Below are 119,321 nucleotides of genomic sequence, written 5' to 3'. Positions count from 1 at the left end.
CTGCTCATGCGCGACACATGCAGACTTCTGCAGCCATTTGATGAGATCCCCAAACTGGTCAGTCGCAGCCATGGCGCCATCAGTGACATGGTACCTTATGCCTTATTTATGGAGCGTGCATTGCGTCGTGTCATTGATCAAGCCATGGAGGAGCAGGAACAGGAAAATGATGAAGTTGCAATGCTGGATGAATTCCCGGGGGGGCTACTCTATCTGAGACAAGTCAACAAGAGGAGTCAGAGAAGGATGGTGCCGGGCGGATGAGGAGGAACAAGAAGAGCATGCTTTAAACTGGGTATCTGCAATTAGCGGACCTCCAGCTGTTGCAAAACTACAAGTCCCATCAGGCCTCTGTCTCTGGGTGTCATGCTTATTGCTGTCAGAGTCTTGCTATGCCTCATGGGACTTGAAGTTCTGCAACAGCTGGAGGTCCGCTAATTGCATATTCCTGCTTTAAACCTTTCTGGGATACCTGTTGTTGTGCGTGGATGGGGAGAGGAGAACGAGGAGGATGACATTATCCTGGATGATGAGCAGGAGCCAGGCCACCACACCGCTTCCAGTTTAGTGCAAATGGGGGCCTTCATGCTCCAGTGTTTTAACAGGGACCCCCGTATAAAAAGCATAAAGGTCAAGGACCAGTACTGGGTGGCAAAGTACTTAGACCCCCGGTACAAACACAAAATGGCGGAAATGTTACCACCATTACAGGGGGCTGTCAGAATGGAGCACTTGCAGACCTTGCTTCGAGAAATTCTGCATTCTGCTTTTGCGTGCGCTGGCAGAGGAGGAATTTAAACTCACAGAGAAACAGTTGCGGGTACCAATCCAACAGCGCCTGCAAGAAGAGGGCGGTTTGAAGATGTATTGGTGACTTCTGATATGAGGTCATTCTTTCAGCCGACCCATCGACAGGTGTCATCCGGATTCAGCATCCGGGAACGCCTAGACCGACAGGTGTCCGACTACATCGGGTTAACGGCCGATGTGGACGCTCTGAGAAGTGATGAACCCCTGGACTGCTGGGTGGGCAGGCTTGACCTCTGACCAGAGCTTGCCCAATTTGCAATGGAACTGTTGGCTTGCCCCTCGTCCAGTGTCCTGTCCGAAAGGACATTCAGCTCAGCAGGGGGGATCGTGACCGATAAGCGAACTCGCCTAGCTCACGACAATGTTGACTACCTCACATCATTTATAAAAAATCGAGCACACGGACCTTTTTTCTACCTTTGGCTCACTTCCTTGTACAAAAAAAGCACACCGTACTATATGCCCGTGCCCTCCTGTTTGAAGAGGTTGAGCGGTGTGAGCGGTGTCATATTTTTGGGTCCCGCAGCGAGTTGCTGGTATCAGTGCTGGTGTCAGTGCTATCTCTCTATCTCAGTGTTGGAGCCAGTGCTTTCTTTATCTCGGTGCTGGTGTCAGTGCTCTCTTTTTTTTTCGATGCTGGTGTCAGTGCTCTCTCTCTATCTCGGTGCTGGTGTTAATGCTCTCTCTCTATCTCGGTGCTGGTGTCAGTGCTCTCTCTCTCTATCTCGGTGCTGGTGTCAGTGCTCTCTCTCTATCTCGGTGCTGGTGTCAGTGCTCTCTCTCTATCTCGGTGCTGGTGTCAGTGCTCTCTCTCTATCTCGGTGCTGCTGTCAGTGCTCTCTCTCTATCTCGGTGCTGCTGTCAGTGCTCTCTCTCTATCTCGGTGCTGCTGTCAGTGCTCTCTCTCTATCTCGGTGCTGCTGTCAGTGATCTCTCTCTATCCCGGTGCTGGTGACAGTGCTCTCTCTCTCTATCCCGGTGCTGGTGTCAGTGCTCTCTCTCTCTATCCCGGTGCTGGTGTCAGTGCTCTCTCTCTCTCTATCCCAGTGCTGGTGTCAGTGCTCTCTATCCCGGTGCTGGTGTCAGTGCTCTCTATCTCGGTGCTGGTGTCAGTGCTCCCTATCTCGGTGCTGGTGTGGTCTCGGTGCTCTCTATCTCGGTGCTGGTGTGGTCTCAGTGCTCTCTATCTCGGTGCTGGTTTGGTCTCAGTGCTCTCTATCTCGGTGCTGGTGTCAGTGCTCAGTCTCTGTCGCGGTGCTGGTTTCAGACAGTGAGGGAGATAGCAGCGGGAAACCAATCAGCAGGCAGTGCCAGCACCATGGCTGAGGATCAGCACTGGACTGGCACCTCCGGACTACCGCAGTGGGGGGAGAGGCTCAAGCACAGGTTGGGACACTGGCACAGAACTGCGCTGCCCTGACTGTGGCACCACTGATCATCTCCTGCACCCCCTTCATAGCCTGCGCTGACCTTGCCTCTCCTCCATGGCCTTCATGCGCTCCTGAATTGTCAAAATTTCACAGATAAAAAAAGAATGCTTGTCGTTCTCGATCCCAGATTCACTTCATACTTTTGTTATGTCAGTGTCCATGTTGTGGGACTATGTGTGCACAGCTAGTAAGTATTTTGTGGCTGAAAATATGACCTGGAGGTTTTTAAGGTTCGCCTGCCATTAAAGTCAATGGGGTTCGCAAACTTTTGGCCGCATTCACGGTTCGCGTTCGTGAAACGTCCCGTCGGAAGTTCGTCCATCACTATTATAAAAGCTGGATACACACTATACAATTTTCTTTACATTTTTTTTCCTTTATGCCGCGTACACACAACAGGACTTTTCGTCAGAAAAGGTCAGACGGAATCATTCTGTCGGATATTCCAATCGTGTGTGGGCTTCATCTAACTTTTTTCTTAAATTCCGACGGACCTAGAAATAGAACATGTTTCAAATCTTTCCAACTGAATCAATTTCTGTCGGGAAAACTGTTAGTCTGTGTGCTAGTCCAATGGACCAAATACGACGCAAAGGCAGCTATTGGCTACTGGCTATTGAACTTCCTTTTCTAGTCCCGTCGTACATCATCAAGTTCAAATCAAACGGACTTTGGTGTGATCGTGTGTGGGCAAGTCCGTTCGGTCGGAACTCCGTCAGAACTCCTTTGGGAAGACCGTCTGACCTTTTCTGCTGGAAAGTCCGGTCTTGTGTATGCGGCATTAGATTTACCAATACCCTTATAATATGAGGTCAAACCTAAACACTTTCAATTTGTATGTAATTGGATAGGCCTAGGGATGAGCCGAACACCCCCCGGTTCGGTTCGCACCCGAACTCTCGAACGGACCCCAAATTCGTACGAACGTTAGAACCCTATTGAAGTCTATGGGACTCGAACGTTCAAAATTAAAAGTGCTAATTTTAAAGGCTAATATGCAAGATACTGTCCTAAAAAGGGTTTGGGGACCTGGCTCCTGCCCCAGGGGACATGGGTCAATGCAAAAAAAAGTTTTAAAAATGGCCGTTTTGGCGGGAGCACTGATTTTAATGACGATTAAAGTGAAAAAAAAGTGAAATATTTCTTTAAATATCGTGCCTGGGGGGTGTCTGTAGTATGCCTGTGAAGTGCCACGTGTTTCCCGTGTTTAGAACAGTCCCTGCACAAAATGACATTTAACGGAAATAACGTCATTTAAAACTGCTTGCGGTTTTAATGTTATATTTGGTTCCTGCAATATGGTTGAAAATCATTTCAGAGATTGTGCGTGCTGTCTGCGTGCTCTGAACGCAGTATACACCGCTATATCCACCTATATAGCTAACTATCTTGCTCGTTTTAAATAGAGCTTTCAGTCAGTGTTAGGAGATTATGCGTGCTGTCTGCGTGCTCTGAACGCAGTATACACCGCTATATCCACCTATATAGCTAACTATCTTGCTCGTTTTAAATAGAGCTTTCAGTCAGTGTTAGGAGATTATGCGTGCTGTCTGCGTGCTCTGAACGCAGTATACACCGCTATATCCACCTATATAGCTAACTATCTTGCTCTGTAGTATGCCTGTGAAGTGCCACGTGTTTCCCGTGTTTAGAACAGTCCCTGCACAAAATGACATTTAACAGAAATAACGTCATTTAAAACTGCTTGCGGTTTTAATATTATATCTGGTTCCTGCAATATGGTTGAAAATCATTGAGAAAAATGGCATGGGTAGCCCTCCCTGCCCATTACCAGCCCCTTTGGGTCTTGTACGCATATTAAGGGGAACCCCGTACCCATATTAAAAAAAGGAAATGCGTGTGGCCCCCAGGCCCTATATACTCAGGACAGCAGTATACAGGCGGTGCAAACAAGACAGGGACTGTGTAGATTTGTTGTGTTAAGTTGAATCTGTTTGTAATTTTCAACTGGTACATTTTTAAAGTGTAGTCATCAGTCATCAGCTCCCTCTCTTTCTCCACCACTCTGGAAGTCCTCAGAGATCAGAGCACGCAGCCAGCACACACAAGCTCCTACCGCTGACTGCAAGCTCTATTTAAAACGATCAAGATAGTTTGCTATATAGGTGGATATAGAGGTGTATACTGGGTTCAGAGCACGCAGACAGCACGCACAAGCTCCTACAACTGACTGCAAGCTCTATTTAAAACGAGCAAGATAGTTAGCTATATAGGTGGATATAGCGGTGTATACTGCGTTCAGAGCACGCAGACAGCACGCATAATCTCCTAACACTGACTGCAAGCTCTATTATAAAAGATAGATATATCGCTAGCTATATAGGTGAATATAGAGGTGTATACTGCGGTCAGGGCACGCAGACAACAACCACTACAGAAGAGCAAGAACAAAAAATTGTCCGATAACGATCGGTGTATACTGTGTTGAAGGTACACAGAACACCCACTAACTGCTACAGATGCCAACACACTACACAAGGCCACCGTGCTGGCGGCCTTATATAGTGTGGGGCGTGTACTACACAGCCTGAGCTATGATTGGCCACAGGCATCCTGCCGGTGGCCAATCATGGCTCTCCTCGCTGCCGGCGCTGTGATTGGCCAAGCATGTGGGGTCACAGTGCATGCTTGGCCAATCATGAGCCAGCAATGCACTGCGCCATCGCAGTGCATTGTGGGCCGTGAGCGCCACACGAATTTGGCGCCAACGGTCCATAACGAACGGGCGAACAGCCGATGTTCGAGTCAAACGTATGTTCGACTCGAACACGAAGCTCATCCCTAGATAGGCCCTTGCACTATATAGTTATATCCAAAGGAAATCTAACAACAAAAGTTGTATAGTGTGTATCCAGCTTTAAGGTCCGTACACATGATCGGATTTTCCGAGGGAAATATGTAATGACAGGCTTTTGGCGGAAAATCTGACCGTGTGTACGCTCCATTGGACAATTGTTGTCGGACCTTCCGCCAACAAATGTTGGCTAGCAGGCTTTCAAATGTTCCACGGACAAGTCTGTCGGACAAAAGTCCAAAGTACAAACACGCATGCTCGGAAGCAAGGACGAGTCGGTCTTGTAAACTAGCATTCGTAATGGGGATTTAACATTCGTGACGTGGCAAATTATGAACTCTCGAAATGCAGTGCACATTCTCTTCTTCTTTAACCACTTCAGTTATCCAGGCTGGGCATCATATGACGCGGGGGCATGCATCGCGGCGATCGGTGATGTGTCAGTCTGACAAACCGCTACACAGATCTCGATAAAGACCCTCTGATGGAGTCTCTTTACCACGTGATCAGCCGTGTCCAATCACGGCTGATCACAATGTAAACAGGAAGAGCTGTTAATCGGCTTTTCCTCACTTGCGTTTGACATAAGCGGGTAGAGGAGAGCAGATCGACGGCTCTCCGGACAGTGCTGATTCTTTATCAGCGCAGCCCCCCGCGGATGCCCACACTAGACCACTAAGGGACACCACCAGGACCACAACAGATGGATCACTAGGGATGTCACCCTAGACCACCAGGGATGCCAGTAAGTGCCCAAATAATTCCAATCAGTGCCCACAGATAGTGCCAGTCAGTGCCTGCCAGATGTCTCCCCATCAGTGCTGCCTCTCAGTGCCGCCTATCAGTGCCCATCAGTGCCAACTCATTGGTGCTACCTCATCAGTGCCACCTTATCAGTGTCCATTAGTGCAGCCTCATCAGTGCCGTCAGTGAAGGAGAAAACATATTTATTTATAAAATTTTATAAAAGAAACAAAGAATCTTTTTTTTTTTTTTGTCATTTTTTATTGCGCAAAAAAAAAATGCCAGGAGTGATAAAATACCACCAAAAGAAAGCTCTATTTGTGGGAACAAAATGATAAAAAATGTGTTTGGGTACAGTATAGCATAACCACGGAATTGTCATTCAAACTGCGGCAGCGCTCAAAGCTGAAAATTGGCCTGGGCAGGAAGCTGCTTTGCTGGTGATATTGATGGAGTTATTGCAAACAAATTTTCAAAGGCTTTTTTTTTTCTAGTGATAATAATATTATGTTTTTTATTTTATTTTTTATTTGGGCAAGTTACCACAACACCATTATCCTGTAATTTTTAAGATCAAAGATACAACTATGTTGGTGCCCCTTGTTAATTTTGCATTGTATTTTTTAACCACTTTCAGACCGGACCAATTTGCTGGTCAAAGACCAGACCACTTTTTGCGATTCGGCACTGCGTCGCTTTAACTGACAATTGCGTGATCGTGCGACGTGGCTCCCAAACAAAATTGATGTGCTTTTTTTCCCACAAATAGAGCTTTCTTTTGGTGGTATTTGATCACCCCTGCGGTTTTTATTTTTTGCGCTATAAACAAAAATAGAGCGACAATTTTGAAAAAAATGCATTATTTTTTACTTTTTGTTATAATAAATATCCCCCAAAAATATATAAAAAAACATTTTTTTCCCTCAGTTTAGGCCGATACGTATTCTTCTACATATTTTTGGTAAAAAAAAAAAAAAAAATCGCAATAAGCGATTATTGATTGGTTTGCGCAAAAATTATAGCGTTTACAAAATAGGGATAGTTTTATATTACTTTTATTAATAATTTTTTATTATTTTTTTTTACTAGTAATGGCGGCGATCAGCGATTTTTATTGTGACTGCGACATTGTGGGGGACCCATCGGACATTTTTGACACATTTTTGGGACCATTGTCCTTTATACAGTAGTCACTGCTATATAAATGCAGTGATTCCTGTGTAAATGACACTGGCAGGGAAGGGGTTAACCAGTGGGTGGCAGTGTAGGGGTTAAGTGTTCCTAGGGGTGTGTTACTAACTGTGGGGGGGTTGGGCTTTCATTTAGTGAACACTGATCTCTGCTCCAATCACATGGAGCAGAGATCAGCGTCACTAGTTGCTAGGCAGAATGGAGAAATGCTGTTTACTCGGCATTTCCTCCATTCGGCCGCTCCGTGAGACGATTGCGGGGATGCCCGCGGCGATCCAGTCCGCAGGTCCTGCGACCGGACTCACGGGGGTCCCGACCAGCGCGGGAGCGCGCCGCCGGCGGCGCGCTCCAGATGGCAGGGCGGCATTGAATATTGGACGTACCTGTACGCCAATATGCCTGCCTGTGCCATTCTGTCGACGTACATCGTCGTGCGCTGGTCGGGAAGTGGTTAAAATGTAACTGCCTACTCCCAAACTGTCATTTGAAGTAAAACACATAGCCAAGTATTATTCTCCACAATTTTTTTTATTGTGCATTAAAAAGATAAAACAAATAAAATTAGACATGCTATCTGCCAATAGAACTTAACCAAAAAGTGCATTCTATGCATCCAAAAATATAGAAAATATACCAAGTCAAATCATTATTCAACCAAAAAAATAATGTCAAAGCAATAACTCCAAGGCCAATAATAAATAAAACACGTTATCTCCTCCGATTCCTCAACATGACTGGTTGACAAACGGCCGCTCGGAAATTATCTGTACAAAATGAAAAGTGCGAATCAATACTCAGCAAACTTCTACTAACACGAAATTAACAGAAGGAGCCTGAAGGGTGGTGCTAAAGATCTGAAAAACAACGTAGTACGTCACTACGTTTGTAATTGTTGGCCAACAATTGTGTGGCCGTGTGTATGCAAGACAAATTTTGGGCTAACTCCCTTTGGACAAAATTCCACGGTTTTGTTGGCCAACAATCTGATCGTGTGTATGAGGCTTAAAGCCCCATACACACTATTAGATTTTCTGCAGATTTTTTGCTTCAGATTTACCAAAACCATGTAGTAGAAGGGCCTGTCTGATTGCATACAAATTGAAACTCCTAAGGTTTGACCTCATATTATATGGTTTTGGTAAATCTGAAGTCAAAAAGCTAAAGAAACCCTAATAGTTTGTATGGGGTCTAAAGCTTTGTACGCACGGTCTGATTGTTGGACGACCAAGCTTTTGTTTTTTGTCAGAAGGTTGTGTGCCAGGATCTTGTCTTGCATACTAAGGTTACACAAATTTTCGTTTGACAAACACAAACGTAGTGACGTACTATGGGAACATAAATAGAAAGTTCATTTCTCAAGCGTCACCCTTTGGAACCCTTATGCTAATTTCGTGTTAATAGAAGTTTGAGTGGCGTTTTGCGATTTTCAGATCGTACAAAACAAATGTCTTTTAAAATACATTTGGCATAACTACATGCAAAGCAGCTTCATTATTATCCTATTAAAGAAGGTGAGAATTTTGACATTTCATCAATTCCCACGTCATGAATAAAAAAATATAACAATAAGCGTATATTGACTGGCTTGGACAGATCGGACACTTTTGACACTATTTTGGGACCAGTGACATTTATACAGAATTTATACATATATAAATAGCCACTGATTGCTGTATAACTGTCATTGGCAGGAAAGGGGTTAACACTAGGGGGCGATCAAGGTATTAGAAGAGATATGTCAACATTGACAGATCACCGTTCTGTCTTTTTCAGGAGCCATCGCGGGTAGTCAGCGCCCATCGCGGGTAGTCAGCACCCATTGTGAGCGCTGGCCACGCGCATTGGCTCCTACGGAGGGCGTGGGCATGCCCCTTTATACTCCTTAAAGCACTGCTGTACAGCTAGCAGGAGTACCATACTGCCGCCGTCAAATGACGGTGGGTGGTCGGCAATGGGTTAAAGTAACGCAGTGCCGTCTCACAAAAAATTGCCTGGTCATGAAGGGGGGTAAATCTTCCAGAAAGTTGAAGTGGTTAAAGGGTCCCTACAGCCAGAAAAGTGTTGCAAATGCTTTGCCGTATTGCCCCGGCTGACTGTGTGAACAGGTCTCCATCCAAAACTGAATGCATAGGGTGGTATGAATTTAAATTTTCAAGCACTGTTTGTAACAAATTACTCTGGTGCCCTAATGACAAACAAAAAACTTTTCCTGGTTGTACAGACTGTATTGTTAACAAACCGTTCCACACACGTTACCACCAAGTTTCTTCAGTTGCTCCAGTGGCGCAATCGGTTAGCGCGCGGTACTTATAAGACAGTAACTGATGAGCGATGCCGAGGTTGTGAGTTCGAGCCTCACCTGGAGCATGCATTTTAATTTGTCTGAGTTCAGAATAATTTACACACTTCTGCAAAATCATGCACAAAATTCATAAACTGTTTCTGAAATTCTGTATTATTTCTCTTAATTTTTTTTTTAAACGATTTAAAAAAATCATTTTTTGTTAAATGATTAAAAGATAGCCAAATAAAAAGATGTTTCCGCCCGGTTTCGAACCGGGGACCTTTCGCGTGTTAGGCGAACGTGATAACCACTACACTACGGAAACTTCCATATTTAAGTTACACGACAGAGCTCGAACAAATCCGCAAGCTAATAAGAAAGAGAATCAAAAATATTTTTTACTGGGGTGGGGAGTGGGCAAAGTATTTTCTAAGTTGGAACACTTGTGACGTAAATTGACTAAATTGTCACCACGCCTTTATTAAGCTTACATAAGCTGCATTGCAAAATAGCTCCCCCCACTAAATATACTGGCATTCACACGCCGTGAGTCAGCCCTATCCCATAGGGATGACGTCTCTCATGTAGCGTGCAGTACCTCGTAGGCGTCATTCATATAGCAGCCGAGGGTGGCGCTGTCGCATTAAGATCCAAGCTATAGCCGCTCAGACCCGAAGGAGGTTGGGGTAGCTGCTTGAACGCTCTATGGAGCAATCTCTATGGTCGTTTGGAACGCACAGCGGCAGTAGTAACCGCTCTGGTTCCCGGCTCCGCAGTCTCTATGGTAGATCGTTGACAGCCGCGCATTGGTGAGGCGGAAGTGCGCGGTGTCCATGGAGATGATGAAGATGTCGGCCGCGGCGTACGGCGGAGAGAGCTCGGGGATCCCGTTTACGGGCAGCGGAGGCATTTCGGTGACACCGACCCTGTCGTGGCTGCCGGATAGCGTGCTTCTGGAGGTGCTGAGCTTCCTGTCCGTGCGGGATCTCATCCGGAGCGGCCGGTGAGAAGGTCTGGGGGACACTGGAAACATTGCTATGGGGACGCCTGTCGTCAGCTGTCATGGCTGCTGGTGTTTGCTAGGAGTCAGGATGATTGTCATGGCTGGAAAGTCGTCTGAGGCTGGCCATAGACAGGAAGATGTCATGTATGACAATGGAGGAGATGGGGCTCTTCTCTCTTCTCTTCCCTCCTCCCTCCTCCTCACCTCTCCATACATCCGTCATCACTGGGGACCAGCTTAGCAGTTCCTACATAACTTCCTAGAGTCTACACCAGTGATATGCAATTAGTGGACCTCCAGCTGTTGCAGAACTACAAGTCCCATGAGGCATAGCAAGACTCTGACAGCCACAAGCATGACACCCTGAGGCAGAGGCATGATGGGACTTGTAGTTTTGCAACAGCTGGAGGACCACTAATTGCATATCTCTGGTCTAGACCTTAGTGGGCACACTGTCGCTTTCCTCTGACAGCTACACAATGATTACCAGTGAGCCTATGGAGGGGGGTTTATCAAAACCTGCGAATGACAGCCAATCAGATTCTACCTTCAGCAATGGCATGTTCAGTTAAAGCGGATCTTCACCCTGGAGTGCAGGAACACACGCGTTTGTGCACATTCCCCCCCCCCCCCCCCCCCGATAACTCCTTCATTTCAATGGATCCACAAACTTGCTGGAACGGTACATTAGACGCATTTTTTTCAATTCTGCCACTGCAGATGGGCGCACATTTGCCAGCCACTTAAGGTTCACCCTAAAGCAGTTTTACTGCTACAGGGTGGCACCTCTGTGCCAGATTTTGTGTGTGTATATATATATATATATATATATATATATATATATATATATATATATATATACATACACACACACACACACACACACACACACACACACACACACACACACGTATGTACAAATAGGAAAGGTTTACTGTGGGGTTTTGAGTTGCAGCAATAAAGTACAATATGTTTTGAAAAAATGATATCATTTTATTTAGGAAAAAAATCATTGCAGCAAGGCAACATTTGTTGCAGTTAAAACATGAGCTTTATGGGTAAAGCTAATACATGTACATAAAATTTATTGCCATTGCGTGCAAAGAGGAAAACAACATAGCATGTTATAAGTATGTAAACCATACTGAAGATCACTGATGCGTTTCAACCTTTTTCAGTAGAGGTCTTCTGGGGGAGCAAGTAAAACCAAAAAAAAACACAACTCTAAAGAAAGTATATGTATGGTAATCGAAACATATAAAATAAAAAATTTGCTGCTCTATGTTAATAGTGAAAAACATTGTATACAGTGACATATAAATCTTAAAGGATCACTAAAGATAATTTTTTTTTTTTTTTTAAATATGTAAAGCTCCATACACACTGTCAGATTTTCTGCTGATTTTATTTCCTTCGGATTTACCAAAACATATAATGTGAGGTCAAAGCTTAGGCGTTTCAATTTGCATGTAATCAGGCAGGCCCTTGCACTACATGGTTTTGGTAAATCTGAAGACCAAAATCTGATAGTGTGTGTTGGGCTTTATTCTTACCTCCACTGTGCAGCTCGTTTTGCAAAGAGTGGCCCCGAATCTGCTCTACTGGGGTCCCTCGGCGGCTGTCTCAGCTCCTCCCCACAAGGACTCCACACCTTCCTGCGAGCTCCCTCGCATGGTGTGGAGTGTTTGTGGGCGTGTTCCCGTGATACAGCCGGCGGCCGTAGCCACTCAATGTATCGCCCTGCCCCCCGGCGCACCGCATCATTGGATGTGATTGACAGCAGCGCGAGCCAGTGTTTGCGCTGCTTTCGATCCATCCACTGTAACCAATGAACGGCCAGGCTGAGCGGTGAAGAGGATGTCGGGGACAAGCGTGGGACTTTCGAGGGGTCAGGTAAGTAAAACGGGGGCTGGGGGGCGGTATTGTCGGATGTTTTTTCACCTTAATGCATAGAATGTATTAAGGTGAAAAAACACGTACCTTTACAACCCCTTTAAGGCATACACCGAAGTCAATGAGGGTTACAAATCCTTCAAATGACTAATGATATAGCAATATTAAATAAATGAAGCTCAGGAGTATGCAAATAAACCACAAGTCAAGGGAACTGGAGTGCTCTAAGTGTCCTTTTCATTCTGTTGAATTACTAAAAAGGAAAATTTTCCATAACATACAAAAGGCTTAAAGCTATAGTTCATAAGGAGTTCCTCAACCGACTGCTCCATGGTGGCTTATGACAAAAAACACCCAAGAAGATGTGACAGGGTATGATAGACGGGGTCCTCCACCTTTTAAAAACACTGCTACTTACCAGATAGATCTTTTTAACCTCCCTGGCGGTATTCCCGAGTCTGGCTCGGCGTGAGATTTAATTACCATAAGCGGTATTCCCGAGCCAGACTCGGGAGATTGCATCGCTGGATCCATGTAGGGGGTTACTTACCTTGTCCCCTGGATCCAGCAATGTCTCCCCGCTGTGATCAGCGAGCCGCCGTGTCTCGCTCGATCTGTCACAGCGCCGGGCTCCGTTCCCTGCAAGTGTTGCGACGCACGGGGCCAAATTCAAAGAGTAAAAAACACAGTATAGATATAGTACTGTAATCTGTATCAAATAATTACACATCCCCTTTGTCCCTAGTGGTTTCTCCAGTGTCCTGCATGCAGTTTTATATTATAAATACTGTTATTTATGCCAAGAAACTGGAGATTGTCCATAGCAACCAAAAAATGTCCGTTTACATCAAAAGTGGTTATAGACCAGCTAGAAACCAGCGTTAATAAATTAGAATCACTCGCAGAATTGAGCAATAGTAATTTGTGGGGAAATTCGTACATCAAACACTAAAAGTAATGACAGCGACAATTCTGCAACTGAGCAAATTTCAGTGTTTTTGATTACATTATTGAATAATTTTTATTATTATTTGTTATATATATATATATATATATATATATATATATATATATATATATATATATATATATATATATATATATATATATATAATTTCATATTTCAAATTTTATCATACCCGGGATGTCTATTATACTCTTGTTTGGGCGGATTTAAGTGAATTATTTCTAAGAATTACAGGCCTACAATATAAAACACCAAATTTCCATGCAAAATAATTGTACCGCTTTCAGCACCTAAAATCTGAAATAATCATACCGCCAGGGAGGTTAAGGAGATCACATTGGACTGTGGCTTGTACCCCAGCCCTGGGTCTCTGTGCTTAGTATCCAGGTATCCCAGATCCTCTACTCCAGATGTCCTCGGTATTACTAACAGTCAATAATTCCCCATGTAAGGATAAAAAGGGCTTCCATAGTGTAATTCCATAAAATGTTTATTTAGTTAAAAAACAAGAATGCACTTACACTTAGCCGAGGATAAAATAGTGTGCCAATTAAATTCGAGGCGGCCGGCTTTCGATTGCTGCCCGTTACTTCCGGGACTTTGCGTTGTTCGCGGTGACGTCAGCACACCACTCCTCCCTACAACGTTTTGTCAGATGACATCCTAGAAACATATGAAAACCAAAAATATTGACAAATTTTATCATACCCGGGATGGTGAGAAACCTACACGATTTAGGAGATATTTGCAAAAGACAGGCACCGCAACTGAGCATGCCGCTGCTAACGTCAATCGTGGCGGCTCCCGCGCGCATGCGCGGGGGGGGATGTCATCGCGGCTCTGGTCAGTCACAGTGCCGGAGCCGCAATACCTGTAAGTCACTCCAGGTATCATGGTGGCGTAGGAGGAGGACAAAGAGGATCGCTTCGGGGGCTTCCATCTCAGGTAAAGTATTCATAATGAGCTAGTATGCTATGCATACTAGCTCATTATGCCTTTGCCTTGCAGGGCCTATTATTATTTTATTTTTTTAAGTTGGGCTTTACTTCCTCTTTAACCCTTACTTATCCCTTTATGGCTGCATTCACACCCGATCATATTGTTTTTGGGCATTTTTTCTTTTAAGCTTTTTTACAAGCTTTTTCAAAGTGTTTTTGAACTGTATTACAAACGTTTTCACAGCTTCAGGCATTTTTGTTTAGCCAATTTAACCGCTAAAGGACCGAGCCTCTTTTTGAGATTTGTTGTTTACAAGTTAAAAACAGTTTTTAAAAAATGTTAGAACCCCCAAACAATATACATTTTTTTTTCTAACACCCTAGAGAATAAAATGGCTGTCATTGCAATACTTTCTGTCACACTATGTTTGCGCAGCAGTCTTACATTGCACTTTATTTGGAAAAAATACACTTTTTTTAAATTAAAAAAATAAGACAGCGGTAAAGTTTGCCCAATTATTTTTTTTATATTGTGAAAGATAGTTACGCCGAGTAAATTGATACCCAACATGTCATGCTTCAAAATTGCACCCGCTAGTGGAATGGTGACAAAATTTTACCTTAAAAATCTCCATAGGCGACATTTAAAAAATTCTACAGTTTGCATGTTTTGAGTTACAGAGGAGGTTTAGGGCTAGAATTATTGCTCTCGCTCTACCGATCGTGGCGATACCTCACATGTGCGGTATGAACACCGTATTCATTTGCCGGCGCTACTCACGTATGTGTTTGCTTCTGCACGCAAACTTGGTGGGACAGGGCGCGTTTAAAAAAAAAAAAAAAAAAACTTTTCTTATAAAAAAATTATGTCACTTTTATTCCTATTACAAGGAATGGAAAAATCCCTTGTAATAGAAACAAGCATGACAGGACCTCTTAAATATGAGATCTGGGGGCAAAAAGACCTCAGATGTCATATTTACACAAAAATGCAAAAAAATAAAAATAAAAATTGTCATAAAAAAAATGGCCCTTTAAGAGCTATGAGCGGAAGTGACGCTTTAATGTCTCTTCCACCCTGCAATGGTGTGGAGACGGGTGGGGGTCATCTTCCCCTGTGAGAGGATCCAATTGCCACGGTGGAGGGCACTGGAGCGTGGCGGGAGGGCGCGGGCTCTCTTGCGCTGTCAATAAGTGATCTCGTGGCGAATCCACCGCAGAGACCACTATTATTGGAAAGCAGACTGCCGGCCGAAGAAGAGGATATTGGGATATTGGGTTATGTTAGCTAACTGCTGCCATAACAATGATATTCCTCTTCAAAGTTAGGATGCATATTGGCGCGTGGCGGTCCGTAAGTGGTTAAACACTAGGGGGAGGAGAGGGAGAGGAAATTAGGGGGGAGAAATGCTATTTGAGCATTTTATGGGCGTTTTACGAGAGTTTTTCTGCTCAAGTCTGGTGTTTTTTTTCAATTCTATGGGGCCAAAACATATGTGAACAGGTGTCCGTGAAATGAATGGCATTTTGCTTGTTGGGTGTTTTGGAACTTTTGAGATTTTGAACGTTTTACGAGCTGAAATCGCTCAGGTGTGAAAGCAGCCCAAAATATACCTTGAGAGACGCATGCTACAATTTTAATGTACATAATCTTATCAATTAGTATTTGCTTAAAGCTGAACTCAAGGCAGCTATAAAAGGCACATATTGTTGTGGCTCTATAATCATTAACCACTTGCCCACCATATAACTTACATATACAGAGGCAAGGTGGCTCTCCTGCACAGATCATTTACCCATCATTGTATGTGATCCTGCACTCTAGGGTCTGGGGCGCACATACGTGCCACCGGCAACCCGCTCTTTCTGTGATTATACACAGCTGAGCTGATTTGCGGGTACAGCGGACTGGCTAGGCACACCGTTAACCCTTTGATCGTTCCCTGATGTTAACACCTTCCCAGCCAGTGTCATTAGTACAGTGACAGTGCATATTTTTAGCACTGATCCCCAAAAAGTGTCAGGATGTCCGCTGCAATATTGCAGTCCCGCTATAAGTCACTGATCACCACCATTACTAGTAGAAAAAAATAAAATAAAAATATCCCATAGTTTGGTTTTCCCAAAAGTGATAGAACCTACAATCAATATACATTATTGGGATTTTTTTTCACCAGAAACATGTAGCAGAATACTTATTGGCCTAAATTTATGAAGAAATTAGATGTTTAACTTTTTATTTTTTTATTTTTTTTATTGGATATTTTTTTTGTTTCTAGCACAAAAAATAAATGCAGAGGTGATCAAATATCACCAAAAGAAAACTATTTGTGGAGAAAAAAAGGACATTAATGTGTGTCTGCAGGAAGGCATTGCAGGGAAATGCATGTTTCCCGCACCACAAGTAGTGTGAACAGGCCCTTAAAGTGATTGGAAAGGCTTTTTTTTTTTTTTTTTTTTTTTTTTTTTAAACCTACCTCCAGGTTTAAAAAAAAAAAAAAAAAAAAGTTTTCCCATACAGAGGGATTGTGCACAGATTGCAATGGTTAAAGCAGAACTTTACCCATAACCACTAAAAAAAAATAATGTTCTTTAGCAAGAAACATACATTCCACATTATTAATTATGCTACCAGAATAAGTGTGTTGTGAATTGCCTCCAGCATTACCCCTGTTTCTTCTTGCTGGAGGCGGCCATTTTGCTGAAGCCCAGAGCCCCTGAGCAGCAATAAATCGCAACGCTGAACTAAACCCATCAATTTAACGGTTTCAAAAAAGTTACATTCCTGCAATGCCAGAATTGCTAACTGTCACATTTGCTTGTGTCCTCAACCAAACTGTCACAACATCAGTTATAACACCAGCCATTTTATCACATGTGCAGCACCATGGCAGTTGCAGATCAAACAGAAGCAGCTTCCTTGGCTGTACAGGGTAGGAGGGTTTAATTCCACTTTAAGTGCCACTTCACACCACATTCAGTCCAGTGACTGAATGAATAAAAAAAAATAAAAATGTATGTGTGTGTGTGTGTATATATATATATATATATATATATATATATATATATATATATATATATATATATATATATATATATATATATATATATATATATATATATATATATATATATATATACATATACATACATTTTTTATTTTTTTTTAATTAGAGAATAAAATGGTGGTTGTTTCAATATTTTATGTCACATTGTATTTGTGCAGCGTTCTTTCAAATGCTATATTTTTGTAAAAAAAAAAAAGACTTTAATGAATTTAAAAAACTAACCAGTAAAAAGTTGGGCCAATTTTTTTGTATAATGTGAAAGATTTTACTCCGCGAGAATCGTGATCTTTTTATTCTAAGCAAAAAAAAATTGTGATTCTCATTTTGAGCAGAATCGGGCATCTCTAATACCCAGTGAAGTGAACAGCCTCAGATGATACAGAGATCACTTCCACCCACCGGCCGTCATATGATGTCCTTGACTTTGTGCAGATGTATCTGAATGACGGGTGTAGCTACAAGCATCATTCAGATATCGGCTTTTTCAGACGGAAATTTTCGACACAATAAGAATAATCATAGTGGCTGTTCTACTGATTGATCTTTCTTACAGGCGGCGAAAGGGGACATTTCACGCCCCCCTCCGGTGCTTCTACCGACTCACCGCTTCCATCGGTGAGTTGGAGGCAGGATCTGCTGGCCCCAGATGTTTACCATAGAGATTTTGGGCAGATCAGATGGTTGCCGGAGTCTCTCTATGATTGTTCGGAGGTCGAGCGCAATGTTATGAGGTCCCGCCCAGCCTCTGCACTCAAACAAGCGGTGCCGCCTCGGCTGGGAAGCCGAGATCTTCTATTTTTTTTTTATTTTTTTTTTTATTTCAGGCTTCCCAGCCTATAGGTGAGATGGAACCCCATATCTCACTGTAAAGAGGACCTGTCATGCCATATTCCTATTACAAGGGATGTTTACATTCCATATAATAGGAATAAAAGTGATCAAAATATTTATATAGTGTCATTAGGAAAAACGGGAGATGCTAATGTAAACATCTTCCTCACCGTGAGGCAATCGTAGGTATCCCTGCAGATATCGAGCTCCGTGGGACTCATGATCACGGTCACAGAGCTCCTGGTGCCTGCCCGCAAGCCACCTCTTAAAGGGCAACATACAGATATGTTAATCTGCCTGTACGTGCCCTTCTGCCACAGTATGTCTGCATGAGGCGGTCAGGAAGTGGTTAAAGTGTCAAACTAAAAAAAAAAGTAACTTTAACAATTTTTTTTAATTTTTTTTTTATAGCGTGCCTGTCTCCATGTGCTTGTACGCAGAAGCAAACGCTTACATAAGTCCCACCCACATATGAAAATGGTGTTCAAACCACACATGTGAGGTATCGCCGTGAAAGTTACAGCGAGAGCAATAATTTTAGCCCTAGACCTCCTCTGTAACTCAAAACATGTAACCACAAAAAAAAATGTGAAAGCCTTGCCTATGGGGATTTTTAAGTACCGTTTTGGCGCCATTCAACGAGCGTGTGCAATTTTGAAGCATGACATGTTGGGTATCTATTTATAAGGCGTAACTTCATCTTTCACATTATGCAAAATTGGGCTAACCTTTTTTTGCTTTAAAGCACAAAACTGTTTTCTTTTCCAAAAGAAGCGTTAGAAAAATTGCTACGCAAATCCTGTGCGAGATAAAAAGTTGCAACGACCGCCATTTTATTCCCTTTGTTACACTTTTTAAAAGATGTTATACTTCCCTGCTTTGTGCAACACTATTGTACAGAACAGTCCTTTACCTCCTCTTTGGCATTTTCCTGCTGGCACGGCCCCCTCCTCCTCCCTGTTTAAGGACAGGGGGCATCAGGACAGGTAGGGTGAGTTTTTTAACCTCAATGCAGAGAATGAGAAGTTCATTATTGGGGTTTGAAGACATAACCATGAGTATGCTTGGACACCATCTGACTTGGGCTTACACACAGTTTGGGCTTCAAACATCCCTGAAAAAGGGAAAGCAAGTGGGTTTTAAAGCAGCAATGTCATAAGAAAAATATCAATCTGGAGTTCAGAAGACTGGTAAAGGTAGACTATGAGTCGTTAATTGCTTCTGGAAAATTATGTTGCCAGACAGGTTATCAGTGTAGAGTAAATGGCAGCTTATAAAGTCTCTCTGAATACTTAGTAATGAGTTCTATTGAAAATTAAGATTACTATATAATATTGAATGCAATATTCACTGCTCTCAAAACCTTCATATCAACTAGCTTGACCTCCCCTTATATTTTATGTTCTTTATGTTCTTACACCTTCACATTATAAATGAATGTCATTTATTTCTTTTTTTCTTTAAGTGTCTGTAAGCGTTGGAGGAGACTTGTATTGGACAAATCGCTGTGGAGACATGTTGATTTAACACCTTATAAGGTCAGTTTCTGTCATCTAACAGATGAATGTTTGCTTTTTATTGCACATTGACATCAGGCGCTGACAAAGGGTAGAATTTCTGATCACCACGAGACCCACCCTGATCTTCCATTAATTCTACAAGTGCTGGAATCTGGACTTTTGGGATGGGTGCTGTGTCACAGTATATAAGACTTTATCACAGTCCTGTATTATTTATTTATTAAAATGCTTAACCTACGCAGTCTTACCCTAAGGCCTTGATGCGCAAAACAAAAGACATTGACATTAAAAGACCTTAGGAGAGCCAACATCCCAACATACAAAATCAAAACCTGGGGTTCTGTCCATCACACCCCATTAAAATTAGGTGACTCCAAAAGCTTGTACAAAAAGTTTGGTTTTCGATTTCTTTTGAAATTTCAGAAAGTCATTCTCGGGTCTCAATTTCAGAGGCAAGGAGTTCCAAAATTCAGCTCCTTGTACTTCATTTGTTCTCCGTCCGCATGTTTTCTTTTTAAATTTTGGAATCTTCAGTATAGCCAAGTTCACCAATCTCAAGAATAGGTAGGCACATACTCGATAAATTTTTCCTTCAAGTACTCTGGGCCACGTCCATGCAATGCCTTATGGACAAGACATCCAGTTTTGAGCAGAACACGTTCTTTCACGGCCAGTCAATGCAGGGCTCTAAGAGATGGAGTGATGTGGTCACGATGACCAGCGCCCATCAGTAACCTAGCTGCGGCATTCTGAATCAACTGGAGCTTGTAGATGGTACAGGGCATTGCAGTAGTCTAGTCAACTGCTGATAATGGCATTGACCATGGCAATCTTATCAGAGTCTGCAATATAGTGAAAAGTCAACCTCAGGAGTCTCGGGTAGAAATGGCATGAACTTACCACCTGATTTACCTGAGGGTGCAGGTTCAACCTAGAGTCAAAGATAACACCTAGGCCCCTGACCCGAGTGGCCGGAATCGGAAAAGGTTTAAAAGATTCTGGATAGGATAGGAGAGAGAGGGGGGGAGGAGAGAGAGAGGGGGGGGGGGAGAGAGAGAGGGGGGGAGGAGAGAGAGAGGGGGGGGGAGGAGAGAGAGAGAGAGGGGGGGGGAGGAGAGAGAGAGAGGGGGGGAGGAGAGAGAGAGGGGGGAGGAGAGAGAGAGGGGGGGAGGAGAGAGAGTGAGGGGGGGAGAGGAGAGAGAGTGAGGGGGGAGGGAGAGAGAGAGGGGGGGAGGAGAGAGAGAGAGAGGGGGGGAGGAGAGAGAGAGGGGGGGGAGGAGAGAGAGAGAGGGGGGGGAGGAGAGAGAGAGAGGGGGGGGGAGGAGAGAGAGAGGGGGGGGGGAGGAGAGAGAGAGAGGGGGGGGGGAGGAGAGAGAGAGAGGGGGGGGGAGGGAGAGAGAGAGGGGGAGAGGAGAGAGAGGGGGGGGAGGAGAGAGAGGGGGGGGGGGGAGAGAGAGAGAGGGGGGGAGGAGAGAGAGAGGGGGGGGAGGGAGAGAGAGAGGGGGGGGAGGAGAGAGAGAGAGGGGGGGGAGGAGAGAGAGAGAGGGGGGGAGGGAGAGAGAGGGGGGGGGAGGAGAGAGAGAGGGGGGGGGAGGAGAGAGAGAGGGGGGGGAGGAGAGAGAGGGGGGGGGGGAGGAGAGAGAGAGGGGGGAGGAGAGAGAGAGAGGGGGGGGGGGAGAGAGAGAGGGGGGGAGGAGAGAGAGAGAGGGGGGGGGGGAGGAGAGAGAGAGGGGGGGGGGAGAGAGAGAGGGGGGGGGAGGAGAGAGAGAGAGGGGGGGGGGGAGGAGAGAGAGAGAGAGGGGGGGGGGAGGAGAGAGGAGAGAGGGGGGGGGGGGAGGAGAGAGAGAGAGAGGGGGGGGGGGAGGAGAGAGAGGAGAGAGGGGGGGGGAGGAGAGAGAGAGAGAGGGGGGGGGGAGGAGAGAGAGAGAGAGAGGGGGGGGGGAGGAGAGAGAGAGAGAGGGGGGGGGAGGAGAGAGAGAGAGAGGGGGGGGGAGGAGAGAGAGAGGGGGGGGAGGAGAGAGAGAGAGAGGGGGGGGAGGAGAGAGAGAGAGAGGGGGGGGAGGAGAGAGAGAGAGGGGGGGGGGAGGAGAGAGAGAGGGGGGGAGGAAAGAGAGAGAGAGGGGGGGGAGGAGAGAGAGGGGGGGGAGAGAGAGGGAGGGGGGAGAGAGAGGGGGGGGAGAGAGAGGGGAGGAAGGGAGAGGGTAGAGACAACCGAAAGAAGATAGTGAGAGATGATGTACCGAAATAGAGGATAGACGGACAGAGAATGAGAATAGACCAAAAGGATGAATAGGAAGAGAGCTAGAAGGACAGAGTGAGGAGAGGCAGACCAACCAGGCAAGCTCATACAGAGGGATACATGTATAGGGGAAGTGGAGAGACAAATGGGATAGAGAGGACAGACAGAAAGGGAGGACAGGCAGACCTGACAAGGCAGCACATACAGAGGGAATGTGAAAAGCTAGACAGGACAGAGGACAAGCACATAAAGAGGATAGATTGAGAAACAGGACAGAGAAAAGTGGGTGGGCAGTCAGTCAGTCAGTCATACAGAAGGGAAGGCTGGAAGACAGATGGGGGTACGCAAGAGAGGACAGACCGAGACAACAGGCAGCGGAGAGATAAGGATTGGTAGAGATGGATCGATCACACCGCTTTGCCATCTGATAGAACACAGTGGTGAATAGTGAACCCTTCCCCTGCCTGACCCCTACCACCACCCAGCCTGTACTGGATAGCTGACAGTGTAATAGTGGTGCTAGGCAGGGCACAGGCTGACAGTGTACAGGATCAGTAGAGCACATACAGGGAACTAGCTCACAGGATACAGACAGCGTGGGAGTTGAAAACGATCACAGCCGATGGGGGAGAGTCCTGCTTGGGGGGAGCCATGCACAGGAAGACCCACCCCTCCTATATGAAGAGCAGTATTTCAAGTTTAGTTGCTTTGTCTGCTATCCAGTCTCCCATCAGTCCCAGCAGAGCAATGACATCTGCACAGCCCCAGGGGCTCCCCAGTCTTCTGCACACATAGAACACATGGCAGACACACACAGGGACTGCAAAGTGTGGCCTGAGTCATCTGCCCCCCCCCCCCCCTTAGTAAAGGGGGTTATAGGAGAGTGTGTGAAGGCAGATATAGATGACCCACTACCCTTCTTATTCTGTTCCATGTAGGGCTGAAACAACTAATCGATTATGAAATTAATCGATTACTATTTTCATAATCGATTAATTGGCCAGTAACATAATGGGGTTAAAAAAAACTAAAATGAGCCCTTTATAGTACAAAAAGAGCAAATAATCGCTACTGTAAATATTACTTTCACAGTTCTACAGTAAAAAAAAATAAACCCCTTTACAGTAGTGATTATCTGTGTTTTTTTTTGTACTATAAAAGGGCTAATTTTAGTTTTTTTAACCCCATTATGTTACTAAAGGTCTTAGGCCTGGTTGACATCTATGTGTGTTTTGGTGCTTTTTGCAGAAACACGCTACAGTTCATTTACATGGTTTCCTATGGGACACGTTCACATCTGTAGTTTTTTCATCCGCTGGGTTTGATTTGATCTGAGCCTGATATTTACCAGATTCACCCTTTAATAGTATATACAGTATACTTACCATATAGTTGGTTATTTTTTTATTTTTTTTATTTTTTTTACCACTGCATCCAGAGATATTTAAGAATAAATTGGTTTTTTTTTTTAAAACTTTACATATTAGCTAAATTATACACCACACTTTTTTTTCTTAAGATTATTAACCGATGAATCGATTAATCGAAAAACAATAATCGGCCAACTAATCGATTATGAAAATAATCGTTAGTTGCAGCCCTAGTTCCATGACGCCAAGCAACAATGTATGTTGTAGCAAGGTGCTTACCAAAAACACCGGTTCTACCGACTTTCTGGTCCACTGACAAATCGTGCTGTAAGCAAATTAATAATCAATAAGTGCTCAGGTTATTTATTACTGGTGTTCTTGTTCTAATCAAAGGGGCTTGACTTGGAGAGATGGGAAAGCCTATCTTTCTGACATTTGTGGTACATTTTTCATAATCCTCACCCCCCAGATACCACTAGATCAGGGAAAATCTCACGGATTTTGGAGGCCATTATGTCACAATTATTGCAGGCGCTTTCCTAATTGGGTCGGGTCAAAATACCACCATTGCAGTACTAGAAATAAATGAGAAGACCTAGACCAGTGATGGCGAACCTTGGCACCCCAGATGTTTTGGAACTACATTTCCCATCATGCTCCACTACACTGCAGTGTAGATGAGCATCATGGGAAATGTAGTTCCAAAACATCTGGGGTGCCAAGGTTCGCCATCACTGACCTAGACGCACCAACTAGTGTATAGTAGTGTATGCTTTAGGATTTGTCTGACTAAAAATCATGGCTATCTCTAAAACACCTTTGTCCTCCCTTGGTATTTGATCATTTCTGCAGTTTATTTTTTGTGCTACAAACAAAAAAAGAGCAACAATTTTTGAAAAAAACACAATATTTTTTACTGTCTGCTATAAAACACATCCAGTAAAAAAAATTTAAGAAGCCTAATTCATCAATTTAGGCCAATATGTATTCTGCTACATATTTTTGGTTAAAAAAAAAATCCCAAGACGCGCATATTGATTGGTTTGCGCAAAAGTTATCGCATCTACAAACTACGGAATATTTTTCTGACGTTTTTATTTGTTAGTAATGGCAGGGGGACATCAAAGGGTTAACTGTGTGCCTAGCTGTTGCTTGCTAACTGTAGGGGGGGTAGACTAACTGGGTGAAGACAGGAACACAAGATCTCTATTTTCTCCCCTGTCAGAATGTCGGTCTGCCTTGTTTACATAGGCAGACCGCCCTTCTGCCTCTCTCGGGAATGATTGACAGTGGCCAACGGATGTCGGGTCCACCAGATCCACTGATTGGTTCCCCCTGAGTCCAATTGGCGTGCGATTGCGCCCCCCCCCCCCCCAGTGTCTATTGCACGAAATGACGTACACGTGCGTCGTTTCGCAGAATAGAGCTGACCTGCTGCAGTACAAGTGCATTAGGCTGTCGGCAAGTGGTTAAAGTGTAACTCCACTTTTGTGGGGGGGGGAAAATGACAAAGAGAAAAATAATACAGCGTATATAATTACGACTCAAGTCCTATTGTAATTGAATGTTATTAAAAATTACCTTTCCTGTGCAATCTGCAGCCACTGTAACTTTCTGAAAATGCAATATGGCTACCTGGAGGTGTTCTGTACATAGAACGCACCCCCAAAAAAACACATACAGAGATGTGAATGGTGCCTGACAGCTGAGTGTCTCCATCCACTCCCTCCTATGTATGTGTATAAAGGTAGCCATACACTATACAATCTGATTGTACAATAGAGGTCGACCGATATATCGGCCGGCCGATATATCGGCCGATATTTGCCGTTTTTTAAATAATCGGCATCGGCCGATTTGTGCTGATAAAAAGCCGATTTAGAACTACAGCGGGACTTTGAAATGACTTCTGTATAGAAGTCAGTCTAAGTTGCCTGAGTCGTCATAGCAACACTTTCCTCCTCTCTGGGCAGACTGCCAAGAAAAGAACTAAATGATACAATGTTTACACTTCAATGAATTAAGTCATCTCAGTGTGTAGAAGTTCTCAGTTTAACCATTTAAAGACTAAATCTTTTCTGACACTTGTTGCTTACAAGTAAAAATCCTGTATTTTCTGCCAGAAAATCACTTAGACCCCCCAAAAATTATATATATTTTTTTAGCAGAGATCCTAGGGAATAAAATAGCGGTTGTTGCAATATTTTATGTCACACGGCATTTGCACAGAGGTCTTTCAAATGCATTTTTTTGGGATAAAAATAAAATAAAAACAGTAAAGTTTGCCCATTTTTTTTTTTTTTTTTTTTGTCCAAAAGTTTTGACTACCTGTTTTTATTTAATATTATATATATATATATATATATATATATATATATATATATATATATATATATTTTTTTTTTATCTAAATCATACATACAAGTAAACTGATTGGAGGTTTGTTTTGTTTAATAAATGTTTAAGTGTAAGAAATTTTCTGTATCACGTATGAAGGCCGCTTTCACACTGGAGCGCAAGTTTTAGCGGCTCTTTACCATCATTTTAGCGGTGCTATTTGGCTGCTAGTGGGGCGCATTTAACCCAGCTAGCGGCCAAGGAAGAGGTTAAATGCGCCCATGAAGCACCGCTGCCAAATCGCATTGCATGCGCTTCGGCAGTGGTGCCCTTCATATAAATGGGCAGGAGTGGTGGAGGAGCGGTATACACCACTCCAAACGTGCTGCTTGCAGGACTTTTTTTTAAGATCCTGCCAGCGCATCGCCTCAGTGTGAAAGCACTCTGTCTTTCACACAGACTGCAGGGGAGCCATTTTACAGGCACTTTACAGGCGCTATTTTTAGCCCAAAAGCGCATTAAAACGCCCCAGTGGGAAAGGTGTGTTAGATCAAGGGGGATTAAAAATAAATAAATAAAATAAAATCGGCCTAACATATCGGCCCAAAAAAATCGGCATCATATATCGGCTATCGGCCGCCATGATTTCTAAATATCGGCATCGGCCAGAGAAAAACCCATATCGGTCGACCTCTATTGTACAATATATTTACCAAAACTATGGCATAGGGGAACCCACCTATCTAGCCATTTACACTGTATCCAATCAGGCAGGGCCTTGCACTACACCAGGGGTGTCCAGCCTGTGGGTTGCATGCGGCTCCAGAGTTTAGCGTATGGCCGGGCCTCATCTCAAGGAATGTGGGGATGCCATGCATACATAGCAGCTATGGCTTCCTATATTGACAGGCAAATGCAGGCCTGGAAAGATGCCGGGGATGCCGTGCTCAGGGCCGGTGCTACCACTAGGCGACTCCCGAATGAATGGAAGCAAGCAAACATTCATTGATGGGCGCTGGTGAGGCTGCATTTGATGGGCGCTGGTGAGGCTGCAATTGATTGATGAGCCAAAAAAAAAAATATTCTCAATACCATTTCACCACTACTTGCCTGGACTGTTGCTGATAGAAAGGATAAAGCTAATCATTTTTGCTATGTATGCCAAATTCTGACATGTTGCTGTAATAGGGGATAGTCCTAGAAAGTCAGCAGTTTGAGATACGTCAACCGCCACATCTGGTTTGAACAGTCATTGCAAAGTTCCTTACTTCATGCATCATCCCCATTCTGAAGATTGGTTGAACAGCAGTTGACCATATCTACTTGCCAGGGTGGATATAAATCAATAATTGTGTTTTTTTTTTTTGTTTTTTTTATCAGATTTTTTAAAATCAAATTTATTTAGATAAAATGCTTTTGGAGTAAATATCTTAGATCTTGGAGCTTAGTTATGTAGCATGAGGCTGTAAATTCTGCAATATTTACATATTTTGGTAAACTGAATGAATCCAAGCTGAGATAACAACAAGCACTGCATTGATGCATTCACACAATGCCACAGTATCCATGGGATAAAACAAAGTTCAGGAATATTCCTTTATCCCATTGTTTTTCAAATCTGTGTACACTACAAACTGTATGATTGAATTGGTTCTGATATCGCTGTTTTACTAACCTGACAGCTGCTTATTCTAGGGAATAGGAAACCTTCATTTTGTTTGCAAATATTAAAGATTCTAACTACCAGCGAGAATAAGTCCTTACATTTAAAGAGCACCTGTCATTATTTAGATGCATCATGGCAGTGCCTGTTAGCGGGCATCTACTCACCCGCTGCCGCCACGTCCCTCACCTTGTTGTGTCACTGCCATTAAAGTGAATGGGACTGTCACGGAGTCAACAGCGGGTCAGAGGAGGAGCCACTGCAGAACAGATGACAGTTGCGCTTTAAAAATTATGATGTACATTGAGCTGGTTTAAATTAAGCCTTTTTACTAGTGATTTAAATCATGATTTAAATTGTGATTTTAATTCGACTTTATTTAAATCTAATCCACCCTGCTACATGCAGCCAGATGATTTTCTGTTTCGGTTTGTATGTAAATGAGAAGTGATTTGGAACAGAATCTATCAGAAAGATTCCTTTGCATTGGTTGTCAGTGGGAGGCCTTCCCATTAGATGAGTGTTTAGCAGAGAAGTGGTGGTTCTGTGTCCCCTTATACCAGGCATATGCAATTAGCAGACCTCCAGCTATTGCAGAACTACAAGTCCCATGTGGCATAGCAAGACTCACGCATGACACCCAGAGGCATAGGCATGCTGGGATAGGTAGTTTTGCAACAGCTGGAGGTCCTCTAACTGCAAATCCCTGCCTTTATACTGATGGTCAGACAATAGCCGAATCCACCACTGCCCACTGTTCCAGCAACACTTCAGCAATCTCCTGAAGGAATCATATATTTCCTCAAAATGTTGGTTGAGAGAGATTGCCTTAAAGCAGAACTAAAGTGACACAATTAAAAATTGTTAGCAAGCACGCTCTTTATTGCAGATTGTCTCTTCTGCACAAAAAACAAATGTACCTGCCTGTTCACAATCTTCTTGGAATGTATACTGAGCTGCGCCCGCACAGGAGCTACTTTATTCCCACACTGGCCAATCAAGATGACACCATGCTCTGAAGAATCCAGGGAGATGTCTGTGCCAACGAGGAAACTCGCAGAGGTGAGTATATTCGGACTTTAGTTCTGTTTTTGAAGAGACAAAGAGAACAGTTGGCTAGCAAGAGGCCATCTACCGTATATACTCGAGTATAAGCCGAGATTTTCAGCCTCTTTTTTGAGGCTGAAAGTGCCCCCCTCGGCTTATACTCGAGTCATCGCTGTCTGCCTGCTCGATCAGCGTGTCGAGCAGACAGACAGCGGACATTCTACCATTCAAACGCCGCGCCTCCGCCTTCGCCTGTGATAGGCGGAACACTGAATTTCCCAGCAGCCTGTGTTCCGCCTATCACGGACATCGTCTCATCCTCGTACTACGGACGAGGATGAGACGATGTCCGTGATAGGCGGAACACAGGCTGCTGGGAAATTCAGTGTTCCGCCTATCACAGGCGAAGGCGGAGGCGGAGGCGCGGCGTTTGAATGGTAGAATGTCCGCCGAGGCGCCGACGAAGAGCGGCGATCCTGGCAAGGCACGGGACGGAGGCAAGGCAAGGCACGGCACGGGACGGGACGGAGGCAAGGCACGACACGGGACGGAGGCAAGGCACGGCACGGGACAGAGGCAAGGAGGCAAGGCACGGGACAGAGGCAAGGAGGCAAGGCACGGGACGGAGGCAAGGAGGCAAGGCACGGGACACAGGCTCGGGACACAGGTAGGCTGGACACACACACACACACACACACACACACACACACACACACACACACATGGACACACACACACAGGGATGGATGGATACACACACACACAGGGATGGATGGATGGAGACACACACACACAGGGATGGATGGATGGAGACACACACACACACAGGGATGGATGGATGGAGACACACACACACAGGGATGGATGGATGGATGGAGACACACACACACAGGGATGGATGGATGGATGGATGGACACACACACACACAGGGATGGATGGACGGACACACAGGGATGGACGGACGGACACACAGGGATGGACGGACGGACACACAGGGATGGACGGACACACACACAGGGATGGACGGACACACAGGGATGGACGGACACACAGGGATGGACGGACACACACACAGGGATGGACAGGCATGTCTCACCCTCGGCTTATACACGAGTCAATAAGTTTTCCAGTTTTTTTGGGGGTAAATTGGGGGCCTCGGCTTATATTCGGGTCGGCCTATACTCGAGTATATACGGTATGTCAAATCCTAAATAGAGGTCAACCAATATGGGTTTTTCTCTGGCCAATGCCGATACCGATATTTAGAAATCGCCACGGCCGATGGTCGATATATGATGCTGATTTTTTGGGGCCGATATGTTAGGCCAATTATTTATTTTTTCCCCTTCATCTCATAAACTCTAACAGTTAGACACCTTTCCCACTGGGGCGTTTTTCAGACGCTTTAAAATAGCGCCTGTAAAGTGCCTGCAAAACGGCTCCCCTGCAGTCTGTGTGGAAGCCCCGAGTGCTTTCACACTGAGGAGATGCGCTGGCAGGACGTTAAAAAAAAGTCCTGCAAGCAGCATCTTTCGAGTGGTGTATACCGCTCTTCCACCACTTCTGCCCATTGAAATGAATGGGCACCGCTGTCGAAGCCACCTGCAATGCGATTTGGCAGCGGCGCTTCACGGGCACATTTAACCCCTTCCTGGGGTTATAAGTGCCCCGCTAAAATGACGGTAAAGCGCCACTAAAACTGGCAGCGTTTTACTGTCAACGCCTGCTCGCTCCAGTGTGAAAGCAGCCTTAAGTGATGCAGAAAATTTCTTACATTTATTAAACAAAACAAACATCCAAACAGTTCACTTGTATGTATAATTTAGAATTAAATATATTATATTATATTTTTTTATATATATTACACAAAAACGGGTAATCAAAACTTTTGGCTAAAAAAAAAAAAAACTTTACTGTGTTTTTTTTTTTTTTTTTTTTTTTTTTTTTTATCTGTGTATTTTTTCCCCCAAAAAATTGAGTTTGAAAGACCGCTGCGCAAATACAGTGTGACATAAAATATTGCAACAACCACTATTTTATTCCCTAGGATCTCTGCTAAATATATATATATATATATATATATAATGTCTTAGGGGTTCTAAGTGAATTTCTAGCAGAAAATACAGGATTTTTATTTGTAAGCATCAAGTGTCAAAAAAGATTTAGTCTTTAAATGGTTAAACTGAGAACTCTACACACTGAGTTGAGTTCATTCATTCAAGTGTAAACATTGGATCTTTTTGATCTTTTCTTGGCTGTCCAGAGAGGAGACAAGTCTCTTCACTCAAGTCTCCAGGCAACTTGCACTGACTTCTATTACTGAAGTCATTTGCAAGTCGTGCTGAATATATCATCGGCCTTTTTTAACAGCACAATCGGCCGATGACGATTAATTAAAAAATGCCAAATATCGGCCGATATATCGGTCGACCTCTAATCCTAAACAAGGATGGTTCCTTAAATGCTTGCCAACTAGCCGGCGTCATTTTACTGCGGCAGGTCGGCACAATTCCACAAGCCATCATATTGAGCCGTCGTAGCTATCCATCAGCTCATGGGATCAGGATAGCAGGCGCACATGCGCCACCAGAGGGAGTGTGCCTGATGTGCTACGGGGGTGCTGATACTCGTGCCCGACGGTTGCAGGCATGAGTCATGTTTAGAGTAATCAGTGCATTTTTATAGCACTGATTGATGTATGAATGCCAACGGTCCCAAAAATGTGTCAAAAGTGTCCTGTGTGTCCACCATAATGTCGCAGTCCTCGTAAAAATCACAAATCGCCACAATTACTAGTAAAAAAAATGCTATAAATCTATCCCTTATTTTGTAGATACTATAACTTTTGCGCAAACCAATCAGTATATGCTTATTGTGATTTCTATTTTTTATTTACATATCTGCCTAAACTGAGGAAAAATTTGCTTTTTAAAGCGGGGTTCCACCTTAAAGTGGAACTTCCGCTGGTCGGAACCCTCCCCCCTCCTCCGGTGTCACAATTGGCACCTCACAGGGGGGAGGGGGGTGCAGATACCTGTCAAAGACAGGTATTTACTCCCACTTCCGGGCATAGACTCCCACGGGAGTCTATGCCTCTTCCTGTCCCACGGGTCCCAGAGACAGTGCGGACAATTACTATTGCGCTGCGCGACTCGCGCATGCGCAGTAGGGAACCGGGAAGTGAAGCCGCAGCGCTTCACTTCCTGATTCCCTCACCTAGAATGGTGACTGCAGCAGGGAACCGGGAAGTGAAGCCGCAGCGCTTCACTTCCTGATTCCCTCACCTAGAATGGTGACTGCAGCAGCCGAGAGCCGATCGATCGGCCTCGGCTGCCGGCATCGCTGGACCCCGGGACAGGTGAGTGTCCATTTATTAACCACTTAAGGACCAGGCCTCTTTTTCAGACTTGGTGTTTCCATGTTTAAAACAGTTTTTTTTTGCTAGAAAATTACTTAGAACCCCCAAACATTTTATATTGTTTTTTTTCTAACACCCTAGAGAATAAAATGGCGGTCATTGAAATACTTTTTTTCACACCGTATTTGCGCAGCGGTCTTACAAGCGCACTTTTTTGGGAAAAAATGCACTTTTTTGAATAAAAAAATAAGACAACAGTAAAATTAGCCCAATTTTTTTTATACTGTGAAAGATAATGGTATGCCGAGTAAATTGATACCCAACATGTCACGCTTCAAAATTGCGCCCGCTCGTGGAATGGCGTCAAACTTTTAGCCTCAAAAATCTCCATAAGCGACATTTAAAAATTCTACAGGTTGCATTTTTTGCGTTACAGAGGAGGTCTAGGGCTAGAATTATTGCTCTCGCTCTACCGATCGCGGCGATACCTCACATGTGTGGTTTGACCACCGTTTTCATATGCGGGCGCTACTCACGTATGCGCTCGCTTCTGTGCGCAAGCTCGTCATAACGGGGTGTTTTTAAAAAAAAAAATTTTTTTTTTCTAATTTATTTTATTTATTTTTACACTGTTTTAAAAAAAATAAATAAAATGGATCACTTTTATTCCTATTACAAGGAATGTAAACATCCCTTGTAATAGAAAAAAGCATGACAGGTCCTCTTAAATATGAGATCTGGGGTCAAAAAGTCCTCAGATCTCATATTTGGGCTAAAATGCAAAAAAAAAAAAAAAAAAAAAAAAAATCTGACATTTAAAAAAAAAATATACCTTTAAGAGGTATGGGCGGAAGTGACGTTTTGACGTCGCTTCCGCCCTCCTATGGTATAGAGACGAGTGGGGGCCATCTTAGCCTCACTTGTCTCTATGCCCAGCAGATGGAAGGACCCGATCGCCTCCGCCGCTACCGACGGCTCCGGTAAGCGGCGGAAGGTGCGGGAGGGCGGCGGGAGGGGGGGGTGGCACCTCTCCCGCCGCCGATAGCGGTGATCTCGCGGCGAATCCGCCGCGGAGACCACCGTTATTGTACAGCCGACCGCTGCCTGAAGAGATGGATATCTCGGTTGTGGCAGCAGCTGCTGCCGTTACCGAGATATCCCTCTTCAAAAATAGGACGTACATCGTCGTGCGGCGGTCGGCAAGTGGTTAAAAGTCAGCAGCTGCAGTATTTGTAGCTGCTGGCTTTTAATATTTTTTTCCACAGTGCAATCCCGCTTTAAAAAAAAATTGATATTTATTATAGCAAAAAGTACAAAATATTGTGGGTGTTTTTTTTTTTTTTTTTTTTGTTTATAGCGCAAAAATAGAGGTGATCAAATACCACCAAAAGAAAGCTCTATTTGTGGGGAAAAAAAGGACATCAATTTTGTTTGGGTGCAGTGCCGCACATCCGTGCAATTGTCAGTCGCAAAAAAATGGCCCGGTTATTCAGCAGCCAAATCTTCTGGCGCTGAAGTGGTTAGACACCACTTGTTTACCCCATTTTCACACCCTCGGACCACTAGCTTTCTACAAAAGGGAAATTCCATCTTATGGCCTACTCCCCCACTCCTGTTTGTCAAATGGAGCTTTTATGGAGGAGGAGAGGAGCGGGTACCCGGTTTTGTCATGTACTCACTCCCATTTCCGCTCCAACCGCCTAGGCGATCAGAAGCGGGGACCCCCCCCAGACCTGCAGCATGGTGATCTCCCATTCTGAGCCCTGCTATAGCAGCCTCACGGCTGTGGGGATTAGAAATACCTGGAGCTTAATCTTCTAAACGTACCCCATCAAGAGGGGCGTTTAGGATGATTTTAAGTGGTCAGCGCCGTCACATGGGCAATCAGAACCCGCATAGCCCGTCCTCTCAGCGGGGAAGACGCGTGATTGGGGAGGGGATTTCTAAGCCCCGGGGCTTTGAGGTGGCTATAGCAAGACTCAGAATGGGAGATTGCTGCACTGCAGGTCAGTGGGACTGGGGTGGATGTGTAAGTTCATTGTACAGATTTTTCTGTAAAGGTGAACTTACTCTTTAATACAGGAATGTCATGCAGGAGATGAAATTACAAAGATTATGGAGAATAGTTGATGTCAAACTGTCTGCTAAAGGACACTGAAAACCTCACTACCAATTTTTACACTCTACTTGCCACTTGATTTTATATATAAAGACATGGATGAACGAGTTTGGGGTGAAGGAACTTGACTGGCCTGTACAGAGTCCTGACCTCAATCTGATAGAACACCTTTTGGATGAATTAGAGCGGAGTCTCTGAGCCAGGCCTTCTCGTCCACATTGGTGCCTAACCTCACAAATGGGCTTCTGGAAGAATGGTCAAACATTCCCATAGAGACACTCCTAAACCTCGTGGAAAGCCTTCCCAGAAGAGTTAAAGCTGTTATAGCTGCAAAGGGTGGGCCAACTCAATATTGAACCCTATAGACTAAGACTGGGATGCCATTAAAGTTGAATATAGTGTGTGTGTATGTAAGTGTATGTAAGTGTATATGTGTGTGTGTGTGTGTGTGTGTGTGTGTGTGTGTATATATATATATATATATATATATATATATATATATATATATATATATATATATATAAATAAATATACATACACACAGTCGTGTGCAAAAGCAGTTGTGAAGAAATGCTGTAAAGTAAGAATGTTTTCAAAAATGTTCTAATTGTTTTTATTAATTTACATAATGCAAAGTAGTGAGCAACTAGGATAAAAATGTACAGCTAACCAAAATTTGGTGTGACTACCCTTTTGGCTCCAAACCAGCATCGGTTCTTACACTCCAGTCCAGTGATTTTGTAGGATTAGTCAAGTGTATGATTAACTAGTTATACCAAACAGGAGCTAATGATCATCAATTTCATATGTAGGTTGAAACACACCCATTAACTGAAACAGCTGTGTAGGAGGCTTAAAACTGGGTGAGGAATAGCCAAACTCTGCCACTAAGGTGAGGTTGTGGAAGACAGTTTCACATCACAGGTCATACACCATGGCAAGACTGAACACAACAAGACACAAGGTAATTATACAGCATCAGCAAGGTCTTTCCCAGGCAAAGATTTTAAAGCAGGCTGAAGTTTAAAGATGTTCTGTTCAAGCTTTTTTGAGGTACAAAGAAAGGGCAATGTTGAGGACTGTAGATGCAGTGGTTGGCCAAGGAAGCTTAATGCAGCAGATGACAACCACATTATGCTTACTTCCCTTCAACATCGGTAGATGTCCAACAGTGCCATCAGCACAGAACTGGTGGAAACCAGTGGGTTGCAAGTACACCCATCTACAGTCCAGAGAAGTCTGGCCAAAAGTGGTCTTCATGGAAGAATTGCGCCAAAAAGCCATACCTTTGACATGGAAACAAGGCTAAGCGACTCAACTATGCATGAAAACATAGCAACTGGAGCTCAGAAAAATGGCAGCAGGTGCTCTGGACTGATGAGTCAAAATGTGAAATATTTGGCTATAGCAGGAGGCAGTTTGTTCATCGAAGGGCTGGAGAACAGTACAATAATGAGGGTCTACAGGCAACAGTGAAGCATGGTGGAGGTTCCTTGCAAGCTTGGGGCTGCCTTTCTGCAAATGGAGTTGGAGTTTTGGTCAGGATCTATGGTGTTCTCAATGCTGAGAAATGCAGGCAGATACTAATCCATCATGCCATACCGTCGGGGAGGTGTGGGATTGGCCCCAATTTTTTCTGTAGCAGAACAACGACCCCAAACATACAGCCAATGTCATTAAGAACTATCTTCTGTGTAAAGAAGAACAAGGAGTCCTGGAGATGATTGTATCGCCCCCCCCATAGAGCCCTGATCACATCATTGACTCTGCCTGGGATTACATGAAGAGACAGATGGCTTTGAGGCAGCCGACAACCACAAGATGTGTGGTTAGTTCTCCAAGATGTTTAGAACAACCTACCTGCCAAGTTCCTTTAAAAACTGGTATGCAAGTGTACCTAGAAGAATTGATGCTGTTTTGAAGGCAAAGGGGGGTCACACCAAATATTGATTTGATTTTTTTTCTTCTGTTTATTTACTTTCCATTTTGTTAATTGATTAAAAAAAATAAGCTATCAACACTTCTATTTCTGAAAACATTCCTTATTTACAGCATTTTTTTCACACCTGCCTAAAACGTTATCACCATACTGTACATTTGGAGAAAAATGTATAGAAAGACCCTTTTGTAGAGACTTCTTCTGTCGTATGTATGGAATCTTCAGAATCGGGCAGGTGGAAAATCCATTTTGCATGCATACTGTATATGTTTGTGACAGTCTTTGGCTTGCAATAGACTCATAGCTTTTCTACTAATTTGTTGGTCGTAACCAAGAAATTAACTGGTTCAAACTGCGGGTTTACTTCTACTAGTCTGTTTAGTGCAGAACTTGTAACGGCTTTCACAACTGTAGGGAGGTGACAGGAAACAGGTGGTTAGATGTTCTCCTAAAGCACGCAACGCTGTATGTAGCCACTTAAAAACACTCTTAGCAGATGTGACTGGTGACCTCCTGATATATCAATACACTCTGATGTCAATCATTACCCTTGAATCTAAAACATATGTTGAGAGATGCATGCTAAAATTTTAACGTACCTAATCTTCTCAATTAGTATTTGCTCAAAGTGATTGTAACGCTACATAGATATACTTGCCTGCTCTGTGCAAGGTTTTTGCACAGAGCATCCCCGATCCTCCTTTTCTGGGGTCTCCTGGCTCCTCCTCTTCGGCGAGTGCCCCCACGGAGAGCCGATTTCTATGGGGGCACTCATGCATGTGCGCTCCCGAGTCCTGCTGCTGCGTCCATTGACACAGACGGCAGGACTCGGCCCCGACTCCCGTGTCACTGGATTTGATTGACAGCCAATGGCTCCTGCTGCTATCAATCTATCCAATGAGGACTCGAGACAGCGCAGCTGGAGCTGCTGGGCTCGTCTTTGTCGCTGGAACGATCGGGCTTAGGTAAGTAAGCGGAGGCCTCTGGGGGGCTGCTGCAGCACAAAAGGTTTTTCACCTTAATGCATAGAATGTAAGGGTTTACAACCCCTTTAAAGCTAAACTCCAGGCAGATATAAAATGCACTTATTGTTGTGGCTCTATAATCATGAATACATCATTCAGTGTTAAACCCAGGAGCCTGCATTCACTATATCTGGTCTCCCACCGTACACAGAACATGGAAATGCAACTACTTTCGTAAACAAACTGCTAAGAAAAGTTATTTATCAGTATATAGCTGTCTTGTGACTTCTATCAGTGTCTGGTTAAAGCTTGTTGGAGGGGTTTTCATTCTCATTTGACTGTCCAATGAGCTTCCAGGACCCCTCTGTCTGGTCTTCTGTCTGGACAGTGCTGATTTGGCCCTGTGCCGATCACATGCACCCCCCCCCCATCATCCCTACCAACACAACCCCCCCAAATCCCAGTCGAAGTCACGTGTGTTGTGACGTAACGCGTAGGATACAGAAGCATACAGACACCGGAAGAGACGGTCAGGTATGAGCTTGGCGCTCGTTTTTACACTGTGCGACCTACATATGGAAATGTGAGTTATCAATCATTTTTACCTAATAAACTTAATTTGATTGAAAAATACTACACAATGGTATTTTCACTGAATATATGAGATCGATTCAGCGGAAAAAGAACGAAAGGACCCGTCCCCCCAGGCTTTGCTGCATACCCAATAGGGACGCGCAGGAACACCACAGCTTGAAGGAGCTTAAGCCCCCCCTCCTCTTCTACATGCTGTTTACCTTACAGCAGTAAGGTAATGATTTAGCACAGCCACCAGTGTCAGTGACACTGAAGATTTTTGCCACATTAAAAAAATAAGTCACACTGTCACCGAAGCGTATTACAATTTCACTCAGTGTCCCTGGAAAACACTGCTACACTTGCACTATTTTGCACAGTGGACCCTATAAGAGCTCCACACTCCACTTTGGAACTTATTTATGTATTTATTTATTCACTTTGCATAGTTTGCACATTTCTGCCATATATTTGCTCATTTGCACTTGTTTGCTTTTTTGCACAGTAACTAGTGGCACTGATCAATATCTGTATATTTTGTTTATTTGCACAGAATTGTCTAGCTATACCTTTTTTATATATTTTTGGATCTTATATCGATTTTACAGTTTTATTTTTTATTTTTTTTTGTTTTGTTTTTTTATTATTGATTTGATCTGGTTTTAATACCTCATTGAAAACAGACCGTAATCTATCTGGACCCATTGGTATTTGTATACATGACAATTATGTTATGAACTCCAATTAATACCCATTCTTAAGTCGATATTTCCCTAAACCAGCATCTGCTAGGAACCTCAATTTGAAATAACCCTCTAGGAGCGCAACACCACTTACCTTTACTTTTAACGCCCCTCATGCCCAGGGCAGCTTCCCCTCATGCCCAGGGCAGCTTCCCCTCATGCCCAGGGCAGCTTCCCCTCCTGCCCACCCCTTGTCCCGGCCCTGTACATCCATCCTGGAAAAAGCAAAGCTGAACAAAGTAACAGAGCAAGGCTTCCTGGCTGTTCAGTGTGGCAGAAGTATGCCTGGAATGCTGGCCCATGTGGAGTAGGTTTTCTGTGTTAAACAAATCCCCAGATGCTGCTGTATGCATTGACAACTAAATAAGAAAAAAAAACTAACAAGTAGACTTTTAAGGCACCAAAATACAAATGTTTAAAAATCAAAAATATTATTTATTGGTATGCATTAAAATACTCATAAAAACAGGCAGCCATAACCCATAGTACAAAATGATTAGACCTTATTTGAGAGGGTTATGTTGCACTCCCAGCCCAAATGTACACAGTAGTATTATGTGTCTCAACAAACACATCATTTTGTTGTATCCAGAGTCTGAAAGCTTTCATATTTCTTGGAACAAAAATCCACTTCTTCAGGAGGTCAGATGAGGGGTGTACAAAATCTATAGGTGTTAACACTGCACACTATAATTAGTGAAGTTAGAAAAGGAACCAGGCTTCGTTAGACCATAACATGGAGTAATAAAGGATGTGTACATGTAACTATTGATGGCTACAAACATGTGGAAGAGTGCATGCATTGGTGGGTTCAGAGGTATCCTCCCAGATAGGCGACGTGAATGTAAATTGAGCTGTGCATGCCTGACTCTGTGCACATTCTACAGAGGATTGCAAACAAGCAGGTACAGTACATCTGGAAAGTATTCATGGCTCTTCACTTTTTCCATATTTTCTTATGATACAGCCTTATTCCAAAAATGGATTAAATACATTATTTCTCTTTCATTCACTGACTGGCACAGCTCCATTATTCTTGACCATAGGGTTGTTACGCCACCTTCAGGAGAGGACTAGGCAGAACATGTTACACATGTACAAAAAAAAAAAACAGAACTTTCTAGTTCCACCCAAGGGGCGGTCCCTTCAGTAACAACCCCCCAGCATGCTTCCTGCAGCTTCAGTTTTTTCTGCCTAGTGAAGAAGATGGACCTAAGAACCCTGCGGGACCATCGGTCCTGGGATTTTTTTTTGCAGAAGTTTGCCTTTTGCGCAAGATTTGAGATCCTGTGATCTGCTATCAACAGCCAGCTGGGTGACAGGCTGGATACTCTTATCCTTGTTTTCCCCCCAGGCCATTGAGCGTGTGCAGACCATAGCTACGCGTTGGGTCGCTCACGACATGCCCCTCAGGCTCCAGGGACGGCCGGTGAGCTCGACGCTCCAGGGCACACATATGACCGGGCTACTGATGTCTGAGTCAGTGTGCCGTGGCCAGCAGCCACCCCGTACTCTTTGGGAGTGGGTCTATGATGGAATGTCCCCAGCTCGTCCGGATGGTAAGTACAGCTCCCCCTGCCTCGGCGGGGTTTAGCAGCCGGGCATTCCCTGGAAGGTTGATTCAGGGTTCCCTCTCCTCCCTCTCTTCTCTCCCTGTCCCTATCTCCCCTCCCCCCGTGGGGGATGCTGCATGGTGGGCTGCTGAGTGGTGTGTGTGCCTATAGCCAGGTGTCCCCTGGGAGGCTCACCTTGGATGGGTGGCTGTGTCCCTGGGTGTCTGTGGGCTCCCCACTGGGTGTATGGAGGTCTGCACATGCTGATCACCATAGCGCTGTTATGCCGCCATTTTCTCTGCCTTTTTTCACTGTTCTTCTCTGTGTACAGTTGTTTGTCAGCCATGTTTGGTGTGACTCCGTGGGAAGCATGGTTAGGAACCATTTTACTGTAATTCGGCAGCCATTTTCCCTGTGATTATGTAATTTATACTGTCATATATACCGTTTTGTTGCAGCCCAGCGCAGTTTTTTATGCTCAGCGCTGGTCCCTGAGGCTCAAAACACCGTGTTTTTTTCACTCAGAACACTTGGGAGCTGACACAGGCACTAGTAGCTGAACGTCGCAGAACTTGGTCAGGGTGGTGAGTCCTGCAGCAGATAGGAGGGTGGGACTGTGCACCTGTCCTAAGTCCCCAAAGGTGGCAGACAGGGTGGGTCAGCATGACTTCAGAAACAGAAATCATTGTTTCTTCCCCCGAACTCCCAGCAATTGCAAACAGTGCAGTGCCTTTGGACGCTTTGTCGACAGTCCTTGATACGTCCATTGCCAGGAGGGAGGCGGTGTGTGTGTGCGCAAAGGTGTTAAAAAGGGGGCCCCCCCTATCTGGGGAGAGCTCTGACATGGACTTCGGCCCCGCTGAGGCTGGTGTCACCTTCTCTGTCATTTCAGATGACACTGACCAGGACCGATTGGACAGTGAGGATAAGTCCCCGCACGACAAAGCGCTAGTTGGAGCACTTATCACAGCTGTGCGTGATACCCTGAAGATTCAGGATACAGCAGATCCCTCTGCTAAGGTAGTGGTCCCTTTTGGGTCCCGTAAGCCAGCCCGTACACCTAAAGTGTTTCCGTATCTGACTTATTTCGATAAGGAATGGGGAAGACCGCAATGGACTTTTTCGGTCCCAAAAAGTATGGCGGTGCATTACGCCCTTTGAGGAGAGCCTCAAATTGTCGGCTCCTCCGGTCATGGACCCCCCAGTATCCAGGTTAAATAAAGTAACCACAATCCCAGTAGAGGGGACTCCTGTGTTTTAAGGACCCCATGGACAGGAAGGCCGGGGCAGTGGCTCGTTCCTTGTTTACGATTGTGGGGTCAGCAATGCGACCAGTACTGGCCTTAGCGCTTGTCACAGACACTTACTGAGTGGGCAAAACTTTTGCACCGCAAATTAGGGGAGCAACGGGCTTCTCCTGTCTGAGTGAAACTAGCAGACCAGTTACTGCAAGGCCTTAAGTATGTTTGTGACGCGGCCCTGGATACCCTTTCTCTGTTATCCAGAGCTTCAGTGTCGGCAGTGGTGCTGAGGCGCCTGATTTGGCTCAAATGCTGGTCCGCAGACCAGGCAGCTAAAAAAGCCCTGACGGATCTACCATTCCTTGGTGAGTGGCTCTTGGATGACATTATTAAGAAGGCCACAGGTGGGAAGAGTACCTTACTCCCACAGAACAGGAAGACTAAGGAGCCACGCCGTAGGCAAGTGCCCTAATTATCCGCTCATAAGCGGCTTTTTCCTCTGCCCGGGGCTTCGGCTAAACGCCCCCAGCCCGACAGGACAACCTCTGAGGGAGAAAACGTCCCTAGAACCGCAAGCCTAATAAGCCTGCGGGCAAAAGTGCTACCGCATGAAAGTTTGCCCCCGCCCGTCACACGGATGGGGGGTCGCCTTTGGGAGTTTGCAGCCCGGTGGGCCTCTCGGCTGTCCGACCAAAGGGTCTGCGAACTGATTTCCTCTAGCTACAAGATAGAGTTCCTGTCTTGGCCACCAAACAGATTCTTCTCCCCCAGCATACCCTTACTCCCGGCTCGCCGGGAGGCCCTCATGGGGGCGGTAAGGGACCTGCTAAGTCGTGGGGTGATAGTGCCTGTTCGGGTGTCGGAAAGGTTCCAGGGGTACTCCAATCTGTAGTCCCCTAAAAGGAAGGGTTACATCCAATCTTGGACCTAAAAAGCCCTCAATTGCTTTGTGAAAGTACAGAGGTTCAGAATGGAATCAGTTTGCTGAGTAGTCGCTGCACTCCATCAAGGGGACTCCCTGGCGCCTTTGGACATCCAGGATGCGTACCTGCAGATAACCATATGCCTCCGGCATCAGTGGTTTCTGCAATTTGCAGTTGGGGAAGCCCACTACCATTTTATGGCTCTCCATTTAGGCTTGGCATCAGCACCCCGAGTATTGGCTCCAATTTTGGCATTGTTACTACAACGCAGGATCTCGATTGTAGGCTACCTAGACGATCTTCTCGTGAGAGCATCTTCCGCCTCAGAATTAAAGGAGAATGTGGCGATCACCATGCAAACCCTGCAAGATTTTGGGTGGCTGTTGAAGCTAACAAAGTTGGTTCTTATACCGACTCAGCGTTTGGAGTACCTAGGCTTACTACTGGACTCCGAGGAAGCAAGAGTGTTCCTTCCTTCAGACAAGCTGCAGACTCTCGGGCTCATGGTGGCCTCCTTCTAGGCGGTGCCGTACGCCCAGTTTCATACCAGAGTCTTGTAGAGGGAGATCTTGACGAAATGAGACAAATCTCCGTTATCCCTGGATTGGCAGATTTGGGTGAGCCAGTCAGTCAGGGACTCCCTGCTCTGGTGGCTGAGATCCCCAGCACTTTGGTCCGAGAAGTCGTTCCTACCTTTGACATTAGACAGTGATCACAACGGACTCCAGCCTGACTGGCTGGGGTGGAGTACTGGGAGTACAGTCGACCCAGAGCCTCTGGTCGGGGGAGGAATCCAAGTTGCCGATCAACGTGCTCGAGCTATGAGCGATCGGGCTATGCCTCTCCACATGGTCGATGAGACTACGAGGGGGTCCTATCAGGATCCAGTCAGACAACGCCACGGCGGTGGCATATGTCAGTCATCAAGGAGGAAAAAGCTCGGCTGCAGCACGGGGGGTCACTCACATCCTTCAGTGGGCAGAGCAACATGTACCGGCCTGGCAGGAGGACTACCTAAGTCACCAGATGCTAGACTCAGGAGAATTGGCGCTGCATCCGGAGGTGTTCAGGCTATTGTCTGTGGTGGGGCACACCAGACATGGATCTCCTGGCTTCCTGTCTCAATCGGAAGGTGCCGAGGTTTGTATCCAGGACAAGAGATCCTTGGGCAGACACGTCAGGCGTGCTGGTGGCTCCATGGGGCAGTATCGACTGATCTACGCTTTTCCTCCGTTAAAGCTACTTCCACGTCTGCTTCGCAGAGTGGAGACCGAGGGGATTCCAGTAATTGCCCCAGATTGGCCTCGGCGCCCTTGGTATTCTGACCTAGTATGCCTGGTTGCGGACGCTCCCTGGCGACTACCGATGCGAGAAGACCTTCTGTCTCAAGGTCCAATTCTCCATCCTGCTTTACCATCGCTGGTTTTAACAGCATGGCTGTTGAGAGCCAGGTGCTAAGTAACTGGGGCCTATCGGACTCGATGATTTCAACTATGTTGAAAGCACAGAAATCTTCTTCTCAGAAGATATATCATTGTACCTGGAAGGCATACATCTCTGTGTGAGGAGAAAGGATGGTGTCCGTGCCTCCATTTCCAGGATCCTGCTGTTTCTACAGCGGGGAGTAGAGCAGAAATAGACTCTGAGCACCATTAAAGGACAAATTTCAGCCTGGGCTGCCTTTTTTTTTTTTTTTTTTTTCCGCGACCCCTGGCGTCTCACTCTCTAGTGAGCACTTTTATTCAGGGGCTCTGACATGTAGTTCCTCTGGTGCGTCCAACGTTGCCACCATGGTATCTGAACCTGGTGTTATCGGCGCTTCAGAAACCGCCATTTGAGAACATCAGAGAAATTCCCTTATTGACTCTTTCCCAGAAAGTGGTCTTTCTAGTGGCCATTACATCGGCCAGGAGGGTTTCGAAACTGGCAGCTTTGTCTTGCAAGTCGCCTTCTCTGGTTAGCCATAAGGATAAGGTGGTGTTGGGTCCGCAACCTTCTTTTCTGCCGAAGGGGGTTTCGGCATTCCACATCAATGAAGACATTGTGTTACCATCTGTGTCCTAAACCGACACATCCTAAGGAAGTGGCCCTTCATTTCTTGGACGTGATCCGAGCTCTAAGGGTGTATTTGTCTGCCACAGCTCCCTTTCGGAAGTCGGACTTGTTTCAGTAGCTGGTCCGAAAAAAGGTATAGCGGTCTCGTTGGCCACCATTTTTCAGGTGGATCAAACAGATTGTGGTACAGGCCTACGCTTTGAAGGGGCAGGTGCCCCCCTTTCCTGTCACGGCCCATTCCACCAGGGCAATTGGAACCTCTTGCGCTTTCCGACATCAAGCGTCAGTCGCTCAAGTGTGTAAGGTGGCGACTTGGTCGTCCGTCCACACTTTTACCAAATGCTAGAAAGTGGATGTAATCGCATCGGCTGCCTGTTTTAGCCGCAAAGTTTTGCAGGCGCCCATGTAATGTTGCAATTGCACTTATTTTTTTTCTGTTTTTTGAAAAGAAATTACGGTTACCTTTTGAGTATAATGCACTGTTGCATTGTTAGTTGCAAGTTCTGATGCGGCTAGATAAGGTGGTGACTCCCCTGTTAGGGAGCACTTCTGGTTGAAGTTTTTTTTTTTATGCCGTTTCCCACCCCTCGTTATGACAATGCTTGGGGACGTCCCTATGGTCAAGAATAATGGAGCTGTGGCAGTCATTGAACGGTAGAGAGAATAGGATTTTTGTACTCACCGTAAAATCCTCTTCTCTGAAGTTCACTGACTGACACAGCACCCTCCCCTCCCCTCCCTTCCTATTGATTACGTTATACTACTTGTTGACATACTGAAGCTGCAAAAAGCAGGCTGGGGGGTTGTTCCTGTAGGGGCCGCTCCTTGGGCAGAACTAGAAAGTTCTGTTTTTGTACATGTGTAACATGTTCTGCCTAGTCCTCTTTTAAAGGTGGAGTAACAACCCTATGGTCAAGAATAATGGAGCTGTGTCAGTCAGTGAACTTCAGAGAAAAGGATTTTACGGTGAGTACAAAAATCCTATTTTTCCTCAAAATTCTACAAACAATACCCCATATTGACAATGTAAAAGAAGTTTGTTTTAAATCTTTGCAAATTTATTACAAATAAAAACCTAAAAATATCCCATGTACATAAGTATTCACAGCGGTTCAATACTTTGAAGCACCTTTTGGCACCAATTATAGCCTCACATCTATTTTTGGGCAGTTTCTCCCATTCTTCTTTGCAGGACCTCTCAAGCTTCATCAGGTTAGATGGGGAGCGTCGGTGCACAGCCATTTTCAGATTTCTCCAAAGATGTTCAATCGGGTTCAAGTCTGGGCTCTGGCTGGGCCACTCAAGGACATTCAGAGTTTTCCCATAGCCACTCCTTTGTTATCTTGGCTGTGTGCTTAGGGTTGTTGTCCTGTTGGAAAATTAACCCAGTCTGAGGTCCAAAGCACTCTGGAGCAGGTTTTCATCAAGGATGTCTGTACATTGCTGCATTCATCTTTCCCTCAATCCTGAATCTTCCAGTTCCTGCTGCTGAAAAACATCCGCATGATGCTGCCACCGCCATGCTTCATTGTAGGGATGGTATTGGCCAGGTGATGACCGGTGCCTGTGTTCCTCCAGACATGACACGATGGCGGCCACTGTGCTCATTGGGACCATCAATGCTGCATATGTCTTTCTGTAGCCTTCCCCAGGTCTGTGCCTCGATACAATCCTGTCTCGTAGGTCTACAGACAATTCCTTGAACTTCATGGCTTAGTTTGTGCACTGACATGCACTGTTAATTGTGGAACCTTATATAGACAGGTTTGCCTTTCCAAATCATGTCCCATCATTACCACAGGTGTCCTCCAATCAAGTTTTAGAAACCTCTGAAGTGATGAACAATAGAAACAGGATGCACCTGAGCTCAATTTTGAGTGCCATGGTGAAGGCTGTGAATACTTTTGTACATGTGATTAATTTTTTTAAATTGGCAAAGATTTTTAAACAAACTTCTTTGATGTTGTCCTTTTATGGGCTATTGTTTGTAGAATTTTGAGGGAAAATAATACATTTAATCTATTTTGGAATAAGGCTGTAACATGACAAAAGCGCTGTGAATACTTTCGGGATGCCACTGTAAGTGTATTTTATTGCAGAAGATACATTGTCGGTCTCTTCTACAACAAAGAAACTGCCTGATCGCAATATTTTTTTTTTTTTTAACTTTAGTTCTTTTTAAAAGCCATCGTTGAGAGGTGGGTTTTTTCTTTATTTTTTTAATTTTTTTTTTCTTTAATCATTTGTGTCATCTTGTCAAGGATGATTTGTTTACCCAAACCCAGCATGTACGCTATATTGTATTCTGACTTTAATTATTATTTTCTGTTTAACAGCTGGATTCAAAAATCCTCTGGCACCTAGTGAGGCATTGGCTTGGCACCAGCCTGCAGACTCTGAAAATTAAGGGACTTCTGTTATCCATCAAGAAACAAGAGTTCCTAACTCCTGCCATCCTTCAAGTTTTGGATAAGCGTTACCCCAGCCTGGAAAACCTCCACCTGGAGGAGACAAACCTCCGTTCTCTGAGCTATGACTGTCTGCCCTCCACCTTGAAAACACTTGAGCTGTCCCATTGCGAGATCCCAATGACCTGGTTCAAATCATCACCCAACAAAAGCAAAACTCTGCCAAAACTGGACACACTTATTCTGAACAACGTTTCCTCTTTTTCAAGCCATCATTTGGAAGCCATATGCAGTCAGTCAGTCCTAAAGACCCTTTACCTTGCTGGCACCTACAGAGTCACTGACATTGGTATTCAGAAAGCAGTTCCCTATCTTAAAGGACTCGAACACTTAAAACTGAATGCTTGCAAAGTAACAGATATTACATTGCACTTGATAGGGTGTCATTTGAAGAACTTACGGACTTTGACGCTCACAAATTTCTGCTCTCTATCAGATGCTGGTTTGGCTTGCCTGTCCAGTATTAAGACTCTGGAGAAGCTGTGGTTGGAGTATTGCCTCCGGTTCACCTCGAAATGCATCATAGCGGTGTGTGTAAACTTACCAGCCTTAAACTACCTTAACCTCAATGGAATCCTTTTTGAGGGCCAAGGTATTGAGGAGATTCGGAAAAGCCTCCCACATTGCACAGTCACTAACTCCTTTCCAGCTGTGGGCTCCGTCCCAAAGGATTAGAGAAGGAGGCTCAGTAATGGAAGATGGCACTATCTGTACTGCTTTTAAGCCCAGTACACCCTTTTATTACAAGCTTGTACCTTGAATTATGTCAGGTCGATGCTTTATAGGCACTTTCTTTTTTTTCCTTTTTTTTTTATCTAATTATTATTGCTTGATGTATAATATGTGTGTTTGTGTGTGTGTATATATAAATATATATACATGCATATGTTGTGCTTGATGCCACTTAGGGCCGGTTCACACTGCGGGCGATGCGAGGCGACACCGACTTGCCTCGCTGCGACCTGCCGCGACCTCAGCGGCGATTTGCAAATGACTTCTGTATAGAAGTCAATGCAAGTCGCCCCGAGGTCGCCCAGAAGTAGTACAGGAACCTTTTTTCTGAGTCGGAGCGACTCGAGTCGCTCCTCTCAGAACGGTTCCATTGTACAGAACGGGGGCGACTTGTCAGATTGCGGCGAGGCAAGTCGTGTCGCCTCGCATCGCCCGCAGTGTGAACCGGCCCTTATTATAATTTGAGCTGTGCAGTGTAGAATATTGATTATTTCTAATTGCATTTTATAGTGTAAATGTGTCTTATCGCTTTAAAATCCCTTAATATTTGTGGGGCAAATTTAGGCATATTAAAAAACATGCATACTCAGGCAGGTTGTACCATTATGCGATTGGAGATTTGCAAACCTATTTGCGAAATTGAAAATGGCTTAAAAGTTAAGAAAAAAAAATCAATTAAATTGCTTTAAAAACAAAGTAAATTAAAATGAACAATTCAGAACTTTAAAAACTAGACCTTTTTGTACACCTGCTTACCACCTTTCTGTCTACATTTGTAACGGCTTTAGTAGTTTATAGTTTACAACTTTAATATATTTTTGGACATATTTCAAATCTGTTTGGAGGCATGTGTTTAAAGTGGAACTTCAGACAAATTCTAAACATATACAGGATTGATACATATGTGAATGACTTTGTTCCCAAATGTTTTGGCGTTCTGTTCATCCACTCTTGTAATTTGCATACCTCCATGCCATATGATTACCTTACTAACCAGTCAGTTAACTTGTTGGCATGTAAATGATGTATTTAGATGTGTATATGAAAGCAGCTTTATTTGCAACAGGAAATTTTAGTTCCATAAGTGGAAGTTTGACCTTGTTTTAAACCATTGTTCGTTTTAGTTTGAGGAGGTTAAAGGAGAGTGCTGACATTAATCACTTTAAACCAGCTTCTAACAGATGTCATAACTACATGAAGTTTGTTGAAAGCATGCTGAAGCATGATGGTTGTTTTGCTTAAAGTGATGATCAACGTTCCCATTAAGATCTAGGTTTACCTACCTGCACGCTAAAACTGATGTTTTCTTTAGTCTGTCTCCAGAATAATAAATTTCTATGACAAGATTCCAATAAGATTATATGATCATTTATTATACATTAGGTATGTTACCGATAAAATCTTTCTATGTATAAACCTCTAAAAGCCCTGAGATCGCTGCTGGGTGGATGTGATGGCAGTCGCCCCAGTGGACTTAAAGTGTTACTAAACCCAGGACCTTGCATTCACTATATCTGGACTCCCACATTACACAGGACATGGAAATGCAATTATTTTATTAAATATAAACTGCTAAATACTTTTTCTCATCAGCAGTATATAGCAGTCTTGTGACTTCTATCAGTGTCCAGTCAAGCACTGGTTAAAGCTTGTAGGAGGAGTTTTCTGACTGTCCTATGAGACTGCAAAACCCCTTGCTCTGTCTGGACAGTGCTGATTGGCTCTGTGTTGATCACCTGCACCCTCCCAAGAAAAAAAAAAAACATCTCTAGTAATACACACCAAACTGAGCATGTGCAGCCTGACTCCATAGACTCTGTTATCATGAAATTATCAGTGGAAGGAGGGGAGATCAGAGAAGCCAGGATCAAATGGTCTTTTTACACAATGCGGAGGATTAACCTCTTAGGTTCCACAGTGCATATAGCAAGCATGCTTTACTGCATATATAGACTGATTTTACTGTTGTGAGTTTAGTAACACTTTTAAGTGACATTCTAAGGCCCCTTTCATACTATCAGACTGATCAGGCCCACTTATCAGTTTTTCAGGCGGACCCGATCAAACCCTCCAGTCTCCTCTATGGAACTGCAGGTGTAAACAGACATTTGTCTGTTTTACATCCACCGAGATCCAATCCTATCCGCCAAAAAGACAGTTGGGGATCCGTTCCCCATCCATTTGGCAGATCAAATGGCAGTTGAGTGTAAATGGACAGGCAGTAGATTTACATCTGACCACCCATAGAGAAGAGCAGGCTGTGTCTGTGTCCAGTATGCATAAACATAGCAAACACAGACCTATCGCTTGCCTGCTTAGTGAGGTTCAGCAGACCAATTCCCTGCTAAGCAGACAGACTACAAAGGAGCACACCCCATGTGGAAGAGGCCTAAAGCAAGTATTGCCAACTTTATAAACTAGAAAGTGTACCGTCCTTTAGAGAGGCTGGACTGTGGCCAGTGGGAGTAGAAACTGACCCAGTGTCACTGGGAGTAAACAATGTCTGTGGCTTGGTAGTCACTGGGGTAAAAACGGTTACATTAATGCTTTGGTCAGTAGGATGAGGAATAGTGCCCCGTAGTTTGTCAGTGGGAGAATAGTGCCCTGTTGGTGGGAGTAATAGTGCCCTATCATTGTGTCTCAGTGGGAGGTGTAGTGCCTGTTACTAGTGGGAGTGCCCCAAGGGCCAGATAAAGTCAAGCATAGGGCCTCATCTGTCCCACGGGCTGCGGGATAATCTAAGGTATTGCCTATTGCTCCTTCCCTGGCAACTAAAATAAAGGTTATGTAGAAAAGGGAGAGGCGGTTGGAGCTGGGTCAGCACAGACATTAATTGGACACTCCCAGAAGAGGAAAAGAGTATAATGTGCAAGGAAGGAGTAAGTTGTGCTGGAGAACTGACTGTACCTGCAGAAGAAGTAAAATATTCCAGCAAGTTCAAAGGCATGTTGCATGTTAAAGTGAAATTGCAGTTTACACTTAACTAACCTTAAAACCGTCCCCTCCCACCTCCTACACATCTACCAAGACTGATCTTCGCGATCTGATATGCTCCAATTTCTCCTATTGTGAGTGCAATTATCATGCCTTTTTAGCCTTTGGTTGGTGGTATAGAGTGTGCATAAGATTTTTTGCTGCTGAAGCCTACTTTACATTTACGTTACAATGCAAAGTATCACTGCACTGGATGGGCGGTCTGGGTAGAGCAGCCTTTCTTAATCTTTTTAGCCTAGAGTAACCCTTAAAATAATCTTCATGTCTCGGGTAACCTTTTGCTAAAATCAAATCATTGGTGGTCAGTGGGAGGAATGTCCACTTACAGTGTTCGCCAGAATGTCACCCTTATGGACAGCTAATAAGATTATTGGTGGCTCTGGCCTTGTAGCTATGCGGGCATGGACGTTCAATCCGCTACAGTTCAAGAAACCCTTAGCAAAATCTAAAACTGAAAACCCCTAAAATTCCAGGGAACCCTGGTTGAGAAGGGCTGGTGTAGAGTGAAATGCTTTGTGGCTGAAACCCACTCTCCATTTACATTACTGTGTTCTCCTTGAGAGGAAATGGCAAGGTCTCTGAACACACACAGTCAGTTTAGTGGTGCTGGGCAGGAAACCTGTGTGGTGTGCACTATGTGATCCTTTGTGGCTGAGGTCCACTCTTCATTTCCGCTAACATGCTCTCCAGAAAAGTAGTAGCAAGGCTTTTGAATTACACAGCGTCACTTTGGTAGCACCAGTTGGTCAGCTAATGCTGTAAAAGATGCATCTGTAAAACCCATAGGTGACCCAATTTTGGTGGAGAAAATAACTGCTGTGTTAGAAATCTGTTAATGTAGGTGCTACTGGTTCATATCAGACCGTAAAAGTGGATTTAAACCTCACATAAAATACAAAACAAAGCATAACTCTCTATAGTCTCAATTAATAGCACTAAGTGTCGTGTCTCTCTGCTGCTTTGTTCCTCTATCATCAGCATGAATCGCTTGTGACAAGTTTTTCTGACGCCTATAGAAAAAATGGTGACAAAGGAGAGATCTCCAGCTGATTGACAGCTCTGTTCCTATGTGCTGGGTGAATGGGTTTGTGTCTTTTCCTTCCAATCAGTTCTCCGAGCTCTTCACTGAGCCCTGCAGAGTGTAACTTCAGCTCTCCACCCCCTTTTTTTTTTCTGAACTCTTGGAAATAAGTTTTATAATTCTGCACTTGAAACAGATGTTGACAAAAGAAGACAGCAGATAAACTGATACGCCTTATGTTTAAGTTAAAGCTCTGTTTTCTGTCACTTTTACATCTGCAGATTTCATATTATACTATCTCACTTAGGATCAATGCAGTTAGTCCTTCCTCAGCCGGAAATTAGATATGAAATTATAATGGTTGCTTACCACTTGACAGCAAAAGTTCTTTAAATGTTGCAGTATGAAATACTGAATATTAAATTACAATAAAACGCCCACTAAAATGTTTCTCAAATTTGTCTTGTCTGTCAATGGAAAAAGAAACATTCAAAAATCTCCTGGCATCACCAAAAGTTGTCCTCATGCTGTCAAATGCTTAAAAAAATACTGGATTTCCACTTTAAATTATGGTACATTTAACATATCTAAATGTCAAGTCTTTTTATTTATGTAATGAAGATTTTGTTTTAGACACCTTTTTGGTGTTTTCTACAGCAAATTTGATCCCTAAAATTGTCCTCTCTGAGCCATTCCCAAATTTTGCAAATGTTTTTGATTGAGAACATTGATCGAAAATATATGTAAAACGTGAGGTTATGATACAGTGGGGAAAATAATTATTTGATCCCCTGCAGATGTTGTAAGTTTGCCTACTTACAAAGAAATGAACGGTCTATGATTTTTATCATAGGTGTATTTTAAATGATAGAGACAGATTATCAACCAAAAATCCAGAAAAAAACACAATACAAATGTTATAAATTGAGTTGCAGTTCAGTAAGTAAAATTTAAGTATTTGATTCCCAAGCAAAACACATGACTTGGTACTTGGTGGATGAACCCCTGTTGGCAAGCACAGAGGCAAGACATTTCTTGTAGTTGGCTACCAGGCTTGCACACATCTCAGGAGGGATTTTGGTGCACTCTTCTTTACAGATCTTCTCTAAATCCTTAAGGTTCCTTGGCTGTTGCATGGCAACTTGAAGTTTCAGCTCCCTCCAAAAATTTGTGATAGGATTGAGGTCTGGAGATTGGCTACCTTTAATGTGCTTCTTCAGCCACTCCTTTGCCTTGATGGTATGTTTTGCGTCATTGCCATGCTGGAAGACCCATCTTCAGTGTTCTGGCTGAGGGAAAGAAGGTTCTCATCCAAGATTTTACAATACATGGCCCTGTCTATTGGCCCCTCAATGTGGCAAAGTCGGCCTGTACCTTTTTATATATATATATATCTCTAATTTCTTTTCTTCGGTCATATAATAATGTAGGATTATGGCCTCCCATTGAAATCTGGGCTGCAGCTCTTAAAGTGGAGCTCCATACAAAAGGGGAAGCCCTGCTTGTTTGCTTCCCCCCTCCCCTCCGCTGCCACATTTGGCCCCTTTTCATGGGTACCTATTTTTGACCGGTACCCATCCCCAGTTCTGGGAGGACTCGCTGTGGGGAGATTCAAAGTGCAGCGTGCTTCGCACATGCGTAGTAGGGAGCTGGCCGTGAAACCGCGAGGCTTCACTGCCAGTTTCCCTTACAAAGAATGGTGGAGGTAGGACCCAAGAGCCGATTGAAATATCAGCTGTGGTGCCGACATTGCAGGATCCCTGGACAGGTAAGTCTCCTAATATTAAAAGTCAGCAGCTACAGCAATGGTAGCCCCTGATTTATTTTTTTTGGTGGGGGGGGGGGGGCTGGAGCTCCTATTTAATTATAGGCGCACCTGCGCTTTCAGCTTTCTCTTAGTCTATCTGCAAAGTCCCACAAATACCAGTTGCTCCTGCTAGTGAAGTGCACCTAATGCAGCTTCCTGTGATGGAGTGGCAACAATGCTGCAGTGCTCCTGAAATCAGAGCAGTGTTGTCACTCATGTAGGCTGTGCCTGCTTGTACTACAGTGGGATGAAAAAGTTGTAAACATTAACTCTACCTTGTCAATCGGCACCTAACTATACCCTGTCCTGCCCACTGCTTTTTGGATTGGCAGCACTGCCTCTGTTGCTAAGACCCTCCCACTGTAAGCTGCAGTGCCTGAGATGGGGAGTAAGTGAGGCACAAATGAAGGCAGATCTAACTTGGTCAAGGAATGAGATTTTTTTATTTATTTTTTGTTTGTTTGCTTGTGCATTGTATAGTAACTAGATTTGGTACTTGTTTAGACTGTCAGACAGCATTCATTAGTTGTAGTTTAAATGATGAAATTAATTTTAGACTATTGCTAGTATAACTGCCTGAAAGCTGTGTTTACATTATCTTTCCACGAATTATGCACAACAGAGTAAAGTATATCTAAACCCAAAAAATGAAAAAAGTAATATATTACAGCTCACCAGTCCTTATGTAACAGCTGCATTTTTATTTATTTTTTTAAGGCTTTTTTTTCTTTATTTTTACTTGCCGATTCTTCCAATAACTTGGTTCCTGTCCATGAGTGATAATGCTTACCGGCATTATCAGGACAACCGAAACCTCCCCATCTCCTCTTACCTATAATAGAGGGGGTTTCTCTAGTCTTCTGAGATGAGTGGGAATAATGTAACTGACTGGAATGCAGCCCAGACAGTTATAAGATGAGAAGCCAGTCATGCAAATTTTAGGCAAATTACATAAGAAAAACACCAATCTTGGAACAGAATAAATATGTTGGCAGATAAAATATGTACATATTAATGTGTTTCAAAACTTTATTTAATCGTTCCACTTTTTCTTTTTACGTTTTATTAAAATGATAAAAATGTCACAACCTCTGCTTAGCTTTAGGCTTATGGCTGCATAATTGATTAGGTCAGGGGTAGAGCTTTAACTTCAGCACTCCAGCTAAATATGGAGTCATGTCTGAGGCTTGTCAGTCTTGCGTTACTCATGGGACATGTAGTTCCACAACATCTGGAGGGCCGAAATTGCCTAAATCTGGATTAGGCAGGCACGTACTTGTATATTTTACTTGTATATTGTGGAGAAACTAGTATGGAAATCATGAGGGACCATGTCTGTCAACAAAAAAAAATTCCAGATGACATTTCTTCATAACAGTGGCCCTTGTCTCCACCTCCCCTCCATTCTCGTTCTGTAGCCTTCTTCAGGATATTCAGCTTTTGAAACTTCTGGGAATGTCAGGTGCCTTCATCCCTTTCTGTGGTTTCATCCTCTGACCCCCACATGACTCTGAAACATAGGGGGTCATCAAAAGATAGAGGCACAGCACGTGGTGGTGACATGGGCACCTGACACTCCCAACAAAGGCTAGAGCACTGTAATAAGGGAGAGTAGGAGACCCAGGCTGATAGGGAGGTGAGTATAATCTGTTTTCTACTGAGGGGATCTTTGTGCTGGAATTTTTTTTTTTTTTTTTTTTTAATAGCGGTCAAGGTTTGCTTTAGGGTTAATGTACATGGCTGGACTCGCTCATATTGCATAAAAACTGCATTTGTGTAAGGGAGGCACAGGTGAACAGTGCATCAATGACAGGCGGTGCCTGGACAATGTTCTGACCAGTATTTACAGAATTCCTGCATTCAGGGCATACGTCCCTGAAATCATACACCCTAAACATGAGTACCACTTGGAACAGCATCCAGCAATGTACATCTGCTGCATACTTCAACCTGTCATTGTTTTTGACAGCTTGCAGTAGGTTGTATACTGTGCCTCCTGGGTGCCCAAAAATGCCTGTTTATCACTCCGTATGAGCTAATCCACCCGTAAAGTTAAGAGCGCCACAGTGGACTCAGTCCACGCTGGTTTAGAAGCTGAAATTTCCTATGTAAGATATACACAACTGTGTACAAAAATAATTTGCTTATGATTCCATCAGTAGTATGAATATATTTTTATATTTGGATATATTTTGTGTTAATATTTTTCCATTTTCTGCCTACATGAATACTGCACAGTGCCCTTTTTTTTATGTAATATTTTATTTAATATTTTTTTTTTTTATCTCCGTAAAGCAGAAGTTTTATTTTTCTTTACCAATGTCAAGTGTATAGTCTCTACATATTATTCTGTTATTACTTAAGTTTATCTTGTAAACAGCATCACTGCCGAGTTTGTAAAATCCATTATGCACCTTCCTAGGAAACTGTACTAATCACGCACACACCTGAGTGTAGCCATTCATTGTCTCAGGTTTTTATGATCTATTCATGGCCCTCAGACAAACCATAGCGTGCAAGTGATGGGTATGGTTGAAGTAGTATAATCTTGTAATTGCTAAATCATTTAAGTTGTTAATTTCTATGTAAAAGTTTGTTTTTGCGCTTTTTTCCCTCGAAGCAGAAAAATGCAGTTTGTTATAATAAATGTGGGTTTTGTATTACTTTTGGTCTTTTTTTATTTATTTTTTTGTCTTCTGGTTGATCTAAGTCCTGTTTTTTTATTTTACATTTATGTTCTACAGTAGTACTATGTAGAAGGGCATAAAAGGTGGACATATCAGTTTAGGGTGATATTGACATGCTGGGAGATTTTGCCATTGGAAAGTCAGATGTGACAAGTTCAAGAGGAACTTTACTCTCTCAATCAACATTGATTATTTTCAGAGCCGGTTCACGCTAGATGCGAATTCACAGTAAATTTGCTGCAAATCCGCACCACATCAAAAAATTGTAACCTGTTCATGCAAACTAATTGCAGAGTGTATGTTAACGACACCCAGCAATCAGTTTGCAAAAGGCAGGGTGATCTGATTCCAATGCGGACAAAGAAGAAAAGGGGTCCTGCAGGAGTTTGGTCCGAATGCAATGCAAATTCAGTCATACAGTTTGTATGGCTGAATTTGCATCGCACAGACATTGCATGTGATCCACACAGCAATGTGTTGCAAATCACATGTGATGTCTGGCATTGCACTAGTGTGAACCAGCCCTAATCCTTACACTGCTAGCATTAGTAAATGGATTATATTATATTTACTTGTTTTAAACTTTAACATTTCTTTAGTTCCTGGTTACCATAAGGGAGTGTGACCACTCTGGTGTAGTTCCAACAAGGTTTAATTACCAATAAACGTTAAAAATGAATACTAAGTATAAAAACTACACATATGTACAGGTACGGATGAGCTTGATGTTCAGGCCGAACATCGGGTGTTTGACCATTCACAGAACAGTGAGCATTATGGGGCGTTCGCAGCAAATTTGAGTGCTGCGGAATGCCCCATAATGCACTGCGAGGTCAGTGTATTGCTGTATGATTGGCCAACGCATGCACCTGACCTGCATGCTTTGGCCAATCGCAGCGCCTTCTTCTAAGAGAGCCATAATTGGCGGGTGCCTTTGGCCAATCATGGCCCAGGGGGACTAAGTACACGTCCCACACTATATAAGGCAGCTTACACGGCGGCCCTGTGTAGTGTTGTTGGTGTGGACAGCGATAGCTTAAGTTACATTAAGCAGGCGGGTTATTCAGTTAGCGGCAGTGTATTTGAGATTGACATTGAGAATATATAATATATATATACTCAATCTATATATATCTCAATTAATCTGTGTGTGTGTGTGTGTGTGTGTGTGTGTGTGTGTGTGTGTATATTGCACATGCAATAATAATAATGATACATACATATCGATTTTATTTTTTCTGTGTCCAGTGTAGCCTATATCTACGGTGCATTCTGTTGTGTACTGTTTCTAATACACTTCAGGCAGTGTACACGGTATCTAACAGTGTCTACTATGCTTCTGGTGGTGTACACAGTATAAAATACAGTGCAGGCGGTGTACATAGTATCTAATACAGTGTGTACAGTAGACATGTACACACTGAAATATTTTGTTTCGGAATTTCGTTTTCATCCGAAAAATACATTTATTTAGTTACTCCCGAAATTCGTTTTTATTTATTTAGTTTTTCGTAAAAAAATTGCATTGTCCAAAAATCCAAATTAAGGTCGAATCTGTCATTGAAGGCTTATGGTGTCTGTCGAATGTTTAAAGAAGATTCGACGGAGCAGCTAAACTCGCTGTATAACGCTGCAATCGTACATTCCCGGTCAAATATTTCGACTACAAGCTATAGTAGGATTCTAATGCATGACTAGTAATTATATTTATTATTTACTAGTCATCCAACTCTTAAGTTTTTCTATAGGCTGAGCATTTGACCCCGGAAATGTACGATTGCTGCGTCGTACAGTTTCGATGCTCCTTCGAATCTTATAGCTTTCGACAGACACCATAAGCCAAAGATTTGACGTTGTATGTTTTTCGCTGCTTTGACTAATCTCCGTTGTTCATGTTGAATGAATGGTCTAAGTATCCGACGTTGTGTCAGTCTATCAGCAGTGTCAGATAGTGTAATCCATATGGCGCAACCCATTTTGAAATGGAGGACGTTCCTGGGCCATCTATGGAGGCAGCAGCAGCAACATCCCATTCCCCATCCCCACCATCATCCAAAAAGCAGTGCGGGGAGGACACCACTCCAGGGAATACCACTCAGGAGTGGAAGCGAAAGAAGTGGGAGGAGGAGATCTCCAAAAAAGTTGAACAGATGTACCATCATCGGCATGACCCGACTGCCTGGCGCAAAAAATTCTGCGACATAAAACGGTAACGTGCCTGATTATTTATTTTATTTTTTTATTTTTACATTTTAACCACTTCATCCCCGGAGGATTTGGCTGCCAAATGACTGTGCCACTTTTTGCGATTTGGCACTGCATTGCTTTAACTGACAATTGCGAGGTCGTGCGACGTGGCTCCCAAACAAAATTGACATCCTTTTTTTTTTTTTTTTCCCAAAAATACAGCTTTCTTTTGGTGGTATTTGATCACCTCTGCGGTTTTTATTTTTTGCGCCATAAACAAGGAAAACGTAATTTTTTTTTACATTTTGCTATATAAGTATCCCCAAAAAAAATATATAAAAAAAAAAGTTTTTTTCCACAGTTTAGGCCGATACGTATTCTTCTCCGTATTTTTGGTAACAAAATTTGCAATAAGCGTTTGGTTTGCGCAAAAGTTATAGCGTCTACAAAATCGGGGATAGTTTTATGGCATTTTTATTAATAATTATTTTTACTAGTAATGGCGGCTATCAGGGATTTATTTTTATTTTTATTATCGTGACTGCGACATTATGTGCCTAATCCAAAAATTCCATTTACATTGTTTCGTTCTACAGGTTCATTCTAAAATTGTTTCTTGTGTCGATGTCATTTTCAGATTACAATTGTAGTTTAATTATGGAACCCGTTTCTCTTCTCTTTTTGTTTTGCAGTTCCATAGCGTGTAAACGCAGGCAGGCGGGTTGCAGAGGGAAGCAGGTGCCTCTCCTCCCCCATGAGGCGGAGCTGTTAGCGGGTGAAGGGGAGGAGGAGATCACCCAGCTCCTTGCTCATCAAAGTTGGTGTCAGCATTGCATTGTGCATGACACTTTTTTTTTTGTCAAGCATCCGACATTTACCATGTTGTGTTTGATTTTATTTAAAGATCGTATCCAGGCCCAGCGCCACTGGAAGTGGAGGGCGGAGGAGCAGAAGTCCTCCACATCATCAACGTGCAGTAAGTACTGTAGTAGTGACACTAATACAGTGGGTCCTTTTCCATTTGTCCAGCCTTCCATTGTCGATTCCAGTGTCATTGCTTCTCGCTCAAGCAGTGACAGGTAGAGCCTCTGCGACGTTCTGTCAGGTAACGCAAGCGCTTGTGTAACTTGCCTAATCTGACAGAACGTCGCCGCTCTGAACTGAGGCGCCTGATCGGTGGTGGTGCACGTAGCACTCACCTCTGGAACCAGGACAGGTAAGTGCCTCCTTTTTTCTTTTTTTTTTGTATTGCCATGCTAATCGATAATTAAATTTATCTATATACAGTATTTATTTATAGTCATTTCTTTGAAGCTTGAACATTGAAACATTCATCATTTCTCCTTTATATTAAATAGGTGTCATCCAGTCAGAGGGGGAGACTGAGGAGGAGGAGGAGGCTGAGGCGGCAACGCCCACATGTAAGTTAGTATAATCTTGCTGGTATCTGCCGTGTTTCAATGTTTCAATGTTTTTGTACTAATGTGTGTGAGATTGTTGTACAATGCAGATTGTAATGTTGTTTTCTATATTAACCTCCCTGGCGGTATGATTATTTTCGGATTTTAGGTGCTGAAAGCGGTACCATTATTTTGTATGAAAATTTGGCGTTATATATTGTAGCCCTGTAATTCTTAGGAATAACTCACTTAAATCTGTCCAAACCAGAGTCTAGTAGACATCCCGGGTATGATAAAGTTTGAAAAATTAAATTATAATATAATAAATAACTATAATTATACCAAATAATAGTAAGAAAATGATTCAATAATGTAATCAAATCAAAAACACTGAATGCAGTGTTTGCTCAGGTGCAGAATTGTCACTGTCATTACTTTTCAGTATTTGACAGATCTCCCCACAAATCGCTGTCACTCAATTCTGCGAGTGATTCCAATTTATTATCGCTGTTTTCTAACTGGTCTAAAACCATTTTTGATGTAAAGGGACAGTTTTGGTTGCTATGGACAATCTCCAGTTTCCTGGCATAAAGAACAGTTTTTATATTATAAAACTACATGCAGGACACTGGACAGACCACTAGGGACAAAGGGAATGTGACATTATTACATACAGCAATGTAATCTGTAAGATTACTTTATACTGTATGTATACTGTGTGTTTCACTTTTTGAAATTGAAATTGGCACCGTTCTCGGTCCCCGTGCGTCACAACGCTCACAGGGAACGGAGCTCGGCTCCGTGATCGAGCGGAGCACGGCTCGCTTGTACAGTGGGGGGACATCGCTGGATCCAGGGGATAAGGTAAGTAAACTCTCCCTTGATTCAGCGATGCGGTCCCGAGTCTGGCTCGGGGTTACCGCTAATGGTACAAAATTTTCACCCTGAGCCAGAGGGGGTTAATCATAATCAACAGCTGCTGAGCATGAGGTGGAGGAGACCTGCCCTGTAGAGGCAGCTGGGGATGCACTGGAAGAAGGTGAACAGTCAGACGCCGCAGATCCAGTGAGTAAGTTCAACTTTTTTTTGTATTTTCCAGGCAAATGTAGTATTTTAAATATGAAATGCTGATGGCATACCTTGTCTAGAAATCGTTGTGCTTTATTCTGCAAGGCTTCAGTTTATCTGGAATTATTAATTATATTAGTCCCCCTCTGCAGCTGATTCCAGTCTTCCTGTTAGCGTGACCTGTGCTTGTTACTTCCTCAATGTCACGTCCCTGATCACACCACCTTCTTGCTGCAGTTCAGATTCCCAGTCTGAGTCAATCACTGTTAATCATAATCAATCATCGTGAATAACACAGCAGGCTGGAGGGGGTGTGTCAGACAAGAACCTCCAGCTATTGGCTTTCAGTCCCTGGACATGCTCAATCTCTGGCATGCCCCTAATGCATGCATTAACACTTTCCTCGTGATGACTGGTGCCTCCTCTTTGGTATCGTCTAAAGCAAAAAATTGTAAATGACCTTGTGACCTCGTAGATCTTTGTGCAGGCAAATATCTATAAAAATTGAGTCTTTAGGCTATAGTTCAGACTCCAGAGTGTATTGTGTTGCACATTGGCAAGGCTGTTTGTTTTGTTTACTGATATATTTTACAAGTATCCTGGAGTTTTTCTTCAACTGCTCATTTTTGTCTAGTGGTTTGTGTTTTAGACCTACTGATCCTTGGATCCCCAGTGGTCGGACACATTTCAATGCACCCTCAGTTATTAAGACCTGCATAGGTCTTGAAGGCTCAGGGAGAGACCACTGCAGTAGCAGAAGGGAGCAGATGAAGCACCGACTGCCGAGATATCGAAGGTTCAGTAATTGTAAATTCTCCGTTATACCTCCGATCCTAGACCAGGAGTGAGTAATAATCTACCTAGCCTAGAACAGAAGTGGGGCTTATTCAATCAGTGGCCACACAAAATTATCGACTTTAAAAAGTAGACTGCTAGATTTTATTAAACAAATTTTTATTAGGTCATCCCTAATGCAATGGCTTCTCTTTGGTGAGTGTAATGTAACTTAATATCAATAGCTGGTATAGCTGATATGTTTTTCTGCAAGTGCAACTGATCTTCCATATTTGCGACCGTCAGTCAGTCTGGATGAGGTAGATAAGTTAGTGGTGGTCACTGGTCAGCACTTAGGCCTCCATTACACTTTAAGATTTTCTCCAGCCGGCCGTGCGACCAAGTGGATAAAATCTTTGGGAGATTCCCCTTTACAGTTACACTGCATGGTGTGTAGAGGGTAATCCCTTAGTACTCTGGCCAGGGGGACACTCGGCTCCGCCCCGGTCTGAGTACAGTAAAGTACTACACCTTCCTGCACAGCTCTGCAAATTTGGCATGACGCAGCGAATTGACACAGACACCACTCTTCTACACACAAATTGATTAGGTGCATCTCACTGAAGTGAATATCAAAAATGGAAAACTGGTATGTAGAAGTGAAAACCTCTCAAGATGTTAAATGATTGTCTACAAGGACTGGGAGATAATTGCCTTTATACAAGGTTAGGGTGAAGAAGCCATGTGTATTGTATTATCTATCTAATGTATTTTCTTTTCTTCATAGGTGAAGTCTTCGTCCTTCACCTCCACCCAGTGGACGAAGGTCTAGACCTGTCCGCGTCTGCTTGGGCTCACTGTTCTTCCTCCCCAGCGGATTCTCCAGGGCATGTTCCCTTCCACCCTCCACTATCCCCCCACCTGGACACACACATTGGTGCCTCCTCCCCAGTGCGTCCTGGTGAGGATTCTCCACCCTCCCCAGTAGCCATCCCCCCTCCAGAGCCACATGTGAATGCGTGTCTGCAGCGCATTGTGGAGGTCCAAGAGAGACAATATGCCTTAACCAGGAGGCTATGTCGCTCTCTGGCCCTCCACAATTTAATCATCAGGCTGAATTTAGAAAATTTAAGAGATTTTTCTCTATACTATTTCAGTGTGCAAAGGGTAATCCTATGTATATTGTGCCCAGTCACGCCTTTCAGCTTTCCTCCCACCAGAATACACAGCAGATAATTACAGCAGGGGTTAACCATACAGCCCTCAACAGTTCACAGGGCATAGGTTGCAGGCTTGCAATCATGAGGGCAACAGTTAACCGGACAGAGGTTCACAGGCTAGCGCATTCACAAGGGGCAACAGTTCAAAGGGCAGTCGTCATTTCCAGGGCTTGAGTAACATGGCAGCAGGGTAGATTACTCACACTGGTGACTTAAGACAATTGCAGATGGTCATGAAACAGGCGGAGGATCAGAGAGGGCCCTGGTGTCCCCAGGGTCAGAGATGGCAAATGGGAGGGGTCATGGGCATCTGGGTGCAGCTCAGCAGTGACCAACTAATCTATCTTGCATAGAATCACATTTCCAGCTGTATGCTTCTTTGTGTTGTGTTGGTAACATATTCTGATCCTTGAGTTGACAGTCTCTCCAACAAGAGAAACTGTCATGCTGTAGAGGTCATCTTTAATCATTGTCTCTTATTTCCAGACCATCATACAAAAATGGTTAAATTAGCACACGTTGCTATTTGTATTTATAAAGACAGCAACATGTGAGCAGTAGCGTCACGTCAAGGCTTTAACCCTTGCTACTATCCATTCACACAACATTCATTCATGCAATCACGCACACTCTAGTCACTCTACACATACACTACACTCATTACAAAAAAGGGTGATGGAAGGAATAAAGGGAAAAAATTGCATTGCTTGAAAAAATATAATTCTATTTAAATCTTGGGGTCACACCAAAGACAACTGCTATTGTCAAGTGGTAAGAAAAAAAAAAATGATTTTCATCAACATTTGGATCGTTCCTCTGAGTCCCATCTATCTTCACATGGTGACAGTGATTCAGGTCTCACGAGTTAAGGGTAGGATAACCCAGATTGGGGAGGTTAAATTTGAGGAAAGTTATTTGTTCCATCAAATGGAGTGTTGTGCACGGTGTGGATTAAGGATGTTCCCAGTAATAGAGAAAACTCTCTCACTTTGCACACTGGTTCGAGGACAAGATAGTAGTTTCTGGGCAACCAGGCAAACACCAGGCCACACACTTTTCTTACCACCCCAATAGGTCAAAGGGTCATCTGTAGGAAGCTTGGTGCTTCATATAGGTAGGTCCTGACCATTTCAGAGGCACTGCTTTCCTCTCGATTACCTGCTGCTTGACCTGTATCCACCATATTGTCAAGTGCCTCTACCCAACATGCACATGCTCCACTCAGTTGTTTTTAAGTGATGGTGCCAGGCCTTGGAATAGCAGACATGGCAGGTGAATCTTCCAAATTGGCCTCATTCAGCATACATCTCTGTTGCTGCAAATTACGGACCCTTTCAATCAGTTTTTCTTTGCAGTAGGAGAGGCTGTTGTCTGAGTGCCAGTTTACCTTTGATCCTGGGATCACACAGGGTAGCCAGCATGAGTTCAGGGCTTTTGCGGACACGGTCATTTAGCCGATCTTTTAAGTTGTCTTGTAGCTTTCTGATGAAAGATGCTACATCGGCATGATGTGGGCTGCCACAAACAGGCTCACTGTTTTCTAGAAATGATCACATCTTATCTATGAGATAGGTAAACAAGGGTATGACCTGTCCTAGGCTGGCATTGCTCTAACTCAAGTTTTCCGTCACACGAAAGGGTTTTAAGACAGAAACAAGCTGCCCAATTATACACCAGTCATCACATCCCAGTGTGGAATCAATCCCAATGCTGTGGTGAGATGATAGATTGTGGATGGCTGTCTCTTGCTCCAAAATGCGTTCCAGCATTTCCAGGGTATAGTTCCACCGGGTGCTGACATCTTGTTTCAGGCGATGTATGGTGAGCCCTGATTGTTCTTGCTCCTCCCTCAACAGTTGACTAGCAACTACACTGCGGTGGAAATGCCCTGCAATCTTCCTGCAAAGGTCCAAGATTTAAGCATTCTTGTTTTTCTCCACTGGGATTGCACCCTTGACCACTAAATGCAGTATATGTGCAGAACAGCGCACACTGAAACAAGATCCATCTTGGAGTGCTTTAACCATGTTTGAACCTCCGTCAGTCACTGAACCCAACAGAAATATTGGTGATTGCCCACTCTCCAAACCATTTGGCCAACATCAATCTAATTGCCCACAATATGTTGGCAGAGCTGTGTTTATCATGACGGAATTCTGTGTGGAGCAGGAAAGCTTGACCACCCTGCTGGTCTTGAGCTACAGACCTGCTTCCTGATGAAGTTTGAACTCTTACACTAGTGCCACCACCAACAGGCACAGTGGCCTGCCACCAGTGTGCAGTCAAAGACAGGAAAGCATGTTGACTGCTGGGAGCTGTCCACAAATCAGTAGTCAAATGAATTGTCTGACCCTCTGCTTTGGCCATTTTTTCCTTCAATACTGCAACGCACGAATGGTATACTGCTGAAATAATCTTTCTGCTGAAAGTTGTTTGTGCAGGAACAACGTATCGTGGAGCAAGGGCATGCATGAGCTGTTTAAATGGCTCTCCTTTAATCATGCGAAAAGAGGCTCCTCCAACAGCAATGAATTGGCCAATGAGGCGGGTGATCTTGTTGGCCTGCTGTTTTGACATGCCCTTGGAACTAAAGCCAACAAAACTATCTAGGGTAGGCTGATGATGTCCTTGGGAGGATGAGGAGCCTGATTGGGTCTGCAATGGAACTACTGCACGTGGACGGTTTGTCTTAATTGAACCCTCTCTATGGGCTGTGCTCTGAGTAAGTGGTGTGGTTGAGGAGGTACCACCAGTACAGTCAGAGTCCATTATGCTGCTTCCTGCTCTACCATCTTTTTCTGCCCACAGTAAACTAGAGTGGTCATTTTTAAGGTGAAGGTTCATACCAGCATTGGTTAAAGGTCCCAATTTTTACCCCTACTGACTTGCTGCCCACACAACTTGCACTTTGCAAAGAACACGCCTTACAATGTTTGGAAGTATTTCCACACGTTGCTGCAGCGGGATGCAGCCCCTTGACCCTGTTGATCTCTAGTACTATTTAGGGCTGATATAGCTGCAGGAGGTAGCACACCAGTGATGGAAGCTGTTGCCACTACAGTTACACTTGGTGAACTAGTGCTAATGGCAAGGGTGCTGGGGAGGTCGGTGTTCTCATCATAGGATTCTTCCTCCATAATAACAGAGGGAGAAGGGGAGTTAGCAGCAGATGAAAAAAGTGAACTGCTACCTACTCCTCAAAGAATATCCCTCTTGCACTTTCTCTACGTCATGCTATAACTCTTGTGGGGTAAGAGTGTATAAAACGTCTGCAGTGGTTGGGGAAAGAGGAGCATCTGTCAGAAACCATGAAACAGACAGAGACAGAAGTACAATCAAATCACACTTGTTTATTAATAAAAATAAAAAGGTGAATAGAAAAAAGTGTAGTCAAGCATAGCCAGAGTCCAGTAGCCAGATTGGGTTGTCAGCCAGTCCAAAGTTCATTAACCAGATCGGGTAATCAGCCAGGCCTGAAGTCAGGGATCCAAGGAGAGCAACTGCAAGCAGGATAAGAAGCCGGGAGGGATGTCAGCAAGCCAGTCTTGAAACAAACAGCAGGAGATGGTTCCTTGTGATGTGACCAACGCGAAGGCAAAGGGAAGAGTGAGCTGGAAGGCTTTAAATAGGCAGGTCAGACGAGCATCATCGAGAACAGCTGGTAACTGTAGAAATAGAAGAGAGCTGGCAATTAGCCGACAGCTGAGCGGCCAGCCCAGAGGAGGAAGGGCTAAGCCAGCCCTGACAGCATCACATTCAAAATCATTCTCTTGGGCCAATGAACAAAAAGTCTCACACTGTCTCTGCTGCTGTCTCCCTCAATTGCTTCTTTGGGGAGCTGGGCAGTGGCACTGGCAGTGTGATTGGTGGTTGTGAGTGTACAGGCAACTCCACTTGTTTTATACCAGGTTTCTTGCCTATCCATAAAAATAAGAAGCCATGACACCTGTAGAAGGAAGCGCTGCACTGGCAGTGGAAGCAGCAACAGATGTTGGTGGTCTGGCAGGAAAACTCATAGTAGAACTGGTGATGGTGGAACTAGCTTTGCTGGTGTCAGTGGTGGTGATACCCACTGTTGTGGACAGCATGTTTGTGGTGGCAGAAGTGTCAGAGACACTAGCAGCAGAGACCTTGCCACTTTTTTTTTTAGCAAGGCGTCCACCGCGACCATGACCACTACCTCTACCTGCCTTCACTTTTCCATTAGAACGGTACATTGCTGTTGCTGTATATATACTAGTTCAAACAGAAACTGGTTGACTGGTGATAGCGATCACTGATCAGACAGGTAACAAGATTCTATAATAATAAATCCCCCCCACAACACAGGCAGCCTCTGAGGGTATCACAACAACACTAGCAGCAACGCTAGTATCACTGTAAGGTTCACACACTAACACAATAGCAGCAGATTAATAAAGTTCTTTGGGGTGGGCCTTTTTTGATACCAGTGCATCAGATCGTACCGCTGCTATTTGCAACATACGAGCAAGCGTATCTCGCCTGGCCAAAACATCAGCCGCTTGGGCACCACATGCTTGACCAGACATATGTTGACCTGCCATGCAGCTCGTTGGCAAGCGTACCTTAAAGACCCACACCAAAGAACAAAGCAGACCTCTCCTTGCTCCTCATCAGCTGGCATCTCCAACCCCACTAGACCTTCAGTCCTCTCTGAAACCTGCACACACAGCAGAGGACCATCAATGAGTACCTGCGCGACCACGGCACCAGGACAGGGCTGGGGGAGCTCAGTTTTTTTCTCACCACGCCAGTGGGGCATGATCAGGGATGCATGCACTGTCCTGTCACCGTTTGAGGAGGCCACAAGGATGGTGAGCAGTAACAGTGCATGCATCAGTGACACTGTACCTCTTGTCCACCTGTTGGAACATACGCTGCATGGAATAATGGACAGGGTACTTGAGGCAGGAAGAGGAGGACTTCCTTGCCTCTCAAGGCCCCCTTTATCCAGACAGTGTTCCTGCTGTCCCACCCATCAAACAGGAAGAGGAGGAGGAGGAGGCTTGTGTCAGCATGGAGGTGGAGCCTGGCACTCAACAGAAGCAGTCTTTTAGGGATGATTTACAGTCCCAAGAAACACGCGGACTTGTACTTGGCTGGGAGGAGGTGGCTGCGGATCATGTTGTCCTTAGTGACCCAGAGGACTCCGGACCGAATGCCTCAGCTAACCTATGCTGCATGGCCTCTCTGATCCTGCAAAGCCTGCAGAAGGATCCTCGTATTCTTCGGATCAAGGAGAAGGGACCATTACTGGCTGGCCACTCTCCTTGATCCACGGTACAAGGGTAAGGTTGCGGACCTTATCTTGCCGTCGCAGAGGGAGCAGAGGATGAGATATCTCCAGGAGTCCTTGCAGAAAGGTCTGTGCAACTCGTTCCCAGAGACCGGGAGGTTGCAAACTCCTGGTCCTGGACAACATTTTGCTGAGGCTTCGGTCAGTCACAGAAGGAGCGGTGGAGAAGGTTGCCGTCTGACCGATGCATTCAGACAATATTTTAGTCCGCAGACCCAAGGTATGATCAGTTCCAGCAACCATCGCCAGCATCTGACTTACATGGTGCAGAAATACCTAGGGGCAAGGTCAGACTTGGACACCTTTCCCACCGAAAATCCTCTGGCTTACTGGGTCTTGAGGATGGATCACTGGCCAGAGCTTGCACAGTATGCAATTGAGCTACTGGCCTCTCCTGCATTCAGCGTTCTTTCGGAACGCATCTTCAGTGCTGCTGGTGGCTTTGTAACCGATCACAGGGTGCACCTGTCCACCGAATCGGTTGATCGCCTGATCTTCATAAAGATTAATCAGTCCTGGATCACCACCAGCTCCCAAGCACCTGAAGCTGATGTAACCGAATAATTTTTTTTGAAATGTCACATCCCTTCAAGACTGCCTATGCTGATGCTGTTCAACTGTCCTGTTATGTTGACTGACTATCCTCTTCCTCCTCAATGATCCTTCTGATATCTTGGAAGAACATTTTTGGTTCTGGGTGATGCCACCAGCCCAATTTTTCAGCCCCTATTTAACAGGGGCGTGTAATTGGAATGCAATGGTTTGCAGCAGGGCTCATTCCTGCACTCCAAATAGAGTATATGGCAGAGGTTGCAGTGTCGTGGCACCAATGCCTAAGGCCCAATTTTTCAGCCCCTGTTTAACAGGAGCATGTAATTTAAATTTTTGATGCAATGCTCTGCAGCAGGGCTCATTCCTGCACTCCAACTAGAGTATCTGGGAGAGGTTGCAGTGTTGTGGCACCAGCAAGCAGTGCCTAAGGCCCAATTTTTCAGCCCCTGTCTAACAGGGGCATGTAATTACAATTCTTGATATAATATTTCACAGCAGGGCCCGTTCCTGCGCCCACTGAGAGTAACTGTGAGGACTTATAGTGTTGTGGCACCCACACCACAACCACCAAAGGCCCAATTTTTCTACCACTGTTCAACAATGGCATGTAATTACAATTCTTGATATAATCGTTCACAGCAGGGCGCTCCAGCAAGAGTCACTTTGAGGGCTTACAGTGTTGTGGCAACTCCAACACCTTAGGCCCCCATTTCTGCAGAGCATATAGGGCAGGCCCCTACTTTCAAACATCCAACTTACAAACGTCTCCTACTTGCAAACGGAAGGAGACAACAGGAAGTGAGATGAAAAAAGACAAACGCCCAAAAAAATGATATGGGGGTGATAACCCTTCCCTATTTTTTCCAAAAATCTTAAAAATAGATTTTTTGACTGGAGCTACACTTTTAAAATGTACCAGTTCAAATCTACAAACAGATTCTACTTAACACAACAAACCTACACAGTCCCTGTCTTGTTTGCACCACATGTATACTGCTGTTCTGAGTATATAGGGCCTGGGGGCCACACGCCTTTCCTTTTTTAATTTGGGTACGGGGTTCCCCTTAATATCCGTACAAGACCCAAAGGGGCTGGTAATGGGCGGGGGGGGGCGGCTACCCATGCCATTTTTCCTCAATGATTTTAATCGTATTGCCGCAATCAGATATTACATTGAAACCGCAAGCAGTTTTAAATGACTTTTTTTTCCGTTAAATGTAATTTTGTGCAGGGACTGTTCTAAACACGGGAAACACGTGCCACTTCACAACCATACCATAGACAGCCCCAGGCATGATATTTAAAGGAATATTTCACTTTTTTTCACTTTATTCGTCATTAAAATCAGTGTTCCCGAAAAAAAACAGCAGTTTTTAGAAAGAATTTAGGCATTGACCCATGTCCCCTGGGGTAGGAGCCGGGTCCCCAAACCCTTTTTAGGACAATATCTTGCATATTAGCCATTGAAATTATTTCGAACGTCCGAGTCCCATAGACTTCAATGGGGTTCTAAAGTTCGCACACATTTTCGGTCCGTTCGAAAGTTCTGGTGCGAACCAAACCGGGGGTGTTCGGCTTATCCCTATTAAGGGGAACTCCGCCCCCCCCCCCCAAAAATGGCGTGAGGGTCCCCCTCAAAACCCATACCAGACCCTTCAGGTCTGGCATGTATTTTAAGGGTAACCCCGTGCCAAAAAGAAAAAAAATGGCGGGGGGGTCCCTCTCAAAATCCATACCAGGCCCTTCAGGTCTGGCATGGATTTTAAGGGGAACCCCGCGTCAAAAAAAAATGCCGTGGGGGCCCCCTCAAAATCCATAACAGGCCCTTCAGGTGCCCCTTATGCGAGCACGCAACCTGGCAGGCCGCAGGAAAAGAGGGGGATGAGAGAGCACCCCCCTCCTGAACCGTACCAGGCCACATACCCTCAACATTGGGAGGATGCTTACCATTTCACACGGGGGGGAGGCCAGGATCAGGGGGTCCCTTTGTTAAAGGGGGCTTCCAGAATCCGGTAAGCCCCCCACCCGCAGACGCCCACAACCACTGGCCAGGGTTGTGGGGATGAGGTCCTTGTCCTCATCAACATCGGAACAAGGTGCTTTGGGGGGACCCCAAAGCATCCTCCCAATGTTGAGGGCATGTGGCCTGGTACGGTTCAGGAGGGGGGACCGCTCTCTCGTCCCCCCTCTTTTCCTGCGGCCTGCCAGGTTGCGTCCTCGATTAAGGGTCTGGTATAGATTTTGAGGGGGACCCCACGCCATTTTTTTGGGTGCGGGGTTCCCCTTAACATCCATACCAGACCTGGTCGTGTTGTAAGTCGCCCCAAGTTGCAGTGACTCAAACTCAAGACATGTCCAAGTTGCCACCCAAAGTTGCTCTGGAAGTCGTGTTGCCCGTGTGAATGATTGCCCCTGTGTTAATGATACGGCGCGCACTATTATGAATTGCGCCGGCATGTTATGTGTTGCGATTATGCATGCGCCGGTTCTTACGCTCACCTGATAATTTATCAAATGGAGGTATGAACCGGCGCAGTGCATTTATCTTAGTAAATCAGCCCCAGTGTCTGTGTCTCTCTCTGCTAGCAATCGTAAGTGAAAGTAAGTTGACTGTACATGTGTACTTAGTTCTAGCTATTTTACTGCTCTGCCTCTTTGGTTAGGTTCAATAGACACAGATTGTTATTGTCAGCATCATGTCGAATCTCCTATTCTATATCGAACTGTTTTCACAACGAAAACGATAAAGCATTTATTTATGTTGGATCTTTCGTTTTTCGGATTCCGCACTTTCGATGACGAAAATGCGTTCGGACGAAAACGAATGCACATGTCTAGTGTACAGTGTCTTCTGGTGGTGTACACAATACAGTGCAGCCGTAGTACAGTTTCTACTACTTTTCTGGTGGTGTACACAGTATCTAATATAGTGTAGAGTTGCAAAACAAAATATACATGCTGTCTGGAAGACCACTGAGGTGAGGCAGACGCTCACAGGCCACCAAGAGGGCAAACAGCCTCTGTGTCTACAGTCAACAGTGCTGGTCATGGACATGGTGCATCCTTTGCAGGTGGCCGTGGGGCCACGATTGTCCTTTTTTTTTCTTCCGCTGGCCATGTCATTGAGCCAGAACATGCAGAAGAGTTGGTGGAGTGGATAACAAAGCCATCCTCATCCTCTGTCACCCAGGCTCAGAGTAGTTTGCCTTCCAATGCAGCCTATTCCACCGACCCATTGTCCACAGTCACTCCTTCCGTAGCCCCACCATCATGCATGGAGGAGTCCCCAGAATTATTCAACCACAGTGTTGGGTACATGCTGTTGGAGGATGCGCAGCAATTTGAAGGCTTCGATGTTGGTTCCCAGGTTGAGGAAGGGAGTAACGTGAGCCTAAAGAGATAGGGGTGCCCAAGAAGGACAAGAAACTGGCAGTCATGTTCCCCCAGCTGCAGCATACTACCAAGTTTGCTCCAGTGACAAGGAGGGAGGGGATCATGAGGTCACTAACTGTACTTGGGTGCCTGAGAGGAGGAGGAGGAGGCACAACTCTAACGAGGCAGGATGTCCTCTAGGGGGCAGCATAAGGGCAGCCACCCTATTGCATCACACTGCAGAGCTCCGCAGGTGCAAGGTGCTGCTGACTCCCCACTGACTTTTAAAAGTTGCTTGGTGTGGGCCTTTTTTGACGTGTGCAGAAGATCGCACCATTGCGTTTTGCAAACTATGTCTGAAGCGGATCAAGCATGCCCAGAAAAGCAGCCACTTGGGCACCACATGCTTGGCAAGACATATGACGACCTACCATGCAGTCCTTTGGCAACAGCACTTGATTAACTCATATCAAAGAAAAAGGCAGACTTCTCCTTGCTCCTCATCTAGGATCTCCAACCCCACTATACCTCCAGTCCTCTCAAAAACCAACACTGAGGGGGGGCGTGGCTACCGCGCTGCTGGATGGAAGTCTGCTAGCACAGCTCCGCTCCAGCAACGGGAACCGAGCGACACACAGCTACCACTGCTGACTTTTAAACGCCTCACCGGACACCTGAAGACCGGGGCACCTGGGCGGAATGTCCAGGAAGCGGAGAGGAGCGGTGGCTCCACAGAAACTGGACGATTTCTTCCGACGGACAGGCCGCGACCCGAGGCAAGATGGCGCCGGCCCATGCTCACGCGTGGCCTCCTCCTCAGACGGCTCTGCAGCAACCAGCCCGGAGAATGGAGAGGTAGATCACCGCCGCTCCCCGGAGGTCTCCACACCGCTGTCTCGAAGCCCAGCCAAATCCAAGCCACGAATGGCTCTGGACATCACATCTGACACAACCCTGAAGGAGATGCTTCTCTCACTCCGCACCTCCATGCACAATGGCATGCTTCTTTGCCTTAACAACTTTAAAACTGAGGTGGGAGAACTGGGCTCACGAGTTGACCATATTGAATCTAAAATGGGAGACTTTGCCACTTCACATAATACCCTGATTGACGCACACAGTGACCAAGCTGCAGAAGTCGCATGGCTCAAAGCTAAAGTCGCAGACTTGGAAGACAGGTCCCGCAGGAATAATATTAAGGTGCGGGGAGTTCCGGAGGATGTCCTCCCTGCACAACTTCAGCAGTATGCACAAGACCTAATGAAGACATTCCTCCCCTCTCTGCCCCATACAGAGCTGCAAATAGACCGTATACACCGGTTGCCCAAACCAGCTTTTCTCCCTGACAATATACCTCGTGACGTCTTAATGAGAGTTCACTTTTTTCAGACAAAGGAGCAACTCATGTCTGCTTTCCGCAAACAGAACCCGCCTGCAGAGTACGCTCGCATCCAATTGTTTGCCGACCTTTCACAGTTTACTATGCAGAAGCGCAAATCCCTTCTGTCGGTAACGAAGGCTTTGCGTAACCACAACATTCAGTACAGGTGGGGTTACCCAGTTAAACTAACAGTCACCCACGAGGGCAAAACTACTGTGATCACCTCCATTGATGAAGGCCTCGCACTGTTGCGGTCATTAGACATTCTCCCTGCCCCGACTTCAGATGGCGCTTCCCCCTCCTCTAACGACCATTTACAAATGGACTGGCAAAAGGTGGTGCACAAGAAGAAAAACAAATGAAGTCAGCCTTGGATACACATTTCACGATGTGTTCGTGTTCTTCTCACAACAATAGTGTTCCTGTTGCACTGAGAACCCCAACTCAGTGCGTTTATTCTTCCCCCCCCTTGAATATGGGCAGATGTTATGCCTCTACGTGCAGGTTTGCACCTATTTTTTTTACAGAACTTTGTTTGCTTGTTTTTCTTTTTGTTCTTTTCTCTTCCCCCCCCTTTTTACTCCTTTCTAGAGGGCCTGCTCGGTCTGCCTGTCGTGACAATCACCGCTCTGCCAGCAAGTCTCCTTACCACAACGGAAGAAGACCTTTGGGACATTCTGGAATCGTGCCTCAGGTGCCCTCCTTATCTCATAATCATCCTGATGCTTAATGATGGCTATTAATATAGTTTCGTTTAACGTTAATGGTCTGAACCACCCTGCCAAGAGGTCTTCTCTTTGGAAAGAGGCGGCTAAATTAAATGCTGATGTTCTCTGCATCCAGGAGACCCATTTTGCGGCTGACTCTGTGCCCCAATTTCGCCACAAAAACTTTCCGCACATCTTCATGGCTTCTAGCGCCAAAAAGCAAAAGGGAGTCCTGATTGCTATCAAAGATTCAGTTGCATTCACCATGAAGGACCTTCTGGCTGACCCGGAAGGTCGTTCTCTCATACTGAGCTGTGATCTCAATAACAAACCCTACACTAGTAAACCTGTATGCACCCAACTCTCACCAATTACGATTTCTGAAACGCCTTCACAGGAGAATTTACGCCAACAAGTATGGATCAGTAGTGATATGTGGAGATCATAACCTGACGCCGGATCACACTATGGACACTACATCCACAGCGACAACCACCTTCACTTCAACCTCTCCTACATGCGGAGGACTTGTTTGATGTTTGGAGATGTCAGCACGCTAACGAGCGTGACTATTCCTATCACTCCTTAAGGCATAATACGTACTCTAGAATTGATTTAATTTTAGTTGATAAACATCTCTTGCAGGCAGTGTCCTCTTCCACCATACATGATATTACGTGGTCTGATCATGCTCCCGTCTCTGTCGTGGTGGTGGAGGGGCACACTCCAGGCCCTGCGTATTTGTGGAGGGCTAACCCTCGTATCTTTCAAAAACCGGAACACTCTGTGAATGTGGCTGCCAGCCTCTCTGAATTTTTCTCTTTAAATGACCAGTCGGTTTCGGATCCCATGATGTTGTGGTGTGCGCACAAAGCGTATATAAGAGGTGTAATGTTACAAATATGTGCAAGGGAAAAAAGGCAGAGGACTCAAAAACTTGACCAAATTCTCCATAAAATTAGATCCTTAGAATCACTTAATAAGATAGGTGCGACCTTACAGCTTGCGCACAGTCTTGCCCAATACCGCTCCGAGCTCAGACTTCTATTGATAGAACAATACGACAAACATGTCAGATATTTCAAACTGTCCCACTACTCCTCTGGGAATCGGGCGGGCAAGTTTCTCGCCCAGAGGCTCAGAGCAGCAAGAATTAAATCAAAAATTTTGTACCTGATACATCCTCCAACTAAACGGAAAATTTATAACCCCAAAGAAATAGCAAACTCATTTGCTGAATACTATGCCTCACTCTATAATTTGAAGGACGACCCCAACACCCCTCAACCGAATGAACATACTATACAAGAGTTCTTGGCGAAAATCAAGATGGCCTCCCTTACCCCCGATCAACTTAACTCCTTGAACTCCCCTATTACAGAACCCGAGATTAGAAGAATCATTAGAACTCTCCCTCTGGGGAAGTCCCCAGGCCCAGATGGGCTCCCCAATGACTATTATAGGTCTTTTCAAGACAACCTTATCCCAACACTTATCAATGTTTTCTCAACAGCGATGTCCTCTGCCTCGTTTCCTGCTGAAATGCTTAAAGCATATGTGGTTACAATCCCGAAACCAGGAAAAGAACCCACTTCACCAGCCAACTTTAGGCCGATCTCATTACTTAACTCTGATGTTAAGCTATATGCGAAAATCCTCGCACATAGACTACTCACGATCCTGCCTGGTCTGGTGAGTGCTGACCAGGCGGGCTTCACTCCGGGTAGGCAGGCCTCAGATGCCACGAGAAGAGTTAACATTATGCAATACGCGAGGACCTGTCGGGTGCCTTCTCTGCTCCTCTCTCTGGACTGCAAGTCTGCTAGCACAGCTCCGCTCCAGCAACGGGAACCGAGCGACACACAGCTACCACTGCTGACTTTTAAACGCCTCACCGGACACCTGAAGACCGGGGCACCTGGGCGGAATGTCCAGGAAGCGGAGAGGAGCGGTGGCTCCACAGAAACTGGACGATTTCTTCCGACGGACAGGCCGCGACCCGAGGCAAGATGGCGCCGGCCCATGCTCACGCGTGGCCTCCTCCTCAGACGGCTCTGCAGCAACCAGCCCGGAGAATGGAGAGGCAGATCACCGCCGCTCCCCGGAGGTCTCCACACCGCTGTCTCGAAGCCCAGCCAAATCCAAGCCACGAATGGCTCTGGACATCACATCTGACACAACCCTGAAGGAGATGCTTCTCTCACTCCGCACCTCCATGCACAATGGCATGCTTCTTTGCCTTAACAACTTTAAAACTGAGGTGGGAGAACTGGGCTCACGAGTTGACCATATTGAATCTAAAATGGGAGACTTTGCCACTTCACATAATACCCTGATTGACGCACACAGTGACCAAGCTGCAGAAGTCGCATGGCTCAAAGCTAAAGTCGCAGACTTGGAAGACAGGTCCCGCAGGAATAATATTAAGGTGCGGGGAGTTCCGGAGGATGTCCTCCCTGCACAACTTCAGCAGTATGCACAAGACCTAATGAAGACATTCCTCCCCTCTCTGCCCCATACAGAGCTGCAAATAGACCGTATACACCGGTTGCCCAAACCAGCTTTTCTCCCTGACAATATACCTCGTGACGTCTTAATGAGAGTTCACTTTTTTCAGACAAAGGAGCAACTCATGTCTGCTTTCCGCAAACAGAACCCGCCTGCAGAGTACGCTCGCATCCAATTGTTTGCCGACCTTTCACAGTTTACTATGCAGAAGCGCAAATCCCTTCTGTCGGTAACGAAGGCTTTGCGTAACCACAACATTCAGTACAGGTGGGGTTACCCAGTTAAACTAACAGTCACCCACGAGGGCAAAACTACTGTGATCACCTCCATTGATGAAGGCCTCGCACTGTTGCGGTCATTAGACATTCTCCCTGCCCCGACTTCAGATGGCGCTTCCCCCTCCTCTAACGACCATTTACAAATGGACTGGCAAAAGGTGGTGCACAAGAAGAAAAACAAATGAAGTCAGCCTTGGATACACATTTCACGATGTGTTCGTGTTCTTCTCACAACAATAGTGTTCCTGTTGCACTGAGAACCCCAACTCAGTGCGTTTATTCTTCCCCCCCCTTGAATATGGGCAGATGTTATGCCTCTACGTGCAGGTTTGCACCTATTTTTTTTACAGAACTTTGTTTGCTTGTTTTTCTTTTTGTTCTTTTCTCTTCCCCCCCCTTTTTACTCCTTTCTAGAGGGCCTGCTCGGTCTGCCTGTCGTGACAATCACCGCTCTGCCAGCAAGTCTCCTTACCACAACGGAAGAAGACCTTTGGGACATTCTGGAATCGTGCCTCAGGTGCCCTCCTTATCTCATAATCATCCTGATGCTTAATGATGGCTATTAATATAGTTTCGTTTAACGTTAATGGTCTGAACCACCCTGCCAAGAGGTCTTCTCTTTGGAAAGAGGCGGCTAAATTAAATGCTGATGTTCTCTGCATCCAGGAGACCCATTTTGCGGCTGACTCTGTGCCCCAATTTCGCCACAAAAACTTTCCGCACATCTTCATGGCTTCTAGCGCCAAAAAGCAAAAGGGAGTCCTGATTGCTATCAAAGATTCAGTTGCATTCACCATGAAGGACCTTCTGGCTGACCCGGAAGGTCGTTCTCTCATACTGAGCTGTGATCTCAATAACAAACCCTACACTGTAGTAAACCTGTATGCACCCAACTCTCACCAATTACGATTTCTGAAACGCCTTCACAGGAGAATTTACGCCAACAAGTATGGATCAGTAGTGATATGTGGAGATCATAACCTGACGCCGGATCACACTATGGACACTACATCCACAGCGACAACCACCTTCACTTCAACCTCTCCTACATGCGGAGGACTTGTTTGATGTTTGGAGATGTCAGCACGCTAACGAGCGTGACTATTCCTATCACTCCTTAAGGCATAATACGTACTCTAGAATTGATTTAATTTTAGTTGATAAACATCTCTTGCAGGCAGTGTCCTCTTCCACCATACATGATATTACGTGGTCTGATCATGCTCCCGTCTCTGTCGTGGTGGTGGAGGGGCACACTCCAGGCCCTGCGTATTTGTGGAGGGCTAACCCTCGTATCTTTCAAAAACCGGAACACTCTGTGAATGTGGCTGCCAGCCTCTCTGAATTTTTCTCTTTAAATGACCAGTCGGTTTCGGATCCCATGATGTTGTGGTGTGCGCACAAAGCGTATATAAGAGGTGTAATGTTACAAATATGTGCAAGGGAAAAAAGGCAGAGGACTCAAAAACTTGACCAAATTCTCCATAAAATTAGATCCTTAGAATCACTTAATAAGATAGGTGCGACCTTACAGCTTGCGCACAGTCTTGCCCAATACCGCTCCGAGCTCAGACTTCTATTGATAGAACAATACGACAAACATGTCAGATATTTCAAACTGTCCCACTACTCCTCTGGGAATCGGGCGGGCAAGTTTCTCGCCCAGAGGCTCAGAGCAGCAAGAATTAAATCAAAAATTTCGTACCTGATACATCCTCCAACTAAACGGAAAATTTATAACCCCAAAGAAATAGCAAACTCATTTGCTGAATACTATGCCTCACTCTATAATTTGAAGGACGACCCCAACACCCCTCAACCGAATGAACATACTATACAAGAGTTCTTGGCGAAAATCAAGATGGCCTCCCTTACCCCCGATCAACTTAACTCCTTGAACTCCCCTATTACAGAACCCGAGATTAGAAGAATCATTAGAACTCTCCCTCTGGGGAAGTCCCCAGGCCCAGATGGGCTCCCCAATGACTATTATAGGTCTTTTCAAGACAACCTTATCCCAACACTTATCAATGTTTTCTCAACAGCGATGTCCTCTGCCTCGTTTCCTGCTGAAATGCTTAAAGCATATGTGGTTACAATCCCGAAACCAGGAAAAGAACCCACTTCACCAGCCAACTTTAGGCCGATCTCATTACTTAACTCTGATGTTAAGCTATATGCGAAAATCCTCGCACATAGACTACTCACGATCCTGCCTGGTCTGGTGAGTGCTGACCAGGCGGGCTTCACTCCGGGTAGGCAGGCCTCAGATGCCACGAGAAGAGTTAACATTATGCAATACGCGAGGACCTGTCGGGTGCCTTCTCTGCTCCTCTCTCTGGATGCGGAGAAGGCATTCGACAGGATTCATTGGGGATACATGAAGCTTACACTGCAGAAGTAAGGATAGGGCCTGCAAAGCCAATCGGCCATAATGGCCCTCTACTCCTCCCCCTGTGCACAAGTCTATACGTCTAATATGCTAACGACCACGTTTTCCATATCTAATGGTACTAGACAGGGCTGTCCTCTATCTCCTACTATCTTTAATTTACTCATGGAGCCCCTAGCGGAAAGGATCAGAACTCACCCTAATATTGCTGGCTTCGATCTTCCGCATGGTTCACATGTCATCAATTTATTTGCGGATGATATCATCCTGTTTCTAACCTCGCCACGAACTTCCCTTCCCCACACCCACAGCACACTTATGGAATTTAGTAATATATCCTACTATAAAGTCAACTGCACGAAATCGCTTATTTTTCCATTAGGACTTCCTTCCCCCCTTTGTGAATCCTTACAAAACGCTTTCCCCTACACATGGAGCAAAGAGGGTATAACTTACCTGGGCATAAAAATTACTGATCTAAAGACGATAGCAGACGCTAACTATGGGCCCCTCATAGACAAGCTTACCAAAGAAGCCAAACGCTTGGCTAATACTGAACTGACCTGGACAGGTAGACTTGCTACATTTAAAATGCTACTTCTCCCTCAAGTGCTGTATGTCTTCCGGACCCTGCCTATCCCGGTAAAATCGAAACATATTAAGGCTCTTAACTCTCTACTTAAAAATTTCATTTGGAAGGGTTCGAGACCTAGGTGCGCAAAACCTTTACTGATCAAACATAGGTCGGCCGGGGGGATGGGTCTGGTCGACATGCAGGACTACTACAGAGCTTCCATTCTCTCTCAACTGCGGAAGTGGTTCCACCAACCGATGGACACCCCTTGGTGCACTGTCGAGCGTGCCCTGAGCCCGACCAAGGACCTTATACAGTTGCTGTGGGCTGACGCCCTACATCCAACTCCCACACGGGGTCTTCTCCCCACTCTCCGTGCCTCCTTAGATGCATGGAGGTCCTTTTTAAAACTTCCTCTGCCATCTGACAGACTGACTACCGTCCCAATACCCTTATCGACCTTACAACAGACCATTCCCAACTTATTAATCACAAGCTGGCAGGAAAAGGGACTACACTTTATTTCTGATCTATATGATGGGAACTCTCTTATTCCCTTCGACATTCTCCGTCTTCGTTTTAACTTAACTGCATCTGACCAATATAAATACAACCAAATCTACCACTTTTGCAGGTCAATTACTACACCCACCATTCGCCTTTCAAAAGAGGCCTGGCAATTTTTTCATACGACCCTTCTATCTGTTAAAGGTATCTCCTTATTTTATAATCTATTCCAATGTAAAATGGACTTTGTTAAATCACCCCCCTATCTCAAATGGGAAGCCGACCTCCAGTCGACTTTTACTATTCCACAGTGGAAGGCAGCTTTCAAGTGGATATACAGAGCCTCTAAATGCGTGAACCATTGGGAACTCTCACAAAAGATTGCCCTCCGGTGGTATCTTACCCCATACAGAGTTGCACAGTTCGGTAGGGGTGGATCACCGTTGTGCTGGAGGAGCTGTGGGGAAATAGGCAACTTACTCCATATGTTTTGGACTTGTAAACATCTCACTAGCTACTGGAATTCCATATTCCGTGCGATCTCCAGTATCACGGGCATTATCACTCCCCCCAGCCCGGCCCTAGCCATACTAAATCTAGGAATAGACTCTTTTCCACCAGAATTTAGAATAGTAGTTACCCACATGTTGATAATTGCCAGGTCTCTAATTACAAGACAATGGAAGAACAATAAAGCCCCGGAAGTAGCCGAGGTCTTTTCCACTACGCAGACCCATTATACCTATGAGTCACTAATAGCAGCTGCAGGGGGAAACTCAAAATATTTTGATAGTAAATGGCAGTGTTGGACATCTTGGTACAAACGCAGGGATTGATTGATATCCCCACCCAGGTAGACTGAACTAGACCGACTACACCCTCCCCATCCCCTTTTCTGATTCCCCTTCTTATGCCCCCTATTGCAATTTCTTGTGTGCATAATATTCGGTAGAATAATGTTATAACTGAATACTGGTATGAAGGTACTTGCGCGGCCCGGGGATGTCGGATGGCTACCTTATGTACGAGTTAAGCTATGTCTGATTCACAGTCTGACACTCCCTAGCCGGCGCATTTGTTGAAATTTACATCGGATGGTTTACTCACAGCACTGAACCGATATCCTGTAACTGAGATTTGGGGTTTCTGTTTTCTATGTTCTTTGTATTTTATTTTACCTTTCTCTCCTTCTATTTCTTGCCAGTAGGCCTAAGACAATGTGAGATCGACATATGTTAATTGCTGGGCAAGTTGTTTTCTGTCTGCCCTATGTTTCTTGTATTTTTGTACTTTGAAAAATCTTAATAAAGACTATTTACAAAAAAAAAAAAAAAAAAAAAACCAACACTGAGAGGAATGAAGGTATATAGCAATAGGTGTCCCAAGTATTTGCAGCCAATCTGCTAGCAGTACTCCACCATCTGATTTTAGCAGGCAAATTTCCCTACCCCAGTTGTGAACCATAAATCTAATTTCTAGCACTGCGACTACTGCCTTTTCAGCTGGTAAACTCTGCCCCCTTTCATGAATTTGTGGAATGTGCTGTACCTCAGTGGTATGTTCCAAAATTACATTTCTTTACACGGAAGGCCATTCCGGCTCTCTACTGGCATGTGGAAGGCAATGTTTTGGCCTTGTTGGGCAGGACGATCAGCAGTAAGGTGCATATTACTGCTGACTCATGGCCCAGCAGGCATGGGCAGGGACGTTACCTTCCCTTCACGGTGCACTGGGTAACTCTGCTGGCAGCTGGGAAGGATGCTGAACAGGGTTCAGTATTGTTGGAGCTTGTTCCGCCACCACACCTCCAAAATGCTAGTGGCGATTCTGCCCCTTCCTCTTGTTCTTCCTCTATGGCCTAATCTGCAAAATTGGCCTCATAACCAGCGGTGCTCTGTAAATGTTCAAGGGGCTACGCAAGTACTCAGGCAAAAGATGCAATGCAGTGCTTAAGTTGGTCTGCTGGTGGATCTGGTTGATGCCACACCAGCTTCAGCCAGGAATGGTTGTATGCACCAATGGCACCAACCTTCTCTCCACCCTCCTACAGGGACACTTGACCCATGTTCTATGTTTGGCACACATCTTGAATTTGGTGGTGCAGTGGTTCTTGAGCAGGTACCCAGGCTTACAGGATCTCCGGAGGCAGGCCAGAAAAGTCTGTGGACTTTTCCATCGGTCATACAATGCCACTGCTTAGCTGGCTGACATTCAAAGGGAATGCAGCCTGCCCCCCAACAGCCTCATTTGTGACATGCCTACCAGGTTGAGCTCAATGTTGGCAATGCTGCAATGGCTGCGCATGCAGCAGAGGGTCATCAATGAGTACTTGTGCAAGTATGGCACTAGGACAGGGGAGCGTGGCTTATTTTTGCCACACCAGTGGCTACTGATCAAGGATGCATGCAGTCTCCTGTCGCCATTTGAGGAGGCCACAATGATGGTGAGCAGTGACAATGCATGCATCAGTGACACTGTCCCTCTAGTCTTCCTGTTGGAGCACATGCTTCATGGAATAATGGACAGGGCACTTGAGGCAGAACAGCAGGAGGAAGAGGAGGACTTCTTGCCTCTCAAGGCTCCCTTTATCCAGATAGCATTCCTCCGCGCCCACCAAACACACAGGAGGAAGAGGAGGAGGATTGTGTCAATGTAGGATAACACTCAGCAGCATTCTTCAAGAGATGGTTTTCAGTCCCCAGAAAACTGAGGACTTGTATGTGGCTGGGAGGAGGTTGTTACGGATCATGTGATCCTTAGTGACCAAGAGAACTCAGAATCAAATGCCTCTGCAAACTTGCGCTGCATGATCCTGCAAAGCCTGCAAAAGGACCCTAGGATTTGTGGTATCAAGGAGAGGGCACCCCTTCTTGATCCACGTTACAAGGGTAAGGTTGTAGAACTCATCCTGCCTTCGCAGAGGATGAAAAATCTTCAGGAGACCTTGAAGAAAGGGTACAATTTCTTGGTGCTGGACAACGTGTTGCTGAGGCTTCGTTCAGTGAGAGGAAGAGCGATGTAGAAGGTGGTCGGCTGACCGATGCCTTTAAACAATTTTGCAGTCCTCAGCACCAAGGTCTGATCGGTTCAATCAACCAGCATCTGCATTACATGGTGTAGGAATATCTAGGGGCAAGAGCAGACTTGGAGACCTTTCCAACAGAGCCAATACTGGGTTACTGGGTTTTAAGAATGGACCACTGGCCAGAACTTGCTCAATATGCAATTGAACTACTGGCCTATCCTGTATCCAGCGTTCGTTCTGAACACACATTCAGTGCTGCTGGAGGATTTGTAACGGATCATAGAGTGAGCCTGTCCACAGACTCCGTTGATAGGCTCACATTCATAAAAATGAATCGGTCTTGGATCAGCAGCTATCAAGCACCTGATGCTGATGCAACTGATTGAAAAAATAATAATAACAAAAATAAAATGCTATTGACACCAGTGGCGGCACTACCAGGATCCGCCAGGTCTGTGGGCGATACTACCAGGATCCGCCAGTTCTGTGTGTGTCATTCTGACAAGTTACAGACTTCTGCAGATCTATTAAATAATGATCCTGGGTAGCTATCTGAGATCGTACTGGAGCAACTGCATTGGAAAGACTAAAATATTGTCTTTGAAAGAAGGAGACGCTGGCCTTCAGAGACTATCTTGGAGAAGACCAGAAAGCTAACAAGAATACATGTAATGCATTTTATCAAGTATGACTGCAGCTCTGAGCATAAGCAAGTTTCCGTAGTGTAGTGGTTATCACGTTCGCCTCACACGCGAAAGGTCCCCGGTTCGAAACCGGGCGGAAACAGTTTTTATCTGTTGGATTAAGCTATTTAAAAAAAAAAATTATAATATTACAGTATATACATTTATCACTGTGCTTTTATTGTACCATCATAGTAATACAGTACATATATTGTATGTAATATATATATATATATATATATATATATATATATATATTTTTTTTTTTTTTTTTTTTTTTACAGACCTGTAATACAAAGAGGCTTGCAGTACATAAGTGGGATAAAAAAAAAAACTCCTTTATGAGCCGTCTGGGAAAAAATTTTTTCAGAAAGTAGGTCATCCAATTGCATTGTATGTGTTTGTACACCTATCACTTAGTTCAGAGACCAACAACACTGAAATTGTTGACTTTTACACACAGCTAATTGTCATATTGTACTTGTACACATATCAGAATTCAACTTTCAGATTCCCTGGTGGTCTAGTGGTTAGGATTCGGCGCTCTCACCGCCGCGGCCCGGGTTCGATTCCCGGTCAGGGAAGAAATTGTTTTTCCCACACCTCAGCTTTATATTTTCCTGATCTCCCTGAACTTCACATGAGACATAATAGTACAAACAACCAACTTCATTATATATATATATTTGAAAACAATGCAAGTGAATATGTTAAAAATAAAAACTTGTTGGCGTTTCCATTTTTCAAAACAAATAAAAAAAAAAACAATATACAGACTGCAGGACCGCTATTTATATATTATTATCTTTATAATATATATTTGGAAATAACAGACTTTATTTAATTAAATATTTCACAACCAGCTAAACCCACCCATAGATAGACAGAGAAAGACACAAAAAAGTTGTACATTTTTAAAGGGTTTGTTGGGCTTTGGCATTTTTTTTTTTATTTATTAAGCATTAGAGGAAAATATCATTTGTTTCATCAGTTTTTTCATTCGCGTTTATATATTATTATTATTTTTTTGTTAGGGTTTAGGGGTAATTTATTTATTTATTTACTAATTTTTTTTTTTTTTTTTTTTTAAGGTTAGGTCATTATTTTTTCATTTATTTTTTATTCATTAACTTTTTTTTTTTTAATTCTATATTTTATTTTCAAAAATGTTTATACATATACACAAAAACATTTTAATTGTATACGTATCACAAAACATATCTTAAACATACATCGTTTAATTTTTTATCCGATTATATATAAAACCATTATAGAAAAAAAAAATGTAAAAAAAAAAACGTATTATTATGTATTTATTGTTACGGTTTTATTTATTCTTTTTAATTATTATGTTTCATTTATTCTTTTCATTATTTAATTATTTATTTTATTCTTATTATTATTATTTCTTTTGATCTAACCACTTCAGCTCCAGAAGATCTTTCTATTCAGCACTGTGCTATTTTAACATGCAATTGTGTGGTCATGCAACGCTGTAACCAAATGTTTTTTTTTAAAAAAAAACAAATTCCTGCAAATAGGGCTTTATTTTGGTGATATTTGATCACTGCTGGGTTTTTCATTTTTTATTATATAAACAAAAAAAAAAAAAGGCTGAACATTTTGAAAAAAAAAACTTTTTTTACTTTAAAAATAAAAAAATAAAAAATTCATAAAAATAGGTCAAAATGTATTCTGTTAAATGACTTTGGTAAAAAAAATAAAAAAAATAAAAAAAAAAACAATAATGCGCACCAGTAATTGGATCACATGAGTGTTCACATTCCTATCAGAATTCACAGTTCGCACTCCGATATGTGAACCGACCTGGGGGTGTCATTAACAGTGGTTCGCATAAGGACTTCCTGCGAGTTACATGCAATGCGGGAACTGGCACTGGAATCACGCTGGTGTAAACCGGCACTAGAATCTCGCTGGTGTAAACCGGCACTGGAATCACACTGGTGTGAACCGGCACTGGAATCGCACTGGTGTGAACCGGCACTGGACTCGCACTGGTGTAAACCGGCACTGGAATCGCGCTGGGGTAAACCGGCACTGGAATCGCGCTGGGGTAAACCGGCACTGGAATCGCGCTGGGGTAAACCGGCACTGGAATCGCGCTGGGGTGAACCGGCACTGGAATCGCCCTGGTGTGAACCGGCACTGGAATCGCCCTGGTGTGAACCGGCACTGGAATCGCGCTGGTGTGAACCGGCACTGGACTCGCGCTGGTGTGAACCGGCACTGGACTCGCGCTGGTGTGGGAAACGGCACTGGAATCGCACTGGTGTGAACCGGCACTGGAATCGCACTGGTGTGAACCGCCACAGGAATCGCACTGGTCACACTGGTGTTAACCAGCACTGGAATCGCGCTGGTGTGAACTGGCACTGGAATCGCACTGGTGTGAACCGCCACGTGAATCGCGCTGGTTGCACTGGTGTGAACCGGCACTTACAGATGCTAAAAAGTGTCAGTTGGAGTAACTTCTTTGAATGCTTACAAAGAAACAACCAGCTCAATGCGAAGACCCTTTTCTGAATGAATGGGATGCTGTAATTCTAAAACCTGCCAGGTGATGTCACTACTGTAAGTGAGTTGTTCCTGACCTCTTGCTTAGGCGGAAGGAATACAGCAAGTACAAAAATTAAAATTAATTATTTATTTTATTATTATTATTATTATTATTTCTTTTGATCTAACCACTTCAGCTCCAGAAGATCTTTCTATTCAGCACTGTGCTATTTTAACATGCAATTGTGTGGTCATGCAACGCTGTACCCAAATGTTTTTAAAAAAAAAAAACTAATTCCTGCAAATAGGGCTTTATTTTGGTGATATTTGATCACTGCTGGGTTTTTCATTTTTTATTATATAAACAAACAAAAAAAAAGGCTGAACATTTTGAAAAAAAAAACAACCTTTTTTTACTTTAAAAATAAAAAAATAAAAAATTCATAAAAATAGGTCAAAATGTATTCTGTTAAATGACTTTGGTAAAAAAAAAAAAAAACAATAATGCGCACCAGTAATTGGATCACATGAGTGTTCACATTCCTATCAGAATTCACAGTTCGCACTCCGATATGTGAACCGACCTGGGGGGTGTCATTAACAGTGGTTCGCATAAGGACTGCCTGCGAGTTACATGCAATGCGGGAACTGGCACTGGAATCACGCTGGTGTAAACCGGCACTGGAATCGCACTGGTGTGAACCGGCACTGGAATCGCACTGGTGTGAACCGGCACTGGAATCGCGCTGGTGTAAACCGGCACTGGAATCGCGCTGGGGTAAACCGGCACTGGAATCGCGCTGGGGTAAACCGGCACTGGAATCGCGCTGGGGTAAACCGGCACTGGAATCGCGCTGGGGTAAACCGGCACTGGAATCGCGCTGGGGTAAACCGGCACTGGAATCGCGCTGGTGTGAACCGGCACTGGACTCGCGCTGGTGTGAAACGGCACTGGACTCGCGCTGGTGTGGGAAACGGCACTGGAATCGCACTGGTGTGAACCGCCACAGGAATCGCACTGGTGTGAACCGCCACAGGAATCGCACTGGTGTGAACCGCCACAGGAATCGCACTGGTCACACTGGTGTTAACCAGCACTGGAATCGCGCTGGTGTGAACTGGCACTGGAATCGCACTGGTGGGAACTGCCACGTGAATCGCGCTGGTTGCACTGGTGTGAACCGGCACTTACAGATGCTAAAAAGTGTCAGTTGGAGTAACTTCTTTGAATGCTTACAAAGAAACAACCAGCTCAATGCTGGTTTCTGAATGAATGGGATGCTGTAATTCTAAAACCTGCCAGGTGATGTCACTGCTGTAAGTGAGTTGTTCTTGACCTCCTGCTTAGGCGGAAGGAATACAGCAAGTACAAAAAAGGCAGAATATTATTAGCATTGGGAAATGGGGATAAGCATAGTGGCGAATACTACACAATATCTTGCCATGCATCTGGTTGTACAACAATTATGATTTAAAATTTACACGTTTGAACATGAAATATTTGTAGACTGTAGACACAATGCTCTTGTGTTGCTTATGTAAATAGTCAGCAAATACTTTTCCTTCCTGATGTCACAACTCAAGTCTCAAATCACATTTTACCCAAGAGCTTGCTTACTATCGCCTGACTTAAATAGCTGAAACAGAAAAAAAAATAATAACATGTTTCCGCCCGGTTTCGAACCGGGGACCTTTCGCGTGTTAGGCGAACGTGATAACCACTACACTACGGAAACTCCTGATAGGATACCTGATTGAAAAAAATGGAGAATGGCCTTGGACAGTGTAACTGACAGTAATTTAAAGAGGAAGTAAACCTTGATGAGTTTACTTAATCTTTCATTCCCTGCAAAGCATAATGGATTACTATGCATCAGATAGTAGTCCATTATGTGTCACTTACCTGACACAGGAGCCAGCGAAGTCACCGCTGTCCCCTGCAGTTCGGCGCATCCATCTTCTCGGTGGGTCTCGCTGCTCCGCCGCTGTCATTCGGCGAAGCCGCCACTCCCGCGTGTGCGCATCTTTGACAGTGCCGCTTTCAGTGCGCATGCGCCGTAGACAGCGGTGCCTGTCTTTCGTCAAATATCTCCTAAACCGTGTAGGTTTAGAAGATATTTCTTGGACCTACAGGTAAGTCTTAATCTAGGCTTACCTGTAGGTCAAAGTGTGTTGTAAGGGTTTACAACCACTTTAAAGTGGTTGTAAACCCGATTAAGGCTTACCTGTAGGTCCAAGAAATATCTTCTAAACCTACACGGTTTAGGAGATATTTGCCGAAAGACAGGCACTGCTGTCTACGGTGCATGCGCCGTAGACAGTGGCACGCAGGCGCACTGAGTGCGCCGCGGTGAACAGCGATATGCTGCAAGTGGCGGCTCCTGTGCACATGCGTGGGAATTACGTCATCAGGGCTTCGCCGAATGACAGCGGCGGAGCATCGAGACCCACCGAGAAGATGGATGCGCCGGACTACAGGGGACAGCGGTGACTTCGCTGGCTCCTGTGTCAGGTAAGTTCCGGCAATATGGATGAAAATCATTGAGAAAATGGCATGGGTAGCCCCCCTGCCCATTACCAGCCCCTTTGGGTCTTGTACGGATATTAAGGGGAACCCCGTACCCATATTAAAAAAAGGAAAGACGTGGGGCCCACAGGCCCTATATACTCAGAACAGCAGTATACAGGCGGTGCAAACAAGACAGGGACTGTGTAGGTTTGTTGTGTTAAATAGAATCTGTTTGTAATTTTGAACTGGTACATTTTTAAAGTGTAGCTCCAGTCAAAAAATCTATTTTTAAGCTTTTTGGAAAACATAGGGAAGGGTTATCACCCCTGTATAATTTGTTTTGCCGTCCGTCTTTTTTCATCTCACTTCCTGTTGTCTCCTTCCCTTTGCAAGTAGGAGATGTTTGTAAGTTGGATGTTTGAAAGTAGGGGCTTGCCCTATATGCTCTACAGAAATGGTGGAACAAGATGTTGGTGTTGCCACAACATTGCAAGCCCTCAAAGTGACTCTTGGTGGGTGCTGGAGCACCCTGCTGTGAACGATTATATCAAGAATTGTAATTACATGCCATTGTTGAACAGTGGTAGAAAAATTGAGCCTTTGGTGGTTGTGGTGCTGGTGCAGTTACTCTCGGTGGGCACAGGAACGGGCCCTGCTGTGAAATATAGCAAGAATTGTAATTACATGCCCCTGTTAAACAGGGGCAGAAAAATTGGGCCTTAGGCACTGGTGCTGGTGCCGCGACACTGCAAGCTCTCCCATATACTCTAGTTGTAGTGCAGGAATGAGCCCTGCTGCAAAGCATTGCATCAAAAATTGTAATTAAACGCCCCTGTTAAACAGGGGCTGAAAAATTGGGCCTTAGGCACTGGTGTAGAGGTCAACCGATATGGGTTTTTCTCTGGCGATGCTGATGCCGATATTTAGAAATCGTGGCGGCCGATGGCCGATATATGATGCCGATTTTTTTGGGCCGATATGTTAGGCCGATTTTTTATTTATTTTTTCCTTTTTTCCCCCCCCCCCTTCATCTCATAAAATCTAAGTTGGATACCTTTCACACTGGGGCGTTTTTCAGGCGATTTTGGGCTAAAAATAGCGCCTGTAAATTGCCTTCAAAACGGCTCCCCTGCAGTCTGTGTGAAAGCCCGAGTGCTTTCACAATGAGGAGATGCGCTGGCAGGACGTTAAAAAAAAAAAAATCCTGCAAGCAGCATCTTTGGAGAGATGTAAACCGCTCCTCCACCACTCCTGCCCATTGAAATGAATGGTCACCACTGCTGAAGCACATGCAATGCGATTTTGCAGAAGTGATTCACTGCCCCGCTAGCAGCCGAATAGCGGGGCTAAAATGACGGTAATTCGCTGCTAAAACTTGCAGCGTTTTACCGTCAACCCTGGCCCGATCCAGTGTGAAAGCAGCCTTAATAAGTGATGCAGAAAATTTCTTTAATTTTATACATTTATTAAACAAAACAAACCTCCAATCAGTTCACTTGTATGTATAATTTAGATTAAAAAAAACTATTTATTAAATACACAAAAACGGGTACTCAAAACTTTTGGACAAAAAAAAAAGGGGCTAACTTGCGTTTGAAAGACCTCTGCGCAAATACCGCGTCACATAAAATATTGCAACAACCGCTATTTTATTCCCTAGGGTCTCTGCTAAAAAAATATATATAATTTTTAGGGCTTCTGAGTGATTTTCTAGCAGAAAATACTGGATTTTTACTTGTAAGCAACAAGTGTCAGAAAAGATTTAGTCTTTAAATGGTTAAACTGAGAACTTCTACACAGGGAGTTCAGCCCATTGAAGAAGAAACATTGTATCACTTTGATCTTTTCTTGGCAGCCTGCCCAGAGAGGAGGAAAGTCCTTCACTGATGTCTTCAGGCAACTTACATTGACTTCTATTACAGAAGTCTTTTGCAAGTCGCGCTGAACATGTAATCGGCTTTTTTATCAGCACAATCGGCCGATGCTGATTAATTAAAAAATGCCAAGTATCGGCCGATATATCGGTCAACCTCTACACTGGTGCTGGTGCCACGACACTGCAACCTCTCCCATATACTCTAGTTGTAGTGCAGGAATGAGCCCTGCTGCAAAGCATTGCATCAAAAATTGTAATTAAACGCCCCTGTTAAACAGGGGCTGAAAAATTGGGCTTGTGGCATCACCCAGAACCAAAAATGTTCTACCAACGTATCAGCGGAGGAGGAAGAGGATAGACAATCAACATAACAGGACAGTCACTCAGCATCAGCATAGGCAGTCTTGAAGGGATGTGATATTTCAAAAAAAATTATTCGGTTACATCAGCTTCAGGTGCTTGGTAGCTGTGGGTGATCCAAGACTGATTCATCTTTATGAAGGTCAGTCGATCAACCAAGTCAGTGGACAGGCGCAACCTGTGATCCGTAACAAAGCCACCAGCAGCACTGAAGGTGCGTTCCGAAAGAACGCTGGATGCAGGACAGGCTAGTAGCTCAATTGCATACTGTGCAAGCTCTGGCCAGTGATCCATCCTCAAGACCCAGTAAGCCAGAGGATTTTCGGTGGGAAAGGTGCCCAAGTCTGATCTTGCCCCTAGGTATTCCTGCACCATGTAAATCAGACGCTGGCGATGGTTGCTGGAACCGATCATACCTTGGGGCTGCGGACTAAAAAATTGTCTGAACGCATCGGTCAGACGGCCACCTTCTCCACCGCTCCTTCTGACCGATGCCTCAGCAAAATGTTCTCCAGGACCAGGAGTTTGTAACCTCCCAGTATCTGGGAACGCGTTGCACAGACCTTTCTGCAAGGCCTCCCGGAGATGTCTCATCGTCTGCTCCCTCTACGACGGCAAGATAAGGTCGGCAACCTTACCTTTGTACCGTGGATCAAGGAGAGTGGCCAGCCAGTAATAGTCCCTCTCCTTGATCCGAAGAATACGAGGATCCTTCCGCAGGCTTTGCAGGATCAGGGAGGCCATGCAGCGTAGGTTAGCTGAGGCATTCGGTCCGGAGTCCTCTGGGTCACTAAGGACAACATGATCCACAGCTACCTCCTCCCAGCCACGTACAAGTCCAAGGGTTTCTTGGGACTGTAAATCATCCCTACAAGACTACTGCTGCTGCTGATGCTGAGTCCCAGCCTCCACCTCCATGCTGACACAATCGTCGTCCTCCTCCTCCTCGTCCTCTTCCTGTGTGATGGGTGGGACAGCAGGAACACTGTCTGGATAAAGGGGGCCTTGAGAGGCAAGGAAGTCCTCCTCTTCCTGCCTCTGTTCTGCCTCAAGTGCCCTGTCCATTATACAACGCAGAGTATGCTCCAAGAGGTGGACAAGAGGTACAGTGTCAGTGATGCATGCACTGTCACTGCTCACCAGTGGAGTCAGTGCCCTTATCATCCCCTCCCTCTTCATCGCTGGAGCAAACCTGGCAGTATGCTGCAGCTTGTGGAACATGACTGCCAGATTGCTGTCCTTCTTGAGCATCCCCTCTCTCTGCGCTAACGCTTCTGCCTTCCTCTAGCTGAGTATCATCATCAGAGCCTACAAAACACTGGGCATCCTCCTGGAGCATGTACCCAACACTGTGCTCAAAGAGTTCAGGGGACTCCTCAGGAGGACGTGGTGGGTCCTCTAGCTGAGTATCGTCATCAGAGCCTACAAAACACTGGGCATCCTCCTGGAGCATGTACCCAACACTGTGCTCAAAGAGTTCAGGGGACTCCTCAGGAGGACGTGGTGGGTCTAGGGAAGGAGTCACTGATGATGACATTGAGACGAGGGAAGACGATGCATTGGCAGCTGCTTTGCTAGTACCCTGAGCCTGGGTGAGAGAGGATGAGGAGGATGAAGAGGGCTTGGTCATCCACTCTACCAAGTCTTCGGCATGATGCGGCTCTAACATTCGCAGCGATACCTCACATGTGGGGTTTGAACACCATTTTCATATGTGGGCGGGACTTACGTATGCGTTCGCTTCTGCATGCTAGCACATGGGGACAGGGGCGCTTTAAAAAAAAATGTATTGTTCATTTTACTTTATTTTAGTTTGACATTTTTTCCCCCAAAAATTAATTTTTTGATCACTTTTATTCCTATTACAAGGAATGTAAACATCCCTTGTAATAGGAATATGGCATGACATGTCCTCTTTACAGTGAGATATGGGGTCAATAAGATCCCACATCTCACCTCTAGGCTAGGAAGCCTGAAATGAAAAAAATATTCTGGCTTTGATCGTATTGGCGAGTCGGTAGAAGCACCGGAGGGCGGCGGGAGGCCCCTGCTATTGGGCACGGATATTAAAACTTTTATAAATTGTCACAACAATCTTTTTTGTTAAACCCATCGATAAGTAGTAATTTTTAAGTTAAAGAGATTTGTGAATTGGCACGTACATCATATTTAAAGGTATAGCGCCAACTCTACCAAATTTCTCCTTTATAAACATTAGACATCGGCATAAGTAAATACTATGAAATAACATGAATAATTTGAAATAATAAGATCAAAAAAAAAAAAAACACAGCATATCATTTAAGTAAAAAAAAATATGTATATTAATAAGAAAAAAAAAAAAATCACCTAGCAGAGGATGGTTTCGATCCATCGACCTCTGGGTTATGGGCCCAGCACGCTTCCGCTGCGCCACTCTGCTACACATGCATGTTGCTGTCCTATGTTCAATGTGTTTCCTATATACCAAGCATCCAAGTAAGTGTTCTGCTGCTGAAAATAATACTCTGAGTTACACATGCAGCACAGTGAAGCTATATAGGTCTCTGTGGCGCAATCGGTTAGCGCGTTCGGCTGTTAACCGAAAGGTTGGTGGTTCAAGCCCACCCAGGGACGCTTGTTTTTTTTTTTTTTTTTTTTTCCATACACAGAATTTATGATTAGCAGCTATTTAAAACGTGACAACGCTCTGCTGTAATGTAGAGTTTGCATGGCCTTTAGGCTTGTTCATCTAAAGCACATCTATGTCAAATATAATTTCTAGAGAATCTTCTGAAAAAAGGCAGCCATCGCAAAGCTTTTATAAAGTTAACAAGGTGATATACATAATTATACATAAAAGAGTTGCTAATACAACTTTCTATGATTTCAAATGGCAAAAATTACATTTACAGTTCAAAGGGCAAAGCCAGTTCTTAATTTATTAATAATAAAAGAAAGAAAAAAGTCCATTGCAGATCACTCTTCAGGACGCATTAATATTTAGTATTTTGTTATTGTGCGCAAAATTGTGCAACGTTTTTGCACCACAGGGCCGTCCTACGTGTGACAAATACGGCAGCTCATAAGCTTTGTGTGTTTTATTTTATTTTTTTAACCATGCATTTTGAAACTTTTAACATGTTTTTTTCTTTGCACAACAAAACGCGCTTCTTTTTCACTGCATTTGGGCTGTCATTAACAATGAATGGCTACACAAGCTCCACAGATGTTTTTCATGCCCTTCTTAACCCCTTAAGTAACAGACGATTTCCCCCCTTAAAGCGGAGTTCCGTTTAAAATATTTTTTTTAAAAAAAGTCAGCAGCTACAAATACTGCAGCTGCTGACTTTTAATAATCAGACACTTACCTGCCCCAGGGTCCAGCGATGTGGGGGTAACAAAGCCCCGCTCGCCTCCCCCTCTTCTCTGAGGTGCCGGCGTTGTCACTGTGGCCGCACAGCTGGGGCTTCACAGCGGGGCACACACTGTGCATGCGCGAGCTGCACGCCGTGACTGGCCGGCAATCATCTGGGACTTGGCACGTATCCCAGATGATTGCCGGGAGGGAGGGGGAGAGGTGATCTCCCTTCTGGGGGCTGCGGTGTGCCGGGAGGAAGTGGGAGCTTTAACCCTCAAAAAAGAGGGTATCCGCTCCCCTTTCCCCAAAAAAGTGGCATGTCAGGGGGGGTCACCTTCCTTTAAAATAGAAGTTCAATTTTTGGGTGGAACTCCGCTTTAATGACCAGGCCATTTTTTGCGATACGGCACTGTGTCGCTTTAGCTGACAATTGCGCTGTCCTGCAACGTATCCAAAACAAAATTGACGTCCTTTTTCCCCCCATAAACAGAGCTTTCTTTTGGTGGTATTTGATCACCTCTGTGTTTTTTATTTTTTGCACTATAAACAAAAAAAGAGCGACAATTTAAAAAAAAGCTCAATATTTTTTCATTTTTACTATAATAAATATCCCATTTTTTTTATTATTATTATTTCTTCATCAGTTCAGGCCAATAAATATTAGTTTACATATTTTTGGTAAAAAAAAAAAAAAAAAACGCAATAGGTGTATATTGATTGGTTTGCGCAAAAGTTATAGCGTCTACAAAATAGGGAATGGATCCATAGCCTTTTTATTAAAAAAAAAATAAAAAATGTCACTAGTAATGGCGGTGATCAGCGATTTTTAACGGGACTGCAACATTGCGGAGGACAGATCGGACACTTTTGACACTGTATTGGGACCAGTGACATTCATACAGCGATCGGTGCTATAAAATGAAAGATGAATTATTAAGATTGCGCTATGGACAGATTCTGCAAAGATTACTAGCTGAAAGGATAGATGGAAGAAGGTTGGCCGGCATTGTTCGCCGGCGTTGCTGCCTGTTTACCAATGTGAAGTTGCACGTCCTTGGCCACCTTATCCTATCCTTTTGCTTTAAAGACTTTATGCGTTTTTTAGCAACTGAGTGATGCGATTTGGAAAAAATTATTTTGGACATTGAAAGATTTTCTCTTGCTATTTATACGATCACTTTGGATTGTTACTTCTGGAACTTACAGTTATAGAATACTGCCTTTAGACCACTAACGTTTTGGATTGTGGTTTATATATATTTTTTTACATATATTTTTTATTCATTTTATTTTTATATTTGATATATTCATTATTGTTTATTGCACATGTGTAATTTTGGGCTGCACATTGTTGGGCATTTTATAACATATATATTAACACGAAGTTATAAGAGGTACACTTACAGATATTCGGTAAAGACCACCGTACGGTGGACACCAGAAGACCACATATTTCACTTTGGTTTATGCTATTTATTATATAAGTTTTTTGGGTCAATAAACACAATAAATAAATACACAATAGCAGATAATAGCAACATTGAATAGATCACATAATAAAACCAACACATTTATTTTTTGCACTTAGGTGCACGTTAGGAAGGGTTTTAGCACCAAAGCTTAATTTATATTCTATATTTCCGGTGCTATAAAATGCACTGATTACTGTAAAAAAAAAAAAAAAAAACTGTCAGGGAAGGGGTTAACACTAGTGGTGATCAAAGGGGTTAAATGTGTTCCCTGGGATGTGTTTATAACTGTGGGAGGAGTGTACTGACGGGAGGAGGAGAGAGATCGCTGTTCCTGATTACTAGCAACAGACGATCACTGTTTTCTCCCGTGTCAGTACGGAGATCTGTTTTTTTACACTGACAGATCCCCATTCTGGCTCTCTGTGGAGCGATCGTGGGTGGCCACCGGTCACTCGCATTGGCTCCCCCGATATTGCACCTGCTATAGCTCTTAAAAGAGCTGATGTATATCTACGGCAATTTGCAGGGCCGACCTGCTGCAGTATATTGAAGGCAGCTACTCAAAAAGTGGTTAAAATGCCAGTGAAATTGCGCAATTTTATACACGTTCACAAAATGCCAAAGTGCTTATGCAGCCTAAGAGGGCATCGCACATGTGAACGAGTCCTGAGGCTCCATTCACACCTAAATGTTTTGAAAACACACACAAAATCACACATTTTTTGCAAACGTTTACAGAACATTTACAAAACACACACAAAAAAAAAAAAAAAGCATGCAGCACTTGCAGCATCATTCATTGTCGGTGGCAACCCAAAGGCAGCAAAATGCGCTACATGCGGAGGGCAGCCTATTTACTTCAATGGCCTGTCCTAAGCGTGACACACGTGCCCAAAGTAGCTTGTGTAATGTTTTTGACTTTGCAGTTGGCGAATTTGTTGATAGTTTTTCCGCTTGCTGCCTTTGGGATGCCACCAGCAATGAATAGCGCTGCAAGTGCTACAGGCGTTTTTTTTTTTTTTGCTTGTTTCGTAAATGTGTGCAAATAATTCAAAGCTTTCATACAAGCAGCATGAAAATGGGTAATATACATAAATATATAATTGTTAATAGAACTTTGTATCAAATACCAAATAAAATGAATGGTAGTTATTTTGATAAATAATATATCTGCTAGAAATAGATACATTTACAGCTCAAAAGCGAAAAGCCGCCTTTAACATTACGTATACATATCCCTATCTTTTTTTTTTTTTTTTAAATCAAAAAAGACTCTTTCCCTGACCGGGAATCGAACCCGGGCCGCGACGGTGAGAGCGCCGAATCCTAACCACTAGACCACCAGGGAAGATGTGTGGAGCTGATCAGTGTGTAGTACAGAGTACTGATGATAGAACACTCGTGGATCATTTCTTCTGTTAAATTGATGCTGTATTGTTACATTTACACAATGCACTTCATTTCTACTGTACACCACAGATTGGAATTTTTTTTGTATTCTAATTAATTTTGTGTTTTCCTATGAAATTAAATACACTAATATCCATAGATTTCCTTCTCCCAACAGTCAATCATAAATCATAAGTATGCATATCCAAACAAAATTATTATGTAGTTTAAGGAACATACACAAAGATGCATATCAAGATTAGATTAAAAAAAAATAAAAAAAATATTCGCCCAACGTGGGGCTCGAACCCACGACCCTGAGATTAAGAGTCTCATGCTCTACCGACTGAGCTAGCCGGGCGCTTATTTTAAGCCAAAGGAAATATATTGAACAGCACTGGGGAAGGATGTGAGAATTAGCAGGTGAAATAATCAGGAACAGTATTTTGAAAGAGGAAACTTGAAACTTCTTGTTGAATTGTATAGCAAAAATCTATGTCATTTATACTTCTTACACCACGACCCTGTATGGGTACCCAAGTCATTTTTCAAACAACTAAACAGTATCACTAGCTCGTTCCTTTGGGCTCCAAAACCACCACACATAGGACTCAAAGTACTTCAAGAACCCTTGGGACAAGGAGGGTTGGCCCTACCTGACTGGATGAAATATTACTTACCTGGTCAAATGGTCTTTGTCCACAAATGGTTGATTTCGGATGAAGGGGATTTTGTCACAGTTGTGGAAGCGACTCATCTGGGGTCGTATGAGTCTCTTCGCTTGGCCATCCACAGAGGCATCAAGTCTGACTTACCTCTCACGATGGCTATGAAGGCCAATATTAGGGCATGTGAGGAGGTGGTACAGTTAGCCTGTCCGAGCTATTTGGGCTTCTCACAGCAGATCCTGCTGTGGGGAAATCCTAAGCTGCCCCATTTCTACTCATTCCCTGATCCAATGGTGTGGGTGGTCAAGGGCATAAAGCTTCTGAAGGACATTACGAGGGAAGGGACTCTCCTGACGTTTGACCAATTTGAGTCCAGGCAATGATCTCCCTAACTCTTACTTTTTCAGATTCATACAACTTCGCCACGCCTTACAACCTCAATTTGGTGTCCGGGGGTAGAATCCTTCCCATCAACTATGGAAGACATGCTTATGGGATCGACCTGTCATGTACAAAAAAATGTTTAAGAAGAATCCGGTAGCACTGATAAGGTGTAGAGAGCACTGGGAGGGGGAAGTCCCTGACATAAATGGGGAGGAATGGGATGACATGTGGGACCATCCCTCCAAACACTTGGTCTCTGCATGAGATAGATTAATTCAATTCAAATGTTTGCGTAGAATTTATTTCACTCCTGCTAGACTTGCAGTAATCTACCCGTTGGTCTCCACAGACTTTTGGAGATGTGGCTTTTCACCGGCTGATGCATCATCTGGGAATGTCCTCAAATAAAGATCTTCTTTTGTTTTAGCAGAGGCCCTAAAGACTAAAATTGCAATTTTTGCAATATTTTACGTCACACTGTATTTGCGCAGCGGTCTTTCAAATATAATTTAAAAAATATATATATATACACTTTAATGACCTCAATACAGTGCACTTACAACCCCTTCCTGCCCAGACCAATTTTCAGCTTTCATCGCTCTCACACTTTGAATGACAATTACTCAGTCATGCAACACTGTACCCATATGAAATTTGTGTATTTTTTCACACAAATAGAGCTTTCTTTTGGTGGTATTTAATCACTAGTGGGTTTTTAGTTTTTGTGCTATAAATAAAAAAAGACCATACATTTTGTGAAAATTTATACTGCTACATATCTTTGGTAAAAGTCACCCAAATTAGTGTATATTATTTGGTCTGTGCGAAAGTTATAGAGTCTACAAACTATGGTGCCAATCATTGAAAATTGATCACATCTGATCACACCGGATGTACTGAAGGCCTATCTCATTTCTTGAGACACTAAGGCTACTTTCGCACTGGGGCGGGCGGGCATTGGTGGTAAAGTGCCGCTACTTTTAGTGGCACTTTATCCTCGTTTTAGCGGCGCTATACGGCCGCTAGCGGGGCATTTTTAACCCCCACTAGTGGCCGAAAAAAGGTTAAAACTGCCCACAAAGTGCCACTTTGCCAGCGACTTGTCGGTGCTGCCCCATTGTTTTCAATGGGCAGGGACGCTTTAGGAGCGTATACATCGCTCCTACGGCGCTGTAAAGATGCTGCTTGCAGGATTTTTTTTTACCGTCCTGCACCACACTGCTCCAGTGTGAAAGCACTTGGGCTTTCACAATGGAGAAACAGGAGAGGCTCTTTACAGGCACTATGCAGCCGCTATTTTTAGCGCTATAGCACCTGTAACACGCCTCAGTGTGAAAGTAGTCTTACAAGTCAGGAAAGTACAAATACCCCACAAATGACCCCTTTTTAGAAAGTAAACATTCCAAGGTATTAACTATGTAGCATGGGGAGTTTTTTAAGTTGTATTTTTTTCTCACAATTCTTTGCAAAATTACGATTTATTTTATTTTTTTATTTTTTTACAAAATTGTCATATTAACAGGTTATTTCTCACACACAGCATATGCATACAACAAATTATACCCCAGAATACATTCTGCTACTCTTCCCCGAGTATGGCGATACCATGTCTGAGACTTTTACACAGCCTGGCCACATGCAAAGGCCCAACATTGAAGTAGCACCTTCAGGAGTTCTATGAGCATAAATGACACATCTCATTTCTCAACCACCTATTACACTTTTGAAGGCCCTGGAGCACCAGGACAATGGAATTGCCCACAAAATTACCCCATTTTGGAAAGAAAACACCCCAACATATAATCTATGAGGCATAATGAGTCTTTTCAATGGTTCGTTTTTTTCCCAGAAGTTTTTGGGGGAAAAAAATTAAACCTTTTTTTTTTTTTTTTTTTTTTTTTTTTTTTTTTTACACAAAGTTGTCAATTTATAAGATATTTCTAACACATAGAATGTATATAGCAAAAATGACACCCCAAAACACATTCTGCTACTCTTCCTGAGTATGACGATACCACATGTGTGAGACTTTTACACAGCCTGGCCCAACATTGAAGTAGTACCTTCGGGCTTTCTAGGAGCATAAATTACATATCTCATTTCATTCCTACCTATCAAACTTTTGAAGGTCCTGGAGCACCAGGACAGTGGAATTACCCACAAAATTACCCCATTTTGGAAAGCAAACACCCCAATGTATATTCTATGAGGCATGGGCTGCAGATAGGTACTCGGGTATTCTGTTGGGCTGCAGATAGGTACTCGGGTACTCTGAGCTGGTGACAGGTACTTGGGTACTCTTATGGCCTGGTGACAGGTACTCGGGTACTCTTATGGCCTGGTGACAGGTACTCGGGTACTCTTATGGCCTGGTGACAGGTACTCGGGTACTCTTATGGCCTGGTGACAGGTACTCTTATGGCCTGGTGACAGGTACTCGGGTACTCTTATGGCCTGGTGACAGGTGCTTTGATGGGTGGTGACATCAGTGTGATTGGTGTACACTGTAAGCGGTAATGAGATGTTACCACATTCTCCTTCTCACACATGATCGGTGTGTGAGGAGGAGAACCCGGTAACATTTTGTTTTGTTACCCCTCTGTGTTTACATTTAGTGATCGGCTGTGAAAGGATCACAGCCTATCACGTGGTAAACAGCCGCCAACTAATGGCTGTTTACCAGCATCGGTGACACGCTGCCACCGAGGTGCATGCTCAGCACAATCACACGCATGCACCATGCAAAGTGAGGAGTTAGCTGTTCACCACCCACCCCCCCCCCCCCCCGGTGACGAGCGTTGTCTCTGAGAAACGCTGCCACCGACAGTATAGGGCTGCGTGCACATGATCACGTGCATGCCCTGTTTAAATGTATGGACATCATATGACGCCCGCCCAGAAGGTGATCCATGCCCCCCGGCCGTCATATGATGGGCGTGCGGCAAGCGGTTGATGAATGTTTAAAAAAAAAACAAGTTAGGCAAATTTTTTGTATAATGTGAAACATGATGTTACGCCGAGTAAATAGATACCCAACATTTCACACTTTAAAATTGTGCATGCTCATGGAATGGTGACAAACTATGGTACCTAAATAGCTCCATAGGTGATGCTTTACATTTTTCTTACATGTTACTTGTTTAGAGTTAGGGTCCTTTCACACGGGGCGGATCAGTTCTGATCCGCCCCGTGGATGTCCGTTTGCTCAGCGGGGATCACTCCGCCGATCCCCGCTGAGCAGGGAGATGACAGGTCTGTCTCCGCACACTGTGCAGGGACGGACCTGTCACAGCGCCGCTCTCCCCTATGGGAGATCGGATGACGACGGACCGCAGTGCCCGTCGTCATCCGATCCGATCCGCAGACGGATGGAAAAATAGCTTTTTCCTCCGTCACACTTTTTCGGATCGGAGCGGGTCGGATGTCAGCGGACATGTCACCGCTGACATCCGACGCTCCATAGAGCTCTATGGAGCACCCGTTCAGGTCCGCCTGAAAAACTGACAGGCGGGCCTGAACGGGACGTTAGTGTGAAAGGGGCCTTAGAGGAGATCTTGCACTAGAATTATTGCTCTTGCCCTAACGATCACAGCAATAACTCACATGTGTGGTTTGAACACTGTTTACATATGCGAGCGCAACTTACATATGTGTTTGCTTCTGTGCGCCAGCATGTAGGGATGGGGCTTTTACATTTTTTTTTATTTATTATCTTTACACTGTCCCTTTAATTTTTTTGTATCACTTTTATTCCTATTACAAGGAATGTAAACATCCCTTGTAACAGAAGTAAGCATGACAGGTCCTCTTTGAGAGATCTTTATTATTTACTTTTAAAAGCAAAAAAAAAAACATTTTTTTACCTTTAACCAATTTACCCCCTTCCTGACCAGAGCACTTTTTGCGATTCGGCACTGCGTTGCTTTAACTGACAATTGCGCGGTCGTGCGACTTTGTACCCAAACAAAATTGATGTCCTTTTTTCCCCACAAATAGAGCTTTTTTTTGGTGGTATTTGATCACCCCTGCAGTTTTTATTTTTTGTGCTATAAACAAAAAATGAGCGTCAATTTTGAAAAAAATGCATTATTTTTTAGTTTTTGCTATAATAAATATCCCCCAAAAATCTATAAAAAAAACGGAAAATTGTTTCATACTTACTGTAATTTTCCTTTCCTGGTGCCTACCCATGGCAGCATACCTGTGATAGCTCCGCCCCGGAGTCCTCCCCTCAGGATAGTTAATAGCTTATAAAAATGACCAACCTACCCCCCCAGCATTCTCCAATTATGTCGAATACCAAGGGAGGGAGCGTATGCTGCCATGGGTAGGCACCAGGAAAGGAAAATTACAGTAAGTATGAAACAATTTTCCGTTTTCCTGGTGCCCCCATGGCAGCATACCTGTGATACAATAAATAGCTAAGACCAGGGTGGGTACTGCTTCAAAGAAAATTTTAATTAAGGAAAAGCGATAGCTGCTTCAATTGCCCTTTTCCTGAATTCTACTGAAGTGAGTGCTCCTGGATCAATTCTGTAATGGCGCATGAACGTATTTGGCGACATCCATGTGGCCGCTTTACAGATTGTTTCCAACGATATACTTGCTCTTGCCACCCATGAAGAAGAAACTGCTCTCGTTGAATGGGCTTTCACCGCCGGAGGCTCCAACCCTCTAGCCCTATACACACTTTGGATTAACCTGCAAATCCATGAAGCTATCGTCCTCGATGTGGCTCCTTTCCCTTTATTTTTGCCCCATGGTAGTACAAATAATCTATCCGATGCTCTGAAAGGACTTGTGGCCTGCAAATAACGTGCTAGAACTTTAGAAACATCCAACTCATGCAACGAACCAGATAGATGATCCGTGAACGAAGGGAGTGCCCAAGCCTCAGAGAGAGAGTGGATCGGGATGACACTTTTGGGACAAATTCTTGAACTGTCCGCAATTCCACCCTGTCCGGGAAGAAAACTATGTGTTCTTTCTCTGCTCCTAACGCCTGCAATTCTGAAGCTCTCTTCCCCGACGTTATAGAAACTAGAAAAACAGTTTTGAGCCTTAGGTTCCATAGTGAAGCGGCCTCCAATGGACTAAAAGGCTGCGTTATTAGACAGTCTAGCACAAAAGGTAGGTCCCAGGCCGGGAAAGCTCGTTTTACTGGAGGGCGGATCTTCTTGACTGCTTTGAGAAATTGCATGATGAGAGCATCTTCTGCCCATTTTAAGTAGGTACTTGCTGAAATTGCTGCTACTTGAACTTTTAATGAACTTAAACTGAGTCCCAGGTCTAAATCATTCTGCAGAAACTCCAAAACTATTGAGGTAGAAGGACTGGTGGGATCCCCTCGTTTGCTTATTGCAAACGTTTTGAATTTGTTCCATATCTTAGAATAGATAAAGTTTTTGGATGGTTTCCTAGCTTTCAGGAGAGTCAAGATCACTCCCGCTGAGAATCCCAATGATTGGAACTTCTGCCGCTCAATATCCAGACATGTAGCTTCAATTTGTGAGGAGCTGGGTGCAACAATTTCCCCTGTGAGAGAAGCTGCGGGAATACAGGGATCTTGGACGGTGGGCATATGCTGAGGTTCACAGCCCAAGGGAACCATGGCCTCTTTGGCCAGTAAGGCAGAATAGCTATCACTCTGATTGGCTCCATTGCTAATCTGATTAAGAACTTTGCGATCAATGGTCAGGGGGGAAACGCATATGCAGTCTCGCAAAGCCATGGACTCGAGAGGGCATCCACTGCTTCTGCTCGGGGATGAGGCAGGCGGGATAGAAATCTTGGCAGCTTCGCATTCACTAGTGAGGCAAAGAGATCTATTTCTGGTGGCTTCTAGAGATTCATGATCCAACGGAACACTGATGGGTGCATTGCCCATTCATTGCTGTCTGGAAAACAACGTGATAGGCGATCCGCCTGCTGATTCAAACATCTCGGAAGGTAAACTGCCTTTAAATCCACTAAATTCTTTCCACCCAAATGATGGGCTCCACTTCCCTTAGTAAAGTAATGCTGTGCGTCCCCCCCTGCCTCTGTATATATGATACCGCTGCTCTGTTGTCCATCCGTACCAGCACTTGTCTCTGTCGTAGATGTTCTTTTAGACTTAACAAAGCTAAATACACTGCTCTCAGCTCTAAGACGTTGGAGACTACCCCTGTCACGGGGACGTCCCATCTCCCTTGTACTGCCAGGTGATCGCAGTGAGCTCCCCACCCTTTCGAACTCGCGTCGGTGGTAAGAATGGTCCAGGAAGGGCATTGCAGGAGCCGAGGTTTTGAAATTATTTCCTTCGACCACCAGGAGGAGACCCCTCCTCATGGAAGCAGAAATTGCTATTCTCTGACATAGGGACTTCCTCCTCCACTGCGTCAAAAAGCCCCATTGAAAAATCCTCAGATGCCAATGAGCCCAAGGTAACATGCTGCCATAGTCCAGATTAAACTCAGGCAATTTGAGGCTGACAGGTGGGAGAGCGACCTGACGTGGATCATCTTCTGGGCAATCGTCTTCACCTTCTGAAGAGGGAGGTGCACTGTACCAGCCTTGGTGTCGAATAGAGCACCTAAGTAAATCATCGCCTGAGTTGGGGTCAGGTGGCTCTTCTCTGCATTTACTAACCATCCAAACTCCAGCAGAATCCCCTTGTGGACCCGTAACTGGGCTTGATTGGACGCTAGCAGTGTCGTCCAGAAAGTGAAAGACTCGAAGGCCTTTTTCCCTGAGAGGAGCCAGGATTGAAACTAGAAACTTTTGAGAATATTCTTGGTGATGTACATAGGCCAAATGGCAGGCATTGAAACTGGAGATGTGCTGATCCTATTGCCACTCTCAAAAATCTTTGAAATGCTGGCAACACGGGAACATGGAAATAAGCATCTTGCAAGTCTACCGATACGATCCAATCCCCTGGTTGGATCATTTGCGTGATCGTCTGCAAGGATTCCATCTTGAATGAGTTGAGCTTTATGAAACAATTTAACCTCTTCAGATCCACCACTGGTCTCCATCCTCCACTCTTCTTGGGGACGAAGAAGAGAGGAGAATAGAATCCCGTGAACCTTTCGGAGGGAGGGACCGGTAAAACTGCCTGTTGTGCTACAAGAAGATGTAGATATCTCTGTAAAGCTTCCGCTTTCTGCAGTGACGTTGGACTTCTCGTTAGAACGAACAAATCTTGCGGGGCCCCTTTTTTGAAAGGTCCAAAAATGGCCAAAACGGATCGTAGAAACTACCCACGGATCCTCGCATCGACTGGCCCATACTTCCGCAAACCTCTTCAACCTGGCCCCTACTTGCTGGAGTGGCCTCTTGTCAAAAGGACTTCGTCCCCTCATGAGTGTTGGAGAGACCTCTCTGTTTATTCGCTTTTAAAAACGTGGCCCGAGTACTCCTCCAATTCTTTTTGGGGTCTTTATTTTGTCTAAAGTTAGAGAAACTTCTATTCCTAGAAGCTTGGAATTTTGTTGATACCACACGTGACCGCCTCACTCTTCTATCCTGGGGAAGTAGCCCAGACTTCCCTCCTGTCACTCTAGATATTGCCTTCTCCAATCTTTCTCCAAAGAGCGCCTTCCCATCAAACGGGATTCTGCACCAGTTCTGTTTTGAAGCTGCGTCGGCAGCCCATGGCTTCAGCCATAGCGCGCGCTTAGCCATGATTGTGTGTAACATTGCCCTAGCCGCATATCTCACGGAGTTAATTGCGGCTTCTCCAATAAAATCTGCTGACAGCTTGAGCTTTTCTAACGCCTTTATAATATCGTCCTTGAGGACCTCTTCTCGGATGGCAACTTCAATATTATCTGTCCAAACTTTAATGGCATTAGACACCGAGGCTAAAGCTACTGCCGGTCTACAGGTTCCTCCCGCCAGCTGATAGGCTTTTTTCAAATCCGCATCTATACGCCTGTCCAGAGGATCCTTAAAGGAGGCCGAATCCTCCATAGGCAGGGTGATGTTCTTGGCCAAACGCACCACTGCTGCGTCTACTACTGGCGGCGTATCCAGGAAGGCTGCATCCGATTCGGCCAGCGGGTACAATTTCTGGAGTCTATTTAGAGAGACGCGTTTATCTGTCCTCTTCCATTCCCCCTCTATTAAATCTTTTAATTGCTCTAGAAAAGGAAAAAAATTCAATCTCTTTTTCAGAAATGGAAAGAAGGTTTTTGCCTTTTTCGGAGGTTCTTCCACTTCTTCCCAACCGATGGCTTGTTTTACTGCTAAGACAAAGGGCTGCACTAATGAGAAATTAAAGCCTGAAGGGTCTGCATCATCTGAGGAATCCTCCGAATCGGGTTTGTCCCCAGCTGATAAGGGAGGCGGGGTCGCAGAAGTGCCTGCCTGGTCTGTGGATGATTGACCCCGATTAGACATTTCTGATGTTTGACCCTTAAGCGTGTCTTGCAGGGTGGGAGTCGTATGAATTAGTTCCGCTAATGAGTCTTTCACTACTCTTTTAATCAATTCTGTAACTTGTTCCACCTCCGCCTTTTCGCGTTCCGCGTAGGCTTGAAAACAGTCTTTACAGATCAGTTTATCAGACATCGGGGGTGCTCCACACGCTCTACATTCTCTCTTTCCCCATCTGTGAGGGCTAGCTGAACGATTCCTTTTGGAACTTGTTCTTGGCAAAGAATGATGAGAGGTAGATGAGAGGCTGTGCACTGAGCTTGGATGTGTGCGTCCGTTGCGATGACCAGACGTCTGGTTAGACGCACTCTGGTGTAAAGGGCTGAAACGAAAAGTAACAGCACAAGGCTCTCTTTTAGTCCGACCAACAAAAAAAAAAAAAAGGAAGAAAAATCTTTTGGCACGTACCCTTACCTAAGAAAGCAAGGGTCTTGGTCTAGCGGCGGCTGGCTCATAACTGCAGGGCAGGCAAGGGCGAAAGTGACTGGACAGAATACTAAAGATAATACAATAGACTCCTATGAGACCCCGTGAATATACACCCATACACACATACACCCATACACCCATACACCCATACACATATTCAGATATCCCCAACTATACAGCCCTGCCTAAACAATTACAAATTCATCCTATAACTTCATCCACAACTTTACTTCATGAAAAATGCTTGAGAAGAAAGAAAAATAGTTCCAACACAAATCCATCTCTGTCTTCCTTACAACCCTCTAAATTATCTCCCCTCTACATATATATATATACCTATAAATATACATCTAATAGAGAACAAAAAACAAGTACAGAGAAAGAATCATGCACAAGCAAAACCTATAGTCAAACCGCACTACAGCCACATTTATTTACTTCTTTCTTTTTTATTTACTAAGGAATCAGGTTCCAGTCCACACAGAGCACTCAGGAGGCAGCACCTACAGCTGACTTACCCTGCCTCCTACTGACCCCACAGCCCCTAAGTAGAGGAAGGAACCTCCCATCCCCTTCCTCTGCTCTGCCCCCCTACCGAAGGGCAACACTGCCTGTTTTCCCTTCTCCAAGATGGCGCCGACAGCGTCAAACGCCCGCGCATGCGACCAGCATAACTATAGTCAGAGTACAGCGCTGCGCGCCCAGCGCTTGCTGCAATTAACACCGCTCGTAAAAAAGGCAGAAAGATAATAAACAGCACAATGAAAAGGGAAAGCTCAGAAGTGAGCCCCTACCTGCCCCACCGACTGACAGCTTTGCCTTCAAGCAGAACCAATATCCCACGTAGGAAGTGGCTGCTGCCCCAAAAGACCCCCAGAAGGGGCTCCCCTCTTATAAGCGCTGGTTAGCAACCCAAGAATGGGGACTGCATCTGGGAGAGGCTTGAACCCAGATGGAAACTGCTCACGGCAGAGGTAAGATACGTCCAACACTATCCGTTAGGTATGAGGAAAAAAAGGAGAATGTTAGGGGGGGGGGGGGGGGTAGGTTGGTCATTTTTATAAGCTATTAACTATCCTGAGGGGAGGACTCCGGGGCGGATCTATCCCGGGGCGGATCTATCACAGGTATGCTGCCATGGGGGCACCAGGAAAACATTTTTTCCCTTAGTTTAGGCTGATACGTATTCTTCCACATTTTTTTGGTTAAAAAAAAATTAGCAATAAGCGATTATTGATTGGTTTTCGCAAAAGTTATAGCGTTTACAAAATAGGGGATATTTTTATGGCATTTTTATTAATATATATATTTTTTTTTAAATGGCGGTGATCAGCGATTTTTATCATGACTGCGACGTTATGGTGGACACATTGGACGTTTTTGACACTTTTTGGGACCATTGTCATTTATACAGCAATCAGTGCTATACAAATGCTCTGATTCCTATGTAAAGGACACTGGCAGTGAAGGGGTTAACCACTAGCCGGCAGTGTAGGGGTTAAGTGTGTCCTAGGGGTGTGTTGCTAACTGTGGGGGGCATGGCTATGTTTTACAGATCACTGATCTCTGCTCCAATCACAGGGAGCAGAGATCAGTGTCACTTGTTGCTAGGCAGATTGGGGAGATGCTGTTTACAATGGCATCTCCCCGTTCTCCCTCTCCGTGAGGCGATCGTGGGTATCCCAACGGTGATCGAGTCTGCGGACCCACGGAGCTTCCCGCCGCCTCTTAAAGGGCAACATACAGGTACGTGATTTTGCCTGTACGTGCCCTTCTGCCGACGTATATCGGCGTGAGGTGGTCGGGAAGCAGTTGAGCCCTGGACCATTTGGCACTATGTCGCTTTAGCTGACAATTACGCGGTCGTGAGACATAGCTCCCAAACAAAATTGATGTCCTTTTCTTCTGACAAATAGAGCATTCTTTTGGTGGTATTTGATCACCTCTGCGGTTTTTATTTTTTGCGCTATAAACAAGAAAATAGCGACACTTTTGAAAAAAACGTATTATTTTTTACTTTTTACTTAAATATCCCCAAAAATATATATAAAAAATTTTTTTTATCCTCAGTTTTGGTCGATACGTATTCTTCTACATATTTTTGGTAAAAAAAAAAAAAAAAAAAACGCAATAAGGGTTTATTGATTGGTTTGCGCAAAAGATATAGCGTCTACAAAATAGGGGTTAGTTATGGCATTTTTATTAATCAATTTTTTTACTAGTAATGGTGGCGATCTGCGGTTTTTATCGTGAATGTGACATTATGGCAGACAAATTGACAATTTTGACAAATTTTTGGGACCATTGTCATTTTTACAGCGATCTGTGCTAAAATTGCACAGATTAGTGTAAAAATGACACTGGAAGTGAAAGGGTAAACCACTAGCTGGCTAGGAAGGGATTAAGTGTTTCCTAGGGAGAGATTCTAACTGTTAGGGGGCATGGCTACGAGTGACACGTCACTGACCACCGCTCCCGATCACAGGGAGCTATGGTCAGTGACAGTGTCGCTAGGCAGAATGGGGAGATGCTTGTTTACATTAGCATCTCACCACTCTTCCTCTTCATGACACGATGGCACGGTGGCAAATTCCAAGAAACTTACAGGTACGCCCTTTTGCGCAGCTGTGCCAGTCTGTCAATGTAAATGTACAGGTGGCGGTCAGCAAGCGGTTAAGGGGAAAAAGAATCCTTGTATACGCCCGAGAGGCAGAAGTGACGTCAGATGGTTTTCTGGTCCTCCAAGGACATAGAGCCAAATGGGGATAATTTTGCCCTCACTCACCTTCCTGCCTAGCCATCAGCCTCACCAGATTGGTTCCTGGGTTTACTGATAGCTCCAGTAAGCTTGTAAACCACCAGGCAGAGGCTGGAAGAGGCACCTATCCCACGGCCTATAAAAGTTCAGTCTCCAACCACTCCTGTAGAAAAATCTCAGGGCATTTCCTCTAGCAAGCCTTAAAGTGATATTAAAGGCTTTGTTTTTCTAATAACAAAGATGTCATACTTACCTGCTCTGTGCAGTGATTTTGCACAGAGCAGCCCCAATTCTCCTCTTCTCAGGTCTCTCGCTAGTGCTCTTGGCCCCTCCCTCCTGCCGAGTGCCCTCAGAGCAAGCAGCTTGGTCTGGGGGCACCCAAGAATACGCATTCACGAGATGTGGCTCTGTGTACCCTTTCGCACACATAGCCGCTGCTCAGCCTTGACCCTTTATCTCTTCATTAGCTCACCCAGTGACTCCCAATACTTTTGGAAATATAGTGTATTGCAGTGCAAGAAAACTCCTTCCAAGCTCCTACTTGTGGTTTTGCATCACAAAGTTTAGGTCTTTTCTTGACTTTGTACTACCACTTGTATCTGGGGGTCTGACAGTGCTGTCCAGAGTGTTCTTGCAGAGCTTGGGTAACATGGCCTTAACTGGGGAATACTACCCTCCAAGGTATGTCACTAAATTATATAAATTAGATATATAGTGCACATAATTGTATTTTTCACTCAAATATTCTAGGCATGCATAATTTCATATGGTAGCGTGGCCGAGCGGTCTAAGGCGCTGGATTTAGGCTCCAGTCTCTCTGGAGGCGTGGGTTCGAATCCCACCGCTGCCAATTGTTTTTTTAGATGGATGCTTTTTTTATTTATTTTTTTTTTAAACATTGTTTCATTGTTATACTTTTGTATGTTATTCAAGCTAAAAATGTCTAAAGCTAGGACAAAGTTAAATAAAGAAATCAGCACTAATAAAACAGGAGGGAAGGAGGGGAGAAAAATGGTGGCCACTGTGGACTTTTTCTGGTGCATAAGGACAAACAACTAAAAATACAATTACCAAATTGTATTGACAATTATAAAGTTAAAATACATAGGTGCATAAAGGTTAAAATTATATAAAAACTCTATCTTATATTGAGGGCTCCCCAAAGGCTGAACAATGCCACAATTGGTGCATAGACTGTCCTTGTCCACCTTGATGTGGCCTCTAGAAGCAAGGTGGACAAGGACCCCTCATGCTCAAATCATGACATTGCTCTCGAGATTGCCTTTTACAGCCTCTTTCCAAAGAGGGCCTTCCCATCAAACGGGATTTTGCATCAATTTTGTTTGGATGCCGCATCCGCTGCCCACGGCTTTAGCCACAATGCTCTTTTGGCCATGTCAGCATGGAACATTGCCCTGGCTGAATATCCCATGGTGTCTATTGCAGCCTCTCCAATAAAATCTGCCGATATTTTAAGCTCATCCAAAGCTTTAATAATATCTTTGGGGACATCTTCTCAAATAGCCTCTGATATTCTCCATCCACACTTTGACCACATTGGAGACTGAAGCCAGGGCCACTGATGCTCTGCAGGCTCCGCCAGCCAACTGGTAGGCCTTCTTCAGGTCTGCATCTATTCGTCTATCCAATGGGTCCCTTAAGGAAGCTGAATCTTCCATAGGAAGGGTAATATTCTTTGCTAGCCACACTACCGCCACGTCAACTACCGGAGGAGTGTCCAGGAAAGCCGCATCCGAATCCACCAGAGGATATAACTTCTGAAGTCTATTCAAGGAAAAACGTTTGTCTGCTTTTTCCCATTCACCCTCCACTAGATCTTTCAATTCCTCCAGGAAGGGGAAACAATTTTTTTTTTGTTTTTTATTTTTTTTTGGAGGCTCTACTGCTTCTTCCCAACCAATGGCTTGTTTAACCGCCAATACAACTGGTTGCGCTAGCAAAAAAATGGAATCCACACGGATCCGATTAATCTATGGAGTCCTCCAAGTCACTTTTGTCTCCTGCTCGGGTAGGCGGGCTTGATGTAGCGCCTGCAGGGGCTGCAAAAGACGGGCCAGGAACTGATAACTCCCGCAAGAGGAACCCTGCGGAGAGGGGTTCACCTGCATTAGTTCAGTTAAGAAGTCTTTGACTACTCTTTTAATAAGGTCTGTGACCTGCTCAACTTCAGTCCCCTGAATCGCATAACCCTGCAAGCAATTTTGGCAGATATGTTTATCTGGTAAAGGCGTCACTCCACATGCCCTACACTCTTTGATCTCTCGTCTGGATGGGCTGCTTGACTGCTGCCTTTTGGAGGATGACCTTAAGACTGATGATGAGAGCTAGACGAACGGCTGTGTCTTGAGCTTGGACTGGAGCGTCCACTTTGGTGGCCAGAAGTCTGGTTAGACGTGTTCTGGTGTATAGGACTAAAACGAGAGTAACAGCCCAAGGCACTCTTTTAGTCTAATTCCTTTCTTCTTCTTTTTTTTTTTTTTTTTTTTTATAAAGTATGTATGTGCCCTTACCTAAGAAAGTGAGGGTCTTGGTCAAACGGCGGCTGGCTCATAATTGTGAAGGCAAGTAAGGGCGGAAAAGGCGACTGAAATAGAAGCTAAAAGAATGGACAGGAAAGAATAAAAAGGCTCCTAAAAAATTGTCATTATCTAATTCTACAAATTTTTTATTAATATATATTATTTTTCTTTATTACAGATGAGATACATATATATATATATACATATATATATATACATATATATATACATATATATATATATATATATATATATATATATATATATATATACACACACACACACACACACACACACACACACATATATATATATATATATATATATATATATATATATATACACACACACACACACACACACATACACTATATATATATATATATATATATATATATATATATATATATATATATATATATATATATATATATATATATATATATATTTATTACACATATTTTTAACTAACTGCAAGCGAAAAAAGGAAATACTCCCCAAAGACCCCATATTCCCTAGAATTATATAGGTATACATATATGTACATTCACAAACATATTGACTAATCCTTACCGCATACCAAAGTATACAAACTACACAAAGGTTTAATCACTCAATTAAATAAAATAAATTAAACACATATATACATATACACCTATATACACACCTACCCACATACATCTCTGAGAAAGGTAAGGAATAGACCACTTACTAAGTTGAAATGGTAGAGTTGCAGGAGCCCTCCCAGGCAGGACAATTTTATCAGTCTGCCACCTTTAGCTTGTTTGAGCTTAAATGGAGAGGGGGGAGGGGAAAAGGTAAGCAAAGGAAAATAGACTCAGAAAAAGCCCCTACCTGCCTTCAAAGACCAGCATAGCCTGTCTGCAGAACTGAAGCCCCTGTTAGGAAGCTGTTGCTGCTGCCCCAAAAGACCCTCAGAAGGGGCTCCCCTCTTTTCAGTGCTGTTAGCAACCAAAGACAGGGGACTGCGTCTGGGAGAGGCCGGAACCCAGACAGAAGCTGCGCCAGGCAGAGGTAAGAACACATACAAAACTATCCATCAGGTATGAGGGGAAAAAAAGGAGAATGCTAGGGGGGATATGGGTTTCCTTTTTATAAGCTAGTAACTATCCTGAGGGGAGGACTCCGGGGCGGAGCTATCACTGGTATGCTGCCATGGAGGCACCAGGAAAAAATATTTTTTATATAATTTTAACGTTATCCTTGTCAGTAAAAATTGGTAGATATTTTTTAGTTTGTCGTCCTTCTGCACCAGAAAAAGTTCATAGTGTCTATCCTTTTTTTACCACCTCCTTCACGTCTTGTTTAGGAGTGGGCATTTCTCTATTTTGATGTAAATTGCCTTTAAAAAAAAAAAGTTTGTTCCCTCTTAATCTAAGCTACTAGGATAAATCAAAATGTCTCTAGCAGAGGCCTTGGCAGAGAAACCTGTTTCATCATCATGTTCTTAGCCGGGAACATGTTCATAGCTCCTAACTGTCCCTGATTGCGAGGGACAGTCCCTGATTTGGGGCAATGTCCCTCTTTCCTCCTCATTTGTCCCTTATTTTGGTCTGGTCCTCATAGTTGTATATAAAATGTACTTTTTATCTTTCAAAAAGTGTTTCCCAATACTAAACTTTTCATCCAATTTCTAAACTGCTGCATTTGTACATTTTAAAAGCCAATATAAAGGAATAGTAGTGGTAAAAAAAAGTCCTCTTGGATTTAATTAACCTGTTTTTGGTTCATTTCCCTTTAAGAGGGTGTGGCAGAGGGCGTGTCCTATGCCTACGTATGTTTGTTAGTAGGCGTCCCTCATTCTCATCTCAAAATGTTAAGAGGTATGAACATGTTAGTTAAAGGATTTGTTCACTTTTTTTTATTCTAAATTCCAGCCCCTCTATTTACCAATATAGCATTCACTTTAACTATTAACCACTTCCCAACCAGCGTACGACGATGTACGTCGACAGAATGGCACAGGCAGGCATATTGGCATACATGTACGTCCAATCTTCAATGCCGCCCTGCCATTGGGCGCTCTCTCGCGCTGGTCGGGACCCCCGTGAGTCCGGTCGCGGGACCCGCGGACTCGATCGCCGCGGGCATACCCGCGATCGTCTCACGGGACGGCTAAATGGAGGAAATGCCATGTAAACAGCATTTCTCCATTCTGCCTAGCAACTAGTGACGCTGATCTCTGCTCCATGTCATTGGAGCAGAGATCAGTGTTCACTAAATGAAAGCCCAACCCCCCCACAGTTAGTAACACACCCCTAGGAACACTTAACCCCTACACTGCCACCCACTGGTTAACCCTTTCACTGCCAGTGTAATTTACACAGGAATCACTGCATTTATATAGCAGTGATTACTGTATAAATGACAATGGTCCCAAAAATGTGTCAAAAATGTCCGATGGGTCCCCCACAATGTCGCAGTCACAATAAAAATCGCTGATCGCCGCCATTACTACTAAAAAAAATAATAATAAAAAATTATTAATAAAAATGCTATAAAACTATCCCTATTTTGTAAACGCTATAACTTTTGCGCAAACCAATCAATAATCGCAAAAAGTGGTCTGGTCTTTGACCAGCAAAATGGTCCGGTCTGAAAGTGGTTAACCACTTTCAGACCGGACCAATTTGCTGGTCAAAGACCAGACCACTTTTTGCGATTCGGCACTGCGTCGCTTTAACTGACAATTGCGCGGTCGTGCGACGTGGCTCCCAAACAAAATTGACGTCCTTTTTTTCCCACAAATAGAGTTTTCTTTTGGTGGTATTTGATCACCCCTGCGGTTTTTATTTTTTGCGCTATAAACAAAAATAGAGCGACAATTTTGAAAAAAACGCATTATTTTTTACTTTTTGTTATAATAAATATCCCCCAAAAATATATAAAAAAACATTTTTTTCCCTCAATTTAGGCCGATACGTATTTCTACATATTTTTGGTAAAAAAAATCGCAATAAGCGATTATTGATTGGTTTGCGCAAAAGTTATAGCGTTTACAAAATAGGGATAGTTTTATAGCATTTTTATTAATAATTTTTTATTATTATTTTTTTACTAGTAATGGCGGCGATCTGCGATTTTTATTGTGACTGCGACATTGTCGGGGATCCATCGGACATTTTTGACACATTTTTGGGACCATTGTCATTTATACAGTAATCACTGCTATATAAATGCAGTGATTCCTGTGTAAATGACACTGGCAGTGAAGGGGTTAACCAGTGGGTGGCAGTGTAGGGGTTAAGTGTTCCTAGGGGTGTGTTACTAACTGTGGGGGGGTTGGGCTTTCATTTAGTGTACACTGATCTCTGCTCCAATCACATGGAGCAGAGATCAGCGTCACTAGTTGCTAGGCAGAATGGGAAAATGTTGTTTATACAGCATTTCCTCCATTCGGCCGCTCCGTGAGACGATCGCGGGGATGCCCGCGGCGATCGAGTCCGCGGGTCCCGCGACCGGACTCACGGGGGTCCCGACCAGCGCGGGAGCGCGCCGCCGGCGGCGCGCTCCCGATGGCACGGCGGCAACGAATATTGGACGTACATGTACGCCAATATGCCTGCCCGTGCCATTCTGTCGACGTACATCGTCGTGCGCTGGTCGGGAAGTGGTTAAACTCCACCTCTTTGCACAGAGTGGTAACTGAATTGCAGAATATAGTGACAATTTACATAAGTAATTAAACGTGATTGATAATAAGTAATGGGCAAATCTGTTCAGGTTTATTTGGGAAAGGCTTTGGTTAAAAAAAAATCGTCAAACCTGAATTTAACCTCTTCACCTCTAGAGCAATTTTTTCATTTTTTGGCTATAAAATTAAAATTGGTTTTACCCCAAATTATTACGAATTTGATTATTAGAACATTTCTGAAAGCAGAGGTCTTGCAGAATAAATAGATAGTAGTTGCAATTTTTTCTTATGTTGGAGAATTTTTGCGCAGTGGTTTATGAAACACATATTTTCTGGAAAAAATATATCTATTAGATAGATCTATGATCCTGGGCAAGGATGAAAAAAGATTTTTTTTGCAAAAATATCAAAGTTTTCCATTAAATCTATAGATCACATACCTTACTGTCCTCATCCATGTTTCCAAGCATATTGTTTCTGCCTTACTTCCTGAATAGACTTTAGGTCATGACACAGGAAGGAGTTGACCACCTGACCTCATTTGCACTCACACTGCATCATCGACCCACCTACTTTTTTTTTAGAGTGGAGCTTGGTGTGTTTTTTACTGCGATTTTTGGTGCTGCGCAGTTCTCAAATGCAATGAAATGCACAGATGTGAATGGAGTTTCATTATTCTTGTGTGAACGCACCAGAATCACTTTCAGGACCCATTTACATCTAGCATAGTGGGAGCGAATATTTTGTGTCTCGTATTTCCTGTGACATGCCTGGGCAGTCCATTGATTTCAATGGGCTCTGCTACATGTTGCTTATGGGACATTTTGGCATTTTGTGTGTTTCATGTTTTTTACTGTGCATTTTGCAGCATTTACCACTCATTTTTTCACATGACAAAATGTGTGTTTAGTGTACCGTTACCATCTATTTGCACTGAAGGTGCAAGGTGCAAAGTGCAAGGTGTATAAAGGCGGCCATACACTATACGATCTGATTGTACAGTCTTCTTTAGATTTACCACATTTATATAATAGGAGGAAACGCCTATCTAGCCAATCACTGTATCCAATCAGGGAGGCCCTTGCACTACATAATTGATGGCAGATCTAAAAGAGATTGTACAATCAGATTGTATATGGCCATCTTTATTTGCAATAACTCCATCAGTACCACCAGCAAAGCAGCTTCATTATTATCACATTAAAGAAGAAGAAAATTGTGCGCTGTATTTGGAGATTTCATAATTTGCCACGTCGCGAATGTTAAAGGGGTTGTAAAGTTATTTTTTTTATTAGCTTATTATCTTCTTCTAAGCTGAGGCAGTGCTATTTCACTTACCTGTTCTTTCTGTTCCTCTCCAATTGTCACTGGTCCCTCTTCAAAATCTTCTCTTTCTGTAGTACTTCCTGGTTGCTTCTCACTGTCTCTCGAGCCGTTGGTGTGTGGTGGTGAGGAGTTATGCTCGCCCCAGGCTAGTACTACAGCCCTGCGTGGAGACGCTCTGTACGTAACAGAGAGACACAGAGGCTGGTGGTTTGTGGGTGTGTCTGCAGTGATGCAGCACCTCCTTCTATTCCTTATTAGGATTTTGCACTGATCTACACAGCCCCGCCTTGGCTCCGCCCCCTAGCAGTCTGCAGACTAGAATCATAACGTAAGATCTTCAAAACTAAAGTCAAAGAGACAAGAAAACAGCTGCAGCCTCTAAAGTTTATATTAACCAACAAGGTAATCTTTAACCAAGCATTATAGGGGACTATTTAATTACTGTCAATTTGCAATATAATGTTTATTTAGATGATTTCCTTTACTGTATTCATGCACCAGCAAGCATGTACTGCTCATACACAATATAAACAAAAACGCCCCACCCCCCAACCACATTGCCTAGGCAGTAATATTATTTTTACATGCATCCCAGCTTTATATCTCTCTCATGTACATCCCTATGCCTGCTCATCCATCCCTCCATCCCTATGTCTGCTCATCCATCCCTCCATCCCTATGTCTGCTCATCCATCCCTCCATCCCTATGTCTGCTCATCCATCCCTATGTCTGCTCATCCATCCCTCCATCCCTATGTCTGCTCATCAATCCCTCTGCCTTATTTATTATACATACTTCTCTCCGTCACATCTCTGTCATGTCCATCCCTCCATCCCTATGTCTGCTCATCCATGGCTCCATCCCTATGTCTGCTCATCCATGGCTCCATCCCTATGTCTGCTCATCCTTCCCTCCGCCTTATTTATTATACATACTTCTCTCCATCACATCTCTCTCATGTCCATCCCTCCATCCCTATGTCTGCTCATCCATCCCTCCATCCCTATGTCTGCTCATCCATCCCTCCATCCCTATGTCTGCTCATCCATCACTCCATCCCTATGTCTGCTCATCCATCCCTCCATCCCTATGTCTGCTCACCATCCCTCCATCCCTATGTCTGCTCACCATCCCTCCATCCCTATGTCTGCTCATCCATCCCTCCGCCTTATTTATTATACACACTTCTCTCCGTCACATCTCTGTCATGTCCATCCCTCCATCCCTATGCCTGCTCATCCATCACTCCATCCCTATGTCTGCTCATCCATCCCTCCGCCTTATTTATTATACACACTTCTCTCCGTCAGATCTCTGTCATGTCCATCCCTCCATCCCTATGTCTGCTCATCCATCCCTCCATCCCTATGTCTGCTCATCCATCCCTCCATCCCTATGTCTGCTCATCCATCCCTCCATCCCTATGTCTGCTCATCCATCCCTCCATCCCTATGTCTGCTCATCCATCCCTCCATCCCTATGTCTGCTCATCCATCACTCCATCCCTATGTCTGCTCATCAATCCCTCCGCCTTATTTATTATACATACTTCTCTCCGTCACATCTCTGTCATGTCCATCCCTCCATCCCTATGTCTGCTCATCCATGGCTCCATCCCTATGTCTGCTCATCCATGGCTCCATCCCTATGTCTGCTCATCCTTCCCTCCGCCTTATTTATTATACATACTTCTCTCCATCACATCTCTCTCATGTCCATCCCTCCATCCCTATGTCTGCTCATCCATCCCTCCATCCCTATGTCTGCTCATCCATCCCTCCATCCCTATGTCTGCTCATCCATCACTCCATCCCTATGTCTGCTCATCCATCCCTCCATCCCTATGTCTGCTCACCATCCCTCCATCCCTATGTCTGCTCATCCATCCCTCCGCCTTATTTATTATACACACTTCTCTCCGTCACATCTCTGTCATGTCCATCCCTCCATCCCTATGCCTGCTCATCCATCACTCCATCCCTATGTCTGCTCATCCATCCCTCCGCCGTATTTATTATACACACTTCTCTCCGTCAGATCTCTGTCATGTCCATCCCTCCATCCCTATGTCTGCTCATCCATCCCTCCATCCCTATGTCTGCTCATCCATCCCTCCGCCTTATTTATTATACACACTTGTCTCTGTCACATCTCTTTCATGTCCATCCCTCCATCCCCATGTCTGCTCATCCATCCCTCTGCCTTATTTATTATACATACTTCTCTCCATCACATCTCTCTCATGTCCATCCCTCCATCCCTATGTCTGCTCATCCATCCCTCCATCCCTATGTCTTCTCACCATCCCTCCATCCCTATGTCTGCTCACCATCCCTCCATCCCTATGTCTGCTCATCCATGCCTCCATCCCTATGTCTGCTCATCCATCCCTCCGCCTTATT

At 44.3% G+C, this 119,321-nt stretch overlaps 1 protein-coding gene, 1 long non-coding RNA gene and 8 other non-coding genes across 10 annotated transcripts; 6 read left to right on the top strand and 4 right to left on the bottom strand.

Moving 5' to 3' along the window:
• Window positions 1–9,264: 9,264 nt before the first annotated feature.
• TRNAI-UAU (transfer RNA isoleucine (anticodon UAU)) lies at window positions 9,265–9,357 on the top strand. Its single transcript is given in 2 exon segments — window positions 9,265–9,302; window positions 9,322–9,357. It is a non-coding gene; the product is annotated as a tRNA-Ile (tRNA).
• A 169-nt stretch (window positions 9,358–9,526) lies between these two features.
• TRNAV-AAC (transfer RNA valine (anticodon AAC)) lies at window positions 9,527–9,599 on the bottom strand. The gene has a single exon. It is a non-coding gene; the product is annotated as a tRNA-Val (tRNA).
• Window positions 9,600–9,928: 329 nt separating this feature from the next.
• On the top strand, window positions 9,929–55,305 carry FBXL12 (F-box and leucine rich repeat protein 12). The gene is made up of 3 exons (XM_077470151.1): window positions 9,929–10,277; window positions 19,440–19,512; window positions 45,957–55,305. The coding sequence occupies exons 1-3, from the start codon at window positions 10,108–10,110 to the stop codon at window positions 46,761–46,763; spliced, it is 1,050 nt and encodes a 349-aa protein (XP_077326277.1). The 5' UTR covers window positions 9,929–10,107; the 3' UTR covers window positions 46,764–55,305.
• Window positions 53,658–60,270, bottom strand: LOC143961028 (uncharacterized). Its single transcript, XR_013270398.1, has 2 exons — window positions 60,056–60,270; window positions 53,658–54,152 (listed from the first exon to the last, which is right to left on the bottom strand). It is a non-coding gene; the product is annotated as an uncharacterized LOC143961028 (long non-coding RNA).
• A 23,034-nt stretch (window positions 60,271–83,304) lies between these two features.
• Window positions 83,305–83,377, top strand: TRNAV-CAC (transfer RNA valine (anticodon CAC)). The gene has a single exon. It is a non-coding gene; the product is annotated as a tRNA-Val (tRNA).
• A 409-nt stretch (window positions 83,378–83,786) lies between these two features.
• TRNAE-CUC (transfer RNA glutamic acid (anticodon CUC)) lies at window positions 83,787–83,858 on the top strand. Its single transcript has one exon. It is a non-coding gene; the product is annotated as a tRNA-Glu (tRNA).
• Window positions 83,859–87,454: 3,596 nt separating this feature from the next.
• Window positions 87,455–87,527, bottom strand: TRNAV-AAC (transfer RNA valine (anticodon AAC)). The gene has a single exon. It is a non-coding gene; the product is annotated as a tRNA-Val (tRNA).
• Window positions 87,528–93,078: 5,551 nt separating this feature from the next.
• On the top strand, window positions 93,079–93,152 carry TRNAN-GUU (transfer RNA asparagine (anticodon GUU)). Its single transcript has one exon. It is a non-coding gene; the product is annotated as a tRNA-Asn (tRNA).
• Window positions 93,153–97,025: 3,873 nt separating this feature from the next.
• On the bottom strand, window positions 97,026–97,098 carry TRNAK-CUU (transfer RNA lysine (anticodon CUU)). The gene has a single exon. It is a non-coding gene; the product is annotated as a tRNA-Lys (tRNA).
• A 13,067-nt stretch (window positions 97,099–110,165) lies between these two features.
• Window positions 110,166–110,247, top strand: TRNAL-UAG (transfer RNA leucine (anticodon UAG)). The gene has a single exon. It is a non-coding gene; the product is annotated as a tRNA-Leu (tRNA).
• Window positions 110,248–119,321: the final 9,074 nt, after the last annotated feature.

The sequence above is a fragment of the Lithobates pipiens genome, unplaced genomic scaffold, assembly GCF_037356315.1.
Source record: "Lithobates pipiens isolate NorthernLeopardFrog02 unplaced genomic scaffold, aLitPip1_a1.2 Scaffold_8, whole genome shotgun sequence".
Taxonomy (NCBI): Eukaryota; Metazoa; Chordata; class Amphibia; order Anura; family Ranidae; genus Lithobates; species Lithobates pipiens.
Note: the sequence above shows the minus strand (reverse complement) of the source record. Positions and strands in the feature narration are given on the sequence as shown.

Bases quoted from the DNA above. Each gene is read 5' to 3' on its own strand.
- FBXL12 (XM_077470151.1), top strand. From the start codon at position 10,108: ATGGAGATGATGAAGATGTCGGCCGCGGCGTACGGCGGAGAGAGCTCG. The intron at 10,278-19,439 runs GTGAGAAGGTCT...TTTTTCTTTAAG, and splicing joins GATCTCATCCGGAGCGGCCG to TGTCTGTAAGCGTTGGAGGA. The intron at 19,513-45,956 runs GTCAGTTTCTGT...TCTGTTTAACAG, and splicing joins TTGATTTAACACCTTATAAG to CTGGATTCAAAAATCCTCTG.